Consider the following 144,179-nt stretch of genomic DNA (forward strand, 5'->3'; position numbering starts at 1 on the left):
GACATAGAAGATAAAGTTACATCTCGCGTGTTTTGTGTATGGCAGGGAGGACATATATTCACAACACTATATAATCCAATTGCACAAGCACGACTTCAGCTCGACAACACTGCAAGGTTCGTTATCTACATCCAATTTCCCACGCGTATGCGTTTGCTTGGTGCAACACATAAATGCTATGAGGCAGGGCACGACTTCCATTTCTTATAATTTTTTGGAGAGACCACAATGCCAACTCTCCACCATACTTTTGTATGGCACCTTTGTATGACGTGCAATGTATACTTTGCACTCTCAATCTATGACGTTTCATTGCAGATGATATGTTTAACTATTCACATTGCTTTTTCGTAGCTCGATTCAAAAATCGGCCTATAATTGGACAATCCAAAAGAAGTAGTACAACATTGCAGGTCAGTAAAGCACCTCATTTATTGTTGCAGGTCATTTATGCTTTAACTATTTTCTTGGTTTAGATTTTTTTGCGGTACTTCCTTTGCTTCGGTTTATTTGGATCTCGTTTTCAAGACTATACACTTGATGTCGATCTCTGCACTTAGTTATACACACAACTCTTTACATGCGGTTGCTAGCCAATGCATGTGATGTATTACAACAGTAAATGCATGTGGTGTATCACAGTAGTAAATTCACCTTGTGCATCTTTACTTTAGCTCTAAATAATTGAGACTATACTAGGTGTCAAAATAATTGATATCATACTATATATGTCCTCGTTTCTCTCGTATTAGGTGTCAGTATGAAGTTCTCAAGATCTAGATTACAATCCAAGTATCAATAAGCTAGCGAGCAAACTGCAACCAACTTGAAACTAGCTTATCGTCCATATGCTAGGTCATGGTTTAAAATTACTGCATTGTATAAAGATTGGAGCATGCAATCTTACATCTTTTCTCAAAATCTAGAAATATGTCCCTCCTGCACGGCGGCATACCTCACATATATAGCGATAAACGAGGTCGAGAGACAAATGAAATAGACACTCCTACTGTCCTCACTTATGTATTATTGTTGGATGCTTTGCCATCGGAGCGGGAACAACAAGACTTAGCAGCATTGCATCTAAAATACATTACCAGTTCAAGATACCAAGCACGAAATAACATTAACCCCTCTCTATTTATGACACCGATGAGCGATAGTTGGACATAAAAGGGGTAGATGTTATAATTATAGAGGAGCTATCCATGTTGATCCAAACAACTTTTTACCTTATCATAAGGAAAAATGTCAAGGTAACAAGCAATACATTGGCATATCCCTTCAACAAAAAATGTGTTCTCTTGCTTGGTGATCTTGCCCAACTACCCCCAGTTTGTAGTCATACATGGGAGCTTTGTAACACATGCCATATCACAAGCTCAGTCCACTATCTACATGCAACTTTCTATAGGATGTCATGCGCCGTAAGACATGCAATGGATGCTAAATTGCTTCAGTTCTTGACGATTATTCGTGAAAGAAAACCAGCATGAGATCAATTGTACCTTGGGTGCATGTATTATTAATGAAGCACATATGCATGACTACATTAACAACTCTACTCCAATAATTTGTACTCACAGATGAGACTTCCAATACTATAACAACTTGGCCTTGAATAAGTTGTACAATCAAACTGACATTACAAAAGTTGAAATAAAGACGAACGGGGATAACATAAATGTCCTTCAGTAGTGGCTCCTAGACCCTAAGTTCAACGAGCTAGATTTGATCGCAATTGGCATGTGCTGCATGATCACTGAAAAACACCGACTTGACAATCGATGTGGCAAACGGTGCAGCATGCTTTGTTGATGCCATAACACAAAACAAAGAAGGTGAGGTTACATGTATCGCTGTCCTCATTCATTGTACTCATAATAACTACAAAAGAAGAAAGGCAAAACACAAATAACTACAAAAGAAGAAAGGCAAAACACAATCAACATCCACCTTCTATGCTACCAACCTTTTGATGAAAAATTTCTTTTTGAAATACTTTTCGTTTGCAAGAATTTACATGGAGCACGTATACTAGAAAAAAACATTCATCAGTAGGCAACCTCGCTTGGATATAATATCAAGTGTAATTATCCCTATAATCTCGTAGAGTTGATGCACTTATCTTTGTCTTCTCCCATAAACATCATTTCAAATGTATATCCCTTTCATGTAGTGACTCCCTTGCCAAATTAGTCATGCTCTTGTTTCCTTCAGTGCTAGATACTAAATGTCAATTTGCATATGTCCTATTCTATTCTATAGATGTTATATAGCAAGGCCCACCAAGCAAGACTAGTTTTCTCTCTCTCATACTCTCACATACTCATCTATAACACTATTTTAAGCTAGGCAGGCCTCGTGATTTTATCACTTGTTACTTCGTTAGCATAGTGGGAAATTCCAAATCCTTGGCCTGTCCTTAGCCCACGTAGCTCCTCTTAAAAAAAAAAAACCAACGCTGAAAACCTCTTAAAAAAACAACGCCGTCAAAAGCTACCAACTGCCAACTCTCAGCAGCAATTCGATCTTAGTTCGGAGGTTCCCATAGTCACACTGATTTCGCGTTCAGTGAGAATCTCTCAATCCCCTCACAAAATCACATAAGTGAAATATGGAGAGGAAGACAATGACACACACTCGAAAATAATGAGACTACCTTGGATGACCTCATTAAAAGCACGTGCTAAGAAGAAGGATTTGTGCCAAGGCAATAAGGTACATGCGAAGATTTGCGCTAGTGGGTTACTTGAGAAGGACACATGCTTACATAGCTTGTTGGTCAGTATGTATGTTAAGTGCGGTGCACTTGTCAGGGCACAACAAGTTGTTGATGACCTTCCAGTCCGTGATGTCGTCGGTTGGACTGCACTTATTGCAGGATATGCCCGACATGGGTAGGGTCACGAAGCTCTGGGCTGTTTTCATCGCTTGCGAAGCAAGGGCCTCTCTCCGGATGTGGTCACCTATGCTTGTGCCTTGAAGGCATGCGGTATTATTCAAGACGTTGATCTGGGCAAACAAATTCATGACAAGATTTTTAGTTAGAGGTTGTTGGAGAAGAATGTCGTGCTTGGCAATGTGTCGGTATGCACGTATGCTAATTGTGGTGTACTTTGAAAAGCACAACAAGTTCTGGACTAGCTTCCCAACTGAGATGTCATCTCTTGGACTGCATTAATTGCAGGATATTCCCAACAAGGCCAGGGCCAAGAAGCTTTGAGTTGTTTCCATTGTATGCAAAGTGAGGGTTTCTCTCCAGATGCAGCCACCTATGCTTGGATTTTGAAGGCACGTGGCATTATGCGAGGCATTGATATGGGCAAACAAATTCACAATGAGATTGTCAATCAGGGGCTGTTGAAAAAAACTGTCATGCTTGGCAATGCTTTGGTTGACATGCATGCCAAGTGTGGTGTACTTTTGAAAGCTCAACGAGTTCTTGACGAGCTTCATGATCGAGATGCGGTCTCTTGGAATGCATTGATTGCAGGTTATGCCCAACATGGGCAGGGCCAAGAAGCATTGGGATGTTTCCAGCGGATGCGAAGCGAGGGCTTCTCTCCAGATGCAATCACCTATGCTTGCATTTTGAAGGTATGTGGCACTTTGAAAGACGTCGACACAGGAAAAAAAATTCATGATGAGCTTGTTAGTCGGGGGTTGTTGCACTAAATTGTCGTGCTTGGTAATGGTTTGGTTGACATATATGCCAATTGTAGTGTACTTTTCAAAGCACAACAAGTTCTTGACGAGCTTTATGTCCAGAATGCAGTCTCTTGGAATGCATTGATTGTAGGATATGCCCAACGAGATCAGGGCCAGGAAGTGCTTGGCTGTTTTCATCGGATGCAAAGTGAGGGCTTCTCTCGGGATGCGGTCACCTATGCTTGTGTTGTGAAGGCATGTGGCATTATGCAAAACGCTATCATGGGCAAGCAAAGTCATGATGAGATTGTTCGGCAGGGGCTGTTACAAAAAGATGGCGTGCTTGGCAATGCTTTGGTTGACATGTATGCCAAGTGTGGTGTACTTTCTAAGCACAACAAGTTCTTGACCAGCTTTCTGTCCGAAATGAAGTCTCTTGGAATGTACTGATTACAAGATATGCCCGACAGGGGCAGGTCCAGGAAGCTATGGGGTGTTTTCAGCGAATGCGAAGGGAGGGTTTCTCCCCAAATGTAGTTTCTTGGACTGCACTTATAGGAGGATATGCCCAGCAAGGGCCGGCCAACGAAGCTCTCGACTGTTCTCAATGCATGTAGCAAGATGGCATTTCCCCCAATGCAATCACTTATGTCAATGTGCTCTATGCATGTAGCCACTTAGGTTTAGTCAATGAGGGTCAGATGCATTTTGATAACATGAGGGAAAAACATGACATTGCACCAAACAAAACACTATACTTGCATGGTTGATCTTTTTGGACGTACAAGGCTCTTTGACAAAGCAATGAGAGTAATTATGATGATGCCGTCGTCTGATCATCGTCCAGTTTGGGTCTCCCTTCTAGGTGCACCGACAATGGGGAAATGTCAAGCTCGGAAAAATTTCTTTTGAGCGTGTAGTCCAACTAGACCGACATTATGGGGCAGCATATGTCTTAATGATTAATATTTATGCAGCTGTTGGGATGCAATAGGAGGTAGAACATATTGAATGCATGAGAATAAAAAATGCAGTTTGGAATAAGACAGGATCTGGCTGCTGGGTTAATGCAAGTGGAAATGCTCAATAAATTTGTTGTTGCGGATACCAAGCATCCACAAAGCAGACAAATCAAGTGACGAGAATGCAATGCTTGCACATCACAGAGAGGAGTGAGAGAGGAGAGTACACAGTAGTGGATGGAGTTGTGCAGCAACACACCAGACCCTTATTCTTTGATTGTGTGTATATAGATAAAATGAATATTAAGTTAAGGTTAGTGAGATGGGGTTTGGCCATTCTGGCTTGGGCATAGTGGCCCTTTACGCAACGAACAAGATCTTGAAATTATTTTCCCCTCACGCACATTCGTTCCACAAAATCTGTCAGCTGATCCCAAAAAGGTTTTGCATTGTCAGCATAGTGAGAAGTTGGCTAGAACTTGAGCAAAGATCAATTAGTCCACAAGGAAAAGCTTATGTGTCACAAAAAAACATTCGCATTGATGGGGAGAAGGGTGGTCAGATGCACACTCCAACACCCACACCTGACACCACTCTGAACACTTCTCACAAGGTCTTTCTCGATCCTTGGGACACCATGGAGCCCTGAGTTGTTTCCAACAGATGCAAAGTGAGGTCACTTCTCACGAGGTCTTTCTCGATCCGTGGGACACCATGGAGCCCTGGGCTGTTTCCAACAGATGCAAAGTGAGGTCACCTCTCCAAATGCAATCACCTACGCTTTCGTCTTGAAGGCATGTAACACTGCCTTGATGTCCGGAATGTCGTGTCTTCAAGTGCATCTCATTGCCCAACAGTGATGATAGGACCAGGGATCTCTGGCTGGCTGCCTATTTTCAAGATGCAAAGCGAGGACATTTCTTCTGATGTAATCACATATGCTTGCATCTTGAAAGCATGTGGCACTACGTAGGAGCAATGATCACGTATGTGAAATGTGTTGTTCTTGGAAAAGCACCAAAGAGTGCTTGAGGAGATTTCTATCCAAAATGCCATGGAGCCCTGGGCTGTTTCCAATAGATGCAAAGTGAGGGCACCTCTCCAAATGCAATCACTTATGCAAATAGGGGCTATTGTGGGGCTGTTACAGAAACATTTTGTGCTTGGCAATGTGGCAAGCTTGATGAGTCCAAAACACTACTTGACAACATGGACTATGGTGTTAGCACGTTATGCACATGAAGGACGAGATTGATTTGTTCTATGGTGTTGTCAACTTTCCAAACTTGAGTTTGGAACTAAGCAAAACAAGAGTACACATAGTACAGATGGCAGAAATAATCTGGTTTGAACTCTTTACACCAGTTGATATTGATCACCCAATGTTAATGTGCCTTTCATAGTTGAGCACCATCCTTCTTGCTTCCACCATATTTGGACGTATGAAGCGACGAGTGAATTTTGATGGGCTCTGAATTGACAGAAGCTGAAATATAAAAATTCTCGCTTCTTCCTAAAGTTCCTCCACCCAAATAGTCACAAGCCTATCTCCTTCATCCTCCATTGTCGTCTCTTGCAGCGGGTTAAGAGCAGGAGATGCCCATCATCGTTGATGCAAGGTGCATCGACGATAGACATTCAATCGCGCGGTGAGTAAGCATTATTATTCTGTGATTTTTGACATTTTTAACACTGCGAACGCAATTAATGAACACACTGAGAATTGCACGTTGTCGTGGGAATGGCACGTTCCCTCATATTATAAAAATTGGGGAGAACTATGCAAAATCCCCTGTGCAAGGAAACTTCCATGTTTTTTTTTTTAGAAACATAAAAATGAAACAACAAACAGCTAATAACATTGACATCTTGTATGATTACGAACATTGAGCTTGACAAAGCTCTAAACCTCCTCGTGGTTTTCTGCATGGTACCCCTCTGAAGCACTACGATCGGGTATCTCATTCTTTCGAGGTACACCTTTGAACCACGACAATCGGTAGCCTCTCTCTCTCTCTCTCTCTCTCTCATCCTTTCATAAAATTTTTCACTTGAGAAGTATTGAAATGGCATATATAGTTTCCAATATTTTGCTCGAGAAAGATTTAGATGTCGTGAGTCATGAAATAAGCAAGCAGTTCGCAGGTTCTCTCTCTCTCTCTCTGATCATGGCATGTGTAATAGCATGAAATAGATGTCGTGAGTCATGAAATAAGCAAGCAGTTCGTAGGTTCTCTCTCTCTCTCTGTGATCATGGCATTTGTAATAGCATGAAATAGAAGTCGTGAGTCATGAAATAAGCAAGCAGTTCGTAGGTTCTCTCTCTCTCTCTCACTCTCTCTCTGATCATGGCATTTGTAATAGCATGAAATAGATGTCGTGAGTCATGAAATAAGCAAGCAGTTCGCAGGTTCTCTCTCTCTCTCTCTCTCTCTCTCTCTCTCTCTCTCTCTCTCCCCCCCCCCAAGTTTTTGTCTTCTAAAGGTTCTTGTTTTCTCTTACCCTCGGACTCTGCGGCTAACGAAGCACTCTAGTTCATTAACAAAAAAGGGATCACCCCTTTTGGGCAGGCCAAAAAGTGTGTTCCCTCTTACACTTCAGGGGATATCGAGCTTCGAACTTGGGACATTCACAACTAAAAAGTTTCCCGCCATCGTCTCTCCCTCCACACCTTTCTCTCCTCCACAAGTCGACACAGACACAGAGTGCCCCTCCCCCCCCCCCCCCCCCCCCCCCCAAATGGCATACATGCTCACACACACAAGCGCGCGCAAATAAGTCGCACAGAAACACAGAAAAATAGCCTCACACACACACACACACACACACACACACACACATTCCCTCCCAATGAAGGGTGGTACCTTGCAGATAACATGGCATGGCTCCGACCCTGTGCTTACACTTGATTTTCATAGTCTCTCTGGCTTGTTAGCAACCGGTGGCGCAGATCACGACATCAAGGTAAGCTTTTTCATTCTCAATGGTGTACTGACTTCAGAGACAGCTGAACATTTTTGATGTGCACGTCTGGAGTGTGCCTCTCTGTTTTTTAGAGTAATTCGTAAGAGAAACTGGATGTTGTACGATATGTAATATTAATTCAAAGCTGCAAAGAAAGTGAACAGTACCTTATGCGGCATATATCGAGTTCTGAGTGCCATCTCCGTAGGACCAAAGAAACAGAAATCACAAGTCATTCTGTTTATGTCGTTGCTCATTTTTGATTTAAAGGGACCAACAGGAGGTGCCCATGGGTTTTTTTTGGGGGGGGGGGGGGGAGGGGGTTTGTGTTTGACCCTTGAATCTTTTGGTAGGCAATGTGAGTGAATGCTCCTAAGCTGCTTGCGTCTTATAATCTTGCAATTGCATGTGGTAATTCTGTATCTCTTAGTGAGAGAGCTTTCCAAGCTCAGGTCCTCTTGCTGATCTGTCATCTAAGCAACAACTTTGGGGGTGTTTAAGAGATCCATGGCTTCATATGGGACTCTATTCTGCAAGGTTGGATGGTGCCAATACAGCATGTCTACAATAGCCTTTTGGACTGCATGCTTGCGGTCTTTGGAAGAGTGAAATGAGCCCCAATTTTTATTGCTTGGATTTTTGAGACTCGAGCATGAACTGGTGACAACCTAAAGCTCAATTAGCAGAACTTTTTGGTTTGGTTGACTTTGGGATGCCTAGTTGATTTCAAGCTCGTTTTCAATTGTGCTGCAATTGATAATGATATTCTGCTCACCCAAATAATTGCTAAGCTGTTATTTGAGGTACTTAAGTGTATTTAAGTGCATGAACCTCCTTTTAAAAGGCTTTGCGGTTTGGTTGATCACCACCCCAACTTGCAAAGGTCTGCTTGCCAAGAAGCTTCTCACTTTTTCCTCGATTTAATGGCGAAGCTGTTAGATGGCAACAACTATGGCATTTGGAAGATTGCCATGAAATCTCCCTTGCTCGAGTGCCGATGACGGTGATGACCAACACCAACCATCGGCCATGGAAGGCGGATCAAACAACGCCCAATTAGCGGCCTATGCTCAACCGCAATTCTCAAGGAAACGGTTGTTTTGTTTGGCTCGAGATTGTGAAGCCAAAAGCAAGTGGTTGAGTTCGCTAGAGGACAAAGGCAAAGGCAAGCTTGACAAGGACTGCCATACCAGTACTTAGTTAACTTCCTCCGTACCCATGAGGTCCGACAACAATTGTTATAAATGTGACATGATGCTTTGTTTGGCTTGGGAGTTTGAAGCCAAAGGCAAAAGCAGGAACTCGCAGGGAAGACAAAGGTAAAGGAAAGCTGGACAGAGATAATGGTAATAAAGATTTGATAGAGGAGATCGGCCATGACGTCATATTTCTGGTCATGAGCAGAGAGAGGCTTGTGAGTGGCAGAGACGGGCAAACAATGCTCCGTATAATTAATTTGGACCCTTGTGTTGGAGTTCTAGTTATCGGTGTTTGAACGTGTGGGTCGGAGTTCAATGCACATGCATTTGGCACGAAACCAATCATACATATCCAAAACACTATGGAGGAGTGCACCAATCCATTGTTGTTGGTCGGATCATACAGGATGTGACATAGTTCATTATCTTGGAGTACTATTTTTTGGACGTGATGTGTTCACAGTTCACGAATGGGGATTCTTGGGCGTAGTGTGGTCTACAGTTCAATTTTCTAAAAAGGCAACCGATGCTCAAGATGGCATTCTTCTAAGGTACAAAGTTGAGGGTAGCAAATCCGAGGTGTATCCAGCAAGGGGTGTCCATGGTAGCTTCTTCATCGACTTGGTCTCACTATTTATGTCCACTATGAGCTGCAGAGAGGGTGTTAGAGTTTTGGCATCTCAAGTGAAGTGTCCAATGTGATCTCATTATTTATTTTGGCTTTTACTTATTTGTCAAAGTTTGGGTAGGGCAATTTACTGAGGTTGGTATATGTGCAATCCCTTGCCTCCATTGTATTACACACAATGATTAATTTGTTGCCAAGGTTGATTGATTCAAGAGACTCTCTCTCTCTCTCTCTCTCTCGTGCTCACTCTCCTTGGTCTCTATGCTTTTGCATCGTCAACTTTGACCCCCCCCCCCCCTCCCCCCCCCTTTCCTTGTGGCCTTTCCTCCCAAAAAATACCCCAACCAAACCCAACAAAAGAAAAGAAAACATACACATTCACATGTGTCACACAAATTGCCTCCCACAAACAACCACACTCCCATGCCCCCCCTCTTGCACAAGTTTTTGCTTCCAACCTATCGCTTTGGATGAACTTGGTGGTGTTTCTGAGGGATTTGGGTGAGAAGCAGCAATGAGATCCCTACAATGTAGGCTCTTAGTTTTTCAGACAATGCTAGGTTTACGTTACTGACCAGAGTTGTTAGAGTTTGAGGGTCATCTCATGGTTTTCTTGTCTAGATCTAGGGAGAGAGGGTTTCCTTGTGGTTGTGCTGGGCCTTGTGAGGTTAGTCTCTTGTACCAAATCCTATGGAGGCTTTGGTTAAGTCGATGATAGACATGATGCTACAACAAGTGGTGCAACGCACCGCCATGGATCGCGACCGCGAAGAAAGAAAGGTAGCTTTGGAGCGCAAGCATGAGCAAGCGCGCTTGGCGGCCGAAGAAAGAAAGGCAGCCTTGGAGCGTGAGCATGAGCAAGCACGCTTGGCGGTTGAAGAGAAAGGAAGCCATGGAATGTGAGCGTGAGTAAGCGCGCTTAGCGGCCGAAGAACGAAGGGCAACTATGAAGCTTGAGCGCGAGCAAGCGTGCGAAGCTCTACGCATAGCGGCCGAAGAGAAGCGAAGCTATGGAATTAGAGCGTGAGTCGCAGAGAGACCAACACATGCAAGAGTTGGTCCTACAATTACTCACCTCGAAATCGGAGCCACTCAAGGACGTGGGTGATTCATCAGGTAGTAAAATTAGAGATGCAGATTCCAACAACCTAGTCACTGAGAAGTTGACATTCAGTAAGTAGGACGGTAAGATGGATGCTAATGTTATACATTCTTGGTTGCATCAATTTAATGCTTACTTTGCGACAACTAAGAAAACAGGGAATAACAAAGTTTTGACGGTAGTCATGTATCTTGTTGGTGATGCCATTAATTGGTATCAAGCGTGGCAAGAGGCACAATTGGCTACGCACCTAGAGGAAGCCGAGGACGGCGTGTCTCTTTCTTTCAATTGGGCCGACTTCCAAGACAAGCTCAAGGCGCGGTTCATGCCACTTGAGTACCTAGTGCGGTTGAAAGAAGATTGACGCAATCTCAAGAAAAATATTATGCCAGTTATGTCTTTCTAATCGTGTTTTGTAGCTCGGCACCCTATTATAAAAATTGGATGAGGAGCACAAAGAGGCATTCCTTTTCGGATTGGACGTGGATATCAAGTTCGATGTCAAAGTCCTCGACCCAATAGATCTCAACAAGGCGGTAGCGATTGCTCTCGCGCAAGAGATGAAGCACAACAAAGGTAAGCCTAAGGAGAACAAGTCTTCTCACAGTACCACTTATAATTCTCAGAACCCGGAGAATGATAAGAAAGGTAAGAACAACAGTAATTCTCCTAATCAATCTTCTTCTATTTCTCAGGCACAAAATTCTCACAATGAACCTAAGAAAAAAGGAAAAGCTAAAAGTAAAGAAAACCCTAAGTTGACGCTCGATGAAAAATCTGCTCAAGGAATTTTAGGAGGATGGTTAACTCTTGAAGAACGAGCCAAATATGCAAGAGACAAAAGATGTTTTGAATATCATACTAAAGGTCATATAAAAAGAGATTGTCCTAAGAAAGCATCCAACGAACCTAAAGAACCCATAGAACCCATGTCCTTTGTTAATGCCATAAATGAGAACACTAGTGTGTTATAAGTTTCTAATGCTCATATAGCTGATGAGTCTCTCATGAAGTGGTATGGTCATGTGAATGGTCAACACATGGTGATCTTGTTTGATTCAGGCAGTATGCATGATGTGATCGGTGACTCTCTTGTAGAAAGAGCCCGCTTGGAGGTTAGCCAAACAACTCCTCTTGAGGTGTCGGGCTTCGCTCCCGGTATGGATTCGCTCATTACACGAGAGTACCGTGATGTGTTGTTATTCACTATTCAACAAGCTTCCTTCCGTAGAAGATTTGTTGCGTTTCCTCTCTCAGAATGTGATATGATTTTGGACATTCGATGGTTTCGTGAACATAACCCTCTCATTGATTGGGCAGACAATACACTCACTCTAAATGTCAAAAGTGATTCTTCCTTATCATTCGTCGTGGGAGGGTCTTCATTCTTTCCCTCTCATTTCTCATGTGCAGGTGACGCTTAAAAAGAAACATGAGAAGGAGACTCTCTCAGTCCTTTTTTCTCCGAAGCACGACACATTTTTTGCACGATAGAGATGTGATTGTTCGCAAGGATGATGGTTTGCACGATGATGCTTCTTGTGCAGCTAACCTCATTGCAGATACGATCAGCCACGCTGGACTAATCGTGGCTTTCGAGTCGAGGTCTAAAGAACTCACTCAGGAAGTATTGTGTGTTTGCATGAGTAGTCAGCATGCATTGTTCGAGTTTCTCATTCGTGACAATTTCTTGTATTTTTGTCACCGTCTTTATGTAAGGTACAACGGAAGTGAATGTTGAACTTTGCTCAAGATGAGTGCTTCGAACTGTGCTCAAGGGTTTTTTTTACTTACGGAAGGGAGAGCCTTCCGTTCCTTTAGTGAGAGAGTGCAAATGATCACAAACAAAGTGAAAGGACATGTGAATGAAGGTGTTGAGACTGAGAAATAGAGAGAGAAGAATACGACACCAGAATGTTGTCAAACCCTTCTCCAAGGGCCCCACTCTCTATGGTGAGAGAGGTCTATGCTATTGATTGCACAAATTTGGTACAATGGTCTAGATGCAATGGACTTGCCGACGATGATGACGACGACGAGACGGGTTGAAAACTGAAAACGCTAGGGGTTGAAATCTGCAAATCTTGTATCTGCTGAATTTTGACTCTATGTCAATGACAACGGTGATGATGACGACGATGCGTTGAAAACGTAGGTGTTGAAATCTGCGAATAGCGGGCTGAATCTGCAAACGTTGGCTGATCTGATCGTGCGGCGAGGATCTGTTGCGGAAAGGTGAGATCTGCGAGGTTTGGGGCTGCTAGAGCGGAGTCCAAGTGTTGAAAATGTAAAACGCTGATGCTATAGGCTGAACCGTCCCCAAGAATTTGCAAAACGCTAGGTGGTGCAGCAAACTGGAAATGCTAGATGGTCTGCTGGAAACTTCTAACGCCAGGCTGATTTGCAAATTGTAAAACAATCTGCAATTGCTGAAAACGGTGATGTAGTCTTGATGGCTGAAAAACGCTAAGTCCTCCTGCCGGTCTTGGTGAGAAGGTGCATTGCCAGAACTTGGTTCCCTGTTGCCTCTTTTGCCAGAAAGTGCTAGCGCTAGCTTACTTGCCAAAGTTGCCCCACCGAGTTTCCCAACAAAGTCACTTATTAATATTAAGTGAAAAATGGCTAAAATAGGAAAAATGGATTCTGTGCACTGTAAAATGCTCTTGATGGGTACTGATTGTAATCTGATGATCATGCTGTGTGCAACCAGAGGATATCCAACTACTCTAAGTGCCTGGACATGCACGGAGCCATGTGATTGAAACCATGATGTCATCTTTCCATACCAACATGTTGTGTCTCCCTGTAGTGCTAGTTGTCGGGATGACTCAAGGGATAGAGCATATCTGTCTCTGGGGAGGTCCCATAAATTATGCACGAAGGATATTGATTTAATAAGGGCCTCTACCACGAGAGGGGGGCAGCTAGCTCGGAATCTCATGTGGCATTGAGGCCTTAGCCCGAATCATCTCTGAGAGAGAGAGAGAGAGAGAGAGAGAGAGAGAGAGAGAGAGAGAGAGAGAGAGAGAGAGAGAGAGACGAAGCGACAGATTTCTGCTTCAAGATGCACTTGCCCCAAAGTCTGGTGTCCCTTTCGATATTTCTTCTTTATTGTCAATCACCAAGGTACAACTCTCGAGGGTCCAACTCTTTGCGATTTTGCGTCTAGATGCTCTGTAGAGAGTAGCCCAACGGACTCTTGTAAACAATACAAGGGACTCTAAAAGCAAAGTCCCAAAAGCATATCATCTAAATGCACTTGCTTTGAAAACTACGGATCTCCATGCCACGTCAATAGGATTCCGTGATTTTCGGGCTTGCCATACAAGGGCCACGTCAGCAACGGATTTGCGATTCTTGCTTTTCTTCCCAGTCAGCCACGTGCGCTTTGTTTTAAGCTTTAGGTTTTAGGCCCCTTGGCCATGATCTCAAAGTTTGTCAGGGTTAGGTTAAAAAAAAAACCCTAACCCTTGCCTACTTTGTATGCCATGTCACTACTTGTGACATAACCCCCTCTTGCAATCGCCCTCGATTATGCCTACAAAATAGAGAAAGGACAAAAACTAGCTCAGTAGACAGTGGACATTGACTTTGTACCCATGCACCAGATTGCACACATCCAACACTTGCACAAAGACATCAGACATTGATCAATCACATTTCCATCGAAGGTCCTATATACAAATCATGATCATTGTAACATATTTAGCATTCACATCCAGACGTGCTGATCTTGTTATGGATGTCTTGATCCACTAAATCCTGTCACTACCAAATTCATATCTTTTCTCACATTTCAAGCTAACATGCCAATGACTGTCCTAGTCAAGATATTACATTCATAGGGCATGCATCTCACCAATCCAACACTTCACACTGAAAGCAAAGTGTAAACATTCAATGTAGTCATCTCATCCAGTCCGTAACTCTTGATGCACCTAGATCTCTGTGGAGCTATCTCATCCTTCCGGAAATCTTGATGCACTAACAAGTTACATCATTATCAAGTCATCTCATCGAGATAGAAATCTCGATGCACTAGAATCACAATCTTGACTCACTTAGCCATCACATCTAGATATCATTGATTTGCACTAAATTCATCACATCATTCATAAGACAAAATGCTGCAGGCATTTCATCTTTCCAACACATACTCTAACAATACACACATGTTCAATGTAGGAAATTTTCAATTTATTGTACATCTTTCATAAAGTCATTACGTAGAATACGTGAGATCGCCAGTATTCGTGAAATCTCATGAAGACATCAGTGACTTTATGCAATCTTGGCAATCTGTGACAAGAAGTGGAGTGGCTGCCCTCTTGTGCAACACTCATGGCATCAAATTCGACTCGTTGATTTGATGTGAACTTAAGGAATAGACACTGGTAAAAATCTAAAAGCCTAAAGGTACCTCTCAAAATTGAGGAGAATTTGCGGAGACCTCCTGCCTTATTCACTTTGCATCGATAGTGGAAAGTTCCTATCCTTGATCAAATCATCGGTGGACCTAGCTTACCCTTCTGTCCTTTTCCTTGTGCCTTGGGACATGTTGGTTGTTGCTCTACCCCTTGTCCACCGCTACATCATTCCAAATCTGCACAGCCATAACATTTGCAGTCTTTGAAGTACTCAGCAGGTTGCTCTTCTGTCAGTTTTTTTCTTCTGCTTCTTACTCTTCTTCTTTTTTTGGGAGACTCCTTTCCCGTTGACTTGGATAGTAGCTTCTCTCACGTGAACATCTAACCCTATGTGCATGTGGAGAAGCTAATTCCTACTTCTAGGATTTAGGACAGCCTAGGATGTGTTATGGCACCTTTGTGAGCCTATGCGCAGGACTTGCATGTCCAGGCACTTAGCTTAGTTGCAGACCCTGTGATTGCACATGAGCATAGCCATTGTGTGCTAAATGTGAGCCTATACGTAGGACTTGCATGTCCAGACACTTAGCTTAGTTGCATTCCCTTTGATTGCACATGAGCATAGTCATTGTCTGCTAGATGTAGGCATTGGGGAGTGTTCCCATACAAATAATTAGTAAGCCTAAGTAGTTTACTGCATACGAAGCACCTTTTATCAATAGGTTTTTAACTTACTAATAAGTGAATCTTATCTATATTTGCAAGTCGTGGGATGTCAAATCAGCTTGCATGGTCCTATTTAAAATCCCTATATACCTTGGGGTCACCACTCCAAGCATTCCAAGTACTTGTAGCACAAGCACTCCTTTGCATTTTCCCCAACACTACCACCATCATCTCTGGCGTTTTGCCATCATCATCGCCATAACCATTAGTTTCTCTAGTATTAGCAGTTTCAGCATGGAGATCACAAATTTCAGCCAACGTTTTTGCATCAGCATTCAGCCCATTACTATTAGTATTGATTGCACATTTCAGCCATGCCTCATTTTCACCACTCTAGATACAAGTAATCACCACTAGCATTTTCAGTTTCAACCTTTAACCTCTCAGATCCAAGCATTAGTAGCAAGATCCCATCAGCATCTCAGCATCTAGGACCATTGTAGCAGCATTTGTCAATCTAAAGCAAACATGTCTCTAGTGATAGAGAGGGGGTCCCTTGGAGAGGGGTGTTAGCCTTCTTCTCTCTCTTATCACTCACAAAACCATCACTCAGTATCATTCTCTCTCCTCTCTCTAGTCTTTTGACATCTCTCATGAAGTAAAAGAAACTCTCATCTAGTAAAAGGAACCTTGAGTATGCATTGAGCACTCATCTTGAGCACTCACCATCAATCACTTCCGTTGCACATCACATTATTACCAGAGCTCTTTGGCAGTGTTCGGTATCATCACTCAAGAAAAGAACCTAAAGAACCTCTCTCAGATTTGTTTTCTTAAAGAATCTTCTTGGCCCTGCCCCTTACTTATTAGCCACTCCCACCCTTAGTTCATCGTGCATTGGGCACACTCTTGTCTTCGTCAATTTGTTTTAAGGGCCACTTAGCCATAAAGAACCACATAATTTTTTTGCTTGTTTGAGATTGCACGTGACCCAAGACACTTGGGTGTGGTGCTCTCTCTAATCTGTGTTTTGGAGTGACAGGTAACCCAAAAAAGAAGGGCTTGTTCAGTCTCCCCTCGTTCCTCTTTTCCACTCATTGAGAGCGGACCTTACCTTTGCGGCAGGCCAATCGATGTGAGGTGGGAAAAAGAAACCTTGGTGTGAGTGCAAGGCCGCCAAGGGGTGCACGTGCAAAAAGGAGTTGAGCTTGGGTAAGAGAAAAGCCTTCTCAAATGCAAATTGCAAGTAGTACCAAGTACCCAAGAACCCCCAAGTACCCCAGAACCCCCAAATACCCAAGAACCCCAAGTACCCTAAGAACTCAAGTACTTCAAGAACCCAAGTACCCCAAGAACCCAAGGGCTTAGTGCATGGTCATCACCCGAAGCGGAATGAATACTTTGTGTGAAGGCGATGAGTTTGAAGTTGGAGAAGAAGTTCGTACACGAAGAGGACCGTTTCCACATCCTCCTCGGTTTCCATCTATGCCACAGATTGCGCCAAATTCCATAGAGGCTTTGGTAAAGTCGATGATGGAGATGATGCTACAAAAGTAGGTGTCACAAGGCAGGCACCACGTGCCAATAGAAAAGAACAGATTGAACAGACTTTTAGCACTTCAATAACAACTGAACTGAAAGAGAGAGATGACACGCGACACTGAGTGGCGGAATTCCACCCCAGAGAGTATTGGCCCCACATGTTGGCACCCCTTTCGGTACTTCTTTATATTGCATCATCAAAGTACAAGCCGGTACTCTAGACTCTGCACCTTCTCCAGGAAGCATGCCAGAGAATGAGCCCTAGCCTCATATTTAAAAGCCCTTGGCCTAAAAAGCAGTTACAGTAAAAAAGCTTTTAAAACTCAAAAGCTTTTGGTCCAAAAGCAAAGCCAAAAGCTGTCGGCGTAAATCACGGAAATCCGTACAACCTGCCACGTCATCAGCTAGCGCAAAACGCGGAAATCTGTCCTTAGGGTTAGGGTTTCTACAGTTTTAGGTTTTTTGGCAGCAAAATTAGGATTTGTAGGTTTTAGGGTTAGGGTTTCAATAGTTAGGGTTTTTGATAGCAATTAGGGTTTGCAAGTTTTAGGGTTAGGGTTTCCAAAATTAGGGTTTCAGCAGTTAGGGTTTTTGGCAAAAATTAGGGTTAGGGTTTCTGCTCTCGGGCAACCACGTCATCACTCTGTGACACTTCTTCTATTACTTATTCTTCTTAGGGTTTAGGCCCCTCGGCCGGTAGCTCCGTTCTTCAGTAGGTTGACATGTCATCAGTTTGTTACAGTAGGCTCAATGAGCCGCAGTCGAAAGGGAAAGCTCAGTGAGTCGAAGTCAAAAGGGAAAAGGAAGTTGAGTGAGCCGCATCGGAAGAGAAAAGGAAGCTCAGCGGGCCGAAGTTAAAAGGAAAAAGGAGGCTCAACGGAATGTTGTGAAAAAGGAACACATGGCTCTAGAGAGGGAACACGAAGCTCAACGTATAGTGGTTGAAAAAAATAGGGCAGCTATGGAGCTAGAGAACGATGTGTTGTGAGACCAACGCTGTCACGTGACACATCCAACCCTAGGTGTCCGTGGACAAGCTACATCACGACAAGGGTTCGATTAGTCTGGTCAGTCTAGATTTAGAAGTGATCTAGCACTTTTGTGAGTCTATTTGTAGACCGTGCATGCTCAGACACTTAGTGTAGATGCATATCCTCTGGTTGCACACAACATGATCACAAGCGTTCCCATCAGAATCTATCCTTTAGGAGAATTTTCCAGTGCATTTAGCCTATTTTACCTATTTTTGACATTTTTCACTTATTATTTTTAAGTGACTTTTGCTGGAAAGTAGGTAGGGCAAATTGAGTAAGTTTGTTAATAAGCAAATCTAGACTAGCACTAAATGGCAGAAGAGGCAACAGGAGCCAAGCTCAGCAGGCAACTTCTCAAGCAAGACCTTGGCGGTTTCCCCCTCCAAGCAAGAAGAACCATCCCCCATTGGCATTTTCTTCAGCAAGTAGTCACCGTCAGCAAGTCCTTGCCCTAGCGTTTTGCATCAGCAACCATCGCCAGCAAAAGCTCAACAACCTAGCGTTTTTGGAGACCCATACCTAGCGTTTTTGACAGTTTTCAGCATGGCGTTTTCAGCATTGAAACACTTGTATATTCAGCCCTAAGGAGTAGCAGATTTAGCCCGGAAGGATCATGAGTTTTCCGCCCTTAAGAACCTCAGTTTTCAGCCCTAAACCTGCAGAATTTCAGCGACAAGGATCTACAGAAACAGTCCCCAAAATCAGCGTTTTTGGACTAGCCGCAGATTTTAACCCATAGCGTTTTTGGACAGCAGATACCAAATTGCAGATTTTAGCCCTTATGTCGGTGTCGTCATCCCCGTCGTCGTCGTCGACATAGCCTAGACTTGCATCAGTCACATGCATTCCCATTGTACCAATTTGTGCAATCATAAGTAGACCACTCTCGTCGACGAGAGTGGGGCTTTCGAAGGAGGGTTTTACAACGTCTCTGGTGTCGTATCTCTCTTCTCTCTCTCTCTCTCTCTCTCTCTCTCTCAGTCTCATACACTTGCACGCACAGTGTCCATTCACTTTGTTTGTGATCATAGCGTTCTCTCATTAAGAACGAAAGGCTCTACATTCCATAGAACAAAAGGAACCTTGAGCACAGTTCGGAGCACTTATCTTGAGCAAAGCGCAAACATTCATTCCGCAGCACCTAACATTGGTATCAGAGCTTTGACAATGTTCTGTATCACTCAAGGAAAGAACCACATGAATCACAAGAATTTTTTTTGCTTGTTGTGGTCGCAGGAACCCAATTTGTAACAAACTGTTGACGTATCAAAGCCTAAAGAATGGAAACCCTAATTTTTGCCAGAAACCCTACCTACTGAAACCCTAATTTTGGAAACCCTAACCCTAAAACCTGAAAACCCTAATTTTGGAAACCCTAACTCTAAAAATTGCAAAAACCCTAACCCTAACCCTATGGGCAGCGTGACAAATTTCTGAAAATTGCGTTGGTGTGATGACGTGGCAGTTTGTACAAATTTCCGCGTTTTGCGTTGGCTGATGACGTGGCAAGCTGTACGGATTTCTATGATTTATGTTGGTAGCTTTTTGGCTTGCTTTTGGAGCAGAAGATTTTAAGTTTGAAGGCTTTTTATTGTAAACTGATTTTTAGGCCAAGGGCCTTTAAATATGAGGTTAGGGCTCATTCTTTGGCATGCTTTAGTACGAAGGTGCAATCTCGAGTACCGGCTTGTACTCTGTTGATGCAATATAAAGAAATACCGAAAGGGGCGTCAAGGTTTGGGGCCAGTACTCTTGGGGGTGGAATTCCGCCACTCTGTGTCGCGTGTCGTCTCTCTCTCTCTCTCTCTCTCAGTTCTGTTGTTATTGAAGTGCTAAAAGTCTGTTCAGTTAGTTCTTTTCTATTGGCACGTGGTGCCCGTCTTGTGACACAAGTTCACTTGGGCGTGTCGATTCTTAATCGTGTTTTTGAAGAGTGACAGGAATCCCAGGAAAGAAGGGCTGGTTCAGCCTCCCCTTGTGCCTCTTTTTACTCATTGAGAGCGGACCGTGCACTTAGCGGCCGCCCAATCGACGTGAGGTGGGAAAAAGCAACCTTGGTGTGAGCGCAAGGCCGCCAAGGGGTGTGCCCGCGGAAAAGAGTAGAACTCGGGTGAAGAGAAGATCCTTCTCTAACACAGATTGCAAGCGAAAGAAGAACCTCAAGAACCTCAAGACCCGCAAGAACCCCAAGAACCAAGACCCCCAAGAACCCAAGTTCCTCGTGAACTTAAGAACCCAAGACCACAAGAACCCACGACTTCAGTGGATGGTCATCAGTCGAAGCGGAATGGATACTTTGCTTGGAGGTGATGAGCATGAGAGAGGCGAAGAAGAATTTTCCCCACCAGGAGGTTTTTCCGACCCTCCCCCCTCCCCATCTACGTCAAGGATTGCACTAACTCCTATGGAGGAGTTGGACCAGATGTTTATGGAAAGGAAGTTAGAACGCGAAGCAAGACAAGCAGAAAGAATGACAAAATTTGATCGTGAATGCAAAGAAAGAAAAGCAGAAATGGATCGCAGACATGCAGTAAGAGAAGCAGAAAGAAAGGCAGCCAAAGCAAGACAAGAACAGAGCGACAGACACAACAAAGAGTTCTGGTGACTCTTTTCTCACGTTCAGGCACAGATGCAAGAGATTTGGGAAAGGAGACTCTCTCAGTCTCTTCTTCTCCAAAGCATGACACAGAGGATTTTCATGATTATGAGAAGCATGATGAATTGAATGACAATGATTTGCATGATGCCTTGAATGACAATGATAAGCATGATGATTTGGTTGACAATGACAAGCACGATGATTTCCATGATGATCAAGATGTGATTTTTCACAAGCATGATAATTTGCATGAAGATGACGTGATTGTTCACAAGAATGATGAGTTAGTGGATGCTTTTTCTAGCGAAGCTAACCTCGTTGCAGATTCGATCAATCACGAAAGATCGATCTTGGCTCTCGAGCCTAGGTCCAAAGAACCCCTTCAAGAAGAACAGATCTTGGCTCTTGAACCTAGGTCCAAAGAACCCTCACGGGAAGTATTATGTGTTCGCATGATTGATAGGCACGCATTGTTCGAGTGTTTCATTCGTGATCGTTTCCTGTATGTTAGGTGCAGCGGAATGATTGTTTGCGCTTTGCTCAAGATGAGTGCTCCAAACTGAGCTCAAGGTTCCTTTTAGTTCTTATGGAAGGGAGAGTCTTCCGTTCTTAATGGAAAGTGCTATGTTCACAACAAAGTGAATGGACACTGTGCGTGCAAGTGTATGAGACTGAGAGATAGAGAGAAGAGAGATACGACACCAGAGACGTTGTAAAACCCTCCTCCGAAGGCCCCACTCTCGTCGGTGAGAGTGGTCTACTTATGATTGCACAAAGTGGTACAATGCGGATGCAATGGACTGATGCAACCTGGGACTATGTTGACGACGACGACGGTGATGACGACGACGACTTTAGGGCTGAATTCTGTGGTCTTCTATCTGCTGAATTTCGGGACTGATTCGATGGCTGAAAATGACTGTTTTGGCTGCGTTTTTATGGGTTGAAAATGGGGGAACTTCTGCAACCAAGTGGGGCTGAATCTGATGCTCTGCCATAGGCTGAAAACCAAAAACGCTGATGCTTACTGAGCGTTAGTAGAACGTTGGCCTTGATGAACAAAAACACTGATAGGCTGAGATGGTAAAACGCTAGCAAAACTGATGCTCTTGCTGGCGATTGGGTGGATCTACAACCGCTAGGGGACTGATGATGATGGCGATCAAGGCAAGGGCTGAAACACCAAGTTGTGGAAATGCCCAGCGAAGATGGGGATCCAAAACGCTAGGGGTGCTGGGGGGTTCCTGCTGAGAAGGTGCCTATTGAGCGGGAAGCTCTTGCTGCCTCTTCTGCCATTTAGTGGTAACTTGGGTTTGCTTATATATTAACTTAGCAAAATTGCCCTACCTACTTTTGTTGGAAAGTCACTTAAAAATAATAAGTGAAAATACCAAAAATAGGGAAAATAGGCTAAATGCATTGGAAAATTTCCCTGATTGAATCTGATGGATTCTGAAGGGAATACTGATAATCATGCTGTGTGCAACCAGAGGATATGCATCTATTGCTAAGTGACTGGGCATGCACGGTCTACAAATGCCAGATCACTCTAATCTAGACTGACTGGACTGAATTGAACCCTGATCATGCTGTAGCTTGTCCACGGACACATAGGGTTGCATGTGTCACGTGACATCCCCTCCTTTTCAAAGTGAGGTACTGGTACCGAATTGTATTGCGTCGAGGGAGAACTCCAATAGCATCCGGAATCTTGGAAGGGACTCTTCGCCGGCCCACTCTGATGTGTGGGTCGTGCGGTACTTGAACTTCATAAAGGTCTGCAACGCTTGCTTCTTTGGGCCGTGCCGAAAGCGACAAAGTCTTCTTTGGCTCGTTCAATGCTTCAACTGCGTCGAGAGTCATGCTTCTTTCTTCTTCAAGAATCTCCATGGCTGAAAATTCTTGAAACCATTTCCAACACAAAACCATGAACATACCTATTCTATGTAAAGTGAGTGGAAAAAATCTCTTCTTCCTCAAAGACTGTGCATGCAATGTAGATGAACATAGAGACGGAGTGACAACCCGTTCATCAAACACATGCAAACAATGAGATCGAATCTTTCTCTTATGATCTAGAGCAATCAACTGTGGCAATTCACAATGGAAATGCGCATGCTTGGTGCTCATACTTTCATGTGCTCGTTCATGGACTATGTCAAGCCAAGGAAGAGACATGGAATGTGGCTTCCTTGAATGCATACTTCTCAGCTTTTCATAAAAAATCCGCATACATTCGTGCTCATTCATGAGTGAAACATGCTCTACGTACAATATGTCATGCCTAGTAAAAGGGATCACATAAAGACGCTGACTAAAATACAAGAAACAATCACGAATGAAACACTCAAACAATGCGTGCGTATCAATCATGAGAACACATAATACTTCCTGTGAGGGTTCTTTGGACCTAGGCTCGAGAGCCAAGATCGGTTCTTCCTGAATGATCGAATCGTCTTGTGGGGGTTCTTTGGACCTCGACTCGAAAGCCAAGATCTGTTCTTTGTGATTGATCGAATCTGCAACGAGGTTAGCTTCGCTAGAAAAAGCATCCACTAACACATCATCCTTGTGAACAATCACATCATCTTCATGCAACTCATCATGCTTGTGAGAAATCACATCTTGGTCATGCAAATCATCATGCTTGTCATTGGCATCCAAATCATCATGCTTATCATCATGATTCAAATCATCATGCTTATCAATGTCAATCAAATCATCATTATGCTTCACACAATCATGCAAATCTTGTGTGTCATGCTTTGGAGAAGAAGAGACTGAGAGAGTCTCCTTCTCCTGAATCCTTGCAATCTTGTCCTGCATAATAGCAATGAGAGATGGAGAATGAAGAATGTCCTCTCCATGAATAACAATAGAAGAACCACTTGTGGCATTGAGAGTTATAGTGTTAGTCATAAAATCCATGAGAGCGTCATTATCACGAAACCATCGAATGCCCAAAATCATATCACATCTCGAGAGAGGAGAAACAAAAAATTTTCTAGTGAAGGCAGTCTGTTGAATTGCAAACAACACATCAAGGCACTCCTCTGTGATGAGAGCGTCCATACCGGGACGAAAGTCAGAGACCTCGATAGTAGATTTCGAACTAACTTTGAGGTGGGCTCTCTCAACAAGAGAGAAACTGATCACATCATGCATACTACCTGGGTCAAACAATATGACAAAACGGTGCCCCGACGTACAACCATAACATTTAATGAGAGAATCATCAATGGGAGGTCATGAGAAACTTGGGACACACTCGTGTTATCATTAACTGCATTTACAGAGGAAGTGGGTTTTGTGGATTCTTTAGATTCATTCGATTCAAGCTTAGGACATGTTCTTTTTATGTGACCCTTAATGTGACAATGAAAACAACGACCTTCCTTAGAATAAGTGCTTTGTTTTTCCGACGTGATGTATCCTCCTACAATTCCTTGTGCTACCTTTTCATCTGGAGTAAGCTTAGGTTTAGCAATTGTGTTAGCCTTACCCTTAGATTCATTGGAAGAATTCTTTGATGAGAGACTGTTGGAAGATTGGTTAGAAGAGTTATCATTCTTACCATTCTTACCGTTCTTACCGTTCTGAGGGTTCTGAGAAGTCTGCGAGGTGCTTGTGGAAGTCTTGTTCTCCTTAGGTTTTCCCTTGTTGTGCTTCATCTCTTCGGAGAGAGCAATTGCTACCGCCTTGTTGAGATCCACGGGGTCAAAGACTTCGACATCAAACTTGATGTATTCGTCTAACCCAAAAAGAAAAGCCTCTTTGCGCTCATCATTCGATTTGCGTAATTGAGTACCTAGCTGCAAAACACGGTTAGAAAAAGACATGACCGGCATACCATGTTGCTTGAGATTGCGCCAATCCTCTTTCAATCGTGCAAGGTACTATGTGGCATAAACCGCGCCTTGAGCTTGTCTTGGAAATCAGCCCAATCAAAGGAAAGGGGCGTGAATCCGTCGGCTTCCTCTAGGTGCGCGGCTAGCTGTGCCTCTTGCGATGCGTGGTACCAATTGATGGCATCACCGGCAAAGTACATAGTTGGCGTCAAAACTTTGCTATTTCCAGTCTTCTTAGTTGTCGCAAAATAAGCATTAAATTGATGCAACCAAGAATGAATAACCGTAGCATCCATCTTACCGTCATACTTACTGAAAGTCAACTTCTTTGTGACTGGATTGTTGGAATCCGCGTTGTGGCTTGCGCCACTTGATGAACTCCCACGATCTTTGTGTGGTTCGGTCTTCGAGGCTAGCACTTGGGAAATAAATTCTTGAGTGCGTAGCTCCCTTTGAGCTTCACGGTTAGCCTCCCTTTCTGCTTTTCGTTCATTTCGTTCATCTTGTTGTGCCAGCATCATGTCCATCATGGACTTGACCATCATCTGCATCGGAGTTAGAACAACTCGTGGCGTAGATGGCGAAGGGGGAGGGTTGGAAAAATCTCCTGGTGGGGAGAATCCTTCGTCGCCTCTCTCATGCTGATCACCTGTATGCGAAGTATCTATTCCGCTTTGGGTGACGACCATGCAATAGGATCTTTGGTTCTTAAGTTCACGAGGAACTTGGTTCTTGAGGGTCTTGAGGTTCTTGAGGTTCTTGAAGTTCTTGAGGTTTTCTTGTGGGTCTTGAGGTTCTTCTTTCGCTTGCAATCTGTGTTTGAGAAGGATCTTCTCTTCACCCGAGTTCTACTCTTTTTTGCGGGCGTACCCCTTGGCGGCCTTGCGCTCACACCAAGGTTGCTTTTTCCCACCTCACGTCGATTGCCGGCCACTAAGTGCACGGTCCGCTCTCAATGAGTGAAAAGAGACACAAGGGGAGGTTGGACAAGCCCTTCTTTCTTGGGATTCTTGTCACTCTTCAACAAAACACGATTAGGAATCGACACGCCCAAGCGAACTTGGGTTCGTGCGATTTCAACAAGCCAAAAAAATTCTTGTGGTTCTTGTGGTTCTTTCCTTGAGTGATACAGAACACTGCCAAAGCTCTGATACCAATGTTAGGTGCAGTGGAATGATTGTTTGCGCTTTGCTCAAGATGAGTGCTCCGAACTGTGCTCAAGGTTCCTTTTAGTTCTTATGGCAGGGAGAGCCTTCCGTTCTTAATGGAAAGTGCTATGTTCACAACAAAGTGAATGGACATTGTGCGTGCAAGTGTATGAGACTGAGAGATAGAGAGAAGAGAGATACGACACCAGAGACATTGTAAAACCCTCCTCCGAAGGCCCCACTCTCGTTGGCGAGAGTGGTCTACTTATGATTGCACAAAGTGGTACAATGCGGATGCAATGGACTGATGCAACTTGGGACTATGCCGATGACGACGACGACGACTTTAGGGCTGAATTCTGTGGTCTTCTATCTGTTGAATTTCGGGACTGATTCGATGGCTGAAAATGACTGTTTTGGCTGCGTTTTTATGGGTTGAAAATGGGGGAACTTCTGCAACCAAGTGGGGCTGAATGTGATGCTCTGCTATAGGCTGAAAAGCAAAAACGCTGATGCTTGCTGAGCGTTACGCTGGCGTTGATGAACAAAAACGCTGATAGGCTGAGATGGTAAAACGCTAGCAAAACTGTTGCTCTTGTTGGCGATCGGGTGGATCTGCAACCGCTAGGGGACTGATGATGATGGCGATCAAGGCAAGGGCTGAAACGCTAAGTTTTGGAAATGCTCGGCGAAGATGGGGATCCAAAAACGCTAGAGGTGCTGGGGGATTCCTGCTGAGAAGGTGCCTGTCGAGCGGGAAGCTCCTGCTGCCTCTTTTGCCATTTAGTGGTAACTTGGGTTTGCTTATATATTAACTTAGCAAAATTGCCCTACCTACTTTTGTTGGAAAGGCACTTAAAAATAATAAGTGAAAATACCAAAAATAGGGAAAATAGGCTAAATGCACTGGAAAATTCCCCTGATTGAATCTGATAGATTCTGAAGGGAATACTGATGATCATGCGTGTGCAACCAGAGGATATGCATCTATTGCTAAGTGACTGGGCATGCACGGTCTACGAATAGACTCACAAAAGTGCCAGATCACTTCTAATCTAGACTGACTGGACTGAACTGAACCCTGATGATGCTGTAGCTTGTCCACGGACACATAGGGTTGGATGTGTCACGTGACACTGTATTTTATTCAGCGTCTTTATGTGATCCCTTTCCCTAGGCATGACATATTGTACGTTGAGCACGTTTTACTCATGAATGAGCACAAACGTATGCGGATTTTTCATGAAAAGCTGCAAAGTATGCATTCAAGGACGTCACATTCCATGTCTCTTGCTTGGCATGACACATTTGTAGAAAGAGCACATAAAAGTATGAGCACCAAGCATGGGCATTTCTGTTGTGAATTGCCACAGTTGATTGCTTTAGATTAGAAGAGAAAGATTCGATCTCATTGTTTGCGTGTATATGATGAACGGTTTAGCACTCTGTCTCTTTGTTCATCTACATTGCATGCACAGTCTTTGAGGAAGACAAGATTTTTTTCCACTCACTTTACATGGAATAGGTATGTTCATGGTTTTGTGTTGGAAGTGGTTTCAGGAATTTTCAGCCATGGAGATTCTTGAAGAAGAAAGAAGCATGACTCTCGACAAAGTTGAAGCATTGAAGGAGCCACAAAAGACTTTGTGTCGCTTTCGGCGCGGCCCAAAGAAGCAAGCATTGCAGACCTTAAAGTACCGCACGACCCATATATCAGAGTGGGCCGACGAAGAGTACCTTCCAGGATTCCTGATGCTATTGGCGATCTCCCTCGACACCATACAGTTCGGTACCAGTACCTCACTTTGAAAAGGAGGGGATGTCACGTGACACATCCAGCCCTATGTGTCCGTGGACAAGCTACGTCACGACAAGGGTTCAGTCAGTCTGGTCAGTCTAGATTTAGAAGGGATCTGGCACTTTTGTGAGTCTATTCGTAGACCGTGCATGCCCAGACACTTAGTGTAGATGCATATCCTCTGGTTGCACACAGCATGATCACAAGCGTTCCCATCATAATCCATCAAAATCCTTTAGGGGAATTTTCCAGTGCATTTAGCCTATTTTACCTATTTTTGACATTTTTCACTTATTATTTTTAAGTGACTTTTGTTAGAAAGTAGGTAGGGCAAATTGAGTAAGTTTGTATATAAGCAAACCTAGACTAGCACTAAATGGCAGAAGAGGCAACAGGATCCAAGCTTAGCAGGCAACTTCTCAAGCAAGACCTTTGCGGTTTCCCCCTCCAAGCAAGAAGAACCATCCCCCATTGGCATTTTCTCCAGCAAGTAGTCACCGTGAGCAAGTCCTTGCCCTAGCTTTTTACATCAGCAACCATCGCCAGCAGAAGCTCAACAACCTAGCGTTTTTGGAGACCCATACCTTGCGTTTTTGACAGTTTTCAGCATTGAAGCACCTGTATATTCAGCCCTAAGGAGTAGCAGATTCAGCCCGGAAGGACCATCAGTTTTCAGCCCTTAAGAAACTCAATTTTTAGCCCTAAACCTGCAGAATTTCAGCGACAAAGACCTACAAAAACAGCCCCCAAAATCAGCGTTTTTGGACTAGCCGCAGATTTCAGCCCATAGCATTTTTGGACAGCAGATACTAGATTGCAGATTTCAACCCTTATGTCGGTGTCGTCATCCCCGTCGTCGTCGACATAGCCTAGACTTGCATCAGTCACATGCATTCCCATTGTACCATTTTGTGCAATCATAAGTAGACCACTCTCGTCGACGAGAGTGGGGCCTTTGGAGGAGGGTTTTACAACCTCTCTGGTGTCGTATCTCTCTTCTCTCTCTATCTCTTAGTCTCATACACTTGCACGCACAGTGTCCATTTACTTTGTTTGTGATCATAGCATTCTCTCATTAAGAATGGAAGGCTCTACCTTCCATAAGAACAAAAGGAACCTTGAGCACAGTTCGGAGCACTCATCTTGAGCAAAGCGCAAACATTCATTCCGCTGCACCTAACAAACGCATGCAAGACTTGGTCTTGCACGTGCTCTCCTCGAAGAGCTAGCTAACCAAGGAGGCCGGCGAGTCGTTGACCAGGTAGAGATGATGATTGCAATATTCGAGTCATTGAAGAGTTGACTTTTAGTAAGTATGATGGTAGGATAGATGCATTGGTGATTTATTCTTGGTTGGATCAATTGAACGCTTATTTTGCTACTATCAAGAAATTTAGTAATAGTAGCGTTTTGATTGTTGCCATGTATTTGTTGGGTGATGCCATTAATTGGTATCAAGCTTGACAAGAGGTACAACTGGACGAACATATTGAGCATGCCGCGGGTGGCGAACCACTGTCTTATAGTTGGTTCGACTTCTAAGACAACCCCAAGGCTCGTTTTATGCCACCGCAGTACGTTAATTGATTGAAAGAGGATTGGAGAAGCCTCAAGCAAATTGGGACTCCAGTTATGTCTTTTTCTACCTGTATTGTGTAGATTGGTATGCAATTGCTTAAGTCGGATGAGGATCGCAAGGAGGCTTTCCTCTTTGGTTTGGATGAATACAAGGAAGACGATGCAGAAGACCCTACTGACTACAATGCAACCGTTAGGATAGCTCTTTAGCAAGAAATAAAGCACAACAAAGGTAAGCCAATGGAGAACAAGTCGAATACCTCGTAGAATCAACAGAATCAACGGAATTGTAAGAACAATGGTAAGAACCACAACACTTCTCCTTCTCAATATTCCACTACACCTAGAGCATGGAACTCTTCACCTAACAGTGATAATACAAGAAAGGCTAAGACTCAAGAAACCCCTAAGTTGAGACTTGATGAAAAATCTGCTCAAGGAATAGTAGTAGGTTGGTTAAGTCTTGAAGAAAGGACCGAGTATGGAAAGGGAGGACGATGTATTAAGTGTCACACTAAAGGTCACATTAAAAGAGATTGTTCTAAGAAAGAACCCACAACATCCACAAAAGAACCCACAAAACCCACATCTTTTGTTGGTGTGATAAATGAGAAAACTAATGTGTCCCAAGTTTCTAATGATCATCTAGACGAATCTCTCATGAAGTGTTATGGTCATGCGAATGGTCAACACATTGTGATATTGTTTGATCCTGGCAGTATGCATGAAGTGATTAGCGATTCTCTAGTGAAGAGCGCACATTTAAAAGCTATTCTAGTGGATCCCATTGTGATATTTGGATTTTCTCTTGGCATGCACTCCTCACTTACGCATGAGTGTCCTAAAGTAACAATCTTAGTTCAAAATGTAGGTTTTCGTCGTCAGTTTGTTGTTTCTCCTCTCTTTGGATGTGATATGATTTTTGGCATTAAGCGGTTTTGTGAGCATAAGCCCCAAGTTGATTGGGAAGAAAACATGCTCACTCTTTTCAACGAAGGTGCCTCTCTTACGGATATTGGTCGTGAGCAAAGGATTCCTTCTTTGTCATTAATATCTCACTCATGTTCCGAAAGGGGATAAAAGACACAATCCAATTGCATCTCTCAATATACAGTCCAATAGTGCAGAAAAGAACCATTCAATGCATGATAAGGAACCTCTCTGTGTCATTCTTTCTTCCAAGCAGAGAAGCATTCTTTGTCTAGTAAAGAATCAAAATTTTAGTGTCAATATTGATTATCAAGCCTTAAGTGGACTCTAGCCCATGTCTAGTGTATTTTGGAGCGACGGTCAAGCTAGATGGTTCCAATCTTTAGAGCAATTTCGTGGTTTGATTGGTTATGTTTCTAGTAAAGCTAAGCCAATTGCAGATAACATCAATTAGGCAGGACAGATCTTGGCTTTCGAGTCAAGTTTCGCAGTCCCCATTCAGGAAAGATCTGTTGATAGCATGAAAAGTCAGTATGCATTTTTTGAGTCTCTTATTCGTGACAATCTCTTGTATTTTCGTCACCGTCTTTGTGTGTTACCTTCTCACAGGAAAGCCATATTGCACTATACACATGGTTCATTCACGGATTCATTTACAGGTGTGCATAGAAGCATGATGATAACAATTGAACTGAAAGAGATGCTTGACACACGAGATGGGGAGTGGTGGAGTTTCACCCCGAGAGAGCATTGGCCCCAAACGCTAGCACCCCTTTTGGTATTTCTTTATATTGCTTCAACTCAATACAAGCCGATACTCTATCCTTTGCACTCCCACGTGGAGACTTCCTAGAGACCGATCCCATGGCACATATTTAAAGGCCCTTGGGCTCTCAAAAGCAGTTACATGAAAAGCTTCAAGTTCCCAAAGCATGAGGCCTCCCAAAAGCAGCCTAGCGCTAATCATATAAATCCGTACAATTGCCATGTTAGCATGCAGCAGCGCAAAACGCGGAAATCTGTACAATTGCCACATGGCACTACCATTGCAAATCACAGGCGTCCGAACAATTGCCATGTCATCATCTTCTACGCAAGAGTGGAGAGAGTGTATGCTGGTCCTGCTTTATTTAATCTCTTTAGGTCACTTGGGCCCCATTTGATGGGGTCCCATAAGCTGGTGGGAACTCCTCTTAAAAGATAGGCCACTCCGCAAGACTTTGCAAGTTGGTAAAACTTCTTATGCTGCTTCTATTTCTTCAACTTCTTCTTAGGGTTTAGGTCTCTTGGTCGGGACCTGCAGGTTGGCTCCGTTCTTTAGTGGCTTGATACATTAGCAATTTGTGACATCCTCCGTGTACAGGCCTTTGCAAGATGGCCCATCTGTCTATAGATGATGAAGCGCCGATTCAAGAGTCACAAATACTCCACATTTTGACGGAGCCAACCGCCACTCACCGGAGGCAGTAAAATTACAGGACACGAGAGGGGGAATGACGGAGTTTCACCCTGAGAGAGCACTGGCCCCAAACCTTGGCGCTCCTTTGGGTATTTCTTTATATTGCTTGAACAAGGTACAACGTTGGTACTCCATCCTGTGCACATATTTTAAGGCCTTGGTCTATGAAAAACAGAAAAGCTTCAAAATCCAAAGCATCTGGCCTCAAAAGCTGCTAGCGCGTTTTGCGGAAATTCGTACAGCTTCCATGTCATCAATGTGAAATGCGGAATTTTGTATGGCTTGCCACGTGGCATTGTTAGTGCAATTTGCGGGTGTCCGTACAAGATGCCACATCATCAGTTGATTTCGCAAGTGTGTGTGGTCCTGCTTTATTTAATCTCTTTAGGTCCGTTGGGCCCCATCGAACGGGGTCCCATAAGTTGGTAATACTTCTTTTGTTGCTTCTTCTTCTTTTGCTACTTCTTCACTTAGGGTTCAGGCCCTTCGATAGGGATCTGCAGGTTGGCTCCGTTCTTTAGTGGCTTGACACGTTAGTAGTTTGTGATAGGGTGTCTTGAACCAGAACACATACTGAAGGTATGCTTGCTGCCTTGGCAACAACAGAAGTTGTCGTGCGAGGTGTCTCCAAGACAGTCCCAATCTCGGAGCCTATCCTAGAAAGTAACGGGAGGTACTCTCTCCTTAGGGCAAGGAAGCATACCAAAATGGGTAGATTTGCCTCCTCGACAAGCACATCGGTAGCTGGATCAAAGCCATGGCACCAGTGTCGAAAATGAGCTCTGGCTGCTTGGATGGCTAGGGGGCTCATCGCAATGACCTTGGACACCATCTCAAAAGTCTCAAACTCAATCTGATAATAGCCGTGCCCAAGAAGCTGAACATCGATGATCTTTTCCACCTCTGCTAAAATGCGGGCTTGGAGGAGATCACGCACCTCTCCTTTGCTAGGTCGGGTGCCGATGATCTTGCAGATAACAAAGGTGGCCTGAAGGCGTGCCACTTCTCCCTCTAAGAGATACATCAGCTTTCTTATGAATGCTTTTAGATATTTTGTACAGCCGAACATTGTTGTGTTCCTTTCCTTGTACATCTTTTTGGTGGGTTTTCCTCTCTTTGAGGTTTCCTATAGATAGTTTAATCAAATTGATTTACAAAAAAAGAAGGCGTGCCACCTCTCTCTCTAAGCTCGCTTGCTCTGTCGGCGAAAGAGCAAGTCAGACGGTGGGTTCCGCGGAGTCGGGCGAGGGGGCTTCAGTGGAGTCCCTCTATGGCGGAGCAGAATCCTCAATACGTGTTTGTTGCTATGATGGAGAACGAAGATGGAGTGAAGGCAAGACGAAAATGGTGAAGGCGATGTCGAAATTAAAAACGCTGCCCACAGGGAAATGGAGCAAGGGAATGGGGGGGGGGGGTTTGCTGGACGCTGGAGGCTGCGGGGGCGACAGGGCAGGGGGGGAGGAGGCAGTGCGAGCAGGGAAATCGGCGGGGGGCGTGCTGGGGCACACGAGGGCAGGGGGTGAGGGCAGCGAGGGCGCGGGGGCCGGGGTTTGTGTGAGCAGCAGCGAGCAGCTTCGGTGTCTCTGATTGAAATCAGTTAGACTACATTCTTTGTTTTTTTCTTGTACATTAATATACATCATATAGTGATTGGATGCATTTGGTACATGTAAATTAAACATTATTATCATCATGAGCAACACAGAAATTGTACTCAACTATGGCTGAGGTGCGCACTGCAGTTTATCTCATTGCCCATATTAGTTTTTCATAGAATTATGAGAATCTTTCTTTGCTTTCTTTTTTCTCTCATTTGCAATTGCAACAAAGAAAAAGAAAGAAAGATGAGAAAAAGGAGGGAGGAATCCATGTTCTCTTGGCTAAAATATTGCTACATACCTGTAATGTGCTTTGCAGTTTTGGACCTTACACGAGGCTCGGGACGGACCTTTGCCTTCAGCTACCTTCCACAGCAGTCTATCTTACCATACAGCAGCTGTAAATGTTGTCCGATTCTCAGTTGCAGGTAATGAAGTGCATACCATCCTCAGTATATTGATCTGAAGCGTCTAGCAATTGTTGTTTTGCTTCTTGTGGTTTTTTTTGGTCACCTACAAATTTGGACTAAGCTTCCAAAGTCAGGGATGTAGCTTCACCTTCACTTCTGTACTCTCCTTTGCCTGGACACCTGCCTACAAAAGTAGTATTAAACTTCGGTGAGCTGGGATGGTCTGGACTTGAGATTTTTTGTTGTTCATGGTTTGAATGACTAATGCATGCCTTAATAACCCGTATTTATCAATCTTTGCACTGTGAATTCACACTTCACTGCTCTTGATTCTACAGAGAGACCCTTTTGGGACACGAGATTGGCAAGCTGGGCACCACCTAGACAGAAAGCTTTTCATAGCTCTTTAGTGTTAGTATTGTAGCCCCACTAGCCTCTGCTTCTTATTGGACAAGCCTATCTCCCCTTATCTCAAGGATTCTATGTGGGCAGAAATGTCACCAACTTCCAAGTACACAGGGTAGTGGTGAAGGCAGTGCAATGCACAATCTGGTTGAAACCACAATCACAGCTGAACAGCTAACAACAAGAGAGGCAGAGACAAGTAAAGACAAATAGACAGGAGGTAGAGTGCTCGTCCATAGAAAAGAAAGTGGTTGGCCTTGAACTGCCACTGGCAGCACCTATTTTGTGTAAGCAATAGGAGGAGGTAATCCAACAAAGTGTCGATGCTATACACGCTCATGCTTGTGGCATGCTCCTCTAGATGTCCTCTCTCTTTCAGCTCTATAGTACCTGGATGGTCTTGAATGGCACCCCAAAGCACCCTTTTGGAGCGATTGGGCCCAAAGAAAAACTTCCAGAAACATAATCAACTTCATGATACAAAATAAATTTCACTGAAACAACTATGCAAGATTTGAAAAACTTGAATAGAGCCCTAAGGATAGGGGACCATCAATGAATTTACAATTAGAGCGATTGGGCCCAAAGTCGCGATTGAGCGACTGACTAGAGCCCTAAGGATAGGTGACCGTCAAAAAGTACATACTCGTGCATTAATGAATTTACAATTAGAGCGATTGGGCCCAAAGAAAAACTTCCAGAAACATAAACAACTGTATGACACAAAATAAATCAAACTGAAACAACTATGCAAGATTTGAAAAACTCGACTAGAGCCCTAAGGATAGGGGACCATCAAAAAGTACATTGCATTAATGAATTTACAATTACAATCAGTATCTTATGGACCTAGATAGAGCTAATGATAGGGTCCCCTAAGGATAGGGGACCATCAAAAAGTACATTGCATTAATGAATTTACAATTACAATCAGTATCTTATGGACCTAGATAGAGCTAATGTTATGTGCTAAATACTTTCGGACAGTCATAGGCATTATTCTGACATGTTGTCATCAGGGAACTACGGCATCCTTAACGTGTTGCAACGCCTTGAAGATCACAGAACTAGTGTGAGACCTAGGTAGGACTCATGGAAGTAGGAATGTTGATTGTAATAGGTCAACCTGGCTTCCAAAGCGTTCCTAGTGAGAATTAGGAAAGACCTATGGAAGCAGGACTAGTGATTGTAACAGGTCAAACTGGCTTCCAAAGCCAAAGTGTGCCGAGGTCTTGGCACGGATACTCTGATTTTGTTACACAGCCATGGACGTGTGAAGAGTTAGATATTCACAATCATGGGGACTATGTTTATGGCCTCCTTAGCATTAGCAGATGCCAGATATCAGTGCTTCACAGGAGGAGCACACCACAAAGACTTAGTGACTTGTCAAAAGCATCTTATGATGGAGATAATGGGTTGTGAGGCTATACTAATGGCATTCCCTTTGTTTTATGGTGTAGCTTATAGCTAAGGGTCTTTTAGAATCTTCTTACTTTAGCTGAGATTTAAGTCATTACCTCTTTCTTTGGCGGTGATGTCACTAAAGATATTTTGTGTCCTTGTTTCCTTGGAAATTTTGGTCTTAAGTGGCCTTTCTTTTTTCTTTTCTTTTCCTGTAAAGAGTCATGAGGTTCAATTTATGGAACGTGCAACCTGCAAGAAAGACGAGACAACCCCATGATCACATTCAGACTGTTTCAATACAAGGGAAAAGAAAGAAATGGGGCATATGAGGTTAACAAGTTTATATAATGAAATGCATGTCTCATCAAAGAGAAGCAGAAAAAAAGCTTAAAGTTTACCGCTAACAGTTTGCCCATCCGGAAGGACATGCATAGTCCTAAAGTACAAGAGACCATTTCCATGGGAAGATGCAGCTCTGCTGAGACGCGTTGGCATCCGCCTCCTACATTGCTCAATGATAGCTGATAGCTCTGTCCCCCTCATGGACATGGGCGTCTTGCCAGATTGAGCTCCATTGCTCTGTCCAGAGCAACACCTCTCAATAAGAAGGTCGTCAATCATTGATGATGTCTCCCTTCTGATGTTGGTGAAACTAGTGTCTTGTCCAAAACTTGGCCATGTGAGAATGAAAGTCAGTAACCATACCATGCCTGCATGGACCTAGCTAATGGCGTCTCCTCTTCCACAGCCAAAGACAAAAGAAATAAAATAATGATTTGGTTTCTCTGGTTCTTGTCGCATTATAAGAAAATGTGAGCCGTGTATGACAGCTCTTATTTTTAGGTTTCTTATTGTATTTTTTTCTATAAATTGTGTGCAGGGGATCAGCTGGCTTCTGGTGCTGATGGTGAGTGTGGTTCCATAATGCTTTGGTTTCAAAAGTCCAGATCCAAAAATAGAAAAAATTCAGCTACCATAAGCTTAAGTTTAATCTCTTAATGTAGGAGGTGAAATACTTTTGTGGAAGCTGACTGAAAACTCCGAGGCTTCAAACATGTGGAAGCTTGCAAAAAATTTAAGGTACTATTTGAGCAGAGTTTTACAACTGCTGTCTCGTTTCTGTTTCAAAAAGAAGAAAATAAATCTCCTTTTGGCATGACAGATTTCATGTGAAAGATGTCTTAGACTTGCAGTGGTCATTGGATGGAGTGTCGCTTATCTCAGGGTCAGTCGACAACACAGTTATCATTTGGGACATTGCCAAAGGTAAGTGCTTCTTACAAGTGGATGTTTAGCTATATTGATTGACTACCTTTGAGTGTATGTTATGACATCCTCTTTCCCGTTGTCATGAAATCCTTGACGCAAGGAGACTTTCAAACAAATACTTAAAGCATCTCATCACAAGGTTTTCGTAAAATACGCAGGAAACCCTCAGCAGGTGCTGAAGGATCATATGCACTATGTGCAAGGTGTGGCGTGGGATCCTATAGGGCAGTATATAGCTTCTATTAGTGGGGATAGAACTTGTCGGATCTACACCAGCAAGCCTCAAAACTCTAAAAGCAAATCTCAGGATAGACCAAATTTCTCATGCCAAAGTGTCTTAGTTAAGGCAGAATTGCCCAAGCAGGAGGATGATGCGACAAAAGTATGCCTCTATGCAAGAAATCTCAAAAGACTTTTTATTGGTCATTTTATGTGTAACTTTTGAGTTTTGTTTTCTTTGCAGGATCCCCCAACTAAGTTGAACCTTTTTCATGATGAGACACTGCCTTCTTTTTTTAGGAGGCTTGCATGGTCTCCAGAGGGTTCTTTTCTTCTTGTGCCTGCTGGTAAGGATCACAGTTATTTTCGTGCAGTCACTACTAGCACTACTAGCACAGTTGAGAAATCATTGTGTAAGTACGAAGATTCTGATTTTGGTGAATTTGCTACAGGTATCCACAAATTTCCTTCTGAAACTGTTTTGACAAACACAGCATTCATTATCTCACGAAAAGATTTGTCAAGGTATGGTGATTTCAAGATCTTTAATGCTAGCTGAACTCTAGTTATTTGAAACACACCTTCAGTTGTTTCTTGAGAGCTTATGGTTGAAATGGAGACATTTGTCTCGTTGGTTTTAACTTAATGGTTTGGTAAAATATAGAGCAAGTAAAAATTGTACTCTTAGCTGATGTTTGGAGATTTCTACGGCTACCATATCCTAATTTGGTATATAGAATGGCTCTAATACAACTACTACTACAAATAGATAAATTGTAGGTGTCGGGGCTATGGTGGATTGGCATCGAGGAGAAACCATGGTGGCTTGGGAAGATGTGCAGGTGCAGAGATGAAGAAGGAGAGAGAGAGAAATGAAATGTTATATTAACGTCTTCAAAAGGCCAGAGTGACCTATGAGACCAAACTGATACAAAAGTGGTGAATTTGTTACAATGTCTGAAAAGTGTGAAAGTGTGAAAATAAATGCGAAAAACTAAATACAAAGTATTAGATAAACTTCTTAGGAGCATTCTGGGTGTCTGGCTAGAATGCTTCTAATCCTTTGTTGTAGTCTCCTCCGGTGAAGTGTGCTTCTGCATCTCGGTCGTGGTCGTCTCGATTTTCTAAGCTCAATCGCGCTGTCAATGAGGGTGCCTTTGGTATGAAAGTGGGTACTCCTTTGTGCTCGCTGCTGGCCTCTTGCTTCTCCTTCCATTCTTGCTTCTCTCGATCCGAAGAAATCTGTGATCTGCCTCTGAGGCTGTAGTGCTCTTTGTCTTCTCATTAGATTATCCCTGTGCAGATGTAGTTCCAGTAGGTACAGGCCTAAGCACCTTTGATCTTGGTATTGCATGACTCTATCTAGAGGTCCAAAGCCTTCTTTAAATAGGCAATGGAAACGCCCACGTATCTCATAGTATACGGTGCAATGACATATGTAGTGTAATTCTGTCTCCGGCTCCATTCCGCATAACTTGCAAATTCTGCTCTTAGGTGGGATTCCCCTAAATCTGCCAAATTCGATTTCCAGCTGGTGTGAGGATGTACGAATCTAACCAATAGCACATCTCAAACCATGAGACAGGTGGGTATCCATGTAGCTCGGGCGAATCACAAAACCATCTTCAGATAGCTGTAGGAAGTTTTCTTTGTAGTCAGCCATCTTCGTGCCCAATTCTTGTGTAGGGTCTATCCATGTCCTCTTAGTATCCAACTGTATAAGATCGTGGCGGATGATTTTATTAATCTCCGTTCGTGTGATTGCCAGTGATGGAGCCTCAAGAGAGTATTGGAAGGGGGGTAATCTTTCCATACTGAACTCGTGTCTCTGAAACCACGAGGACAGTTGCGCATACCAGCATGATGTATCTCCTTTCATTGCTAATTGTCTAGAGGATTCGAGGGCCAATCTAGTATATCGGCAATTATTTGTATCCCATAAACCATGTATAAAGGACACTGATCTGGTAAGAGCTTCAATTTCTATCGGAGGGGCAGCTAGTTCCGCTCGGGTAATCGCGTGTGGTACGGAGGCCTTGGCTCTAATCATTCGGGAAATCATAGATACCAAAGGTCTCTCCATTGACTTCCAATTATCCTGATCCACAGATGGTCCCCAAATCTGGACCCCATAAAGCATAGCCGAAGCCACCACAGTATCAAAGAGCCAAAGTTTTGTTCGTGGTTCCTGAAACTGCACTTGTAACACATCCTCTCCAACACATCCTCTCCAACCCTCCCAAGGCCACAGAGGCTCTGGACAATCTAGCATCCGCTGCTTTCTTAAGAGTAAACTTCCGTCCTGTAAATACCACACCAAGGTATGTGTATGCATCTGTGTACTCTACTGTATCCTAGCCATACGCAAATGTAGGTGCCGATCTCCTAACCCACTGCGGTGTGGTGTTAAACACCATAACATTGGTTTTACCCAAATTTACCGACAGTCCGTTGTCCTCCGCGAATTTATGTAATGCATCTAACTGCCTCTGCATTCCATCTGGTGATTCTGCTATCAATACAATATCATCTGCATACAACAACAAAGGGATCCATGACCCGGCAAGTTGAGCACCTCTGTCACCCTCTCTATCAATGTAATATGATACCTCATCTATATACATACCAAACAAAGTAGGGGACAATGGACATCCCTACTTTACTCCAACGGAGAGAGAGAGAGAGAGAGAGAGAGAGAGAGAGAGAGAGAGAGAGAGAGAGAGAGAGAGAGAGAGAGAGAGAGAGAGAGAGAGAGAGAGAGAGAGAGAGAGAGAGAGAGAGAGAGAGAGAGAGAGAGAGAGAGAGAGAGAGAGAGAGAGAGAGAGAGAGAGAGAGAGAGAGAGAGAGAGAGAGAGAGAGAGAGAGAGAGAGAGAGAGAGAGAGAGAGAGAGAGAGAGAGAGAGATGATATATGATATGATATATTAACGTCTTGAAAAGGCCAAAATGACGTATGAGACCAGCTGATACAAATTGGTGAAACTAGTACAATGTGTGAATACAAAAGTACAAAGGTATTGAATGCAAAAAAATAAGTAGTGTCAGTGAAAATGAAGTGTAGAGTAAGTTCTCAATGACACTCCGGATGTCGTGCTAGGATGTCCCTGATCCTCTGCTGAAGTCTCCGTCGATGGAGTGTGCTCCTATGTCTCGGTCGTGGTCGCCTCGATCTCCCAAGCTCAATCATCCTGTCAATGAGGGTGCCTCTGGTATGCACGCGGGCACAGCTCTGCGCTGGCGGCTGCTCTCCTGGCTTTCCTGATCCAAAGAAATCTGTGATCGGTCTCTGTGACTGTCGTGTCCCATGTTTCCTCAACAAACTATCCCTATGCCGCTGTAGCCCAAGTAGATATAAGCCAAGGCATCTCTGATCCTCATACTTCATGACTCTATATAGGGGTCCAAAGCCCTGCTTGAATAAGCAATGGAAGCGCCCTTGTATCTCATAATACACAGTGCAATGAGACATATGTAATGTAACTCTGTCTCTGGCTCTGTACCGCGTAATTTACATATCCTACTCTCCGGTGGTATCCCTTTGAATCTGCCCGTCTCAATCTCCAAATGGTGCGAGGATGTGCGGATCTGACCTATAGCGCATCGGAAACTATGAGACAGATGAGTGTCCATGTAGCTCGGACGAATCACAAACCCATCTCCCGAGAGTTGGAGAAGATGCTCCTTGTAGAAAGCCATCTTCGTGCCCAACTCCTTGCCCAACTCCTGCACTGGCTCTACCCATGTCCTCCTGGTGTCCAACTGTATAAGATCCCGACGGATAAGTCTAGTGATCTCTGTTCGTGTGACTGGTAGTGAAGGTGCATCCAGGGAATACTGAAAAGGAGGCAGTCTATCTAGGCTGAAACCATGGCTCTGAAACCAAGAGGTCATCTGCGCATACCAACATGATGTGTCTCCCTGCGTCGCTAACTGTCTAGAAGACTCCAGAGCCAATCTAGCGTATCTGCCTCCACGTGTATCCCATAGGCTGTGCAAAAAGGACACTGATCTGGTAATAGCCTCAATCTCTATAGGAGGGGCTGCTAGCTCCGCTCGAATAATCGCATGTGGTACAGAGGACTTGGCTCTAATCATCCGAGAGATCATAGATACCAAGGGCCTCTCCATGTTCCTCCACCTGTCATGATACACAGATGGTCCCCACACCTGTACCCCATAAAGCATAGCTGAAGTAACCAAAGTATCAAAAAGCCATAGCTTTGTTCGTGGTTCCTGAAATTGAACATGCGAACACATCCTCTCTAGCCCTCCCAGTGCTGCATATACTCTAGACAGTCTAGTCTCTGTTGCTCTCCTCAGAGCAAACCTCGGTCCCGAGAATACCACCCCAAGATATGTATATGCATCTGTGTATTCCACAGTGTCTTGACCATATACGAGTGTAGGTGCCGATCTCCTGACCCACTGCGGAGTAGTGTTAAACACCATAACCTTGGTTTTACCAAGGTTCACATACAATCTACTATCCTCCGCAAAGCTGTGTAATGCATCCAACTGTCTCTGCATGCCCTCTGGTGACTCTGATATCAACACAATATCATCAGCATATAGTAACAAAGGGATCCATGTCCCTGCTAGCTGAGCACCTCTGTCGCTTTCTCTGTCAATGTAGTCAGAAACCTCATCTACATACATACCAAATAGTGTAGGGGACAGAGGACACCCCTGCTTCACACCAATAGTGGAATGCACAATGTCAGAAATCCCCTCAGGAGTGCGTACGTGGCCAATTACTGAGCCGTATAAAGCCATGATCCCCCAAATGATCTCTGTGGGCACTCTCAACTCCTGTAACCTGCGCATCAATCTGGCTCTCATTACTGTGTCGAATGCTTTGCGGAAATCCACAAAGCAACAATACATCCGTCTCCCATGTACCCTACCCTCCTCTATAATGGCTCTGAGTGTAAGAATATGGTCCAAGGTGGAGAAACCCCTCCTGAATCTAGCCTGTCCTGCTGCTCGTATGCCCTCATTTTCTGCCCATTTACTCAGTTGCTGCTCGAGGATGGACGCATACAATCGTGCTAATGTGTGCCCTACCATAATAGTATGGTAATTCCCTGGTACCTTGGGATCCCTTGCTTTAAAGAGAGGTACAATAGTAGATAAACTCCAAGACTTGGGCAGTCCCTCACACATGACCCGATTAAACAACCGCCCAAGAACCTCTGACAATAAATCTCTAGCATGTATCAAGTGCTCTGCCACCAAACCATCATGATCACATGCTCTCCTAGTCTTCATCCTGTCAATGGCCTTCTTCACCATCTCAGTGGTAAAGAAGGTACTGGTGTCTGGGCATGGCTCTAGGGGGTTTGGTAGAGGTGGTTGCCCCGGTATTGTATATAATGATGCTGCATACTGACCCCAAATTTCGGGAGAAGTAATCACTGGAGGGGGGGAGTGCTCATGGAAGAAACGCCAGGCCTCCCCTGAATCTCGACTCAAAAAGAGCTGATACAAATCACGTTCCAACTGGGCTAAAAAGGCCCGCTTCTTCCGTTGTACTAGACGCCGAAGAGCAATCGGAGACTGTTTATATGTGATCACCCCAAGTACAAGCTCGCGCTGAATCTGAGCTCTCATCTCTTTGCACTCATCATCATACCAACTATTTTGAGGTATGCTCCCAGGACATCTTCTCTGATTTGGTCGAGTATGTGGGTATGCCTCTGTTGCTTCCCCATGCAAGATCTTAGTCAATAGAGTAGTAATCTCCTCCACAGTATAAACTGGCTCGTCTGTCCACATCCGACTGTAAATCTCCTCTACATACACCGAGTCAGTCTCTGGTGTAAAAGCATATCGTGTGTGTGCAATCCTTTGTGGTGTTTGAGAAGTAGTCAAAAGAGCATGGTCCACTGCTATTCCAACAAGTCTAGATCCCACACTAAGATCCTGAATACTTGTGTTCAAAGGGGTTCTCAAAGCATTGTAACTTGGGTAGCCATGGCTTTCTCTTATCCGGAGTTTCATGGAAGAAGTGATGAAGATGTGGAAGATTTTTTGGAAAAGATGGAGGTTGTCTGCATTAGCAACCAGATTCATGACCCTTTGCAGATGTTACGTCTTCTCCAAATTTGTTTGAAGAGTGATGCACGAGTCTGGTCCAAAACATTTGAAGAGGAGTTGTGTGCAGCGGATCCACCTGTAAGATTGAGTTGGGACAATCTAAGGCATGGGTTGGAAGTGGAGTTTGTGAAGATAGAAGATCCTGACAAAGTGTGGCAAGAAGTACAAGGTTTGGTGCAAAAGAAAGGTGAGCCAGTAGATGCATACATACGTAAGTTCTCATTGGCATGGGAGCGTATGTGCAAGGCCTTAGCACCACAGGTACCCCCGCCTGACATGATGAAGAAGGACAGGTTCTTGGCTGGTCTTTGGGAGAATATACGTCGGAGAGTCGAGCTAAAGAAGCCTAGGACATATGAAGATGCACTAGAGGTAGCAAGGAACAAAGAGTGGAAGCTGAGGAAAATGAGCCAGTTAGGGATGGAGTCTTTGTCCATGAGGTCTGAATTTCAGCCTATGGACTCTTTACAAGGTCGCATGCCAGGGGTTCATCATGAACCTGTGGTTTCTGTTACTCCTCAGGTTATGCCAACAGTGGTCACTACAGCAGTGCAAGATGATGGGCTAAGGCAAGACATGAGGCAAGTGGTCGATTTAATGAAGAATCTCAGCCTAAACATGCTAGGTCAAGTGGGAAATAATCGAGGTCGAGGGAGGTTTGAAAATCAGCCAAGAGGTTAAGAAAGGCCTAGGAATGGTGTTGGACAAAGCAATGGTAGGTATTCGAGGCAGACGCTCACATGTTATAATTGTGGAGAGTTGGGTCACATCAGCCTGTAATGTGATAATCCACCAAGGATGGGGGGAGACATGTATCCATTGCCAATACAAGTGCTCACTAGGTGAAATGATTATGACATCGAAAATAAGGGAGACGAAGGAACCAGTGGACTGACCTAGGAGGAAAAGGGAAAGACAAAAGTGCTAAGTGTAGTCACCTTGGAGAAGGCATCAAATCTAGAGGATACATTAGTGATGCCTATTGGAAAGAGGACCACAGAGGAAAAGGAAGGAAGAAGTGCCCCAGGTCCTAGTAAGAAGAAAGGTAAGAGCCATGAAGGCGAGGATGTCAAGGCCTTAGCACCACAGGTACCCTCGCTTGACATGATGAAGAAGGACAAGTTCATGGCTGGTCTTTTGGAGAATATACGTTGGAGAGTGGAGCTAGAGAAGCCTAGGACATATGAAGATGCACTAGAGGTAGCAAGGAACAAAGAGTGGAAGCTGAGGAAAATGAGCCAGTTAGGGGTGGAGTCTTTTCCCATGAGGTCTGAATTTCAGCCTATGGACTCTTTACAAGGTCACATGCCAGGGGTTCATCATGAACCAGTGGTTTCTGTTACTCCTTAGGTTATGCCAGCAATGGTCACTACAGCAGTGCAAGATGATGGGCTAAGGCAAGACATGAAGCAAGTGGTCAATTTAATGAAGAATCTCAGCCTAAACATGCTAGGTCAAGTGGGAAATAATCGAGGTCGAGGGAGGTTTGAAAATCAGCCAAGAGGTGAAGAAAGGCCTGGGAATGGTGTTGGACAAAGCAATGATAGGTACTGGAGGCAGAAGCCCATATGTTATAATTGTGGAGAGTTGGGTCACATCAGCCCGCAATGTGATAAGCCACCAAGGATGGGGGGAGACATGTATCCATTGCCAATACAGGTGCTAACTAGGTCAAATGATTATGGCATTGAAATTAAGGGAGACGAAGGAACCAGTGGACTGACCCAGGAGGAAAAGGGAAAGACAAAAGTGCTAAGTGTAGTCACCTTGGAGAAGGCATCAAAGCTAGAGGATTCATTAGTGATGCCTATTGGGAAGAGGACCACAGAGGGAAAGGTAGGAAAAAGTGCCCCAGGTCCTAGTAAGAAGAAAGGAAAGAGCTATGAAGGCGAGGATGTCAAAGCCAAGAGGAAAAGGAGATCTCGTCGAAAGTTTCATGTTTCAGATTTTCCACTAGGAGATGGGCAATTAAGCTATGACTTGAAGGAGGATCTGACGAGCAGGAAGAAAGATGTTACTCTTGGGCAGCTTATAGAGATGGTGCCTAAGCTAAAGCGACAGTGGAAGAGGATGGTTAACCCAATGGAGAAAGAGCAAGAGAGAGGTTCAGTAAAGGTGTTGGCAATGGATGAGCTACCAGACATTTGTCCAATAGTAGATGTGTGGCATAAAAGGAAAAATTTGGGACAAGGTTATGTGGATGGCGGAGCCCAAATATGCGTCATAACACACTCATGCGTTGAGAAGATGGGTCTCACAGTGGTTGGGGTGTCAGGTTCTCGGATCCGATTGGCAAACCATCAAAAAGTAAAATGCTTGGGTGTTGTAAAGAGCTTAGAAGTGGAAACATATGATGCAAAGGTAGTGGTTGATTTTCATGTGATGCCAGCAGGGTTGGGAGCATATCCTATTATACTGGGCAGACCATGGTTACGTGTAGTGGGAGCCGGAGCTGTTCAAGATTGGCGACATGGTACGATTAGCCTCTATGGAAAGACAGGTACCAAGAAGCTTTATAATATGGACACAAGGAAACGATTAGAGGAGCTTTATGAAGATGAGGATGAGTCTAGTGATGAAGACTCTTTCACGGTGACAGATGAGGACAGTGATAGCACTACCAGCAGTGATGAGGATGCTGATGTTGCATTTCATTTGATGCACAAAGAAATACATGAGTTTGGTTTAGTTGCATTTGCGAATGAGGTTGAAGATGAAAGTGAAGGGCCTTATGAAGTGATTGAAGGGCTGATGCAAACCAAGGTTGAGTTGTCAAAGAAGCAGGAATTGATGACACAAATGATCAGTGGAGACCTCTCAGCTATGGAGAAGGAGATATATTTGCACATACTGGCTAGTTTTCATGATTTGTTCATTACTTCATATGAAGAGATCAGAGGGTTCAAGGGCGAAGAGATGCATATAGAGCTGAAAGAAGGTGCTAAGCCAGTGCGGCAAAGGCTAAGAAGAATGGGTCAAGAGCAAATGGAAGCCTTGCGAGAAGAGGTGGACAAGTTGTTGAAGGCAGGGTTCATAGTCCTTGTGGAGACCACAGAATGGGTGAGTCCAGTAGTAGTCAGTCCAAAGAAGGATGGGAAGTGGAGGATTTGTGTAGATTTTAAGCCCTTAAACGCAACCACTAAAAAGAACCCATATCCTCTTCCATTCATCGATCAGATCTTGGATTCAGTGGCAGGTTATGAGAGGTACAGTATGTGTGATGGTTTTTCAGGCTATTTTCAATTGAAGATTGCTCTTAAAGACCGCACAAAGACCACTTTTATTACGCCATGGGGCTGCTGTTGCTACACAGTATTGCCCTTTGGGTTGTCAAATGGACCTTCCTTCTCTCAAGCGAGAGCGAATTGGGTGTTGGAACCATTCATTGGTAGTCGTGTTAAAGCTTTTATGGATGACTTCTGTGTTTATAGCAGTAGGGCTGAACACCATGAGAAGCTGCAGATGGTATTGGCTCGATATGATGAATGTGGAGGACAACTTAATCCAAAGAAATGTCATCTAGCACAGCCAAGGGTGAAACTATTGGGCCATATGGTGTCAGATAATGGCATTGAGGTTGATCCTGATAAGAATAAGTCTATTATTCTTATTCCATCACCTACGAATACAAAGGAATTGGCAACCTTTATACACAAAGTGAAGTACATGGCACCGTTTATTCCATTGTCTTCGCAGCTTCTTTATCCATTACAACAAGTTGCAAAGAATGATCCATTGCAATGGGATGACAAGTGTGAAGAAGCGTTTCAAGAGGTGAAAGAGGTGTTAGGGGGGTTGTCAGCCAAAGAGGTGTTAGGGGGGTTGTCAGCCATGCAGGCTCCTGATTGGGAGAAAGTGTTTTATGTAAATCCATCAGTAGGGGATGATGCCATTGGAGCCATGCTATTGCAAAAGGGGAAGGACAACCATTATATGAGGCCAGTGTATTGTGCAAGCCGTGTGAAGCTGGTAGTAGAGAGAAAATTCTCGGAAGTAGAGCTAGTGATGGCCAGTGTAATATTTGCTTGTCGACGATTTCGTCATTACTTGCTACCACAACCTTTTGTTTTCTTGACGAGCTATGCCTTTTTGCCACAACTAATTAATGTTAGTAACATGTCAAATGTGGTGAAGAAATGGGTAATTGAGCTGCAAGAGTTTGAGTTCTCTTTTCAAGTGGAAGATAGTACAAGGGCTACCCTAGCTGAGTTGTTGACCTACAAGGAGAATCCCCTTATTGTTAAGTAAGAGGTGGTGAGAAAGGTAGTTGAAGAAGTGCCACAGATTACAATGCACATGTGTTGTTCTTTGATGGTTCATACAGAAAGAGCCATGATGCAGCTTCAGGGAGTATAGCACTTTATGATCCAGAGGGGAAGCTAGTATGCAAGGTAGGGTTCAAGTTGGATGCGCATAGTATCAATGAGGCTGAATATGCTACGTTGGAAGCTGGATTACACATTTGTTTGAAGCATGGGGCTAGAAGGTTGAGCATAAAAGGTGATGCCTTGTTAGTTGTGAAGCAAGTGTTGGGTGTGTGGAAGAGCAAGAACACCTCATTGAAGAAAATGTGCTTCAGAATTAAAGGAGGGGAATTCAACATGTTGGAGGACCCCTCTGACAGGATCGGACGCAGCCATGCTACTGTGCATGGAGTCGAGTTAGCAGCTTGGGAGAGGTTGTGTATGACTTTGAGGGTCTCGGATACATGGCAGCATTCTGGATTTGTGAGGCCTTCAGAGAGTCTTGCCTTCTCTAGATCAGACCGAAGAGTGGGAGGAGTGAATCTATCGCGGATAGATCGCTTCTACACTAGTGACCACTTCAGTGACTTGGGGGGATCAGTGGGCATCCTGGCAGGGACATCCTTCTCGGACCATGCACCAGTGATCCTCACAGTGGCAGACAGGCAGAGGAGTGGGAGCACGATGCTTCGCATTCCAGAGCGGGTCTTGTTGGACACAGCACTCAGAGAGAGGGTAGAGGCTCTTTGGACAGAGGGCATGGACAGCCAGGCTCTACCGGCAGACAGAGTGGCCTTAGGCGTAGCTCAGCTTAGCCACTTTTTTCTCCAAGAGTCTTTGGCTCGACGGGCTGCAGCGAGAGAGATGGAGTAGCGTCTCAGACGAGGCATTGCTTCACTACAGAGGATGCAGGAGTAGCATCCAGACAGTCCATGGTTGGAGGAGCAGTTACAGTAGGCTCGACAGGAGCTTGCTTGCACAGAGGAGAGGCGCCATGAGTTTGCCTTTCACCAACAGGCATCTCAGTGGACTCAGGTAGGTGACAGAGTGACAGGTGCTTTTTTTGAGACAGTAGGACCTCGGCACTCGCATGCCAAGGTCAATCAGCTGAGGAGACCCGATGGGTCAGTTGCTTGTGAGCCTGAGGATATGCGTGCAGTTGCTACTGACTTTTACCGTGAGCTACTGTCGGCTGAGCCCCAGTCAGAGAGACAGGATGCATGCAGGGAGCAGGTTTGGGCGCAGATGCCTTGTCTTGTGACTGAGGAGATGCGCCAGAGGTTGGAGATACCTCTTCAGCTTGAGGAGCTGCACACGACTCTTAGGGCCCTTCCTCGTGGTAGCTGTCCAGGTGAGGATGGGCTGACTCCCAGCTTCTTCTTGGAGTACTGGGACTTGCTTGGCCCAGATCTTTGTAGTGCCTTTCAGTACATTCTGCACACAGGAGTGATGCCGGATAGCATGAGTGAGGGCCTGATTTACCTCATTCCAAAGGAGGGTGGCTCCTTGGATGAGATTCGACAGTGGCGTCCCATCACCATCCTCAACTCAGCCTACAAAATTCTTGCCAAGGCTCTGAGTTTGAGGATTCAGCCACTTTTGGAGAGCCTTATACATGGGACTCAGACAGGTTTTGTCAAGGAACGCAGTATCCTTGACAACATCTTCACTTTCTGGGAGGCTTCTGCCTTGGCACGTCTCCGTGGGAAGGACCTTGTGATTCTTCTTCTCGATTTTGAGAAGGCATACGACAGAGTTGACTGGGACTTTCTAGAGGGCACGCTTCGCAGGATGGGCTTTTCAGATGCTTCGATCAGAGGGGTGTCAGCTTTGTACAGAAAGGCTCACAATCAGGTGCTTTTGGCAGGAGGTAGAGGTGAGCGCTTCATGCTCACACGATCGGTCAGACAGGGTTGTCCTCTTGCCCCCTTTCTCTTTCTGTTCTATGCCGAGGCAATGAGCAAATTTTTGGTGTCACAGCAGGTTGGTTTGAGGGGCTTAGCACTCCCTATACGGGGAGATGAGCTTCTGGACGCTGAGTTTGCCGACGACTCAGCCTTGTACTTAGAGGGCCAGGAGGCCAATTTACATAGGTGTGGGCAGGCTCTAGAGACCTTCTGTTGTGCATCGGGCGCACTCATCAACTGGAGAAAGACAGTGGCTTTCTCGGCTGGCAGTGCTCCTGTGCCAGAGTGGATGCCCGGAGAGGGTTTCAGGTGGATTCCTCGAGGGACTGCAATTTGATACTTGGGTTGTCAGGTTGGTTTGGATTTGTCTCCCGAGCAGCAGATTGCTCCTCTTCTCTTGTCCATCAGGAGAAAGCTGTTACACTGGAGCTCAGCACGACTTTCGCTGGCCGGTAGAGTAGTAGTTGCCAAGCAGGTGTTGTTGGCAACTATGTGGTACATCACTTCTTGCTGGATCTTCTCGAGTTCTTGTATCAGCCAGGTAAAGAGGCTGATCAAGAACTTCCTTTGGTCAGGTCGCGACACTCAGGTTGCCCGAGCCAAGGTGGCTTGGTCGGTTATCACACTCCCTTGTTCTCAGGGAGGGCTTGGGATCATTGATCCAGCACAGCAGAGCAGAGCCCTTCTTGGGAAGTTCGTCGTCAGAGGACTTCTTCCAGGCGAGGAGCCCTGGAAAGAGTTCTTGCTGCAGAGGCTTCGTGCCAGGGTGCCTCAGTGAGGAGGCCCTTGGCAACCTTCGACCGGATGGATCTTTACAGAGTTGCGCCGAGTTGGTTTGAGCAGAAGACTGGAGGACCGATTCGCTGTGAGTTTGCTTCGCTCTTGGGAGCTCTTACGGCGTGGCCTAGAGCAGAGACACCCGACATGCACGGAGGAGCGCCTACGACAACCCCTCGTCTGGAACCCCATGGTTAGCACTCAGAGAGGCCACTTGGTTGGGAGTAGGCCTCATGTTTCTTGGGGTCCCATGGCAGCAGGTCCAGCGCGCTCTCTAGGTGACTCGCTAGAGTTCACAAGTTTGTCAGAGGAGGTGCAGGGTGTCCAGCTACAGGGCATGAGAGGGGTTCAGAGCATGTGTCAGGACATCTCAGAGTCAGTTCCAGCTGAGTGGCTCACGCCTCTCGAGCCAGTAGCACCGCGATGGATGGGAGCCTTCACACGATTGGAGGTTCTCATCTCAGTCAGGGCTTGTTCAGAGACTGTCCCAGCCCTGTTCTTCGAGCTTCAGGGTGGGGGGCTATTACAGCGAGTTACAGTAGAGGCCCTGCAGGTAGCAGAGTACTGTTTCCAGAGGATCCGAGTTGTGGGCATCTTTGGGAGGACTTGCGTCATAGACCCTGACCCAGCAGCTCTCGAGTCAAGACACTGGAGGCTATGGGCTTGGGAGTGCTGTCCACTGGCACGAGTACAGTGGGATCCTAGTGAGTGGCTTTGGAGGGACCCCTTCTCTTCTGCAGACCGCCCAGGAGTCCCTTTCTTTCAGTACACTGTTGGGCTTGGACGTCATATACTTGCAGCGCAGAGAGAGGCCCGCCCCGCTGCAGCACGGCATTGGCAGGAGGAGGGTCTCACAGTTGAGTTGTTGGCAGCTTTTTGGCAGAGGCTGTGGGACTCCAGACAGCCGAGGCGCGTCACTTTGTTCCAGTGGTTGGTTGCACACAGAGCCACAGCATTAGGGAGCTGGCTTGTGCATAGTGGTCTCTCGGCCGCATGTACAGCCTGTGACCAGTTGGTGGAGAGTCAACGACACTGTCTTTGGGACTGTCCCTCGGCCCAACAGGTGTGGCTACGAGTTTTTCGACTCATGCGTGCCCTCTCCACGGCTCGACAATACACTTGGGAGGCAGTGGCTTGGTCCACCCTCACGGGCCCGACACTACAGTTTGAGCTATCTTCCACCAGCAGGATGATAGTGATACAGGGGGGGCGACCTACACTCCAGCCTGCTACAGATCTTACTCCACAGGAGTGGTGCAGTGAGAGAGAGGAGTGCTGGGAGCTCATCAGCGGCCTAGCTCTCTGGTTCATCTGGCGGGCCCGTTGTTTCCGTATCTTTGAGGCTCGCCCTGTGCCACCAGCAGAGACTGTTCGTGACTTTTGGCTAGAGCTGATCCATACTCTCAGAGGACAACTTGAGGGACTACAAGGCAGCTCCAACCGCATGCGGGTGCGCCGCGAGGTTTTCCCTCGACTCTCGCGCCCTGGGTCTTTCTACACCATGGTCCAGGGGATGCTCAGATGGCACTATTGTCCACCTGTGTGGCTCTTCTATCCTCCCATCCTTTGATTTAGCCCCATTGTATATATGTTGTTTTTTCATTGGGAGGGTCTCTCCATCATGCTTGTTGTAGCCCTCTCTTGCAGAGGTGGATGTAGCCCTATGGGCAATTTTCATTAACTAATAGAAGGATCTTTTTCTCGGAAAAAAAAAAAAAAGCCGCTGATGAACACTCCCCCCCAGAAATAACCATCCAGGCTCGAGCCATGAGTTGTTCAACGACTCCCTCATCACTCCTCCCACACAACCTAAATAGGTCCGGGCCGGGAGATATAGAGGCCTTTTACAACCAAACGCCCCCCAGACTGCAATCTGCGTCTTTTCGAGGTTCAAGCATACAACCAAACGCTCCCCAATCTTGTCTGCATCGTTCGGAGGTTTTCCGACATTCAACAAAACGCTCCCCAAACATTCCGTCTGCGTCGTTCTGAGGTTCAGACAATATACATAGATGAATCCAAGATAAGCCCAGATTCACCCTTAAAGGAAAGTGCAAGGTATAGACCTATGGTAGTCACCCACAAGACAATATACCCATCAGCTCCATCATGCATAGTATTGACTAAATACCATGACATCCCCACTAACGTCGTCAGTGCCAAGTGCCCAATAGTGGATGTACAACTAGGTACTATCATATGCTCCCCAACACTACACGCACCTGTAAGGTGCAACGGAATGAATGTTGTATTTTCTCAAGATTAGTGATCTTTATTTTCTCAAGGTTCCTTTTAGTTCTTAGGGAAGGAGAGAGCCTTCTGTCGTTATGGAGAGTGCTATGATCACGAACAAAGTGAGTGGATATTGAACGTGCAAGTGAATGAGACTGAGAGGAGAGAAAAGTGATACGACACCCGAGAGGTTGTAAAACCCTCCTTCGAAGGCCCCACTCTCATCGGCGAGATTGGTCTAACTTTGATTGCACAAAGGTGTACAATGATGATGCATGGACTGATGCAAATTGGGGCTATGTCCATGACGACGATGATGACTTTAGGGCTGAATTTGGTCTTCTTCTATCTGTTGTTCACAAAGGGGAAGATGTTGAGGTTCTAGGGGATCTTGGGGCTGATTCGTATGGCTGAAAATCTCTGTTTTTGTCGAGGGTTCTAGGCTGAATAAAAACGTTGATGTCAAGGGGTCAGGCTGCGTTTGAATTGGCTGTTGCAGGCTGAAAACGCTGAGGCTTTGCTGCGTTTTTCAAGGGGCTGAAAACGCTGATTCTGCTGCAGGCCTGAGGTGTGTTTTTGAGGCTTGAATCGCTGAGGAACTGCAACTATCCAATGATGAAAACGCTGAAGTGTGCACGTCTCCTACAGTTAATAATTTGCTGAGTCAAAAACGCTATTGGCTGGGGCTGCTGCTGATGGTTAAAAACACCAAGAAGAGAACTTGTAGGCGATGGCTGAAGCTTGGGAGAAAACGCCAAAGGAAGGGGGAGGTTGGCCTAGGCTTGGAAACGCTAGGGGTGCTGAGGGGGGGTACTGCTGAGAAGTTGCATGTTGAGCGGGAAGCTCCTGCTGCCTCTTTTGCCAGAAATTGCTAACTTGCGTTTGCTTATATATTAACTTAGCAAAATTGCACTACCTACTTTTGTTGGAAAGTCGCTTGAAAATAATAAGTGAAAATAACCAAAAATATGAAAATAGGCTAAATGCACTGGAAAATTCCTTTGACTGAATCTGAGGGACTCTGAAGGGAATACTGATGATCATGTTGTGTGCAACCGGAGGATATGCATCTATGCTAAGTGACTGGGCATGCACGGTCTACGAATAGACTCACAAAAGTGCCAGATCACTTCTAATCTAAACCGAATGGACTTGACGGAAACCCTGTTATGGTGTAGCTTGTCCACGGACACATAGGGTTGGGATGTGTCACGTGACATCCCCTCCTTTTCAAAGTGAGGTACTGGTATCGAATTGTATGGCGTCGAGGGAGATCGCCAACAGCATCCGGAATCCTGAAAGGGACTCTTTGCCGGCCCACTCTGATGTGTGGGTCGTGCGGTACTTGAACTTCATAAAGGTCTGCAATGCTTGCTTCTTTGGGCCGCGCCGACAACGACACAAAGTCTTTTGTGGCTCCTTCGATGCTTCAACTTCGTCTAGAGACCTGCTTCTTTCGTCTTCAAGAATCTCCATGGCTGAAAATTCTTGAAACCATCTCCAACACAAAACCATAAACATACCCATTCCATGTAAAGTGAAGGAAAAATATCTTGTCTTCTCTAAAGACTGTGTATGCAATGTAGATGAACAAATAGATGGAGTGACAACCCGTTCATCAAACACATGCAAACAATGAAATCGAATCTTTTCTGTTTCGTCCAAATCAATCAACTGTGGCAAATCACAATGGAAATGCCCATGCTTGGTGCACATACTATCATGTGCTCGTTCGGAAACTGTGTCATGCCAAGGAAGAGACTTGGAATGTGACTTCCTTACATAAATACTTTTCAGCTTTTCACAAAAAATCCACATACATGCGTGCTCATCCATGAGAGAAACGTGCTTAACATACAATATGTCATGCCTAGGAAAAGGGATCACATAATGATGTTGACTAAAATACAGGAAACGATTACGAATGAAACATTCGAACAATGCATGCGTATCAATCATGCGAACACATAATACTTCCTCTGAGGGCTCTTTGGACCAGGGCTCGAGAGCCAAGATGGATTCGTCCTGAATGATCGAATGGTCCTGTCGGGGTTCTTTGGACCTCGACTCAAAAGCCAAGATTAAATCTTCGTGATAGATCGAATCTACAACGAGGTTAGCTTCGCTAGGAAAAGCATCCACTAACACATCATTCTTGTGAACAATCACATCATCTTCATGCAATTCATTATGCTTGTCTTTTTCATCCAAATCATCGGGCAAATCATTATCATTCAAATCATCATGCAAATCCCGTGTGTCATGCTGTGGAGAAAAAGAGATTGAGAGAATCTCTTTATCCCGAATCCTTTCAATCTTGTCCTGCATATTAGCACTGAGAGATGGAGAAGGAGCAATGTCCTCTCCATGAATGACAGTAGGAGAATCACTTTTGGCATTGAGAGTTAAAGTGTTAGCCTCAAAATCAATGAGAGCATTAGTCTCACGAAACCATCGAATGCCCAAAATCATATCACATCCGGAGAGAGGAGAAACAACAAATCTTCTAGTGAAGGCAATGTGTTGAATTGCAAACACATCAAGGCACTCCTCCGTGATGAGAGCGTCCATACCGGGACGAAAGCCAGAGACCTCGATAGGAGATCTCGGAAAAACTTCGAGGCGGACACATCATGCATACTACCTGGGTCAAACAATATGACAAAACACTACCCCGACGTATGACCATAACATTTAATGAGAGATTGATCAATGGGAGGGTCTTGAGAAACTTGGGACACACTCGCGTTATCATTCATTGCATTGACAAAGGAAGTGGGTGCTGTGGGGTCTTTAGATTCATTCGCTTCAAGCTTAGGACATGTTCTTTTTATGTGACCCTTAATGTGACAATGAAAACAACGACCTTCTTTAGAATAAATGCTTTGTTCTTCCGAAGTGATGTATCCTCTTACAATTCCTTGTGCTACCTTTTCATATGGAGTAAGCTTAGGTTTAGCAATTGTGTTAGCCTTACCCTTAGATTCATTGGAAGAATTCTTTGATGAGAGACTGTTGGAAGATTGGTTAGAAGAGTTATCATTCTTACCATTCTTACCGTTCTGAGGGTTCTGAGAAGTCTGCGAGGTGCTTGTGGAAGCCTTGTTCTCCTTAAGCTTTCCCTTGTTGTGCTTCATCTCTTCGGAGAGAGCAATCGCTACCGCCTTGTTGAGATCGATTGGATCGAGTACCTCGACATCGTACTTGATATACTCGTCCAATTCAAAGAGAAAAGTCTCTTTGCGCTCATCATCTGATTTTCGTAATTGAGTGCCTAGCTACAAAACACGATTAAAAAAAGACATAACCGGCATACCATTTTACTTGAGAGCGCGTCAATCGTCCTTCAATCGTGCGAGGTACTGAGGTGGCATAAACCGCGCCTTGAGCTTGTCTTGAAAATCAACCCAATCGAAGGAAAGGGACGTGAATCCGTCGACAACCTCTAGGTGCGCGGCTAGCTGTGCCTCTTGCCATGCGTGGTAGCAATTGATGGCATCACCGGCAAGGTACATAGCTGCCGTCAAAACTTTGCTATTTCCTGTCTTCTTAGTTGTCGCAAAATAAGCATTAAATTGATGCAACCAAGAATGAATAATCGTAGCATCCATCTTACCGTCATACTTACTGAAAGTCAACTTCTCTGTGACTGGATGGTTGGAATCCGCATCATGGCTTCCACGATCTTTGGGTGGTTCGGTCTTCGAGGCTAGCATGTGGGAAATAAATTCTTGAGTGCATAGCTCCCTTTGAGCTTCACGCTCGGCGTCCCTTTCTGCTTTTCGTTCATTTCGTTCATCGCACATCGTTCGAAAACAACGCGATTGGTTTCTTGTTGTGCCAACGCAACGCGAGTCCCTTCTTGTTGTTCCAGCATCATGTCCATCATTGACTTGACTATCATCTCCATAGAAGTTAGAACAAGTCGTAGCGTAGATGGCGAAGGGGGAGGGTTAGAAAAAACTCCTGGTGGGGAGAATCCTTCGTCGCCTCTCTCATGCTCATCACCTGTATGCGAAGTATCCATTCCGCTTCCGGTGACGACCATGCACTAGAATCTTTGGTTCTTAAGTTCACGAGGAACTTGGGTTCTTGAGGGTCTTTGTTCTTGGGTTCTTGAGGTTCTTGAGGTGTTCTTTCGCTTGCAAATCGCGTTGGAGAAAGATCTTCTCTTCACCCGAGTTCTACTCTTTTCTGCGGGTGCACCCTTTGGCGGCCTTGCGCTCACACCAAGGTTGCTTTTTCCCACCTCACGTTGATTGGCCGGCCGCTAAAACGGTCCGCTCTCAATGAGTGAAAAGAGACACAAGGGGAGGCTGGACAAGCCCTTCTTTCTTGGGATTCCTGTCACTATTCAACAAAACACGATTAGGAATCGACACGCCCAAGTAAACTTGGGTTCGTGCGACCGCAACAAGCAAAAAAATTCTTGTGGTTCTTGTGGTTCTTTCCTTGAGTAATGCAGAACACTTCCAAAGCTCTGATACCAATGTTAGGTGCAACGGAATGAATGTTGTATTTTCTCAAGATTAGTGATCTTTATTTGCTCAAGGTTCCTTTTAGTTCTTAGGGAAGGAGAGAGCCTTCCGTCGTTATGGAGAGTGCTATGATCACGAACAAAGTGAGTGGATATTGTGCGTGCAAGTGAATGAGACTGAGAGAAGGAGAGAAAAGTGATACGACACCCGAGAGGTTGTAAAACCCTCCTCCGAAGGCCCCACTCTCGTCGGCGAGAGTGGTCTAACTTTGATTGCACAAAGGTGTACAATGATGATGCATGGACTAATGCAAATGGGGGCTATGTCCATGACGACGATGATGACTTTAGGGCTGAATTTGGTCTTCTTCTATCTGCTGTCCACAAAGGGGAAGATATTGAGGTTCTAGGTGATCTTGGGGCTGATTCGTATGGCTGAAAATCTCTGTTTTTGTCGAGGGTTCTAGGCTGAGTAAAAACGCTGATGTCAAGGGGTCAGGCTGCGTTTTGAATTGGCTGTTGCAGGCTGAAAACGCTGAGGCTTTGCTGCGTTTTTCAGGGGGCTGAAAACGCTGGTTCTGCTGCTGCAAGCCTGAGGTGTGTTTTTGAGGCTTGAATCGCTGAGGATCTGCAATTATCCAATGCTGAAAATGCTGAAGTGTGCACGTCTCCTACAGTTAGTAATTTGCTGAGTCAAAAACGCTATTGGCTGGGGCTGCTGCTGATGGTTAAACATGCCTAGAAGAGATCTTGTAGGCGATGGCTGAAGCTTGGGAGAAAACGCCAAAGGAAGGGAGAGGTTGGCCTGTTATGCTTGGAAACGCTAGGGGTGCTGAGGGGGGGTGCTCCTGAGAAGTTGCATGTTGAGCGGGAAGCTCCTGCTGCCTCTTCGGCTAGAAAGTGCTAACTTGGGTTTGCTTATATATTAACTTAGCAAAATTTCCCTACCTACTTTTGTTGGAAAATCACTTAAAAATAATAAGTAAAAATAAACAAAAATAGGAAAATAGGCTAAATGCATTGGAAAATTCCCCTGACTGAATCTGAGGGATTTTGAATGGAATATTGATGATCATGTTGTGTATAAACGGAGGATATGCATCTATGCTAAATGATTGGGCATGCACAGTCTATGAATAGACTCACAAAAGTGCCAGATCACTTCTAATCTAAACCGATTGGACTTGACGGAAACCCTGTTATGGTGTAGCTTGTCCACGGACACATAGGGTTGGGATGTGTCAGGTTGTCAGGAGTTTTTTGGAGCAAGGGATTGCGCATATGTACATACACATGCATGGTGCATCAAATAAAGAATTGCCCATTTTCCACAGCCAGGTGGTTACGTGGGGTCCACCTGTGTACAGGTAGGACAGCATGTACATAGTGCGTCGATTTTCACTATCACCAGTACCAGTATGGTTTTTTCTACAATAATGAGGAGTTTATAGCGCGTAAAACTTCTCGAGGAAGCTATCCGCGGGCCGACGACATGAGGTAAGTAGGTGCGTCAGATGGCATCTAGTGGCGTCAGCAGGGCGAACGGGGTCAATATTTGCACGTGGATGAGGACAGACACAACGTGGGTGTTTTCTTGTGAGAGTTATGCAGAAAGGTCATCATTAGGACCACTTTTTGGGGCCATTTCACGTGGTTGCGAGACGCATTATTGAAAAGAAATGAGTGCCAGGTGTGCGGATGATGCAAAAAGGTGACAACTATGCACTGCGAGGTCAGTTTTTGGCATGTTCGGGGTCCGTTTGAGGTCATCTAAAAGGCCAAGGGTGCCCAACTAAAAAATCTAACTGTGGGAACTGAAAATACAGAGAGAAGACGAGAAAAAACGTGGAGAAGAGAGGAGGAACAGCCGCAGGTGTGTTTTTGCTCATTTTGGAGCCTGTTTTGGTCGTAAACTGCTCATCCGAGGTCGGATTTGAGCACTTTGACATTGTAGACTGGGGTTTTGGGCCGTTCCGGACGCGATGGCGCTGTCCATTTTGCCAAATTCCTCACTCTTTTCCTGTTGTTTTCTTGTGTAAGTTTCTCCTATGAGCGAAGTTTCTGCTCTAGTTTGTGATTGTATCTGGCCTATTTTACCCATATTGTGTGAGCTATTTGCCCCATTGGTGTTGGCCCAAGCTCAATTGTATCTAAACATCAGAAATTCTCCTCTTTTGAGCTGAGTTTTTTGGGTGTGTGTGTGTGTGTGTGTGTGGAGTGGGCAAGTGGATAGTCTCTCTCCTCTGACTCCAGAGGTGTGTTCCCTGTCTCGGCCAGGTGTGTTGTCTAGGCCGAGTGGTGCCCCATAGTGTGTGTATCTTATAGCGGCGCTGTGTGTGTTTTCATCCCGCTCACATTCTTTTGGGGCCCCCACGGAGGATCTTCTTCGAGTACCTTCTGCTTCGAGCTTCAAGCTTTGAGATTCGGGATTACAGGTTGCAGGTTGCAGATTACAGGTTACAGGTTACAGGGACAAGTACAGGTACAGGTGATTCACACAGTTACAAGTAGCTGGAGTACAGTGATATACTAGCAGTGATGTCACTTGCAGTTGTTGTGGGTATGCATCACTTGGCGCCTATTTAAGCGCATTGTCTGCTGGATTGTACGTTACTTGTGGAAACTGCCATTGTATGCATTTGTGGAGCCATACTTGGTTGTATTTGGCAATCCCAACCATTTCTGAGACTTGGTCTGGAAGATAGTCATTTCTGAGACTTGACTATACGCGATTTGCATTAGCCTTCGTGTGAGGGTCGATAGCGCGAGGTTTTTATTGAGCTGGGGGATTCTCAAATGTGGAGATCCTTTCGGTGATACAGGTAGCTGGAGCACCCTTTTTGTGACCTCGCCATAGGCTATGTACTAGTGAGTCCTACTTGATGCTCGGGTTCTATTGTTGACAGTTTATGCATACATATAGTCTATATTTTGGGTTCTTACTGCTCTATTTCTAGGGAAACTCTGTCAAAATTTTTCCAAGTTATGATGGCTGGTTTTTTGGTCTTTTGAGCCATTTATGCTGTTATGCTACTGAAATTTTGGCAAAATCAGAGGTTAAGTCAGGTGTGCCTTCTTGGGAGCTTCATGGTTGGCTTTAATGGATGATCAAAATGGCCCTCAATTCACTCCATTTCATTTAACTCAAGGAATCCAGATAAATGTTCATGTGTCCAGGAAGATTTTTTTCCAGCAGCGCATAGTCTTTACGTTCGGGCCTAGAAGATTACGAGAGATCTTGGAATGTCCTTTGCCTGTTGTAATTCCGATGATCAACTATGAAAACTCATTTGATGTGCATGTGTTTGTCCTTATCTAAAGTTGAGCTCCATTGAAGTTTCTGGGGATTGGGTAATCAAAAGTTTTGGGTTCTTGCACGTGTGTTCAAAGGGGTTCTCAAAGCATTGAAACTTGGGTAGCCATGGCTTTCTCTTATCCGGAGTTTCATGAAAGAAGTGATGAAGATGTGGAAGAATTTTTGGAAAAGATAGAGGTTGCCTGCATTAGCAACCAGATTCATGATCCTGCGCAGATGCTACGTCTTCTCCAAATCTGTTTGAAGAGTGATGCACGAGTTTGGTCCAAAGCATTTGAAGAGAAGTTGCATGTGGCTGATCCACCCGTAACATTGAGTTGGGACAATCTAAGGCATGGAGTGGAAGTGGAGTTCGTGAAGATAGAAGATCCTGACAAAGTGTGGCAAGAAGTACAAGGTTTGGTGCAGAAGGAGGGTGAGCCAGTAGATGCGTACATACGTAAGTTTTCATTGGCATGGGAGCGGATGTGCAAGGCCTTAGCACCACAGGTACCCACGCCTGACATGATGAAGAAGGACAGGTTCTTAGCTGGTCTTTGGGAGAATATAGGTTGGAGAGTTGAGCTAAAGAAGCCTAGGACATATGAAGATGCACTAGAGGTAGCAAAGAACAAAGAGTGGTAGCTGAGGAAAATGAGCCAGTTAGGGGTGGAGTCTTTGCCAATGAGGTCTGAATTTCAGCCTATAGAATCTTTACAAGGTCGCATGTCAGGGGTTCATCACGAACCAGTGGTTCCTGTTACTACTCAGGTTATGCCAGCAGTGGTCACTACAGCAGTGCAAGATGATGGGCTAAGGCAAGACATGAGGCAAATGGTAGATTTGATGAAGAATCTCAGCCTAAACATGCTAGGTCAAGTGGGAAATAATCGAGATCGAGGGAGGTATGCAAATCAGCCAAGAGGTGAAGAAAGACCTAGGAATGGTGTTGGACAAAGCAATGATAGGTACTGGAGCCAGACGCCCACATGTTATAATTGTGGAGAGTTGGGTCACATCAGCCCGCAATGTGATAAGCCACCAAGGAAGGGGGGAGACATGTATCCATTGCCAAGACAGGTGTTAACTAGGTCAAATGATTATGGCATCGAACTTAAGGGAGACGAAGGAACCAGTGGACTGACCCAGGAGGAAAAGGGAAAGACAAACGTGCTAAGTGTAGTCACCTTGGAGAAGGCATCAAAGCTAGAGGACCACAGAGGAAAAGGAAGGAAGAAGTGCCCCAGGTCCTAGTAAGAAGAAAGGAAAGATACATGAAAGCGAGGATGTCAAGGCCAAGAGGAAAAAGAGAGCTTGTCGAAAGTTTCATGTTTCAGATTTTCCACTAGGAGATGGGCAATTAAGCTATGACTTGAAGGAGGATCTGACGAGCAGGAAGAAAGATGTTACTCTTGGGCAGCTTATAGAGATGGTGCCTAAGCTAAAGCGACAGTGGAAGAGGATGGTTAACCCAATGGAGAAAGAGCTAGAGTGAGGTTCAGTAAAGGTGTTGGCAATGGATGAGCTACCAGACATTTGTCCAATAGTAGATGTGTGGCATAAAAGGAAAAATTTGCGACAAGGTTATGTGGATGGCGGAGCCCAAATATGTGTCATAACACACTCATGCGTTGAGAAGTTGGGTCTCACAGTGGTTGGGGTGTCAGGTTTTCGGATCAGATTGGCAAACCATCAAAAAGTAAAATGCTTGGGTGTTGTAAAGAGCTTAGAAGTGGAAACATATGATGCAAAGGTAGTGGTTGATTTTCATGTGATGCCAGCAGGGTTGGGAGCATATCCTATTATACTGGGCAGACCATGGTTACGTGTAGTGGGAGCTGTTCAAGATTGGCGACATGGTACGATTAGCCTCTATGGAAAGATAGGTACCAAGAAGCTTTATAATATGGACACAAGGAAACGATTAGAGGAGCTTTATGAAGATGAGGACGAGTCTAGTGATGAAGACTCTTTCACGGTGACAGATGAGGACAGTGATAGCACTACCAGCAGTGATGAGGATGCTGATGTTGCATTTCATTTGATGCACAAAGAAATACAGGAGTTTGGTTTAGTTGCATTTGCGAATGAGGTTGAAGATGAAAGTGAAGGGCCTTATGAAGTGATTGAAGGGTTGATGCAAACCAAGGTTGAGTTGTCAAAGAAGCAGGAATTGATGACACAAATGATCAGTGGAGACCTCTCAGCTATGGAGAAGGAGATATATTTGCACATACTGGCTAGTTTTCCTGATTTGTTCATTACTTCAGAATTAAAGGCCTGTTAAAAAAGTTCGAAGCATGGAGCATCAGACACATTGAACGTGCTCTAAATGGAGAGGCACATGAAGCAGCTCAAGGCATGATTGGGGAGCTATTTGTGTTGAGGACCACTTTACCTCTTTATCATGGCCAGGAAAGTTTGGCCCAAGAAGAGGAGTTTTTGCTAACAGGAATCATTCCAAAGGAGATTCAGAAGTCTAATAAGTATGGCTTTGTGCGTAGAGCATACAGGTACAAATTGATTGGTGATGTCTCATACATGAAAGGGATTGATCTCGTGTTGAGACGTGTACGCTGGCGGGAGGAGCTTTACAGTGTGTTGGAAGAGAATCATGAAGGCGCATGTGGTGGCCATTTTGCTCTAAAGATCACCTTGCATAAGATTTTGCAAGAGGGGTATGTATGGCCTAGTTTGCACAAGGATGTTCACCATTGGTGTAGGTCTTGCAATAGGTGTCAAGCATTTGGGAATAGAGTGTTGAAGCCAGAGCTACGAAAAACCATTATGGTGTTTGATGTGTTTGAAAAGTGGGGGATTGATGCAATAGGCCCGTTACCTATCACAAGCAGGGGCAAAAGCTATATTTTGACGGCAATGGACTATCTTTCTAGATGGGAAGAGTCTATAGCAGTAAAACAGATCTCTGCAAAGGATGTGGCAAAATTTGTCTATGATGAAATATGTTGCAAGTTTGGGGTGCCACTGGAGCTACTTTCAGATAAGGGGCCTGGCTTTAGAGCTAAACTGCTAGATTTTTTATGTGCAAAGATGAAGATTAGGCACTAGCATACCACTCCTTATTACCCACAGTGTAATGGCTTAAATTAAAGATTCAATGGTGAGTTGGTACACATTCTTTCGAAAGTGACACAGCACCAAGAAAAGAATTGGGATTTGGAATTGCCTAGTGCATTATGGGCTTATCGTACTTCGGTGAAGACAGGTACAGGGTTTACTCCATTTCATTTGGTGTATGGAAAAGAAGCACTATTGCCTGTGGAAGTAAAGTTGCCTGCGGTCAAGATGTTAGAGAAGTTGCTTGGGCCGCCTAGTGATGCATTCGAAGAGAGGCTCTTACAACTACAAGAGCTTCAGCTCGATAGGATGAGTGCATTGGAACATGATGGGCAGATGCAAGATAGGGCTTTAGCAAAGATAAATGAAAAGGTCAAAAGTAAGGGTATCAAGAAGCATGACTTGGTTTTGCGCTACAACAGTAAGCTGGACAACACCTTCCAAAAGAAGTTTCAAATTAAGTGGGAAGGCCCTTTCAAGGTAGTGGAGTGTTTTCCAAATGGCACATATCAGCTGGCTAACCTGGATGGTGTTCTACATAAGTCAAGGGTAAATGGATTGCGTCTTAAATTGTATCATGCTAGATTGATGATGGTGGAGCAAGATGAACTGTCTGTGGAGCGAGCAATGTTGGTGAAGGATGAGGAGACTTGTGATGCGGCGAGTCTCATATCGCTCTTTGCTGCTGCTGATCATGAATGATCTAACAGGCTAGGGGAGGGGCAAATTATGTCAGGAGTTTTTTGGAGCAAGGGATTGCGCATATGTACATACACATGCATGGTGCATCAAATAAAGAATTGCCCATTTTCCACAGCCAGGTGGTTACGTGGGGTCCACATGTGTACAGGTAGGACAGCATGTACATAGTGCGTCGATTTTCACTATCACCAGTACCAGTATGGTTTTTTATACAATAATGAGGAGTTTATAGCGCGTAAAACTTCTCGAAGAAGCTATCCGCGGGCCGACGACATGAGGTAAGTAGGTGCGTCAGATGGCATCTAGTGGCGTCAGCAGGGCGAACGGGGTCAATATTTGCACGTGGATGAGGACAGACACAACGTGGGTGTTTTCTTGTGAGAGTTATGCAGAAAGGTCATCATTAGGACCACTTTTTGGGGCCACTTCACGTGGTTGCGAGACGCATTATTGAAAAGAAATGAGTGCCAGGTGTGCGGATGATGCAAAAAGGTGACAACTATGCACTGCGAGGTCAGTTTTTGGCCTGTTCGGGATCCGTTTGAGGTCATCTAAAAGGCCAAGGGTGCCCAACTAAAAAATCTAAGTGTGGGATGAAAAAACAGAGAGAAGACGAGAAAAAACGTGGAGAAGAGAGGAGGAATAGCCGCAGGTGTGTTTTTGCTCATTTTGGAGCTTGTTTTGGCTGTAAACTGCTCATCCGAGGTCGGATTTGAGCACTTTGACATTGTAGACTGGGGTTTTGGGCCGTTCCGGACGCGATGGCGCTGTCCATTTTGCCAAATTCCTCACTCTTTTCCTGTTGTTTTTGTGTGTAAGTTTCTCCTATGAGCGAAGTTTCTGCTCTAGTTTGTGATTGTATCTAGCTTATTTTACCCATATTGTGTGAGCTATTTGCCCCATTGGTGTTGGCCCAAGCTCAATTGTATCTAAACATAAAAAATTCTCCTCTTTTGAGCTGAGTTTTTTGGGTGTGTGTGTGTGTGTTTGTCTGTGTGGAGTGGGCAAGTGGATAGTCTCTCTCCTCTCACTCCAGAGAGGTGTTCCCTTCCCTGTCTCGGCCAGGTGTGTTGTCTAAGCTGAGTGGTGCCCCATAGTGTGTGTGTATCTTCCCAAGAGTGTGTCGGGTTGTTATAGAGGCGTTGTGTGTGTTTTCATCCCGCTCACAACGTGACAGCACCACACGCACACACACATGAGCATACATCAACACAAAGTTCAGCGTACCGAGTTTCTGTCATGACTCCGTAGATCAAGGGCAGACTCAACCATAATGAAGCCTAGCACTAAAAGAAGCATTAAATCGAAAAAATTAGCACAAAAATGAGGTAGTTGATAGAGCATATGCACCACAAAAGATAGAAAGAATTAGCACAATATCAATTGGTCGTAACTCGGACAAAAACTTCACAATGTGAAGTATGCGTCGTTCCGAGGTTCAGACAATATCAAAACAATACTTCTCACTACTCCACCCGGGAGCAAAATCGCCAATCAATGAAACCAGTATTAAAACCAGAGTCAAACAATTCAAATCGGCACCCATACAGGTTTAAAACAAATACCATCCATTTCAAACAAATTTCAAACAATACTTCCTCAAACATAGTTCAAAAGTATCTACAAAACAACTAGAAAGTTCATTCAGGTTTTTGTTCGGACAACCGAACTTTGAGGACGATTGGCTTGTCCTTTTGAATGAGGATAATAGTTCGGTTCTGAATGTGGAGAGTCGAATCATTCTTGCCATGCCAAGGCATGTCCAAGAGAACGTTGCAATTGCCGAACTTCATGATGTGGAAATCCGCTTTTTCATGATAAGCTTGGAAGAGCCATCGAGGGAGACTCCAGCAAAGGATCAAAGGCATTCTAGCACGACACCCAGATTGTCATTGAGGACCTATTCTACATTTTCACATTTCACATTTCAGTTTTCCTTATTACTTTCAGTACTTTTTGTAGTTGTACTTCAGACATTGTATTAGATTCACCACTTTGTATCTGATGGTCTCATAGGTCATTTTGGCCTTTTGAAGACGTTAATATATCATTTCATCTGTGTGTGTGTGTGTGTGTGTGTGTGTCTGCGCAGCTAGAGCAAAAACAAACCCAGACATCTCTGATCCTCGTATCGCATGACTCTAGAGAGTGGTCCAAATCCCTATCTGAATAAGTAGTGGAAGCGGCCTCGTATCTCGTAGTAGACGGGGGAGTGGCATGTGTAGTGCAACTCTGTCTCAGGCTCCATGTCACACAGAGGGCATGTCCTAGCCTCTGCTGGTACTCCGTTGTATCTCCCATTCTCGATCCTCAACTGGTGTGAAGATGTGCGTATTTGGCCAATAGCACATCGTATCCCATGAGACAAGTGGATGTCCATGTATTTGGGCCTCGTCACAAAACCGTCCTCCGTAAGCTTGAGAAGATGCTCTCTGTAGAAAGCCATCTTCGTGCCCAGCTCTTGTACTGGCTGTATCCATGTCCTCCAGGTGTCGAGGTGAGTCAAGTCCTGACGGATGAGCCTGGTGATCTCGGACTGTGTAAGAGTCGGAGAGGGTGCATCCAGTGTGTACTAGAAGGGGGGCAATCTGTCTATGCTAAACCCATGCATCTGAAACCATGATGTCATCTCCCCATACCAGCATGTTGTATCTCCCTGCATGGCTAACTGTCGAGAGGACTCAAGTGCAAGGCGGGCATATCTGTCTCTGGGAAGTTCCCACATGCGGTGTATGAAGGAGACAGATCTAGTGAGTGCCTCAACCACTAGTGGGGGGGCAGCTAGCTCTGCTCGGATGATGGCACGTGGTACTGAAGTAATGAGCCGCGAGATCATAGAGACCAGAGGTTTCTCAATGTCTCCCCATCCATCAGTGCGACCCGTCCTCCCGTGATGATCCAATAAAGGTCCCCATATCTCGGCTCCAGCACAACAAAGCTTGTCGCCTTACACCAGAGGCACACTGATCGATCAAGCCACCGAGATGGGGAGATCCAGACGCCCACGACTACAGAGGACTACACAGCATCGACGGAGGCTGCATCAGAGGATCCGGATCACTTTGGCCTGACATGCATGACGCCCGGTCAGACTACATCCCAGCTAGCTGCTTAGTTAGTTCACACCTAGCAATTTAGGATTCCATAGCATAGTATTTTTATTTTGTCATTTTGTTACTTTTGCTACTCTAACTTTGTATCAGATCCACCACATTATAACCTTCTGGTCTCATAGGTCACTTTGGCCTTTTGAAGACGTTAATATAACATTTCATTTCATTTCATTTCCTCTCTCTCTCTCTCTCTCTCTCTCTCTCTCTCTCTCTCTCTCTCTCTCTTTCTCTCTCAGGACCATCATTGAGGAGGGCAGAGCACATGGGAGACGGATATATTGTACCTTTGTGGACTTTCGTAAAGCATTTGACATGGTACCAAGAGCTCGATTGATGCGCAGACTATCGGAGATGGGGGTGCCCATAGAGGTGATTTGGGGGATTATGGCTTTGTACAGATCAATGATGGGACGGGTACGCACTCCGGAAGGGGTATCTGATTTAGTTCACTCTACCATTGGAGTGAAACAAGGCTGCCCATTGTCTCCTACTCTATTTGGTATGTATGTTGATGAGGTGTCTGATTACATCGATAGAGAGGGTGACAGAGGTGCACAATTGGCAGGGACGTGGATCCCATTGTTGCTATATGCTGATGATATTGTGTTGATATCTGACTCACCAGAAGGTATGCAACGACAGTTGGATGCACTACGCAGTTTTGCAGAGGATAGTGGATTGTGTGTAAACCTAGGTAAAACCAAGGTTATGGTGTTTAACACCACACCGCAATGGGTCAGAAGATCAGTACCCACTTTCAAATATGGTCAGGAGATTGTGGAGTATACAGATGCATACACTTACATGGGGGTAGTCTTTACTGGGCCGAGATTTTCCTTGAGAAGAGCAACAGAGACTAGACTAACTAGAGCTGGTGCGGCTCTAGGAGGAATGGAGAGGATGTGTTCGCAGGTTCAGTTCCAGGAACCTAGGACAAAGTTATGGCTCTTTGATACTCTGGTTGCCTCTACTATGTTATATGGGGTGCAGGTTTGGGGACCTTCTGTAGGCCAGGAGGGTTGGAGGCGTATGGAGAAGCCCCTGGTATCCATGATCTCTCGGCTGATTAGAGCCAAGCCTTCCGTACCACATGGTATCATTCGAGAGGAATTAGCTGCCCCCCCTACGGAGATTGAGGCGCTAACTAGATCAGTCTCCTTTGTACATAGTCTGTGGGATACTACCAGAGACAGATATGTCAGGGTGGCTCTAGAGTCCTCCAGACAATTAGCTCTTAATGGGGATACATCATGCTAGTATGCACAGATGGCATCATGGTTTCAGACACATGGTTTCACCATGGACAGGTTGCCTCCTTTTCAATACTCTCTACAGGCACCCTTAGGTCTTTCATGCGGGTAGAGATTAATAGACTCATTTGTCAGGATCTGATCCAGTTGGACACGAGGAGGACATGGATAGAGCCGATACAAGAGTTGGGCACAAAGATGGCTTTTTATAGAGAGCATTTTCTCCACCTCACGGGGGATGGGTTTGTGATTAGACCTAGCTATATGGACAGGCATGTTTCTCATGGTGTGCGATGTGCCATTGGCTAGATACGAACGTCCACTCATCAGCTCGAGATTGAGACTGGCAGATTCAGAGGCACACCAGCAGATAGCAAGATATGCCGCTTATGCCATCTAGAGCCATAGACAGAGGTACATTACATATGTCATTGCACAGTGTACTATCAGATACGAGGCCGTTTTCATTGTCTATTCAGAGAAGGTTTTGGGCCTCTATCTAGGGTCATGAGATACGAGGATCAGAGATGTCTTGGGCTATATCTACTTGAGCTACACAGCCATAGAGAAACTTTACTAAGGAGAGTTGAAGAGAGACAACCCCACAGACAAATCACAGATTTTTTTACACTAGATATTGTACACCAAAAAGAACAGACAGAGGAGCAACCAACAGTGGAGAGGTCTACCCCCACTACTTGCATTCTCATTGACCGAGCATTGGAGCTAGGGAGATCTAGACGACCCCGATGGAAAAGAGGAGCTACACAGTTTCCAAGGAGGCTACAGCAAAGGATTCGAGCCATACTTTTTCGTTGTCAAGAGTGCAGATAAAGATGGATCTCTATGAAGATAGATGTCACAAACAGGAGCGCATAACAATATAAAATACATTCGGATAAATAGAATTTATCACTTAATACTGAAGCCAGAGTATATAGAGAGAAATAGATAAAGGGAGAGAGATAGAGAGTGAGAAGATCGACACAGTACTGGGGACCAGAAGATGGGTTGGTTCCCCCCTCGTAATAGTATCTTTATTACTAAGGAGAAGTCTATACAAGCACTTGAACCGAACGTATTACCACGTTCGTTCTAGAATAAGACTTGATGGTTCTCGGAAGCCTCAACTTCCGATTCCAAGGGCAAAACCCTATTCCAAGGAACTTCCGTTCCTTATTCCAATTCCTCGAGAATCAAGGTTCTCGCCTCTGGATCTCTCCTTCCAGACTCAAGGCATGACATCCCTGCAACTCTCTTTTAGAACTCTATTTCCAGAGTCCTCTTCCCGCACAACAACTCTGCTTTCTCGGACACGAAGTCCTTACTTGGGAATCCCAACTTCCGGATCGCAACTTGAGAGACTACCTCCCTTCGATCCGTGGATCTACTTCTCAAACTCGGGTACGAAACCCCTGAGCTGATTTGGCTCTAGTTCCTCAGAGCAATTTTCTCCTACAGAGCCTCATACCTTTCTCTGCTCCTACTCCCTCACTAAGAGGAAGTACACGTGCAAACAAATACTCAGAGTTCATAACATGAAAATCGTTACCTTCAAAGTCTCGACGCTCGAAACGCAACTCCGTTCTCGAAAAGCAATTCCCCAGAAGAGATCTCTCCATAGAAAATCCTCTCTTCCAATCCTACACACAAAAGAGATGTGTTCTCCGGTTCCTTCTCATAAATCAGCCCCGTCTACGACGTTTAGGGGCTGAAAACAGAGAAAAACAGCAGCTTGTCGCGATGGAAACACGCTCCGTAGGCACTTCTTCGCGAGGGAACTCACGCACTGGGTCTTGGCGACATCTGGTACACTTGGGGCAGCCATGGGCATCACCGGCAACGTCTTCTGTACGGCTGAAATCTGCAGCAGCATCTCCTCCTTGCAAAGATTGGTCCTCCCCTCTGAGTGAGGGCATGTGATGCTTTTATAGCTCCTAGCCACGGGCACGAATAGCTACTCGCGTAGAGATCGCGGCTGGGTTTTTCTTTTTTCTTTTTTCTTTTTTTTCCTGCCAGAAAAAGAGAGAGAGAAAACGCTGGCTGATCTGTTGCCTTATTTATCAGATGGCTGCCCACTTATTAAGTAGGCGGCCGGCGTATTTTAAAAATAGTCTGAACTTGCCCAAAAACTCAATAAAACCTTATAAGTTAAAAACAATGCTTTCACAGCACTTCCCAGGTGTCCCTAGTTGCAATTGCAATGCAGACATAGACTTCCTCGCGGAAAAGCATCTGCTTTCCCGAAAAGCAATCCCGCTTTCTCAGAAAGCATCTGTTTTTCCTTTCCTCTGAACCCATCTTCATTCAAGTGCTTGCCTTTCCTTGTGCACAATTCTAACACAGTTCGGAATTTCCTCTCGACTATGGATATTTCCTTTCCGATGCACCCGTCACCCACCTTGTGATGCATCAGGAATACCCATCACCTAGTCACTTTTTACCGAACTTATGGTACAATCTCCTTCACGATGCTCTATGTCACCCACCCTATGACGCATCAGAGATGTCCGTTCCCGGATGGTCGGATACTTCTTTCCGATGCTCCCTGTCACCCATCCGATATGATGCATCAGAAGTACTCGTTCCTGGTGACCTTACAGATATTCCCGTTCTCAGTGCTCCCGTCATTACTTTGAATGACGCACTAGGAATACTCTGTACTCGGACGTCTCCAATGAGAAAAGCCCTCTCACTTAAAATTCCAATAATTCATTTAGAATTATTTTTCATGTTGTTCCAAGCGAGAAAACCCTCTCACTTATAAATCCAATAATTCATTTAGAATTATTTTTCTGTCAGATAAAGCCAATTTAGCAACATCCTTCTCACTTATAAACAGTTGACCTCAACTGTAGAGGTCCAAATGAACTGCCGAGGAGAAATCGGAAAAATTCTAAATCGCGCTCAATGGTGAGTTGAGCTGGTCCTTTCTTAGAAGAGAACTTAAAAAAATGAATTAAACAAAAATTCAATAATTCAATACTTACCTTACCGGTTCATGTCCTTCCTCTAGTACCTCGAGGATATCCTTCACCATTCATTAAACTTACGAGCCATGTAAGAACTCGTCTATTAACTCAATCCACCTTCTCAATCCCGAGAAGAATAATCCTCCTAGAAATCAATCTAGGTATCTGTCCTTGCGCATAATCCTGCATTGTTAGTCGAGAGGGTATTAAACCTCTTGTGTCGTCCCACCTAGAGAATGTCGAGAGCATTAAGCTCATGTGAATCTTCCTGTGGCAGACAAAGTGTGCCACCTTACCAACGTAAGTTCTTTTTTTGGGCCTTTGCTTTGGATAGGCCAATTGTTCTGATTCAAAGTTTCTTTATCCGAGACTCTGTTAACTTGATTCCGTCTTCTCAAATTCGAGAAGAATAATCTTCCTAGAAATCAATCTAGGTATTTGTCCTTGCGCATAATCCTGCGTTGTTAGTCCAGAGGGTTAAACCTCTTGTGTCCTCCCACATAGGGAATGCCCAAGTCATAGAGCATTAAGCTCGATGTCTTTCTTTCACAATTTGCGATCACCTTAAAGAAGGTTCTTGTTCCGGGCCGTCGCTCAACGTAGGCGAATGGTTCCAATCCGAAGATTCCTTGTGCACGGCGGCACTTCCTTCCAATCTTTTCCTCCTACAAGTTATTATCACCAACAGTGTTTTCCTGACGCCCATTAGCGTCTCTTCCTTGCAGAGGCCATCCTTGCAAGCATCTAGGACTCCTCGCAAAATCTTAGGCATATAAAATTCTAGCCATATCATTCTGTGAACATAAGTTCAAACTCGGCCCACTTAAGGGCGAACACGCTTTAGATCTCAATGATGTTCTCCCATATGTGGTTAAGGTAATTCTTACCATTTTTAAAACGGTTGGCAAATTTTACTCTTACGAACATAATAGTTCGAATTTATTCAAGCAGCGTGTAAATGCTACTTGACCTGCTCATGGAGAAACATATACCGCAACCAAAAGTTGCTACTGTAATGGTAAAAGCACATAGCGTACTCAATAATCAACGACCATCAGAAAACCTCTTCTCCGTAGAGAAACTCAAATTCCTTCTACCGAACACATCTCAAATAGAGTTCTCGTGTCAGAATAACCTTGCGCGCAAAAAGGCGCTCAAGAGAGTAAAACAAACTCCCGTCCAGTTCCTTGGCATAGTTCTGCATCTTCGTGTGTTATCCATGTACCCAAAGGTGTACATAATTCTTAAGCTGTGTTAGAGTTTTGATGAACCTGGGAAATTACCTTCCCTTTGTAAGATCCTTAGAGCGAAGATGCTCAACCTGACGATCCCTTGGCTCGATCTTAGAGCAAAACCCGCTCATTAAATAAACTAGGATTTCAATCCTTGGATTCTCGAGCACAGTCCGTAGTCGTCGCTTGTTCCTTCCCTCATAAAGAGAGTGTTCATTCACTTGTGCGAAAAGCACTACCATGTTCTCCCTTACCGGGTAGAGGGTGTTGGTTCATAAGGTACTCAAGCTTAGTGAAAGTTGTTCTTGGTTGAAATCTCAGAATGGTTCCTTCCTTTCTGCCGTCCTATCCGCAATAGCAAGTAATTTGTTGGTGAACTACCGGATATGAGATCAATAGTTGACCTTCCGGATATTTGAGCAAACCAATCCATCGCATAAAGCAATGTTTCAACTCAATTCTACTCTCATAAACACTCGAGAGTGATTGTCCTGGTTAGACACATGCATATCTCGTGCATAAAAGCAATACGCAGTTTATGAGTTCCTCAAAGATTTAACTTTGATCAAAGACCTACCCTCTCACTTAAAGTTTGAGGGTCTTCTATTCAAAAACTTAGGAGTTAGATTGAATTCCCTTACTCCAAACTTTCTCCGGATAGCAACGTATCCTTCGAGGAGAGGTAACAAAAATTCATTGTTTCTGTGTTCAATGGTTCCCGTCCCACTACGGGGATTAAAGTCTATGTACACTAAGGTGTACACTTTCAGCTTTTATCGCTGACTCCACCATCTGCTGCAAAGTATCTTGCAGATGCGTCTACAAAATTCGGGCAAAAGTCCTTCGTTAAATTTCTTCATCTTTCCTTCCTCAAAGAGGATCAAGAGTGGAGCTACCTTGGCAAGAGTGAACCACTACTTGCTTGGACTCGCTCGTATTTCTATTGGGCAAACCGATCCCAATCTTCTTGGATGCCTTCCTCAAAGCGTAGAGGAAAAAAATTTGTCGAAAAATTCAGCCTTAAATTGAATCCAAGCCTTGTTGTAAGTTCCTTGCAGAGCTTTGGTATACCACCAAGTACTTGCAATCCCCTTGAGGTGTTTGGTCACAATACCTCACCTTCGACGCTTTTCAAAAATTGCCGTTTGCAAAGGCAACTTGAAACTGTCAAATGAAAGCGCTAGCTTTCGGAACATCTTCCCTTCTGTCAAAAGTATGAAACTTCACCGGAGTGTTCCTAGGTCTAGAGACCTTCTTCATATCCTTCCCGAGATGACGGGATTTCTTGGCTATGGTTATGGTTTGATGTTCATGGATATTTTGAGGATTCTTAAGGATCTTGAGCATTCCGCTCCTTGGATTCTCTACGTTCTTGAGGATCATGCTCTTGTCGCCTTCTCAGAGAATCCCAAGTCTTGTGTCGACTTCTTGCAGAGAGAAAAAAAATTTCCCAACTTTGAGAGCTTTTCCTACAAGACTTAGGTTTCCGCCTGCTTACTTCTCCATTGGCTTGTCATGGCTTCTTTCCGTATCTTCCCAGAGTCGTCCTCCTTTACAGAGAAAGAGAGGAGAATATGCTCTGATACCACTGTCACAAACAGGAGCGCATAACAATATAAAATACATTCGGATAAATAGAATTTATCACTTAATACTGAAGCCAGAGTATATAGAGAGAAATAGATAAAGGGAGAGAGATAGAGAGTGAGAAGATCGACACAGTACTGGGGACCAGAAGATGGGTTGGTCCCCCCCCCGTAATAGTATCTTTATTACTAAGGAGAAGTCTATACAAGCACTTGAACCGAACGTATTACCACGTTCGTTCTAGAATAAGACTTGATGGTTCTCGGAAGCCTCAACTTCCGATTCCAAGGGCAAAACCCTATTCCAAGGAACTTCCGTTCCTTATTCCAATTCCTCGAGAATCAAGGTTCTCGCCTCTGGATCTCTCCTTCCAGACTCAGGGCATGACATCCCTGCAACTCTCTTTTAGAACTCTATTTCCAGAGTCCTCTTCCCGCACAACAACTCTGCTTTCCCGGACACGAAGTCCTTACTTGGGAATCCCAACTTCCGGATCGTAACTTGAGAGACTACCTCTCTCCGATCCGTGGATCTACTTCTCAAACTCGGGTACGAAACCCTTGAGCTGATTTGGCTCTAGTTCCTCAGAGCGCTTTTCTCCTGCAGAGGCTCATACCTTCCTCTCCTCCTACTCCCTCACTAAGAGGAAGTAGTACACCTACAAACAAATACTCAGAGTTCATAACATGAAAATCGTTACCTTCAAAGTCTCGACGCTCGAAACGCAACTCCGTTCTCGAAAAGCAATTCCCTGGAAAAGATCTCTCCATAGAAAATCCTCTCTTCGAATCCTACACACAAAAGAGGTGTGTTCTCCGGTTCCTTCTCATAAATCAGCCTCGTCTACGACGTTTAGGGGCTGAAAACAGAGAAAAACAGCAGCTTGTCGCGATGGAAACACGCTCCGTAGCACTTCTTCGCGAGGAAACTCGCGCACTGGGTCTTGGCGACATCTGGTACACTTGGGGCAGCCATGGGCATCACCGGCAACATCTTCTTTACGGCTGAAATCTGCAGCAGCATCTCCTCCTTGCAAAGATTGGTCCTCCCCCCTGAGTGAGGGCATGTGATGCTTTTATAGCTCCTAGCCACGGGCAAGAATAGTTGATCGCGTAGAGATCACGGCCGGGTTTTTTTTTTTTTTTCACTGCCAGAAAAAGAGAGAGAGAAAACGCTGGTTGATCTGTTGCCTTACTTATCAGATGGCTGCCCACTTATTAAGTGGGCGGCCGGCGTATTTTAAAAATAGTCTGAACTTGCCCAAAAACTCAATAAAACCTTATAAGTTAAAAACAATGCTTTCACAACACTTCCCAGGCGTCCCTAGCTGCAATCACATGCACAGTTGCAATGCAGACATAGACTTCCTCGCGGGAAAGCATCTGCTTTCCCGAAAAGCAATCCCGCTTTCTCAGAAAGCATCTGTTTTTCCTCAAAGTTTTCTCTGAACCCATCTTCATTCAAGTGCTTGCCTTTCCTTGTGCACAATTCTAACACAGTTCGGAATTTCCTCTCGACTATGGATATTCCCTTTCCGATGCACCCGTCACCCACCTTGTGACGCATCAGAAATACCCATCACCTAGTCACTTCCTACTGAACTTACGGTACAATCTCCTTCACGATGCTCTATGTCACCCATCCTATGACGCATCAGAGATGTCCGTTCCCGGATGGTCGGATACTTCTTTCCGATGCTCCCTGTCACCCATCCGATATGACGCATTAAAAGTACCCGTTCCTGGTGGCCTTACAAATATTCCCGTTCTCAGTGCTCCCGTCATTACTTTGAATGACGCACTAGGAATACTCTGTACTCGGATGTCTCCAGTGAGAAAAGCCCTCTCACTTAAAATTCCAATAATTCATTTAGAATTATTTTTCGTGTTGTTCCAAGCGAGAAAACCCTCTCACTTATACATCCAATAATTCATTTAGAATTATTTTACTGTCAGATAAAGCCAATTTAGCAACAATAGATCTCTACTTCCCTCCCAAATTGTCTACACATTGTATAGCTCAGTTCACACATCTCACGCCTTTCGCCTTTCACACCTATTCGCCTTTCACACCTATCCGCTTAGTTTAGGATTCCGCAGTATTTATATCTTGTTATCCCTAGTTGGATTTATTTTGTTAATCTGACTTGGTATCAGATACACCGCATTGTAACTTCCTGGTCTCTTTGGTCACTTTGGCCTTTTGAAGACGTTAATATAACATTTCTCTCTCTCTCTCTCTCTCTCTCTCTCTCTCTCTCTCTCTCGTCAGTCAATGATGTACTGCTAAGTCAGACAGTTTGGTGCAAATGATGGCTAAATCTTACAGGTTTTGCACGCAAATCACTAATACAGTGAGCCATTCAAGTCGTAACAGCAAACAATTATAAATTCAAAGGAGATAACCCACTCACAATACATGCAAAGGTTTTTAAGCCTTAAGATAAACCTTTAAGTTTGCCTTATTCTCAGTCCTTCACCCTAGTACCCTACCCCACATTTGTGGCTCGGGTTCGATGGATCCGCCTATCGAAGGGGAAGGGCCGGATGTAGATAGCTACACCACCCCAAAAAAAAGAACGGCTACTTTCAAACGGAGAAACAGAGATATTGTACTATGACCAGGATCCTTACGAGTTGGGAAAACCTCAAGGATACATGATGAGCTGCTGATGGAGAAGGTCTAGGTGATGCTCAAATCAGAGCTAAACTATATGAGGGATGACATCAGGAAGGAAATGCACGTGAACGTTGAGAGCTTCAGGAACTCCTTGTATGGAGACATGATGAGAGAACTAAGGAGAGAGATCCGGGAGATACAGAATGAGGAAATTCAGATCGTGAAAACGGAATTACGAAAGCTAATCAAGGCCGAAGTAAATGTAACAGAATGCGTTATGCAAAAGAAACTCGATGAGGCAGTAGTAAGTTTTGAAGCATGGAGAACAAATATGGAAAAGCGCATGGGGGAAAAAGATGCAATAATCGAGGAGCTAAAAGGAGAACTCGCGGCTTGCAAATCTGCAACTAACGAGAAGGGAGAAAACCAACCTTCGGTGCTGAAGGAGCTCGAGGACATGAAGGATAAGAAGAAGGCTCTACGGGAAGGAGATGAATAGAAATCGAAAACGGCCTCTTCATGGGCGGAACGTCTTGTTAAGACACAAGAAAAGGTTAATGAAGCAAAGAAATGGATTGAGGATACGAAGAAAGGTAAGGCCCAGATGCCTGAGACCACACCTACCTCCACCATTATTAATATGACCATTGAGGAAGAGCATAAAAGGAAGAATCGGGCTCTGCATGTGCGGGTCACAGGAGTCAAAGACAAAGAGAATGTAGATGAAGAAGTGAGGGAACTGCTACAACCCATGGGCATCACAGAGCCCACTCAGACAAGTGCATGGAGAGTGGGCAAGAAAGGAATCGACGAGAAGGGAAACGTAAAGGATAGGGCACTTATTCTCCGCTTCCTGAATATAGAAATAAGGAAAGAATTTCTAAAGAAGAGGCCAACTCTTAAGAAAACCGGTATTTTCTTGGGAGATGACCTTACATTGGCACAAGTGGCACACATGCAAGAGTTGATGCCAGAGATCAAGGCAGCAAGAGAAAAGGGGAAAATCGCCTTTTATAGAGGAGGGAAAGTAGTGGTTCTGGAAAAGCGCTCATCATGATGGTGCGAGACCTGTGGGGCGACGCTCCGGATAGCGGCGTGGAATTGTACTGGATCATATAGGCTAGATGGAGGTGCCTTTGAAGACAGCTTTAGGGACAGAGACATAGTTTTCTACTCAGACACACACGAGATACCGGGACAGCTTATGCCACATGTGAAGGGGTATTTATAGGAAACAACTGGTCGACCAGACAAGAGATCTCTACGAGGTAGCCGGGGTTCAGGAGGAGTAGAAGTCTTATTTAAAGAGGAGCTGTAACCACTACTACAGATTATCAGAAAAGATGAACAAGCAAGGTATATGTGGGTGAGAATGAGAGCCGAGACAGGCAGATTTCTATATATAGCTATATGCTACTTCCCTCCATATGGGAGTTCTCTAGAGATGGAGACATCGTTCTCTTAGGAGACTTTAATGCCAAAACGGCCAACTCTCAAGCAGTATTCTATGATACTTCTGAGGAAATGCTCAGAGAAGTGGATTTATCACAGGAGGGGCTTACTAGAAACTCACAGGATAAAGAACACACTGAATATGGGAGACATCTCATGGAAATGGCAACTACACATGGTTTGGCCATACTTAATGGTCTAGAGAATTTCCCTTTATCTCGAGGATTCACATGCTTGAACCTCGAAAAGACGCAGACTGCAGTCTGGGGGGGCGTTTGGTTGTAAAAGGCCTCTATATCTCCCGGCCCGGACCTATTTAGGTTGTGTGGGAGGAGTGATGAGGGAGTCGTTGAACAACTCATGGCTCGGGCCTGGATGGTTATTTCTGGGGCGGAGTGTTCATCAGCGGCTTTTTTTTTTTTTCCGAGAAAAAGATCCTTCTATTAGTTAATGAAAATTGCCCATAGGGCTACATCCACCTCTGCAAGAGAGGGCTACAACAAGCATGATGGGGAGACCCTCCCAATGAAAAAACAACATATATACAATGGGGCTAAATCAAAGGATGGGAGGATAGAAGAGCCACACAGGTGGACAGTAGTGCCATCTGAGCATCCCCTGGACCATGGGGTAGAAAGACCCAGGGCGCGAGAGTCTAAGGAAAGCCTCGCGGTGCACCCGCATGCGGTTGGAGCTGCCTTGTAGTCCCTCAAGTTGTCCTCTGAGAGTATGGATCATCTCTAGCCAAAAGTCACGAACAGTCTCTGCTGGTGGCACAGGGCGAGCCTCAAAGATGCGGAAACAACGGGCCCGCCAGATGAACCAGAGAGCTAGGCCGCTGATGAGCTCCCAGCACTCCTCTCTCTCACTGCACCACTCCTGTGGAGTAAGGTTTGTAGCAGGCTGGAGTGTAGGTCGCCCCCCCTGTATCACTATCATCCTGCTGGTGGAAGATAGCTCAAATTGTAGTGTCGGGCCCGTGAGGGTGGACCAAGCCACTGCCTCCCAAGTGTACTGTCGAGCCGTGGAGAGGGCACGATGAGTCGAAAAACTCGTAGCCACACCTGCTGGGCCGAGGGACAGTCCCAAAGACAGTGTCGTTGACTCTCCACCAACTGGTCACAGGCTGTACATGCGGCCGAGAGACCACTATGCACAAGCCAGCTCCCTAATGCTGTGGCTCTGTGTGCAACCAACCACTGGAACAAAGTGACGCGCCTCGGCTGTCTGGAGTCCCACAGCCTCTGCCAAAAAGCCGCCAAGAACTCAACTGTGAGACCCTCCTCCTGCCAATGCCGTGCTGCAGCGGGGCGGGCCTCTCTCTGCGCTGCAAGTATATGACGTCCAAGCCGAACAGTGTACTGAAAGAAAGGGACTCTTGGGCGGTCTGCAGAAGAGAAGGGGTCCCTCCAAAGCCACTCACTAGGATCCCACTGTACTCGTGCCAGTGGACAGCACTCCCAAGCCCATAGCCTCCAGTGTCTTGACTCGAGAGCTGCTGGGTCAGGGTCTATGACGCAAGTCCTCCCACAGATGCCCACAACTCGGATCCTCTGGAAAAAGTACTCTGCTACCTGCAGGGCCTCTACTGTAACTCGCTGTAATCGTCCCCCACCCTGAAGCTCGAAGAACAGGGCTGGGACAGTCTCTGAACAAGCCTTGACTGAGATGAGAACCTCCAGTCGTGTGAAGGCTCCCATCCATCGAGGTGCTACTGGCTCGAGAGGCGTGAGCCACTCAGCTGGAACTGACTCTGAGATGTCCTGACACATGCTCTGAACCCCTCTCATGCCTTGTAGCTGGACACCCTGCACCTCCTCTGACAAACTTGTGAACTCTAGCGAGTCACCTAAAGAGCGCGCTGGACCTATTGCCATGGGACCCCAAGAAACATGAGGCCTACTCCCAACCAAGTGGCCTCTCTGAGTGCTAACCATGGGGTTCCATACGAGGGGCTGTCGTAGGCGCTCCTCCGTGCATGTCGGGTGTCTCTGCTCTAGGCCACGCCGTAAGAGCTCCCAAGAGCGAAGCAAACTCACAGCGAATCGGTCCTCCAGTCTTCTGCTCAAACCAACTCGGCGCAACTCTGTAAAGATCCATCCGGTCGAAGGTTGCCAAGGGCCTCCTGACTGAGGCACCCTGGCACGAAGCCTCTGCAGCAAGAACTCTTTCGAGGGCTCCTCGCCTGGAAGAAGTCCTCTGACGACGAACTTCCCAAGAAGGGCTCTGCTCTGCTGTGCTGGATCAATGATCCCAAGCCCTCCTTGAGAACAAGGGAGTGTGATGACCGACCAAGCCACCTTGGCTCGGGCAACCTGAGTGTCGCGACTTGACCAAAGGAAGTTCCTGATCAGCCTGTTTACCTGGCTGATACAAGAACTCGAGAAGATCCAGCAAGAAGTGATGTACCACATAGTTGCGAACAACACCTGGTTGGCAACTACTACTCTACCGGCCAGCGAAAGTCGTGCTGAGCTCCAGTGTAACAGCTTTCTCCTGATGGATAGGAGAAGAGGAGCAATCTGCTGCTCGGGGGACAAATCCAAACCAACCTGACAACCCAAGTATCGAATTGCAGTCCTTGGAGGAATTCACCTGAAACCCTCTGCTGGCTTCCATTTCTGCACAGGAGCACTGCCAGCCGAGAAAGCCACTGTCTTACTGCAGTTGATCAATGCGCCCGATGCACAGCAGAAGGTCTCTAGAGCCTGCCCACACCTGTGTAAATTGGCCTCCTGGCCCTCTAAGTACAAGGCTGAGTCGTCGGCAAACTCAGCGTCCAGAAGCTCATCTCCCCGTATAGGGAGTGCTAAGCCCCTCAAACCAACCTGCTGTGACACCAAAAATTTGCTCATCGCCTCAGCATAGAACAGAAAGAGAAAGGGGGCAAGAGGACAACCCTGTCTGACCGATCGTGTGAGCATGAAGCGCTCACCTCTACCTCCTGCCAAAAGCACCTGATTGTGAGCCTTTCTGTACAAAGCTGACACCCCTCTGATCGAAGCATCTGAAAAGCCCATCGTGCGAAGCGTGCCCTCTAGAAAGTCCCAGTCAACTCTGTCGTATGCCTTCTCAAAATCGAGAAGAAGAATCACAAGGTCCTTCCCACGGAGACGTGCCAGGGCAGAAGCCTCCCAGAAAGTGAAGATGTTGTCAAGGATACTGCGTTCCTTGACAAAACCTGTCTGAGTCCCATGTATAAGGCTCTCCAAAAGTGGCTGAATCCTCAAACTCAGAGCCTTGGCAAGAATTTTGTATGCTGAGTTGAGGATGGTGATGGGGCGCCACTGTCGAATCTCATCCAAGGAGCCATCCTCCTTTGGAATGAGGTAAATCAGGCCCTCACTCATGCTATCCGGCATCACTCCTGTGTGCAGAATGTACTGAAAGGCACTACAAAGATCTGGGCCAAGCAAGTCCCAGTACTCCAAGAAGAAGCTGGGAGTCAGCCCATCCTCACTTGGACAGCTACCACGAGGAAGGGCCCTAAGAGTCGTGTGCAGCTCCTGAAGCTGAAGAGGTATCTCCAACCTCTGGCGCATCTCCTCAGTCACAAGACAAGGCATCTGCGCCCAAACCTGCTCCCTGCATGCATCCTGTCTCTCTGATTGGGGCTCAGCCGACAGTAGCTCACGGTAAAAGTCAGTAGCCACTGCACGCATATCCTTAGGCTCACAAGCAACTGACCCATCGGGTCTCCTCAGCTGATTGACCTTGGCATGCGAGTGCCGAGGTCCTACTGTCTCAAAAAAAGCACCTGTCACTCTGTCACCTACCTGAGTCCACTGAGATGCCTATCGATGAAAGGCAAACTCATGGCGCCTCTCCTCTGTGCAAGCAAGCTCCTGTCGAGCCTGCTGTAACTGCTCCTCCAACCATGGGCTGTCTGGATGCTGCTCCTGCATCCTCTGTAGTGAAGCAATGCCTCGTCTGAGACGCTACTCCACCTCTCTCGCTGCAGCCCGTCGAGCCAAAGACTCCTGGAGAAAAAAGTGGCTAAGCTGAGCTAGGCCTAAGGCCACTCTGTCTGCCGGTAGAGCCTGGCTGTCCATGCCCTCTGTCCAAAGAGCCTCTACCCTCTCTCTGAGTGCTGTGTCCAACAAGACCCGCTTTGGGATGCGAAGCATCGTGCTCCCACTCCTCTGCCTGTCTGCCACTGTGAGGATCACTGGTGCATGGTCCGAGAAGGATGTCCCTGCCAGGATGCCCACTGATCCCCCCAAGTCACTGAAGTGGTCACTAGTGTAGAAGCGATCTATCCGCGATAGATTCACTCCTCCCACTCTGCGGTTTGATCTAGAGAAGGCAAGACTCTCTGGAGGCCTCACAAAGCCAGAATGCTGCATGTATCCGAGACACTCAAAGTCATACACAACCTCTCCCAAGCTGCTAACTCGACTCCATGCACAGTAGCATGGCTGCCTCCGAATTGTCAGAGGGGTCCTCCAACATGTTGAAGTCCCCTCCTACACACCAATGGTCAACCTGTGGCAAAGACTCGACAATCTGTGACCAAAACTTTGCACGAGCACTCGCCACATTGGGCGCATAGATGTTCAGGAAGCCCACAAGGCCACCCTGAACCTGCACAGTAATCCACTGAGCCCTGCCTGGCACAATAATCCCTCTGCCCACAGTGTCTTGCTGCAATGAGTCCGCAATAGTCATACATACCCCACCCTGGATGCCTCTAGGTCCAAAAGCAGCTGACCAAAAGGTATCTTAACGTCCACGCAAAATCTGACCACATCGCCGAATGCGGCTCTCAGACAAATGGTGCTCCTGAAGCATAAGGAGATCAATCTCTCCTCCCACAAGGCAACGTTGAAGCTCCTGACGCAATCGGCCCCGTTGTCGCTGAAACTGGGGCCCACCTAATCCTTGCACGTTCCACGAGACGATCCTTATGGGGAGCGAGAGAGAACAGATGCTGCCGCAGCAGCAAGACTGGCTATCTTCGAGGCAGGCTTGGATGGGGAGTAATCCACATCCGAGCGTCCTCTAGATAAGCGAGCCTGTAGTGAGTGCCTGGCCCAAGCCCAAGCAGAGCGAGCCGTGCGTAAAGCAACCTCCTTTGTCTAGGAGTCCTCATGTATGTATACATAGCAAGGCAAACACTGTGTATCAGCAAAAAAGGTACACCACAATGTGCCTACATCCTGCTGAGTCTGGGGGTGTCACCGCAAACTTGGCCAGTGGCCACAAAGTCTGCAACAAATTTGTAACTCCAAGTTCTCTCATGTGGTGAGAGAACTCGAGAACCTGTGTATGCAACCATCCCACCACTGAGTCGAGGGACCACTCTGTCTCGGTCCTACCACAGAGGGGAAAGGAGAAACCAACTGCTGAGTCCAAGGCCTCTGTCCCCCTAGCGGCGAGGACAGAGCGTGGACCTTGAAGCAGGCTGCCTTGTGGTCTGTTGCGGAATCGCCGAGAAAGTGAGTGAATCCGTAATCGAAGAAGTCCCAACGGCGTCGGAGGTCAATGCTCGTCAGACCACGAGGGATAGCTGCAAGGGAAGATGTCTGAATTTGCAAAGGGGGCCGCAAGAAGGGCTGGCCCTCTCTCGCTAGGCGACTCGTGGCAAAAGCGCTGCCAAGAGATCTCCTAGCCGCCGGCGAGGGACCAGTCTCCTGAGTCGACTGTGGATCTGAAGCAGGAGGAGGGGGGGGCGGAGGAGAAGAGAAGCGGGGCGGGCCGACAGAGACAGGGGGGCGAGGTGAGGAGTGGGCGGGAGCAAAGGGCGGGGGAGGGGATGAGGAGGAAGAGGGGAAATCTGAAGGAGGGGGGCTGGCGAGGGTGAAGCGGAAGAGGAGGTTGGCGTAGGGGGCTTCTCCTGCTCAAGAGGACCAAAGCGGTTCCCCGTGGGAACCCACTGCTGCTGAGTAGGCACCTGAGGGCCACTCTGAGTGCCAGGCTGTCGCTGTGGCCCCTGGCGTCGACGGCCACGGGCTTGCTGCCACCGCTCCTCCGTTGGAGCCCCATGCTCGGAGGGTGGCTCAGAATCTGTGCGCTGTGTCACTGGCTGAGGCTGCGGCCCAGCCTTGGCAAGCTGGGGCTGAGGCTGAGGTGTAGGTCGTGGCCTCCTCCGTGGACAGGCCTTCGCTAGGTGGCCCATCTATCTGCAAATGAAGCATTGGTTCGGGAGACCTGAGTACTCCACACTCTGCCTAAACCAACCCCCACTCACCCGAGGCAGAAGGATGACCTTCGGGAGCGTGTGGGTATCTCTGACCAAAACTCGATCTGAAGGGATGCCGGTCGCCTTGGCAGCTATTGATGCTGCCGTACGAGGTGTCTCCAGAACAGTCCCGATGGCGGAGCCAATCCTGGAGAGCAGTGGAAGGTACTCCCTCCGTAAACCCGGAAAGCAGATTGAGATGGGGATGTTTGCCTCCGCTACTAGCACATCCGAAGTCGGGTCAAAACCGTGTCGCCACTGTTGAAAGTGGGCGCGTGATGCTCGGATAGCCAGTGGACTCATAGCTATGACCTTGGAGGCCATCTCGGAAGTCTCGAACTCGATCTGGTAGTACCCCTGTGCGAGGATATGGACATCCAAAATCTTGCCCACCTCTGCGAGAAGGCGGGCCTGGAGAAGGTCTCGCAGCTCTCCTCTGCTAGGATGGGTGCCGAGAACCTTGCAGATGACAGAAGTCGCCTGCAAGCGCTCTACCTCTGCGACAAGGCTCGCTTGCTCTGTCGGCGAAAGAGCAAGTCGAATGGTGGGCTCAGCGGGGTCGGGCGAGGGGGCTTCAGACGAGTCCCTCTGTGGCGGAGCTGGAGCCTCCCTCTGTGTCTACTGTTGAGTCGAAGAAGCGGATGGAGAAGAACAATCTGCAGCTGAGAACGCGGAACACTTGTTCGAAGAAAAGGTGTTGCAGAGCTAGGTGCAAAAAACCCTTCGGAGATAATGTGGACAAAAAAAGGGGGGGGGATGGAGGGAAGGAAAGGAGGCGAGCACGGGTACAGAAGGCTGCGGGGGGGGGGGGGGGGGGGGGGGGGGGGGAGAAAACAGCCAAGGAGTGGGGGGGGCTAGGGGGGGAGGGCGGCGGGCAGCAGGGGACAGGAGGTGGCGGGCTGGGCAGGGGGGGAAACAGCGCGAAGGTGGGAGGGGGTGCAGCGTGAGGGCGAGGGGGGGGGTGGCTGAGGGCAGCGTGAGGGTTAGAAGGAGAAGGGGGGTGAGGGGGAGCGATGACGCAAGGGGGGGGGGGGGGGGGAGAGCGTGCAGTGAGCTCAGTCCAGAAAAAGATAGCATCAACACATGCATCTTTTTGTTCATCAGCGGCTTTACGTTTCTATGTTTTGTAACATGCATATGTGAGCATTTGTATTGCATTGTGATGTGCCAACCATTGAATATTTCTTATTGGATGAGATACTTCTGGGAAACTATTATGTCCCGCTCACAAGAGGGGATCTAGCCCAGATGCCGTCGGGATGGGCGTCCAGTGTCCGGGCGGACGTACTGTGAACACGGCCAATGTGGCCGGCCATTATTATAAAAGGGAGGCCAAGGCCTCATTTGGAGTTATCGACCCTCACTGGCAGAGTGCCAGTGGTTAGCCCGCGAGGCTAGGAGTGCGTGAGGTCACCTCGAGGAGGTGAGGCCGGGTGGTATGGGATGCTCGGTCTTACAGGTGCACGCCTATGTCCTCGGACGTTGGCCCCAGCACAGGGGAGCTGCCGGATGGTGGCTATGGTTGGGTGGTTCGTCCGACGCGTATCTGTAGGCGGTCCGTGTAGCTGGGAGATCCTTTCTCCTCGTTCGTTTCATGGTATCAGAGCTGGCTTGGCTACACGAAGGACTATGTGCACACCTACGGGCTCGTAAGAGTCGGATAATTACCATTTCATGCAATTTTTGAGAATTAACTGTTTACTCGATTGTTTTCTTCTCTTGAGCATGTTTGCAAGTGAAATTTAACAGACTGCTCGCTGATTTTTGATAAAATTCAGCGATTTAAAAGGGGGAAGTGCTGAAAATCAGAAGATTTTTTATTGAATTTACTGGTTTTCGATGAAAATCAGTGTATTTATCCTTAATTTGCTGGTTTTATATTAAAATTCAGCCTATTGTAACTCTTTCAATCTCTCTGTAACCTCACTCTCTGTGTGAAGCACACACACACACACACAGAGAGAGAGAGAGAGAGAGAGAGAGAGAGAGAGAGAGAGAGAGAGAGAGAGAGAGAGAGAGAGAGAGAGAGAGAGAGAGAGAGACCTCTCTCTTGTAGCGTGGGTTTCTCTGCACGAAGGAAGACTACTAAGTTGCTGGCGTGGACGACTCTTGCAGCGCTGGCTCTATTGGTCTCCAACGTGGAAAAATTCCCTATGCATTGGCTCCAGAGTGGAGCCTATGGCGTGTGCTGGGCACGCATACCCATGAGCTTGGGGGCCCCCGATATTTTTCTCCATGCGTCGCTTGTAGTAGATGGGCGCTCGATTTTTTCCAGCCCTGCGTTGAAGTTCTTTTTTTTTTAACGCCATGTGGTCGGTGCTTTATTTAAGTGGCCCCTTTTATTTTAAAAGGGCCAGGACATTTTGGGTTTTTTTTAACTATGGTATGAAATATTAAAAAACTCACTTACAGAGACTTGGAAGTTTATAGAGAACTTCATTTTCCCTATTCTGCTCCTCTCTCGCGTTTGCTCTCTCCTACCTTCTTGCGCTCCCGTGCTCCCGGCATTACCTGCTCGCCTTCAGACGCTCACGCCGACGCGATGAGCTCCTATAAGTTCAACTTTTCGCGATAAAAAGTGCAGAAAAGGCCCAGTTTTGCGTGAAATTTCCGGTTTTTCACGCGCTCTGCTATGGATTCCTCCAGCTCAGATGTACAGCGTGACGATGTGTTAGGTAATATCCAAATTCCATTTACGCATGCTCTCTACACATGGATTACAAGTACTTTCCAGAGTTTCGACTAGCGTGTTACCGCTTTGGAAAATGCGTATGTTCAGACGAACCTTTGCTTGGCCTCTCTCGAAGGGGTCGTGCAGGGGCTTAGTTCTCGACTCTCTACTCTCGAAAATATGGCTCAGTCGATGAATGCACGTATTTCCGAGGGCGAAATGCATCTCCAACAATTGCGGATGCAGATTGCTGCTTTTGGGCGTTCACAGGGTGGTCTGATTGCCACGATTCCGTACAAAACTACAAATTTCTCAGGGGAAGAGGAGTGTACGGAACTGGCCGTAAATAATTGGCTGCACCAGTGGACCATATACTTTGATCTTCATAGGGAGCATGATGAACGAAGGATTCATACGATTCCTCTATTTGCGTAGTAAGGCGATTACTTGGTGGCGCGACATGATAGAGAAGCCTATGACGTGGGCTGACTTTTGTGTGAAATTCAAGAGGGATTTCACCAAAATGGACCCTTTGAAAGCTTATGCCAAATCGCAGAGTCTTTCGATGAAAACTCTGTCTTTTGATAAATCTACGACAGCTCTCAAAGAGGCGCTCACCTTCTGCAAGGTGGATTCTACGCACGCTGTGCACATGTATCTGCTCGGATTGCATGAGGACTACCGTTGGGCCTGAATTAAGGACAAAGCCCCGACCGATGTCGAGGATGCAGTGGCAAAGGCCAGGACGTTCCATTTGATAAATGGAGCGAATTATGAGAAGAAAAGAACTACAGACCATCAATCCGGTGAGGGTGCTTCGAAGAAGTGACCCCGATTCCAACATAATTCCAAATCACCGCCGAGATCTTCTCAGGAGAAGAAGAAAGCCAGAAATGCTTCAGTTGCTGATGCAGTGAAGAAGGGGGCTTGCTTCGGATGTGGCCAGACGGGTCACCAAATTAAGGATTGCCCCAAAAAGAAGACAAAGAAACTGCAAGGTTGTCCTTCGGTTCAAATTCACGAGATCTCAGGTAACTCTGATGTTGTTCAAGTTGAAATCTATCATTTAGCGCACAGTTCATGCACTAATTGTACTTTTAGCACCAAAGTGTTTGATAAGCACGATTTCTCCGTTTCCTCGGAAAGATCAATGGTCACGACGTGACCGTACTTCTTGATAATGGAAGCTCACACAATTTTGTGGATGCAAAATTGGTGCAGAAACTGAGCCTGCAGACGCGGGACAGTGACCATGAGTATCACGTGAAGATGGCTCGTGGCGTGGATACGGATGTATGGAATCGGATGGTTTCAGACTTGTCGCTCGAGCTGGCTGATTACAAAGAGAACCTAGATTTCCACATCATGCGCCTGGACAGAGCAGATGATATTTTAGGAATTCCATGGTTTTATGATAAACAAGACTCATTGTATATAGACTATGTACATCACTCTCTTGTTTTTGTTAAGCAGAACATGCCTCTTGTATCTGTGTCACTTTTGTAATCAGAAGTCTGTAAATAATGGTTTTGCAATACCAATTGTTACTGCTTTGGAAATGTATAAAGAAATAAAGTCTTTTGATGTTGATTTTTATCAATGTGTACCATTTGCTTGGTTTGATTCAATAGTGCTTGGTACTTCTGTTATCGAATTTCGTAAAAATGTTTCATGTTCTTCTGTTGAACTTGGGGATTCCGACGAATCCAAACCTTATCCGAGGAATCATGACTGATTTCAAAGATGTTTTTCCTGATAATCTACCTCCTGGCTTGCCGCCTTCGAGAGGAGTAGATCATGGCATTGAGTTGGTGGTTGGTAGTCAGCCCTTCTCAAAGCAACCTTATCGGTTTAGTAAAACCGAGGAGGACGAGATTCAGCGACAGCTGCAGGATTATCTTGACACATATTATAAAGACCAATAATTTGCAGTTAAGTACTTATTACATAAATTGGACCACATCCTAATTCAAAAACATACTTTAAGGGGTTTTGTTCAGCCTAGCAAATCCCCATGGGGAGCGCTAGTGTTACTTTCTCGAAAGAAGGATCACACTATGCACTTCTGCGTGGATTACAAGGGATTGAATAAGCTCATTGTCAAGAACAAGTATCCGCTTCCGCGCATGGACGATCTGATAGATCGGCTCCATGGAGCGTTGTATTTTACGAAGATAGACCTGCGATCAGGCTATCATAAGATACGGATCAAACTGGAAGATATTTCTAAGATAGGCTTCCATACACATTATGGTCACTACGAGTTTTTGGTCTTGCCTTTTGGTTTGACCAATGCTCCGGCTACGTTTCAACAGATGATGAATGATCTGTTGAGACCATTTTTAGGCAACTTCGTTGTTGTATTTCTGGATGATATCTTAATCTACAGCCGAAATTTGCCTGAGCACCTAGCGCATATACGCGCTGTTCTCGAAGTACTGAGAATTGAGAAGCTTTACGCTAAGGCTTGTAAGTGTGAATTCTTTAAGAAAGAGCTTTTGTACTTGGGTCACATCATTACTCGCGATGGAATTCGCGTTGACCTTGAAAAATTGGATAAAGTGCGAAATTGGCCCATTCTGAAGAATGTATGCCAAGTAAAGTTCTTTTTAGGCTTTACTGGAATTTTTCGCAAGTTTATCAAGGATTACTCTAAAGTTGCTGCTCCGCTTACACAACTTTTAAAAGGAGGGGTGAAAGGGCCAAAGACTTCGGGTCCTCATCGTAAAGGTAATCCCCCTGTAGTTTGGAATGAGCGTCTCGACGAGAGCTTTCGGACACTAAAGCACTTGGTGACTACTGCGCCAATATTACACATTGTGGATCCTAGCAAACCGTTTGTGGTTGAAACGGATGCTACTGATTATGCTATTGGTGCGGCACTATACCAAGATAGTAGACGTCCTGTCGTGTTCGAAAGTAAGAAACTTTCTGACGTTGAGATGCGTTATCCAATGTATGAGAAGGAGCTTTACGCCGTAGTCCACGCCTTGAGGAAATGGTGGCACTACTTGTATGGCTCTACGTTTGTTGCATGGACAGATCACCACTCTTTGCGCTATATCTGTGATCAGGGTGATCTCAGAGGCCGGAAGGCTAGATGGGTTGAGCTTATGCAAGAGTGTGACTTTGAGATCCTTTATAGAAAAGGATCTAGCAATCGAGTTGCCGATGCGCTCAGCAGGATTCCTGAGGTTAATGCTTTGTCTATGGCTGAAATCTCGACGGATTTCTATCTCTCTCCGAGGGCTATGTCGTTCTGATGGCCATTTTGGCAAGATATAGAACGAGGTCGAAGCGGGGCATGACTCGCATACAGGCTTGGGTGGTGGTCCGGAGATCCAAGTGAGTCGTGCTGGAGAGACGAGACAACGACAATATTCCATTAGAGGTGAACTATTGTTCAGAAATGGTAAAGTCTGCGTGCCGGAAATCGATGAGATTCGACAAAGGATTTTATGCGAATGCCACGATGTTCCTAGCAATGGGCACCCAAGCATCCAAAGAACTTTGGCTTTGGTCAAGCGATATTTCTATCGGCCAAGAATGCGCTCTTAGATAGAGAGCTATGTGAAGAGATGCGCTCAGTGTCAGGTCAATAAGGTAGAGCGTCTTAGGAAAGCTGGCCTGCTACATCCATTGGAAATCCAAGATGCCAAGTGGTAGAGTATTTCCATGGACTTCATCGTTGGTTTGCCAAATACTAGTGGGGGCAATGACGCTATTTGGGTTGTGGTCGATAGACTCACAAAAATGGCGAAGTTTATACCAACGAAGTCGACAGTAAAGAGCCATGAGTTGGCAGTTTCATTTGTCGATCAGCTTTATAAGCTGTATGGTCTGCCAGAGGATATCGTCAGTGATCGAGATACAAAGTTCACTGGCCGATTTTGGCGAGATGTGTTTACTCATCTTCAGACGAAGTTGAATATGTCGTCTTCTGACCATCTTGAGTCCGACGGACAAACTGAGAGGATGAATCAGACATTAGAGGACATGTTGAGAGCCTATGTCTCTCACAGGCAATCTGATTGGGAAAGGTATCTTCCAAAGTTAGAGTTTGCCTATAATAGTAGCAAGCATTTTGCTACTGGATTTAGCCCATTCATGCTGATGTATGGATTCGAGCCTAAATCCCCGATTGCTATTGGCTCAGAGAAAGTCAAGGAACGCCAAGCTCGTGATTTCCTGTATGACATGCAAGAAATGCTCGAGTTGGCAAAGGATAGTATAAGAACGGCTTGTGACCGAGTTACTACTTATGTTAAACAAAAGAGGTCTCCAAGGACTCTAGATGTGGGACAATGGGTCTATTTGAAGATACTCAAGGATTCCAAGACTATGCGAACGGGAAAGCATTATAAGCTTTCAGCTAGATATTGTGGTCCGTTCTTGATCACAAAGAAAATTGGCCAAGTTGCCTACAAACTGGCTCTTCCTTCGGATGTTATTGTACATCCAGTGTTTCATGTCATCCGCCTTAAAGTGAAATTGGGCGAAGCTGACGTTGTTGTGCCTATCGAGGAAAATGTATGGCAAGATATGCAAACTGAGTATATTTCTCGAGAACCAGAAGCAGTTTTAAATCATCGTACTCGTCATTCGTGCCAAAAGGCTTATGACGAGTACTTAATTAAATGGAAGGGTCAATCTGAAAGGTTTGCTACTTCGGAACTTGTTAGAGCTTTGAAGGCTCAGTATCCCTAGTTCATTGATGAGGACACCAATGGTTCTTAAGGGGAGGAAGTATGTTATGTCCCACTCACAGGAGAGGGGATCTAGCCCAGATGTCGTCGGGATGGGCGTCCAGTGTCCGGGCGAACGTAGTGTGAACACGGCCAGTGTGGCCTGCCTTTATTATAAAAGGGAGGCCAAGGCCTCATTTGGAGTTATTGACCCCAACTGGCAGAGTGCCAGTGGTTAGCCCGCGAGGCTAGGAGTGCGCGAGGTCACCTCGAGGAGGTGAGGCCGGGTGGTATGGGACGCTCGGTCTTACAGGTGCACGCCTATGTCCTCGGACACTGACCCCAGCACGGGGAAGTTGCCGGATGGTGGCTATGGTCGGGTGGTTCGTCCGACGCGTATCTGTAGGCGGTCCGTGTAGCCAGGAGATCCTTTCTCCTCGTTCGTTTCAGAAACCAACGACACAGGATATCAAGAGTTTTGATTTGGAATGAGACTCCTTATTGGATGAGATACTTCTGGGAAACCAACGACCCAGGATATCAAGAGCTCCAATTTGGAATGAGACTCTTTATTGGATGAGATTCTTCTAGGAGGCCAACGACCCAGAAAATCAATAGCTCCGATTTGGAATGAGAAAACTGAATGTCCCTCGGAAATTTTTGAGCTAACTTGAGTTGTTTTGCAGATATGTAGTAATTGAGGACGATCACTTTGTTTCAAGAAGGGGGGATGTCACAATTGTTGACATGCAGCCATTTAAAAACGGAGCCAATCTGCAGATCCCGGCTCAAAGGCCTAAACCCTAAGAAGCAGAAGGAGTAGAAGAAGAAGAAGCGGAAGAAGTTCCCACTAACTTTTGGGACTCCGTTCGATGGGGCCCAAGTGACCTAAAGACATTTAAATAAAGCAAGACCAACACACACACACACACACACACACACACAAAAAGCGTAGAAGATGATGACATGGCAGTTGTACGAATGCTCACGATTTGCGTTGGCAGTGCCACGTGATAGTTGCACAGATTTCCGCAATTTGTATTGACTTGGCGACGTGGCAGCTTGTACGGATTTCCGTGATTTATGCTAGCTGATTTCCAGCCCCAGCTTTTGGGCCAGATGCTTTTTGAGTTTCAAGCTTTTCATGTAACTGCTTTTCAAGGCCAAGGGCCTTTGAATATGTGTAGAGGGCTCATTCTCTGGCACTCTTCCGGGTGAGGGTGTAGAGCGTGAGTATTGGCATTGTACCTTGTTCAAGCAATATAAAGAAATACTGAAAGGGGCGCCAACGTTTGGGGCCAATGCTCTCTCGGGGTGAAACTCTACCACTCCCCGTCTCGTGTGTCGTGCACTCTGTAACAAACTGCTGACGTGTCAAAGCCTAAAGAATGGAGTCAACTGACAGATGCCGACCGAGGGGCCTAAACTCCAAGAAGAACAAGTAACAGAAGAAGTCCTACCAACTTATGGGGACCCCGTCCGATGGAGCCCCAAGCGACATAAAGGATTAAGATAAAGCAGGACCCGCACACACGCAAAAACTGATGACGTGGCAGATTTTTGAAAATTACGTCGACATGATGACGTGGCAAGTTGTACGGATTTCCGCGTTTGCGTTGGTTGATGATGTGGCAGTTGTACGGATTTTCGTGATTTACGTTGGCAGCTTTTTGGCTTTGCTTTTGAACCAGATGCTTTTGAGTTTGAAGGCTTTTCACTGAAATTGCTTTTTAGGCCAAGGGCCTTTAAATATGAGGTAAGGGCTCATTCTCTGGCATGCTTCCTGGAGAAGGTGCAGAGTCTGGAGTTCTGGCTTGTACTGTGTTGATGCAATATAAAGAAATACCGAAAGGGGCGCCAAGGTTTGGGGTCAATACTCTCTGGGGTGGAATTCCGCCACTCCGTGTCGTCTCTCTCTTTCAGTTCAGTTGTTATTGAAGTGCTAAAAGTCTGTTCGGTCTGTTCTTTTCTATTGGCACGTGGTGCCCGTCTTGACAGTGGTATCAGAGCATCAGGCCTGTGCTTTTCTGAAAGCATACCGGTCCTACAAAAGAGCAGATAGAGCTATTGGAATTTTATTTGAGGTGTCTTCGCCCGCCAACCCTGACTTATTAGCCACTCCCACCCTTACTTCATCGCGCATCGGGCACGCTCCCGTCTTCACCGCTCATGTCTTACAAGGAATAAGCCAATTAAGAACCCAGTACTTGGAATTCATGGATTCAGTAGAATATTTGCAGTTCTTGCTCAACGAACTCCACGACATTCTTTCGCGGCATCCTCAGCAGAATCTTTCGATGCTGCAAAGTTTTCAACAATTTTTGAACTACATGTTACCCCCTCTGATGCCCCAAGTGGTACCTCCTCCTTTGGCACCAGAAAGTAGGAGAGCTTCCAACCGGCAACCTTCTCAGCCGTCTAATCGGGGAAGTCTTTAGGAATATGGTGCAGCCATCTGACCCTGATCCAGTGCAACCGCCTTTGCCATCGCCATTGCTAGGCTACAATGGTTGGAGCCCATATGGATACCCTTATTATCCATACCCGGGATATGCGCCTAACCAACCCAAAGATTTCAAAGATGGTGGCACGACAATCAAATTTTTCTCTTTTTCTGGGGTGAAAGGTCGCAAGAGAGCATTGCAGTTCCTACAACAATTCGACAACATCTATTTTTTGTGGAACTATACAGAAGAATCCAAGATTTCTTGAGCAACGGGATTTCTTAAAGATAATGCTATGCAATGGTGGAGCTCAATCGCGACACAACAACATGCTCCAAGGACCTGCACGTAGTTACATGAATTCGATGTTTGAAGCAGTGTGACATGAAACGTTTCGTGGTTTCGCCCGTTTCGGGGTTTCGAGGTTTTGAAACGTTTCGTTTCAGGGCACAAAAATTATGAAACAGGTTTCGTAGAAATACGTTTAAATAAAGATATAAAAATATATATTTATTTATATATGCATGCATGCATGTATGGATGTATGTATGTAAGTATGTATCTATGTATGGATGGATGGATAGATTAAAGATTCATGTGTGTGTGTGTACTTACGGACTAGTAAACTGGTTTTATTATGTACTCTTATTAGTGTTTATACACATACATATGCATATGTATAAGCACATGTGTATAATAGACATACATACATGCATATACGTGTGTACATATATACATATATGTATGTACAATGTGCATAAAAGAGAGGCAATAGTGCAAAAAGAGTACAAAAAAATCTTTTTAAACTACTGAAATTTTAAAAAAATCGCTAAATTTCTTAAAAAAATTGACTTTTTTTTTTTTCGGGCAGTTTCCCGTTTCGTGAGTTTCGTCGAAACGTTTCATCCGTTTTGGGGTTTCGAGGTTTCATACCTATGAAACGCGTTTTTATGTCACATTGGTTTGAAGTCCGGATTTTGGCAAAGTGGGGCAACTTGAAAATGCTTGCCATCGAAACCATGGACGAATATAACCAAAGGTTTCTCGAGGTGTACCTTCCGGTGTCTTTTTTAGATCTGTTTCCTTGGAGGCCCAGTGTGAGCGATACACCATTGGACTACCATCACCATTGCAGGAATATTGTCTATCCAAACAAGTCTCTACTATGCAAGAACTTATGGACCATGCCGTGGTCGGCTACAAACTGATGAAGGGAAAGCTAGAGTTTACCACAGAAGAATCTCTGGCCACTAACCACAACTCTCGACAACAATGAACAAATTCTCGAGAGTCGTGAAAGTCAACCACAAAGGCCTCGTTTGACTCCTCAACAACGAGACACCTTACTACAAGAAGGCTGATGTTTTGGATGCTTTCAAGCAGGACATAACTATTTTGGTTGTCCCCAACGCACTGACACACCTGCGGAGCCGACTCCCGTGTCGACGGTTGACAGAAACTTAGGACCATCTCCAATCATAAACGAGCTAAACCGGCCATTGGAGTAGTACCTGACATCTATGGCATACGCCTTGAAAGTACAAATGAATTGTGTCGAGCATATGGCAAAGTCAACGGTTTGAAAGCCCTAATTTTCTTTGACCCAGGAGCTACAGAGAACTTCATCCATCCACAATTCTTGAAGCTGATGGACTTTGATTATGATGCAGAGGGTGGAGAAATTGAAGCTGAGCTAGCCACAGGGCAAACTCAAAAAGTGGTACCACTCATTGGTGCTCTTCCAGTGACTATCCAAGATTATCATGGAAAAGCCGATTTCCATATTATGAAGCTGGTCAATTGTGACGTTCTATTAGGCATGCCTTGGCATGACAAGAACGATGCGACTGTCCAAGTTTGGAACCGAACTATCACCGTGATGCAGAAGGGCAAGCCAATCGTCCTCAAAGTTCGGTTGTCCGAACAAAACCCTGAATGAACTCTCTAGTTGTTCTATAGTTAGATACTTTTGAACTTTGTTTGAGAAAGTATTGTTTGAAGCTTTGTTTGAAATGGATGGTATCTGTTTTGAACCTGTCTTGGTGCCGATTTGAATTGTTTGACTCTGGTTTTCATACTGGTTTCAATGATTGGTGATTTTTCTCGCGGGTGGAGTAGTGAGAAAAGATGTTTGAGAATGCTTGTTCATACTCATGGCCCGGACCCTTGTGGTTATTTGCGGGGGGAGTATTGAATGATTGAAAAGTGTTGTTTTTACTCATGGCCCGGACCCTTGTGGTTATTTACGGGGGGAGTATTGTTGTTGTTACTCATGGCCCGGACCTGCATGGTTATTTACGGGGGGAGTATTAAGAAGTCTGAGTAGTGGTTACTCTCAGCACCTCCAAACGACGCAGGCTGCGGTCTGGGGGGGCGTTTGGTTGTAAAAGGCCTCTATATCTCATGGCCCGGACCTTTTTAGGTTATTTGCGGGAGGAGTGTTGAGGGAGTCGTTGAATAGCTCATGGCCCGGACCTAGATGGTTATTTGCGGGGGGAGTGTTCATCGGCGGCTTTATGTTTCTATGTCTTGTAACATGCATATGCGAGCATTTGTGTTGCATTGTGATGTGCCAATTACTGAATATTCCTAATTGGATGAGATTGCCTGGGTATGTAATTTTTTAGTGCATCAAGACACCCGTGGAAGATCAGTATGGTATGGGTGTGATGGCTAATTTTACTACGTCGGAATATCAAGAGTTTCGATTTGGACGAAAGGAGAAGCTAACTCCTTGATCAAAAGAGTAGAAAGGAGAAGCTAACTCCTTGATCAAAACAGCCGAAAGGAGAAGCTAACTCCTTGATCAAAAGAGCAGAAAGGAGAAGCTATCTCCTTAATAAAAAGAGCACACTGATTGTCCCTCGGAAAATTTTTAGTTAACTTGAGTTGTTTTGCTAATATGCTGTAATCGCGGACGATTACTCTCTTTCAAGAAGGGGAGATGTAACAAACTGTTGACGTGTCAAAGCCTAAAGAATGGAGCCAACTTACAGATGTCGGCCGAGGGGCCTAAACCCTAAGAAGAACAAGTAACAGAAGAAGAAGTCCTACCAACTTATGGGGACCCCGTTCTATGGGGCGCCAAGTGACATAAAGGATTAAAATAAAGCAAGACCCGTACTCACGCAAAAATTGATGATGTGGCAAATTTCCGAAAATTGCACTGGCATGATGACGTGGTAGGCTATACGGATTTTCGTGTTTTGCGCTGGCTGATGACGAGGCAGCTGTACGGATTTCCGTGATTTATGCTGGCAGCTTTTTGGCTTTGCTTTTGAACCAAATGCTTTTGACTTTGAAGGCTTTTCATTGAAATTGCTTTTTAGGCCAAGTGCCTTTAAATATTAGGTTAGGGCTCATTCTCTGGCATGCTTCTTGGAGAAGGTGCAGAGTTTGGAGTTCTGGCTTGTACTGTGTTGATGCAATATAAAGAAATACCGAAAGGGGTGCCAAGGTTTGGGGCCAATACTCTGTGGGGTGGAATTCCGCCACTCTGTGTTGTCTCTCTCTTTGAGTTTAGTTGTTATTGAAGTACTAATAGTCTGTTCAGTCTGTTCTTTTCTATTGGCACGTGGTGCCCGTTTTGTGACACACTCTCTCTCTTTCAGTTCAATGTTATTGAAAGTGCTAAAGGTGTTAAGTCTGTTCTTTTCCACCGTTGGCACGTGGTGCCAGTCTCGTGACAACTGTATTACATTGTGCCAATGTGTGTCCAATAATGATAGTGCGGTAGTTCCCATGCTCCATAGGGTCCCTGATTGAAGGATAGGTACGATAGTAGACAAATTCCAAGTATCAAGTAGGCCCTCGCACATGGCACGTTGGAATATCATTGCTAGAAGCTTTGCAAGCAGAACTATGGCATGTATAAAATGCTCTGCTACTAGGCCATCATGATCATATGCTCTCCTCATCCTCATCCAATTAATGGCCTTCTTTACCATCTGGACGGTTAAAAAAGCACATGTGTGTGGGCATGGCTCTGGCGGATTCGGAAGAGGTGGCTGCCCTGAGACTATGTAAAGAGATGATGCATACTGGCCTTATACCTTCGTAGAAGTGATGATTGATGGGGAGAATGCCCATGCAAGAGTTGCCATGCCTCACCCGAGTCTTGGCTCAAAAACAGCTGGTATAAATCTTGTTCTAATTGAGCTAAAAACGCCCTCTTCTTCCATCGCACCAAGCGTTGAGAGAAGCAATACGTGACTGCGATGATTCCTAGAAGTATGTCCTTCTGAAGTCGGGCTCTCGTCTCTCTGCACTCCTCATCATACTAACTGTTCTGGGGTATACTCCCAGAACATCGTCGCTGCCCAAGTTCAGTGTGTGGGTATGCTTTTAGTTATTTATTTTACTTAGTTTTCAAATTCTTGGGTAGGTCAATTTACTTAGCTTGCTATATAAGCAACCCCATGTAACCAAGATGTTACGTGACACATCCAACCCTATGTGTCCGTGGACAAGCTACAGCATGATCAAGGGTCAGTCAGTCCAGTCAGTCTAGATTAGAAGTGATGTGGCACTTTTGTGAGTCTATTCGTAGACCGTGCATGCCCAGTCACTTAGTGTAGATGCATATCCTCTGGTTGCACACAACATGATCATCAGTATTCCCACCAGAATCCATCAGATTCCATCAGGGGAATTTTCCAGCGTATTTAGCCTATTTTCCCTATTTTTGACATTTTTTCACTTATTAATCAAGTGACTTTCCAACAAAAGTAGGTAGGGCAATTTGGGTAAGAAAATATATAAGCAAATCAAAGCTAGCACTATTTGGCAGAAGAGGCAACAAGAGCCAAGCTCAGCACGCCACTTCTCATCAAGACCTTGGTGGACTTCCCTCCAATCAAGAAGCAAGATTCCCCCGCAAGATCCTCTCCAGTCTAGCGTTTTTGGAAAGCCATTGCTGCCTGGCGTTTTTGCACCATCAACATCATTGCCAGCAGAAGATTACAAGCAGCTAGCGTTTTTGGAAAACACCAGCCTAGCGTTTTTGAGAACATCAGCCCTAGCGTTTTTTAACCCAGTGCTTGCCGATTTCAGCCTTTGCAGATTCAGCAAATGCAACGATTTTGCAGCAGTAGAAGAACCGCAAGTTTCAGCCCTCGAAGAGAAGCAGATTCAGCCCCGGTAAGACCATCAGTTTTCAGCCTTGAAGATCCTCAGTTTTCAGCCCTAAACCTGCAGATTTTCAGTGATAAAGACCCACAGAAAAAGCCCCCAAAATCAGCGTTATTGGACCCGTAGCAGATTTCAGCCCATAGCGTTTTTGGACAGCAGTTAAAAGATTGCAGATTTCAGCCCTTAGGTCGGTCTCGTCATCCCCGTCGTCATCGCCGACATAGCCTAGACTTGCATCAGTCTCATGCATACCATTTGTACCAGATTGTGCAATCATAAGTAGACCACTCTCGCCGAGGAGAGTGGGGCCTTCAGAGGAGGGTTTTACAACGTCTCTGGTGTCGTATCTCTCTTTTCTCTCTCTCTCTCTCTCTCTCTCTCTCTCTCTCTCAATCTCATACACTTGCACGCACATCTCTCATTAAGAACGGAAGGCTATCCCTTCCATAAGAACAAAGGGAACCTTGAGCATAGTTCAGAGCACTCATCTTGAGCAAAGCGTAAACAATCATTCCGCTGCACCTAGTGGATGAATGTGATTGTCTTAGTTTAGCGAAAGTGAAAGAAGCCAATCACCAAAACTTATACTTGGCGAATGTCCCAAGGCAAGCAAAGATGCATTGATGTGTTTCTTGTTGGCCATTAATGTTTTGCTTGTTGTCTCATCAATCTCAACTGGGTGCAAAATTTTAGATATTTGAGTGGGTGGATGCGGAAAGTTAAAGCTATGTATCGTTTAGACTAAGGTTGCTAGATGCTTGAAGGATGGACAAAGCTTTTCATGCGAGTCTTCTCGGACCTTTCAAGGGACAAGTGCCACAAATAGGGAGCTAGAAGAGCAACCTGAGGTAGAAGATACAAAGGAAATTCTTTTACTTGAGCAGATTTTAGCACACAACACTTGGATGTTATTGACGACCCGTTCCATGAATGACCCACTTGAGTCACAAACGTGTTTACATGGTCTAGACACGTGTAACGGTTGGACAGAGTCCAATACTTGTTTGATGGTTCTGTCAAATAGTCGACGAAAGTTTAGAGCGCGTTCTACACAATTTATGTGACGCTTTATGTTTTCTTGTTCAATGGTTGTTTAGACTATATGTGTGGGTTGCATTGCATGTGTGAGAAAATATGTTCCCAAGTCATGTGTAAGGTGCAACGGAATGAATGTTGTATTTTCTCAAGATTAGTGATCTTTATTTGCTCAAGGTTCCTTTAGTTCTTAGGGAAGGAGAGAGCCTTCCGTCCTGTAGAGTGCTGTGATCACGAACAAAGTGAGTAGATATTGTGCGTGCAAGTGAATGAGATTGAGAGAAGGAGAGAGAAGAGATACGACACCCGAGAGGTTGTAAAACCCTCCTCCGAAGGCCCCACTCTCGTCGGCGAGAGTGGTCTACTTGATTGCACAAAGGTGTACAATGCGTATGCAATGGACTGATGCAATGGGACTATGCCGATGACGACGACGACTTGACGGTTGAAATCTGGGATCTTCTAATCACTGAATTCGGGGATTGTTTCGGTGGTTGAAAATGATTGTTTTGGCTGCGTTTTCTTGGGCTAAACTTGGGGGATCATCAGCAATTGAATGGGGACTGATCTGCTACCGTTCTATTGTTGAAAATTTGCGTGAATCCAATTGCTGAATTTTGTGTTTTTGCTACTGTTGAGCTGGCATTTTTGACAGGGCTGAAAAAATGCTGAATCTGCAATGATGTTGGCGTTTTTGTCAAGGACTGAAAAACGTTGGCTGGGATGTATCTGCTGAGGTTGGAACGTCAGGCAAGAGGACTTGTCGGCGATGGCTTGCTGGGAGGAAACGCCAAAGGGAAGGAGTGGATGGCGAGGGTCTACTGCTGAGGGGGGGTACTGCTGAGAAGTTGCCTGTTGAGCGGGAAGCTCCTGCTGCCTCTTCTGTCATTTAGTGCTAACTTGGGTTTGCTTATATATTAACTTAGCAAAATTGCCCTACCTACTTTTGTTGGAAAGTCACTTAAAAATAATAAGTGAAAATCCCAATAAATAGGAAAATAGGTTAAATGCACTGGAAAATTCCCCTAACCGATGCTAATGGATTCTGATGGGAATTCCGATGATCATGCTGTGTGCAACCGGAGGATATGCATCTATGCTAAGTGACTGGGCATGCACGGTCTACGAATAGTCTCACAAAAGTGCCAGATCTCGTCTAATCTAACTTGATCGGACTGACTGAACCCTGTTGTGGTGTAGCTTATCCACGGACACATAGGGTTGGGATGTGTCACATGACATCATGCACATCAAGAAACATCTGAGGTCCAATTTGGATAAGGATTTTAATGATTGATGAATGCTATATAAAATTGAGTGTGGACTAGGATATTATTGATTGTTCTATGGTGCTAATGCCACATGTGGATGGTCAACCGTCATGGGTATGTTTGCATGATGCTTGTGTCTTTTGATCTTTGGTGCTATGCTAGTTTTGATAGGCATAATTGAGGACGATAACTTTTTCAAAAACGGTGGAACGCTACAATATGATGACATGGCATAGCCTCATGAGGAGGAGACCTTGAACCGTACAATAGCTCTCAAAAATCGTGGCGCTAATCACGCGGGTTGCGTGGATTGGTGGCATGGCAGATTGGCGTGGGAATTGTTAACGTGACAATTTCTATGTTATCTCTTGTTGAAGATAGATACCTGTAGGGGGGGTAAGACTTGGTGCTTTTGGGGTTAAGTTGTAAATAGCAGATGCTCTTGATTGTTTTTGTTCCGTAAGGGCTTGTAAGTTAATGGCCTTTGTGCCAGTTTTAACTCACATTGTGGTGTGTGGTACTCACTTGACAGTAGTACAAACAATCGTTGACTAAAATATTATGGAAATATCGCCAGGGGCATTAATTTAGGAGCCAACACTCTCTGAAAAGAACTCCCCTCTTTCATGTTGACTAAACTATTCAAGTGTGAACTGTTTTGTGTCATTGGTGTTTTGATTATGTATCATTGATTTTCCATTTGGGATGTGGCTTTAGCCTTTGTCACTCTTGTGGCTGAGAAGGAGTGGCCATTATGCCAATTGTCTTGAGAATTTAAGAGTCACAACTCCCTTGTCTCTTTTTTCTAGCACTAACCATTGACGAGTCCGAAAAGGAATCTTCGTTGTTTGGTCCAAAAATGATGGTTGACCATGTCGCCCCTCGGTGTTTGGGCTCTAGGAGTGGCCGTTGTCTTGGGAACTTTGGGAGTGCGTTGTGGCCTTCACTCTGTAGGAATCAAACTCGTTACTCCATAATTTTCTTTTAAAATACACAACCATTAATCACATTCTAGTGGTAAGTGAAAAGGTAAGATGTGTGATGTGGATCAATTGGTGATGTGTGCACTTCCCTTGGGTTTTACCCATTTTAATGTTTATTCCCAGTTTTGTGTATTTTTAGTGTTGGATGTTTTGCCCAACCAAGATTTGGCTCACTATATCAATGCAACATCAACCCACATACTCGTCTTCCTGTATCATTTTGCCTCTGGAGTTACTGAGGTGCCGGCTTCTCATCTCTTCTGTTGCACACTCTTTCACGTTATTAAAGCTCTAGGCTCCTTTTGAGATTTGCCGTCGCCCTTTCTATCTTCTTCGCCCGTCGGCTGCGCCACTTTTGGCCAAGCTTCCCTTGTAGTATGACTCTTTACCAATCCCTTGTTTCCTTTGCTCGCACTACCACTTGGGAGAATCTTCTACTTGCTTTGCAACAACAAATTTCTTCGCATCTTCGGGATTGAGATTCCCTTGACCTTGTTGTGGGTGAGACCGCTCTAGTAGCTCGTGGTGGTAGATCTATGACTCAACAAGGACAATGTGATGTTTTGGTAGGGATGCCTTGGCATGCCTAGATTAATGTTGTGGTGGACCATGGGACAAAGAAGATTCAACTTAAGAATAGTAAGGGTAGGGAAGTGGTGATTGATGTAAAACTCAAAGCAAAGTCAATAGCCATTGTATTGGTTTCACCCATTTCCAAATTAGCGAAATCAAGTCTTTTTGTTTACGCGATCTTTCTCAATAATGTGGATGAAGATAAGGAGTCCAATTGGTCGGAGTTGGTCAGAGCAGCAAAGTTTTCTTCAAGCTCATGCCAATTGTTTCTTAGAGGGTTTGCATGGCGAGTTATGGAAAGACTAGAGGATCACACCATAGAACTTATCCCTAGTAGCACTCTTTGGAACTGACCCCCTTATAGATTGAGCCGTCCACAAGACTTTTTGGAAAAGGATTGATTCAGCACAGTACCTGACCTTTTGTCCTCTGGTATTGCTTGTTTAGAAGAAATATGGATTTTGGAGAAGTGTATCGATTACAAGGCTCTCAATAAGATTACCATCAAGAACATGTTTCCTATACCCAAGATTGATGATATACTCCATAGATTACAGGGTTGTACGTGCTTCAATAGAATCAATCTTAAAAGTGGCTTTCATCAAATCAGGATTACTCCTGGAGATGTATACAAGACTGCGTTTAGGAAAGCCTTCGAATTGTAGGAGTATTTTGTGATGCCTTTCGGTCTCAAAATACGTGGCAATGCTCAACAGGATGATGGATCGGATCTTTAGAGAGTATCGTCAATTTGTAGGAACATTTCAATGACATTATATTTTTCTTCTAATCTAGACAGAACCTCGAGAGCATTTGTTGAAAGTGTGCTATGCCGTGCCATAGCTTACGGGAGGAGAATATTGTCTAAGCTAGATAGGGTTGCACAGATATATGAAAAGGAACTCCTAGTAGTTATATATGCTTTGACTCAATGGAGGCATTACTTGCTTGGTGCAAATTTTACAATGTACACGGATCACTGGAGTTTGAGATACTTCTTGTCCCAGAATAAGCTTTCAGAGAAGCATATGCGATGGGCGAACATTTTGTTGCAATTTCATTTCCAAATATTGTATATGAAGGAAACAAGAATAAAGTGCCAGATGCGTTGTCCCGCAAGCCACATATATCCGTTGTAACCTCGGTACATAATTGGGACTCTGATGAAATGCTGGACCAGTATCCTACAGGTGTTGGATTTTGGTGAGATCTTCAGTAGGGTACATAGTGGGAAGACAGTTTCAAGGTACTCTCTCAAAGAAGTTGATGCGAAAGACTATGTTGTGCATGACTCATAGGCAGAAGGTGTTGACGGAGTGTCACAATCTTCCTTTTGTTGGGCAACGAGGCGAGACTTATGGGTGTTGAGAGATATACTTATAATGGCCACAATTCAAGAAGGATGTGGATGAATTTGTGTGTACTTGTTTGGAATGTCAAAATGTGAAGTATGATTGTCATAACAAGACTTCTCAAGCTTGTACCGATTTCAAATTGAGCACATGAGAGTATAGCAATCGACTTCATTTGTGGCCTTCCCAAGACTCTTAGTCGGAATGATGACATTTGGACTTATGTGAATAGATTCAGCAAACAAGCTCATTTTGTACCAGTGAAGAAGATAGTAAAGGTCGATCATTTGGCAAAGCTGTTTGTCTTGTACATCTTTCGGTTACATGGGATTCCTACATCTATTGTTTCGGCTAGAAATGCCCGATTTACGAGTTTTTTTGGGAGAGCAATGTGTGAGAATGTGGCTACGATGCTCAATTTCTTGTTTTCGTTTAATCCATAGACGGATGGATGGTTAGAGATCACCAACTGAGTGGTTTTAGACTTGTTAAAGTGCTATATCTTTGGACGTAAGTCTCAATGGTAGCGGTATTTGCCGTTGGAGGAGTTTTCTGACAACAAAATTGTTTACACTTCGACAGGGAAGGCACCATTCGAGATTGTCGAGGGTGGCAAAAAGATTCTGCTTTTTCTGTGCCCGAAGGACAAGATTTCCAAGCAGATCATTTTGTACAGGATGTGAACACTGCTTTTACTCAAGGTTAAGGAGGCTTTGCAGAAGTCTCAAGAACGGCACAAGAAAGCAGCAGACAAGCATCGCCGCAACTTGCAGTTGAAGGAAGGTGATTTGGTGCTTCTTAGGTTTGAGAAGGCACGTCTTAGGAAAATGACGGGTAAGGAGAAGTGCTAAGTATGAGATACTATCAGCCCTTCCAAGATTTCTGAAAAGATCAACAATGCGTTCTTTCGATCGGAGTTGCTGTATACTTAGAAGATTCACAATGTATTCCATGTGAGTCTATTGAGACCTTTCAAGGGAGAAATGCCAGAGGACAGTGAGCTAGAGGAGCAACCAGAGGTAGAAGTAACTGAGGAGATTCTTATGCTTGAGCAAGTCCTAGCACACAAGGAAAGGAAAATGAAGGGTAAGCTGGTCTGTAGGAATTACAGGCTCTTGATGAAAAGTGGATGGAGGAGGAAAACTTGGTAGATACTCCTTAGAAACTAGAGCTTATCCTTGAGGCTTTTGGTTTAGCCCTGACTATTCTTGAAGTGCATGCCAAATTTGCGGGTTGAATCTGGTGTGGCGTGTATTGCACGAGAGGGGAGCCACTTGACTCCTTTGCTACAAATTGCCCCGAGGAGAATAGAGTCAACCAACATGAGATTTCGGGGCCAGTACTATGCTGAGTGACCATAATAAATGCTTTGGAATCCCTTAATAACTGAATGCTTCATATACTCTCACAATTGTGGTTTTGCCCGAGTCTGTATGAAAGATGAAATGAGTGCAATATTTTGTCTTGTTGATGTGAATCTGGAGTGACGAGATTTAGTACATCAAGGCATCCGTGAGAGATCAATGGCATTCAGTTTTCCATGGGATGTGGGGGAATATTTGTACATTCTTCAGACAAGCTGCAGGGCATATGGAGTGTCTGAAAGGATAAACTCTTGCTCTTTGTGTTTTAAAGTCCCATTCTTACTCTCTTTGTCTGCATTTTCTTGAAATGCTTAATTCTAATATTTTCTCGAGCCATGAAATTTTTTATTGAAATACTTAATTGTTGAGCTGAAAGATGGTTGGCATGATGTTCTGGCCTGTTTTTCAGTGCAGGCCTGCTGTTCAACTTCCCGGAGCAAGCAAACCTGTCGTTGCTGTTCGTTTCTGTCCAGTATTATTTACTTGTTACTCCAACATAGAGCAAAAAACAGAGAAGGACTCAAATGGTAGGATGAGCCACAACTTTTACATGGGAAGAGATTTGGTGGTGAAGTAATTAATCACTGTGCTGCTTTTTGACATAACTTTTCTTTAAAACGGCCTTATCCATTTAACTATTGGTACATGTATCTTTCTTCTGCAGATACTGGAGTTTTTAAACTACCATACAGACTGGTTTTTGCTGTAGCAACATTGAATTCACTTTATGTGTATGACACTCAGAGTCGACATCCCCTAGCCTTACTTGCTGGAATTCATTATGCTGCAATCACGGATATAGCCTGGTTAGCCACATCCTGAAGTTGCTTGTCGGGCGTAATGGCCTCTTTACTTGAGTAAATTTTGATGATCTTATCCTTAGCTCCATGGCTGGACTGTTCAGGTCAACTGATGGAAAGTTCTTGGCTGTATCATCACAAGATGGGTTTTGCACCCTGGTCATGTTTGACCGAGAAGAGTTGGGGAGTCCTCTGCTGTCAAGCGGTAAGAAAAACTTTGTATATTCATCGAAAATATGACCATTTGTAGCTGACAATCTAGCTCATGATATCAGAGGTTCCTGCATATGTTGCGAAATTGTTGTCGCCGCCCAAAGACAAAGTGGGAGAATTTCATTCCAAAGTTCCTGAAGCAGTGACCAAAGGCAAGAGCAAGGGTGACTCCATTTCAGAAAAGAAGGCGGACAATCTATCAAGTTCAGCTTTAGGCATGGAGAAGCAGGCACAGCTCAATGGAGAAGAGCAAGCTGAGGTAGGCAAGGTCCCAGAGGAACAGAGTAAAATATCAGTTGCCTGTCCCGAGCCACAGAAAGAGAGGAATATGTCAAATGGCGATTCATATTCAGAAATTCAACATGCTGACCATAAACTTGAATCTGCAAACAAGGAAAATGCTATGGTTTTTAAGAGAGACGAAAGTAACGATGCTCCGAAAACACTGAAGAGAATTACTCCTATTGCTATTTCACATTCATCATCACATCCACTTAATGGAGCTACTTCATCTCTTACAAATCTGTCTACTCCATCTCAGTTGTGCCAAGAAGTAAAGGAAACTTCAGAGATCAGTCCAAAGAAACCAAGGCGGATCACTCCTGTTGCTATTTTGAGTGCGGCACAGTGCAACCCATCAGCTGCAAACTCTGGCGCACCATTAAACTCGATTGAAGAAGCAAAAGCATCTCCAGCATTGGTTATGCAGGCATCACCAACTCAGGTGAAATTCTCTGAAGAGTCTAATGCTGGTTGCATAGATGTTGCAAATTGCAGTGGTCACGTGGAACCGGACAACAGTAGCAGTAAGGGCTTGCAAACCAGCCCCAAAAGGCCAAGGCGGATCACTCCTCAGCCAATCGATGTGAATTCGGACGGACTGCAAATCACTGAGCCATCAAGCAATGACATGAAGTAAGGTTTAACATGAGCAATGCATTGATGTAGCTGACATAAGAAGGGCATGAGGGTGTATTGAGGCATGTTTGTAGGTCATTGCCCATACTGGTCCTCACTCGACTTACTATTGTGTGTAAGTGCTTCCCCCTGGAATTTTGGAAGCTCTTTTCCCCGAACAAACTTGGCTATCTTTAAGCCTTTTGTAATCTTCTCAGGGTTCAGGGAGGGGGCTCAAATCTGTCAAGATGATGAGAACTTGCTCTCTCTCTCTCTCTCTCTCTCTCTCTCTCTCTTTTCTTGGCTTGCTAAAACATGCATGATGAAAGCTCAAAGGTTCTGCATCTCCTCGTGTCGAAGAAGTACGTTTGCTAAAATAAGCGTGATAAAAGCTTAAAGGTTATGCATTTCCTCACGTCAGTGATGTGACATGAGGTTGTAGAGATGCGACATGAGGTCGTGCACATGTCAAGAGACGTGACCCCTAGAAGACTTGAGATGTAGAGCTGCTAAGAAGGCTCCCCCATAGGCCCCATGAAGGTGCCTTAAGGTGCCTTTGGAGGGCCTCTATCCTCTATTGGCATGCCCCATACCTGTGCATGAAAAGTAGTAGACAACCGGCTGCCACTGTTACATTTTCGTTAGGGATGGCATCGACGGTCAGTGGTGATCTCAACTTTTGTACTTCATTTCAAGAGCTACCTCCAAGTTCCAAGTTTCAAGGGCCTTGCTTTTTTGACTTTTACCAGCCTTGTACTTGATCTTTTAAATATAACCTTGCCCAATATTAGATATGTTTGAACTTCACCATCTTGCCATTTGGTCATCATGTGGCTAGATGTGAGTGTGGCTTGCACTCTGGAGATTTGGCCATCCTTCCATTTAGCCTTGTAGGTTTTAGCATGCTGCTTGATCTTTTAAAGATCACCTTGTAAAATGTTTTTTTACAAGGTATGTTTTTAACTTTGCCATCTTGCCATTTGGCCCATCATGCCTATGGCACTATTTAGAGATCGGCATTGAATGCATGACCATCTATTTGGAGATTGGCGTTGAATGCATGACCATCTAGATCTTCCCTAAACTACTCAAAGATGGTCTCTCTCTCTCTCTCTCTCTCTCTCTCTAGGGGATTTCTGACATTGTGCATTCCACTATTGGTGTGAAGCAAGGGTGCCCTCTGTCCCATACACTATTTGGTATGTATGTAGATGAGGTTTCTGACTACATTGACAGAGAAGGCAACAGAGGTGCTCAGCTAACAGGGACATGGATCCCTTTGTTAGTATATGCTGATGATATTGTGTTGATATCAGAGTCACCAGAGGGCATGCAGAGACAATTGGATGCATTACACAGCTTTGCGGAGGATAGTAGATTGTCTGTGAACCTTGGTAAAACCAAGGTTATGGTGTTTAACACTACTCCGCAGTGGGTCAGGAGATCGGCACCTACACTCGTATGTGGTGAGGACACTGTGGAATACACAGATGCATTAACATATCTTGGGGTGGTATTCTCGAGACCGAGGTTTGCTCTGAGGAGAGCAGCAGAGACTAGATTGTCTAGAGCATATGTAGTACTGGGAGGGCTATAGAGGATGTGTTCGCAGGTTCAGTTTCAGGAACCACGAACAAAGCTATGGCTTTTTGATACTTTGGTTACTTCAGCTATGCTTTATGGGGTACAGGTGTGGGGACCATCTGTGGATCATGATAGGTGGAGGAACATGGAGAGGCCCTTGGTATCTATGATCTCTCGGATGATTAGAGCCAAGTCCTCCGTACCACATGCGATTATTCGAGCGGAGCTAGCAGCCCCTCCTATAGAGATTGAGGCTATTACCAGATCAATGTCCTTTTTGCACAGCCTATGGGATTCAGGTGGAGGTAGATACGCTAGATTCACTCTGGAGTCTTCTAGACAGTTAGCAACGCAGGGAGACATCATGTTGGTATGCACAGATGACCTCTTGGTTTCAGAGGCATGGTTTCAGCCTAGATAGACTGCCTCCTTTTCAGTATTCCCTGGATGCACCTTCACTACCAGTCACACGGATGGAGATCACTAGACTTATTCATCAGGATCTTATACAGTTGGACACCAGGAGGACATGGGTAGAGCCAGTGCAGGAGTTGGGCACAAAGATGGCTTTCTACAAGGAGCATCTTCTCCAACTCTCGGGAGATGGGTTTGTGATTCGTCCGAGCTACATGGACACTCATCTGTCTCATACTTTGCGATGCGCTATAGGTCAGATCCGCACATCCTCGCACCATTTGGAGATTGAGTTGGGCAGATTCAGAGGGATACCACCGAAGAGCAGGATATGTAAATTATGCGGTACAGAGCCAAAGACAGAGTTACACATACATATGCCACTGCACTGTATTAACGAGGGCGCTTCCATTGCTTATTCAGGGAGGGCTTTGGACCCCTAGATATAGTCATGAAGTATGAGGATCAAAGATGCCTTGGCTTATATCTACTTGAGCTACAGCGGCATAGGGATAGTCTGTTGAGGAAACATGGGACACGACAGTCACAGAGACCGATCACAGATTTCTTTGGATCGGGAAAGCCAGGAGAGCAGCCACCAGCACAGAGTTGTGCCCGCGTGCTTACCAGAGGCACCCTCATTGACAGGGCGATTGAGCTTGGGAGATCGAGGCGACCACGACCGAGACACAGGAGCACACTCCATAGATGGAGTCTTCAGCAGAGGATCAGGGACATCCCAGCACGACATATGGAGTGTCATTGAGAACTTACTCTACACTTCATTTTCACTGTCACTACTCACTTCTCATTTTTATTTTTTGCATTCAGTACCTTTGTACTTTTGTACTTTTGTATTCAGACATTGTACTAGTTTCACCACTTTGTATCAGTCGGTGTCATGGGTCATTTTGGCCTTTTGAAGACGTTAATAAATCATATCATATCATATATATATATATGTGTGTGTGTGTGTGTGTATAGTATTATTTTCTCCCCACTATCCCCACTATCTCCTAGTGACACAAGCATTGATGACATCCACGATGTTACGGCTGTGTCAGCACATAGTGACTGTAAAAAAGTGTATGCATAATGGAACACACTAGAAGATTCTACTTTAGTGGAATACACATGTTGACCTTAGTGGAAGACACATGTCCACTTTTTCTTTAGTGGAAGACCACATGTCCACTTTGTAGAATGTCCATTACATGAAGCTTGAAAAGGAAGCCACCCACTCTCCTATAAAAGGGAGACTCCCCTTCATTGTAAATTATCTCGAGTGAAGCTTAGCATATCTCGTTGTGAGTTTAGTGTATCTCTAGTGAGTCCTTGTATATCTCAAGTAAGCCTTAGAGTATCTTGTGTGAAGCATTAGTAAGAAAGGCATAGCCTTATGTTGTAACTCCCTACTTTGCAATTTCCATAACAATCCCCTACACACTTTGTCCATACTTTGTATGTCCAATTCCACTTAATATACTCCTTCCGCTTGCAATCTTTGTAGTGTGCGTCTCTTGGTATTAGAGCCATAATCAGAGCCATTTTCACAGTCATTAATTAGTGTCTAATTAATCTCTTGCCATCATTAAGCTAAGGTTATCTTTCATACTACCAAGAAGGCTAGCAAAGTGTTTGTTCTCTTTCAACAACGTCTGCCAAAGAATCAATCGGTGTTTTCCGAAATCGTGTCGTGAGGCAAGGTCGCGTGGTCGTTGGTCCGACGGTCGCCGCAGACATCTAAGAGTGTAACGCCACAGGCATCAAATCCTCGAGTAAATTCCAACAGTAAATTCCCGCAGTAAACTCCTACCGCACGACTCAATTTCAGGTAAACATTCAATGGCATTCTTGAACAGATCTTTGTCAAAAAATACCAAGTCTTTTGCACACCTCTCTATGGCTGTAGAAGAAGCCGAACCTTCTGCTCAATGGCAAATCCCAAAACTTAAACCCGATCAAGTATATAAACATAAAAATTTATTTAAACTTAGAGCCTCCACTGTCTATCTAGATAATAGGTCAGTAGCATCTATTCCCTCCGATAACTTAATGCATTTTATTAAGCTTACTGAGATTCTCCAACATGACAAAGCAGAAGCCCTAAAAGAGGGTTATCACTTTGATCACCTTGGCTGTGTACAAATAAATATAGATAGTATAGATTCCTCTAATTATTTAATTAGTTCACAAAAGCCCATTCCTTTTGCTATTGTGCATAAAGCCCCTACAAAGTCTAAAGCTGTGCGCATAAAGGATTGCCAACATTTGGAAACCTTTGAGCAAAAAGATCAAACCTTTTGCAAACATTGCTTACGACTCATAGGAAGATTAGATTCTTCTTCCTCTGCTTTTAACATACAGTTTTGCATGATCGAAGAAAAAGATTTTATTGTCTCTGACACAGATAAAATTTTTATAGCTCCTTATGTAACTATGCCAGATCAAGCAAAACCTCGCCCATAATTGCTTCAAAGCAATTATCATACTGTCAAGTTGTATTTCCTCGAAAAGCAATTGAATGACTTGCATAAGTTAGTTATTGAGTCAACTCATAAACTTGCTAATATGCAAATTCAATTACAACAAATGCTTGACAATTCTCCCTTCTGTGTACATACAGATTTAATAGTTCTCTCTTCCCTTGAGTTACCTTACTTTTCATTTTATAAGTCCTTAAAGCATAATCGCTCTGGTCACTCTGGCAAAAATTTGTCCTTTAATGTCATGACTGTTGATCAAGAACAAGATAGTTCTTCAGACATTGAACCGGGGTGGGAAGACTGGAAAGCGGCGGAGCAGCTTTATTACCAGCCACGAAGTGGCTTATCCGACGAATATGATAGAGATCTTTACACTCTAGCTTGTTGCCACCAAAATCGCAACAAACTAATTGATAACGCAGGTAAACCTCCATCTACAAAACCCAAAGGTGTAACCATAGAATCCATCGACTACCAATGGATTGATGACCAACTCGAGCCAATATGGGATATGACCAATGCAGAACATAGAGTTGGAATCAAGGATTATTGTCCAACATTTATCCATGGTAATTGGGATCAATTAGATTCTTTCTATGATGAAAGACTTTACAATGGTCTTCAAGCAGAAATCATTCCTGACAATCTTCCATCTCCTCCAATAGAAATTGATAATCCTTTTTCTCAAGAAGAGTCAGAGATTGATGATTCGCAAGCCGACATCCCGCTAGTGCCATTACACATGGAAAAAGATGAACCTATGGATGAAGCCTCTACCAGTGTAGCCCAAGCTTCTAAACATCCCCAATTTGTGCAAGGAATTAAAAAGGTAGGTGACATTACCTTTTACAACATTGATAATTTAGCACAAGAGGAGATCATTCTTGTTCTAGAATACATGCATAATTGGATCTATCAGCAAATGCTATTTGGGCAAATGCGGCAACAAACTGCAGTAGAAGCTGCAGTAAATGGTTTTACAAGTATCCTCAAAAGATGGTGGGAAATGTTACCTCCAGAGATCAAAAACTCTATCTTACGACCTGGTGGTAATGCGTCGCCTCTATTACTACTAATAGGGAGCATTTACAAAGAATTGATTGGACATCAAGAAGATCAAGCATCGCTGGCCTTACAAGCCTTTCATGAGGCTCAGATCTGTAATTTCTCCTCTATATGGGATTTTTGTATTTATTGCAGAAATCTAATATATAAAGCAGGAAAATACCATTATGAACAAATCAAAGCAGAATTTGTGCACAAGCTACCAAAAGCAATTACAAAGCTCCTTATTGAGAAGCTGGATAACCAAAATCTAAATCTCCAAACAACAACTCTTGGAGATATAATCCAAGCTCTATAGGTGGTTATACAGGAACTCTGTATTCAAAAGCAGGCACAAAAGGAATTGAAGGATTCCAAACCTTCAAAGAAATTCTGGAAACAGAATTACTACTCCAGAGATTTTGGATGCACAGACAAAAAGACAAAATGTTCTTGCAAGCATTCAAAGAAGGCCAAGAAGGAAGAAAATTATAGAAAGAAACCTAAGCACATTTTTTTCAAGAAACGTAAGTCCACGTCTTCTAAAAATGACAATAAATGTTTCATTTGTGAAAAACAAGGTCATTGGGCTTCAGAATGTCCAAAGAAGAAAAAATCAGTAGCATTCAAGAATATAATTCTTGAAGATGGATATAACTACTTTGAGATATCCTCCTATGATATCTCTGATTTTGAGTTTAGTATTGCTCAACTTGAAAGCAAAGTGCCTTGAACAGAAGAAAGCAGCTTCGACTCCGACTCTAGCTTTCAAGATTGCCCTATTGCAATGAATGTCATGAGCCTAGAAGACTTCATGCCTATTCCCTTCAACCCTCAACACTGGAAAAGGTTTTCCAAAGGAAAACAACAGTTCCAATCAGATGACTATGCTTCAAGCAATTCAGATTCTTTCTTTGAATTTGAAAAACCAGGTAAGAAGACCTCTTCTCAACATACTTCTAAAGAAGCATCTAATTATCAGAAGCAGCTTAGAAATGCTCTACGTGAAGCTGACAAACCTAAAGCACCAGCTCTAGAAAGAATGGTCATTCCAGCTTTAGCCACCAAAATGAAGCTAAAGCAAATCAAAGCAAGTCAGCCCCTCTTCGATCATAACTTCATCAGTACGTGAAAGCATGTTAACCTATCGCGCTTTTTGTGCTAGTTAGCATTTTCAAGTTAGCACATCTTAGAAAAGTTGGGCGACCGGTAAAATTTTTACAAATAATATCAAAATTTTTCGGAAGTTGTACATTTGGATTCCTTGTTTCAAGAGCTTTCTACTGATATATCATACCTCATAGATCTTGGAGATGTAGCTCATGTTATTGTACTAGTTAGCATATGTCAAAATTGTGCTAGTTAGCATTGTCCGGGACATGAAAAAGCATGACACGTTAACATGCTTTCACCCAATAATCTAGTCTTAGACAAAATCAAAGTTCGACCTCTCCAAACTTTGCCACCAGGATGAACACCTTCCAATTCTTCTAATTCTGATGAAGAAGCTTCTGATTTCCCTCAGGATATTCCATCGACATCCCGTTCTAAACAGGATCACTCTTATAAAGAATTATGTCAAAAAGAGTAGGAATTGCGTCAACGCGAGCTTTTGTTTGAAAAACAGTAGGCTCTCCATAAATGGGAAGCCAATCTAACTGCCAGAGAAACCTCTTTCCTTTCTCGAGGGGGTGAGACTTCTCAGTTTTTTCCAAATACCCGAACTTCACCTGCTCCAATTCCATGGGATATCTTACTTCCAAAAGAATAGCCAGCTGAGCCGACTTCAAAAGGTAATCAACTATCTGAAGAGGTTATTAAAAATCTAAAAGAGTTGATAACCCTATTCAAGCAACCCAAAGACTCAGCCAGAAGAAACAAAGGAGTCCACAGAAATGAATATGGCCAACAAAACACAAATCATCAATGAAAATAATGTGGCCATCCCTATTATAGGATTGCTAATCAAACCAAAAGTTTTTCAAGCAATTGCTCTGGACGCTTTAATCGATACAGGTGCAGGAGGAAGCTTTGCAAAAAAAGCTTTATTCCCGTCAACTATGATCAAGCAATATCTAGAAGCCAGGCAGGTAAAATATGGTAATGGCTCCAAGGAAACGATCAGAGAATATGTCTATGCATGGATAGAGCTAGGCAATGCCAGATTACCTATTAGACTATCCTTACACAGTTCAAATATGTGTTATGATCTAGTTATTGGATTTGATCTAATATCAAAGCTAGCCCCTAGCACATTCACAAAAACAAGCTTTCATTTCTCTTATCTGGGTAAAAGATATACTGCTCCAATTACGCAAAGAGCCAACTATGCTATTAATAGTTGTTTAGTTTCCATCAACTATTGTGATAGAAAATTTTGAGTGTGGTTCCAAAAAGAAAAAGCAAAATACAAAACCCAAATAGAAGAAATAAAAGAAAGGATAATGCAAAGAACCTCTGACAACCCCTTAGCCTTCTGGGATGAAGAAAAATATATGATCACTCTTCCCACTATCCCTGAAGTTAATCCAACCAAAGCTTCCCACCCAGGAATGTCAATTTTCGATAATGAGCTTTGTCGCAAAGAAATAGAAGAGCTACTGCAGAAAGGTATAATCCAACCATCCAACTCAAATTGGGCTTGCATGAGTTGGGCTTGCAGAGCTTTCTACGTCAACAATCACAGCGAACAGAAGCGAGGGAAAAAGAGGTTAGTAATTGATTACAAACCCCTGAACAAATTTCTGGTCCCAAAGAAATTTTCTATCCGTTTTCAAGAAGACTTGATCAGAAGAATAAATGGCGGAAAAGTCTTTTCCAAATTTGATATCAAAAGCGGATTCTGGCAATTTAAGGTGCATCCCAAAGACATGTACAAAACAGCTTTTGTATTACCGCAAGGAATGTATGAATGGATATCTATGCCCATGGGATTAGCAAATGCCCCTTCAGAGTGCCAACTCAGGGTTGAAATGATATTCGGCCCTATCAAAAAATTCTGTCTAGTATATTTGGATGACATCCTTATATACTCTAAAAACATGGAAGAACACATAGAGCATCTAAGGGAATTCTATGAGCTGCTAAGAAAAACAGGTCTCATTCTATCTTACACCAAGTGCAGCTTTGCTAAAGAGGAAGTCGACTTTTTAGGCATTACAATCTGCAATGGATGTATAAAACTACAAGAGCACGTATTAGCTAAAATCGCTAGTACTCCCAATCATCTTAAAAATATCACCGAGCTCCAACAATTTCTTGGATGCTTAAATTGGATCAATTGGAATATCCCTTACTTAGCCACCCTTACAAAGAAAATAAGGGTACTTCTGCAGAAGAATAGTTCCAAACAATGGGAGGTCTCACATAGCAAAACCATCGAGTTAATCAAACTCATCTGTGAACAACTTCCCCCACTAAAGTTACCCGATGAAGAAAAACTTATCCTCTACACCGATGCCTCTCTCGAAGCATGGGGAGCAGTCCTCTGTGAAGAAATTAATAGTAAAGAAATGATGGTCTGCAGATTTGCAAGTGGATCCTTCCTAAAAGCTGAACAAAATTATCCCTCTGCTCAAAGAGAGATTCTTGCTGCAAAATTAAGCATCAAGAAATTTAGGTTATTTCTTTTAGGACGAGTCCTCATTCTCCGAATGGATCTCAACAATTTCCCTGGATTTCTTACTTCAAAAAATGCCAACGAAGATAAACGCCTCATCCGATGGGCCTCTTGGTTTGCCCAATGGGACTATAAGTATGAACATATCAAAGGCACCCGCAACGTCCTCGCTGACATCCTAAGCCGTCTCATCCCATAGGCCGGGTGGAATAATATTATTTCATTCCCACTATCTCCTAGTGACACAAGCACTGATGACATCCACGATGCTACGGCTGTGCCATCACATAGTGACTGAAAAAAAGCGTATGCATAATGGAACACATTAGAAGATTCTACTTTAGTGGAATACACATGTTCACCTTAGTGGAAGACACATGTCCACTTTGTAGAATGCGCATTACATGAAGCTTCCCCTTCATTGTAAATTATCTCGAGTGAAGCTTAGCATATCTCGGTCTGAGCTTAGTGTATCTCTAGTGAGCCCTTGTATATCTCAAGTAAGCCTTAGAGTATCTTGTGTGAAGCATTAGTAAGAAAGGCATAGCCTTATGTTGTAACTCCCTACTTTGCAATTTCCATAACGATCCCCTGCACACTTTGTCCATACTTCGTATGTCCAATTCCACTTAATATACTCCTTCCGCTTGCAATCTTTGTAGTGTGCGTCCCTTGGCGGAATTGGTCTTGCAAATTTTTGTGTCTGGTGTCTAAAATCATTACTAAACATGATACGGCTAAGCCTGCTCTAAAAAGAGGATTTACACCTATTTGTACACAGCCAAGGTGAACAAAGTGATAACCCTTTTTTAGGGCTTCTGCTTTGTCATGTTGGAGGATCTCAGTAAGCTTAATAAAATGCATTAAGTTATCGGAGGGAATAGATGCTACTGACCTATTATCTAGATAGACAGTGGAGGCTCTAAGTTTAAATAAATTTTTATGTTTGTATAATTGATCGAGTGTAAGTTCTGGGATTTGCCATTGAGCAGAAGGTTCGACTTCTTCTACAGCCATAGAAAGGTGTGCAAAAGACATGGTCACTTGTGACAAAGATCTGTTCAAGAATGCCATTGAATGTTTACTTGAAATTGAGTCGTGCGGTAGGAGTTTATTGCGGGAATTTATTGATGGAATTTACTCGAGGATTTGATGCCTGTGGCGTTACACTCTTAGATGCCTGCGGCGACCATCGGACCTGCGACCACGCGACCACGCGACCTTGCCTCACAACACGATTTCGGAAAACACCAATTGATTCTTTGGCAAACGTTGTTGAAAGAGAACAAACACTTTGCTAGCCTTCTTGGTAGTATGACAAATAATCTTAGCTTAATGATGGCAAGAGATTAATTAGACACTAATTAATGACTGTGGAAATGGCTATGATACCAAGAGACGCACACTACAAAGATTGGAAGCGGAAGGAGTATATTAAGTGGAATTGGACATATAAAGTATGGACAAAGTGTGCAGGGGATCGTTATGGAAATTTCAAAGTAGGGAGTTAACATAAGGCTATGACTTTCTTACTAATGCTTCACACAAGATAGTCTAAGGCTTACTGGAGATATACAAGGGCTTACTAGAGATACTCTAAGCTCACACCGAGATATGCTAAGCTTCACTCGAGATAATTTACAATGAAGGGGAGTCTCCCTTTTATAGGAGAGTGGGTGGCTTCCTTTACAAGCTTCATGTAATGCGCATTCTACAAAGTGGATATGTGGTCTTCCACTAAAGAAAAAGTGGACATGTGTCTTCCACTAAGGTGAACATGTGTATTCCACTAAAGTAGAATCTTCTAATGTGTTCCATTATGCATACGCTTTTTTCCAGTCACTATGTGCTGGCACAGCCGTAGCATCGTGGATGACATCAGTGCTTGTGTTACTAGGAGAATAGCATCGTGGATGACATCAGTGCTTGTGTCACTAGGAGAAATAAAATATTCCACCCCGCCTGTAGAGTGAGTAGGCTTATGATGACAACAAGAACGTTGTAGGTAGCAGATATGTAGGCCATCGTAGTAAGACTGTACGGGTGGTAGCTGAATAGGTAGCTGCTTGTAGTGTGATTACAACTTCGACTTGGGTAATAGCTTAAGTGAGGTTAAACTCATTAAGATATACATTGGGCCATTCATGTGTAGGAATGGTATACTGAAGTTGATGTAGGATTGTTGCGTGATGCCGTTTTTCTTTCCATCGGAAATGAAAATATTTATCATAAAAGGTGATAGGCTGCAACTTATCCAGAATATCATTGCCGATGATCATATCATAACTTGGCTGAGAGAAAAGATAGGCAAAGATAGGTATTCTGGCCTTTCCAAGTAGTAACCATAGTTTGGTGTGATTTTTTATCGATTCTTCGAATTTGCTAGTACACTTTATCAGAAATGGTTCATCTAGTTTTTCCCAATAGTTTTCAGGAACAAACCTTTCATTTAGGAGAGTTAGGTTGGCTCCTGTGTCGATTATAGCATCAAGGGAATTCTGAAATTGTATATTCAGAATTATTGTAACGGAGACTCCTTTTAGGGGAGAGAGATTGTTGTCTCCATTTAGTGGTTTCTAAATTTCTTCTTGTTGCGAAGATATGAACTCTTTTACTTGTTTGGTGATCTTCTTAAGGCCTTGATGATTGTTCATAATTAGCCTTGTGTTGTGACACATGGTTGTTCGGATTTCATCAATGACTTCTTGAAGGTTGTGAAGTTTAGAAAGAATCAAACTTGAATGGTCAGAGGCTTCTGATTGGGTGCTTGTTGGAGAGAACCACTTTTCTAATGTTTGTTTTTCTTTTCTTCTTCTTTGTATGGATGATTCTCTTGAGTTTAGCTCATGGGTAAGTTTATCATCTATTTCTTGAGTAAGAACCTGAAGTTCTGTAGGATCGTCAATCCATTGCTGAACCTGTCTGTCGATTGGATTGATCCATGCTTTCTTTATAGCTTCAAGGTTAATTGGCTTGATCTGTTCATCATCCAATTGCTTTGGAGGGTCAGCTTCTTCAGATATTTCAGCTTCTGAATCAGAGTCTTCATAGTTAGCATAGAATCTTCTCCAGTCTCCATACCATGCTGACCTAAGTATGGCTACTTTAGTATTGATCCATTTACCTTTATCTAGATTAGTTTGTGGGTTAAGAGGGTATTCTGGATCTAGGATAGTTTCTTCTTTCTTATGAGAATGATAGATAGAGGAGTCTATCTTTTTTGCTCGTGTTAGAAATGGTAGATCTTCTGCTGGAATACCATCAGTACTTATTTTTGGAGATTCTAAAACATCTTGTCTCTGTCCTTCAGTGATTTCTTGAACTGTAATAGAGACCTTATTTTTAGTTTTAGACTCTTTACCCTTTGTTGATGAAAAGCTTGATCCTATTTCTTTGGTTGAAGAAGGTAGAGGTAATTTTCTCTTGAAAGGGATCTTACCAATTACCATGATGTCGACTTTTAGAGGTTGGATATTGTTCAGACCGCTTTCTACCATATTCATCTCTGTGGACTCCCTTGTTTCTTGAGGCTTAGGTTGCTTGAACAGGGTTATCAACTCTTTTAGATTTTTAATATCTTCTTCTGATAGTTGATTACCTTTGGGAGTTGGCTCAGCTGGCTGTTCTTTTGGAAGTAAGATATCCCACTGAATTGGAGCAGGTGGAGTTGGAAAGAACTGAGAAGTCGGAGAAGTCTCACCCCCCCGAGAAAGGAAAGAGGTTTCTCTGGCAGTTAGATTGGCTTCCCATTTATGGAGAGCCTACTGTTTTTCAAACAGAAGCTCGCGTTGACGCAATTCCTGCTCTTTTTTACATAATTCCTTATAAGAGTGATCCTGTTTAGAACGGGATGTCGATGGAATATCCTGAGGGAAATCAGTAGCTTCTTCATCAGAATTAGAAGAATTGGAAGGTGTTCTTCCTGGTGGCAAAGTTTGGAGAGGTCGAGCTTTGATTTTGCCTGAGACCAGATTACTGATGAAGTTATGATCGAAGAGGGGATGACTTGCTTTGATTTGCTTTAGCTTCATTTTGGTGGTTAAAGCTGGAATGACCATTCGTTCTAAAGCTGGTGCTTTAGGTTTGTCAGCTTCACGTAGAGCATTTCTAAGCTGCTTCTGATAATTAGATGCTTCTTTAGAAGTATGTTGAGAAGAGGTCTTCTTACCTGGTTTTTCAGATTCAAAGGAAGAATCTGAATTTCTTGAAGCATAGTCATCTGATTGGAACTGTTGTTTTCCTTTGGAAAACCTTTTCCAGTGTTGAGGGTTGAAGGGAATTGGCATGAAGTCTTCTAGGCTCATGACATTCATTGCAATAGGGCAATCTTGAAAGCTAGAGTCGGAGTCGAAGCTGCTTTCTTCTACTTTGCTTTCAAGTTGAGCAATACTAAACTCAAAATCAGAGATATCAGAGGAGGATATCTCAGAGTAGCTATATCCATCTTCAAGAATTATATTCTTGAATGCTACTGATCTTTTCTTCTGTGGACATTTTGAAGCCCAATGACCTTGTTTTCCACAAATGAAACATTCATTGTCATGTTTAGAAGATGTGGACTTACGTTTCTTGAAAAACCTGTGCTTGGGTTTCTTTCTATAATTTTCCTCCTTCTTGGCCTTCTTTGAATACTTGCAAGAACATTTTCTCTTTTTGTCTGTGCATCCAAAATCTTTGGAGTAGTAATTCTGTTTGCATGAGGCTCAGATCTGTAATTTCTCCTCTATATGGGATTTTTGTATTTATTGCAGAAATCTAATATATAAAGCAGGAAAATACCATTCTGAACAAATCAAAGCAGAATTTGTGCACAAGCTACCAAAAGCAATTACAAAGCTCCTTATTGAGAAGCTGGATAACCAAAATCTAAATCTCCAAACAACAACTCTTGGAGATATAATCCAAGCTCTATAGGTGGTTATACAGGAACTCTGTATTCAAAAGCAGGCACAAAAGGAATTGAAGGATTCCAAACCTTCAAAGAAATTCTGGAAACAGAATTACTACTCCAGAGATTTTGGATGCACAGACAAAAAGACAAAATGTTCTTGCAAGCATTCAAAGAAGGCCAAGAAGGAGAAAAATTATAGAAAGAAACCCAAGCACAGGTTTTTCAAGAAACGTAAGTCCACATCTTCTAAAAATGACAATCAGAAGCCTCTGACCATTCAAGTTTGATTCTTACTAAACTTGATATATATGTATGTGTATATATATTCACACACACACACACACACACACACACACACACACACACACACACACATATGTATGTATGTGTGTGTGTGTGTGTGTGTGTATATATATATATATATATATATATATATATATATATATATATATATATATATATATATATATATATATATATATATATATATATATATATATCCTTCATTGGAAGTCATGATTGTAAGGTCAAAATACACTGACATGGCCTATATGATAGACTTTCTGATGAATGCTTCAAGTGGGTTGGTAATGAAATTTGAAAGTTGACAGGCATTGATTTTTGAGACTTTGGAGACTTAGGTGGGATTGCATTACAATCTTATAGAGCAAGCAATGAATACACAAAAGGGAAACAATTGAAGGTTTTGTAGCCATAAGCAAGCACCCTTGTTTCCATACATGGCCATTTTGTTGATGGATGAGTTTTTATGCACATCCACCTGAAAGTAGGCTATTTTAACTATTTTTGTCATTTTTTTGCCCAAAAGGTCTTTTTGAGTGAAAAGCTCAAAGGACCTGGCAAAATACCCAAAAAGTGCCCGTGAGCTCAAATCTTATGTTGAATATCATTTTTTTCTACTTGCTGTGATCTTTCAACACATTTGTGACCACAGATACTAGTTAGTATTTTTGGTAGGTTTTACTTGCATCAAACTTTTTAGGCGAGGCAAGTGTGCTGTGATGAAACAATTCATATATATCAATTTTGAAACCAAAGTAGAAATGGTCTAAAGTGAAAGCACAACGGTGCACGGTTATAGTCATGACACCCTAGGTATGTATGTACATGGCAATAGTTGCGTTAGTTGCTTTCACGCATATCACACAATGTAGCCTTTATTCCCATGCATAAAAAAGTATAAAAAGTGAGGTGAGGTGAATATTTTTATCACATTTTGTACGAGCTATGGCATGACATCACACCATTTGTAACGGTTTTGTGAATATTGCATAGTGCAACAAGCAATGCATAATATATCTACATGATCATGGGAAAAACTTGTTGATTTCTTTGTAGCTAGCTCCACAATGACAAGTGACTTAGGTTGAAAATAATACACATCAGCATGAATCAAGACTGAACCGTGATTGAAGGTTGTCCATTACATGCTTCGGTTATTGTAAGAAAATTTTAATATGGATGAGTCCTGTTCTCAATTAGACTATCACTTGCTTACATATCCTTGAAGCACATCTTTAAGTACTTGGTTTACTTGCGCTATTTTATTGTCAGTCTTTGATGATTAGATGTATTTAAGTTGAGCATCATACCCAATCTTTTTCATACAACCTATCAAAATTAAAGTTGATCTTTGGATTGTGATTACCAACAATGTTATTGGCATGCTAAAAAGTTTGTAAACATTCTTCACAAATAGCTGTGCTAATTTTGGTGGTTTTATAATGAATACACCTACACACCTTTGTTAGTTGGTCAACCACAACCACATGGAATCATGTTCATGACTTTTGGTGGAAAAACGAGCAATAGACTCTCTAGAGATACTTTTCTACTTTGTAGTAGGGATCTTCAATGGATGTAATAGCTTGCCGTCTTTAAGACACTCAACTTTGTTTACGCGTACTTTTGACATTTTATGATGTATTATTAGACTTCTTAATTCAACTTGGGCTTGTAAAATTGGACTAACTAGTGTGTCTTACATATCCCTATACTTCTTTTGATGGGTAAGAGATCTTTGATGTGCATTATAATCCATATCTTAGAGATGATATATCATGCTTACAATTGTCTTGAAGAGATTTTCCCTATACTTCTTTTGATGGGTAAGAGATCTTTGATGTGCACTATAATCTATATCATAAGAGATGACATATATCAAGCTTACAATTGTCTTGAAGAGATTTCAACAGCTCATTCTTCAACTCTTTGTAGGTAAGAGCATTAATAATTGTAGCCAACACCATTAATTTCTTGCATCCTACTTAGAGCATCTGCTACCAAATGTTGGCATTTTGATATAGAAGGATCTCTTTTTGTTTGGCCTTTCTACCTTTTGGATCAATTTGAGGTGAGAATCTCATGCTCAAACATGATCTCAAACTACACATATAAATAGTGTTGCCACATATATGTAGAGCATATGTATCACAAGCTTAAAAAATGTTTACCACCCGCATTTAGAGCGGAAATTATTTTATGAGTACCACCCGCTTTTAGAGGAAAGGTATTATTGGAAATTTATTCACTTACAAAAGGAGCATTTTAATTGAAATTAGAAAAAACACACGAGTTTAACAAGAAAAGGGGTCAATTTATCACATGACGATATGTAAGGACGTGTTTTTCTAACAACATTTAAACACACTTGATCTATATGGTTTTGTTTAAGTGCACCCCAAGATTAGTAGCTAAAACTACTTTAAGCTTATTGAAGCTACTTTGCTACTCAACCCAACTAAAAGCATGCTGTGATGGGTTTAGGAGGCATCTACTATAACATCTATCGCCACTTGAGAAGAGGAAGATTAAGATATGTCCCTCAAAAAGAATTTGGGCTAATCTTCCCTCACTAATTTTCCTACGGTTTGGCACAAATTGCTCATGTGCTCTCGTCTCTAGCTACTTATTATGCTACTTGACATATTATGCCAACTATTCTCATTGAAAATAGAAAAGGGTGCACTCAAATTCACAAAAAAAACCAAAGAAAAAGAGATGAAAAGCTCCAATTTTTTGAGCATAAAACCCATGGTATTCATCCTTCTTTAAATCTTTGTATATATCCTTAAGACTATACACACACGCCCATACCTATGCACAAAAAAGATCAGCGGGAACAACTATAAAAAACTTTTTTCACTTAAGTTCAAAAAATTGAGAAAAAACTCAAAAAATAAAGTATGTGTGGTGGACACCACATTAGCATTTGATTACATGTTGACTTTTTTTTGGGGGTGCCATGTATATTGTTGGAGCGTAGGCAATACACACGGCAGGCCATGTGGAGCTGTCTCATGTATGCATGGCTTGACTTACTCATGCAAAATTCTTGGATAATTTTAATGATGATATGGCTATTTGATTTGAAAACAATTAAACATTTTAGGAATTTGCATTATTTATGCAATAGAGAAGGCCAAAGAAAGGAGGAAAGTCTCTACCACAAATGCACTTCAATCAATTGTGGAATAAATGGTTAAATTTAGTGGAAAAGATATCCAAGTACCGTGGAGCTAAATAGGGTGTCTACAATGGACATTGTGGTTAGTTTTGAGCTTGCTGTGTTCTTGAAATTAGAGCACATATAAGGGAGACAATGTTGTGTAGCCTATAAAGGCACTCGTAGACCATCCATAGTGGTGGTAGAGCTTGATTGGCATTAAGAGAATCCCACTAGAGAGTGGATATTGCGTGAGTTCAAATGGATCAATATCATGGGAAATATATCTCCAACTACCTTTGCCACTATGCAAAGGAGATGGAGCTAAGAAGGGTGTCTGCAGTTAACACGACAATCAGTTTTGAGCTTGTTGTGGTTCCTAGAACTAGAGCACATGTAAGGGAGATAATTTCACTTAGCCTAAAAATGCGCTCATGGATCCAAAGTTTGATGGGCACCAAGATCAGTCCACTAGAGAGTGGACGCCTAGTGAGTTAGAGGTTTAGGGGTGAGGGCACTCAGGGTTGAAGTGCATATGGGCAGCCAAGCTAGTGTGGACATATAGGCCACCACTATATAGCCACACATTGAGGTGATATCCTTACCATAGGATATTATGCTAGTGTAGTGCATGCTGCACTCTCTAGCCCTATGTGGTTAAGTGTTAAACCCAAGCTCCCCTCCTGCCTTGGCCGTGGTGGTGTTACGAGTATGCAACAAATAAGGATAATAATGCAGAAGATTGGGAAGCATTTAAGAAAGCTCTAAGCAAGAGTACTTCATGGAGGATTATGAATGGTTTAGAAAGAGGACCTTTTTGGAACATGTTACTCAACCAAAAGAGGAACTTTCTTAAGGGATTTTGAGAGACAATATGGTCAATTTTCACCAACAAAAGAGGGCACCTTGAATGCAAAGAAGACATAGTTATTTTTGCAAGCTGTAGACAAAGAGCTTCAAGAGAAGCTAGAGTCCCTTTTGGAAGACAAGAGCACTGGACAAGGTTTGAAGACTGAGTGATTGGAGGTTGAAGATGCAATTTCACTACTTGCCAAGAGACAACCTTGAAGAGATAAGATAGTGCAACTTCTACCTCTACTACACTTAAGAATGCAACAAAGTCATCTACTATCATTCAAAAGATCAATGTATTTGATGCTAGATGAGCTCGTCAAAGGGATACATAAAATGAACGCTCAAATTAGCAAGGTTGGAAGAAAAGGGGAAACCACCTTGGCAAAAGTTTAAAAGTAAGGAAGGCTTTGTGCAAAGATATATGTGGTGTGATAGCACAGATCATAGTGGAAGGGATTATGATAGCTTTAATAATTCTTTAAACAAAGATCTTGTCTCATTTAAGGATGGTAAAATCCATTTGAGGATAAGAGGTATGCTGATGAGAACAAATGTTTGAAAAGGATTGTGAAAGGTGGTAGAGTAAATGGGAATTAGTTATGTTATGCCCCTAGTGGAGAGAGCTAATTTTGCGGTGAAGGCCGAGCACATTGAAAAGAGTGTATAAAAGGATGTTGAAAATATGTGTAAGGTATTTGTGTAAGGAATTTGCTAAATTTTGGTGCAATGGTGGTTGTGGCTTCAAGACTTGTATTCTAGGCTATGGATCATGATGCTAAGAATGAGGTTATACTTGTGAAAGATGCTTGTGTAAGTCTCTTTTTTGAGGTTGTCCATGTTAAACCAAGTGATTTTTAAGATGCTTCTAGTGGGTTGAAAATGTTTGACATTTCTTTTTGTGAAATGGAAGGTGACAAAGTGGTTGAATGTGGGCAATGCATTGTTGGTACATAAAAAGCAACCACGTAAATTTGGACATGCAAGAGGATTTGATTGCAAATAATGTTTGAGATTGTGACCCAAAGAAGAACTTTAATTTAAAAGAGCTTTTCAATTATTGAAATGAAGAGACCTAGCCGTGTGTGATACAAGGGTGTTCCGTTGTTGTTGATGGTGTTAATGCTTTTGTATGTGGTTTAAATGTTTGTGAAATTGATCAAACTAAGAAATGAGATGGGGATACAAGATGGGGCTTCTATTGAGATTTATAATAGCACACAAGGGTTTGGATAAAACAAATGATAGGCTAGAGGAGCATAATGGTTGGATTACATGTTAGGGTTGCTAGCGGGAAATATGGATACTATTGAGCAAGCTAAAGTTTGTGAAAATGTATATGTGAGTGAGATAGTTTGGTGCCTTTATTGGATAATGGTGCAAGAAATATTTGGAGACAAATGAGACAACTTTTCCATATCATCCAGATGGTTTGAAGAACTTTTTGAAATAGGGAGTATGTGGTAAATTGTAGATCAATACAACATTGTTATGCATGCCATATGATTCTAGTCATAGATATGCAAATTTCATCTTGTGGTTATGTATCTTCATGGTATACAATTCAAGCCAATCCGACTTTGTTTATTCCATGTGGAGGATTGTCTATTTCCATTTGACTCAAGGGAGTTAGAATACACCACCTTGTTATGAACAACTTGATCAACATAAAGACTTAACATATGGTACATGTTGGATGATGTGCATAACTAGAGGGAGTGAATGTTGTGTTGTGGCATTGAAATTATGTAAAAATATAGTTTTACCTTGATTTAAATTTTCCTCTTGTTTGCTTTTATTTACTCACTTGTTTTGTGCAATACCTTTCGTGTCTTTTGGGTTTTTGGTTAGTGAAATCAGAGAAGATTGCCTCTTTTTCTTTAGGTTCTGTTTTGTTAGAGAGCTACTCATTAGCTCATCCTCTAAATCTATCCATGGAAGAACATTGTCGTCTGAACCTTGGAAATCTTCCTCATTTTCAACACTCAAACCTCTGATGGAAATATCATCAACTATGCGTGTGCACTCAACTATTTTTAGTGTATTAGGTCCTCTTTCTCTAATCCTAATTCCAAGATAACACTCACCATCCTTATGCTCTACTAGTCTCTCTAAGATACAATCTTCTCTTGCCAAGCTATCGCACTTGCAAGCTCCACACATCCAAAGATGTACTTTAGTTTGTAGCCATGCATGTATCTCTTGCTCATTGACTGTTACTGAGTCAAATTACTCTATAAGAGTTCGACTGACATCTTTGTAGCTATGGTCTTTTACATTGATCCTTGTCGTAGTCTTTTTGTGCCTCAAATAGATGTGGTCCTAGTCCTAATTTTGTACCATATTGAGTTGACACATAAGTGGTCTCCCTAAACTGACATCAAAGTTTTTTCTCTTGCCAAAATCTACTATTGCAAAGGTATGTTCATTATTTGTCCCATAGGAGGTTACTATAATCTATTCCAACATACCTAAAGGTCTCTCAACATGACCATCTGCAAGTTATAATTTCATTCTTGTTTTTTTGAGAGTTGATCGTCCCCATTTCTCTCATATCTCTTTGGTGGAAATGGCCACTCTAGCACCGCTATCAAGTATAGCAATCGTTTTTGTCCCGTTGTGCTCTATTGGCAAGGTGGTATTCCCTTTTTGCCCTTCATAGTAGTCAATTTTATTCTCGTTTTCTTGAGAGATGATCGTCCCCATTTCTCTCATATCTCTTTGGTGGAAATGGCCATCTAGCACAACTATCAAGTATAACAATTGTTTTTATCCCGTTGTGCTCCATTGGCAAGGTGGTATTCCCTTTTTGCCCTTCATAGTAGTCACCCACCTTGTTTACAAGTACTAGTTTTGCCTTTGGTTTGTCTTGTGTCATTTCACCCGCTCGATCATCGAAAAAGGGATGTGCGAAAGAGGAATTTTCAATCCCATATTCTCTAAGTTTTTTCCCACCTCTCCCCATAGATGTGGTTTAATCTGTAACAACTCAGAGAGAGTTATCATGCATTGTATAGGAGTAGACATTAGTTCATGTAGGATTATGGTGTCCATTATCTTTAGAATTGACTTCCATTGTGAGGATACTACCCTAACATCCGATTTTGTTTCATGTTCTCCTACGTAAGACGACAAAGTTTTCAATGTTCCAGGTTTAATCTCCATAGATGCTCTATTTCCTACATCATCGTATAGAAATTGTATGTCTTCTAGGTAAAAGTTGTGATCCATGTTGATCTCAATGATAGGTGCGGACTTGAAGGTCACACTACCATCCTTCCTATTCCTTATTGTTTCCCATAAGGTGTGGCCATGGCTCTTTCACTTCAAGAATTGGCATCATCACTTGTGACTTTGAGTCATTTTGCCACTACCCTATTGTCCAATGGTGTTTCTGTTTTAGGCTTCATTTGATCATTTGTTTCATTTTCCTTGTGTTTGATTTCTTAGTTCCTTTTTTGGATTAATATTTTCTGCTTAGGGATGTTTTGTTTCTTTGTCTCTATTAGATCTTGAGCTATCTCTATGAGACTTTTGCACATTTCAAGTCTCTGTTTCTCAATCTTTGGATACGGATATGTCAATCATATCTATTTCAAATGGCTGATTGGTTTCCAATCTAGCCTCATAAGCTTGCAATAGAGTCGAAGCCAAAATAACTTTATGCAAGACTGAACCTCCCCATGATGAGTTGAATGACATTGCTCCTTTTGTTTATTCTCTGTCTTCATTTTCTCATTTTATGTGCTCTTGGGTTTGCTGCAACTTAATTTCTTAGGTGTTTTTCTCTTTTGTACTTTTGGCTTTCATTTTGTTATGTTTAGCTTTTCATGCTCTCAGTTTTACCATGCTCTCAATTTCTGTTTGAAAAAGCAGTTTGTGTTTGTCCTCGACAGGATTGTTTGGGCAACTTCTTGACCTTGAGCTCTTGTCACCGCATTTATTAGACTTGTAGGCTCATTTTTTGATCCACTTGAGCATGGCAAAATATCAATAATATTCAATATCATTTTTTCCTTGTTATCAGGGTTTTTGGGACACTCCTAAAGAACATGGTCGAGTATACATTCATTGCAATACTAAAAAATATTTTCACGTTGATCGGGCACTGACTCTTTTATGGAGAACTCCTTGCCCAATGATCACCTCCGCATTTATAGCATTGACCTGCCTGTTGGGATGCTTGTGGAGCATCCATTGTCTGTGTGAACCTAGGAGGATAACCTCTAGGTTTATAGTTCTAGTTTGCTATGAATATGAATGTGTTCTCATCTATCATAATAACACATGATGACTGTGCAACGTTACCTATACCAATCCTTCTTTTACCTATACCAATCCAAGAAGGATGAACTTCCTCAACATATGCATTACTCTTGGGTAAAGACTCAATTGGCTCTTCATAATATGAAGTTGGTGGTAGCATTCTCTGACTAGCAAGTGTTTCTACAGGATGTGTGTACCTTACGATTGCTCGATTCTCTTGAGATAAAGAAGGTTGTTGACCCAACATTGGTTGAGACTTGTGTATGTGTTGCCCAAACCTATTTGGTATCAATGGTGGTGGCAATGTGAAAGGGCGGTGGTAATGCGTGTGCTAGTCTCTACCCAACCGTGCTATCTTATAGCCTCCCCCTAGCGTACACACTATCTGGCCGTGCCGGTGGCCTTGCCCATAGGACCCATGTCCTTACATTACTTCCCCCTTCGAGAATCGTTTTTGTCTTCGAAAATGAATGTAGAAAAACGTTTCTTAAGTGCAAAGACATTCTCCAATGCAGAACATTCTTCAGGTCTATCTAGCCATTTTACCAACACCTGTCGTCTGACATGATGTATGGTGCGAAGCTCATGAGAATCCTAAACCTTTTCGGGCTCATGAGGAATTTTTGGCGGTTTGATAAGGTCAATTAACACACCTGTGTCAATGAAGTTATCATTCTGTCCTAGTTGTTTTCGTAAGTGGCTAACATGAAAAACAGGATGAACGTGCTCTGGGAGAGCTAACTTATAGGCCACTTGACCTATACGTTTGAGAATGGTAAATGGTCCACAATAGCGTGGTGAAAGTTTAGCAACTTTTTCCGTCTTCAAACTTTTTGAATGCTCAAGAACTTTGAGGAAAACCTTGTCTCTTTCTTTGAAAGGAGCAAGATGACGATGCTCATCTGCGTACTTCTTATATCGATCTTGAGCTTGCTTAACATTCTGTCGAGCAACTCGAAGCATGTCAAAATGGCCTTGGAGAAAATACTTCGCTTGTTGTACCTTCTCTTTAGCCAACCCCACCGTAACAGATGATCTAGGTTGAAATCCATATAAAAGCATAAATGGACTAAACCTTGTAGTCACATGCTTTGAACTATTATAAGAAAATTCCAATATAGGTAAGTAGTCTTTCCAATTGGTTTGCTTCTTGCTAACGTACGCTCATAGCATATCCTCTAGCACTTGATTAACTCTTTCTGTTTGACCATTCGTTTCTGGATGATCAACCATACTTAGATTAAGTTTAGTTTCCAACTTTTGGAACACAGCTCTCTAAAAGTGATTATCAAACTTTCAATCTCTGTCACTAATGATACTAGCTGGAAGACCGTAGAGTTTATATATATGCTCTACAAATAGACGTGCTAATTCCAATGTCTTAACCGTAGTCTTAGTGGGACTGAATTGACCCATCTTTGTGAGACAGTCTACAATTACCCAAATGGCATCATGGCCACAATTTGTAGTAGGTAGTTCTACTACAAAATCCATAGAGATACTCTCCCACTTACCTTGTGGAATCTCTAGAGGATGTAAAAGGCCACCTACCTTGAGGCGCTCTGCCTAATTAACTTGGCACTGTTGGTAGTTTAGTACGTACTCTTGAACATCATGATGTTGATAGCCGTTTTTCGGCTTTCCGTAATTGCCATAGTGAGTTAACCCACCCTACCAAAATCATCCAAACACTGTGGCTATGCCTACCATTTCACTGTACATAGGCGTGTGTGAGTTAGGGGACTTTTCCCATATCTTCTTAAAAACCCTCAATTAGCTAGTCACTGGGCTAGTTGAGCCAAAAAAATAAGAAAAATAAAAAAATATAAGTATATTATGACCCATTTGTGTGTAAATATTTTATTGTATATAGGGCCTAAATAAAATGATTTTTCATAATTATTTTGGTATTTATTTAAATATTTATACTTAGGTGTGTGTTATTTATGCTATGTACATTGACTCACCATTACCATATTTTTTCTTACCATTTTGCATACTCTTTATTCCATATAAAAATAATTTCATGTAAGCTTCTCTTATTTTTGGTGTAACTCCATCCCAACAAAAATCCAAAAAAACTAGTTTTATTTATGCGTATATTTTTTCACTATTGTCATTTTTTCCTTCCTACATCTATTCTCTATTACTCTCATAAATTAGACCACAAAAAATATTCATCTTTTTATGGTAGACTTATAATGAGAGAGATTTATTTTGACCCCTTTATATTTTTTCCACCTATATTATTTATATTTGACATGTACAGATTTTTTTAGACCCCTCAATATTTGATTTTCTTAGTTGTACTATTCACTTATATCATGATCTCAACAATATCTTCAATGATAGACCTACCAAATAAGGTCAAGGGTATGTGAAATGCAGGCATGCACCATGGGGAGCTCACTCTTGGAGGTATTCAAAAGAATCATCCAAAGAAAGACCTCACAAGGACATTGTGCAGTGGAAAAAACAGTCGGTTTTGCTGAATTTTTAAAGATCACATGCTCCCCGAATTTGAAAAGGTGATACAAACAAAAGCTGTAGCTCGTGAGCTGAACTTTCACCTCAATTTGTTTCATATTTTTTTGAGCTACGAGCTGTGACCTATGATTTTATTGGTGGACCCGAGTTTGCCCAAGCTATGCAGCCACACTCCCACTTCCACTTTATCATTTTCCTCTTTCACACACACCCCTCCCTCTCCTTCCCACTCCCAAACCTGCAACTCCCATGTCCTAATTCACCCTCTTCACCATTGCCACATCTCTCACACCTCCATAGCCTTCATTCTCCATTTCTACACCCTATGTGTTCCCCTTTCTCTCTACATATATGTCCATATTACCATACCCTCTTCAGCTTTGTAAAGAACTTCAAAAAATCAACAAAAATCCAAGGTTAACCTCTGCAAATGAAGGCTTTTATCATGAATTTTCCAAGGTTTGAAGATAACATAGCTTCATCGACACGTGCAACTGCGCCATGCTGACCGCTTCTTCTTCCGGTGTTGTAAAGAGGTGAATGTCAACTTCTCCAAAGCTTCAACCTCTCTTTACAAGCTCATCCCTTCTCTAAATTTTCTCATCATATATCTCAACATTTGGTGAATGATTTTGTAAATATTTTGTAGTGATAATTACTAACTACTAACCACTAACCTTATTGTAAAATGCATCCTCTACTAGAGTAGGCACTCCCAAATTATTCACTCAATCCTCTCTCCTATCATCCTCAATAATTCTCTTCCCTTGAGCCCACATCCATGTGACTCAAAGGACAAGAGAGACCCACCCTCATTAAAAAATAAAAAATAAAAAAATATGCATAATCTTTTATTTCTTCAAATAAACTTGATTAGGCCTAATCCTAATCGGGGCTTCTAAAACCTATAAATAGAGCTCTTCTCTCCCTTGTAAATCATCACATGATCACACTACACCACACCATTCTCAACACATAACACACCACTCTTCAAGCCTAGTTGTGTAGAGTGTGTGCATCGTGAGTGCTCTATTCCATCATTACACATAGGTGCATGGAGAAGCTTGAAGTTAGTTATGCCATCTAGAGGAGTGGAGTGTATGGCATACTCTTCACCACACTTGTAGCCTACTCTTGTGCATAAATAAGATTTATAGTTTTGGGTGCAATTGTATGCTGCAACTACGACTCTTCTCTCCAAATTGACTTGATAAGTTGGCTCATCAGGTGGTTGAAGGTATATTGTCCTTGAAGTTTGTTGTGCCATTTCATGCTTGGTGGTTTGAGGGCTTGTTGAATTGTTTGCCTAAAAGGTCAATTGTAAGAGGGTGCTCGGTGAGAGGGCTCCCGTGACCCTAAGACAATTTGTGTATTGGCAACAAGGTCAAGTTTTGTGTTGTCTCTCTATTTCTCATCAAGTTTTGTGTGCATCTAGTCTTTAAGGCTAACACTGAGTTGCTCAAGTTGATTTGTGCTCTTTACCTCTCTCTGGCGTGGTGAATGTTTGTGTTTGGTGTGTGTGGCTATCTTGCATTCCCCTCTCTTTGTGCGTTTGAGTACAAGGAGATATCACGTGCGTCCTAGTTCGCATCTACAACTAGGTGGTGCCTCTTTTCTTGTTTGGTTTCGGCCTGTGGGTTGTTGTTGTCTCTGATTGTGCTTGCCCCATCCCCAATTGAGCCGCACGGGAGCCTCGAAGGGTGTTTAGAGGCCGCTCTTCGTGTTGCCCTCCCCGGACCGCCTCAAATTGGTGCCCCCACGGAGGATGGCTTGTGTATTTTTGTGAAGGCTCAAGCTTTAGCATAATCAAGTATCTTGCATGAATCACGAGAATTTGTATGATCCCTTCATTCCCATTGCAAGGCAAAAGGTACACATAATTGTTAGTACTAAGTTGCAATTTCAACGTGTAATTCGTAGAATTTTAGGTCCTCTTAGGTTGACAGAGATAAACGCATCAGTAAATCCTTTTATTTTGCCTCTCATTAGGTACGACCTTAGTTTGGACGCCTATATTTTTGTTTTGTTTTAAGAATTTGGTCATGCATAGACCATGGATAATGGCCCAAGAATAGAGGTTTTCCCCTTTCATTTCACTCCACACATTAGAATAAACATTGCCATTAGTAGAAAAATCCATTTTCAACAACGTATGGTGTTCATGTTTGGTGCCCAAAGAGTAGGAGAAATTCTCGCATCACCAAACCGTGTCATCCTGCCTCTTATTGATTATCATAGATCATTTGATGTGAATATTTTTATTTTGTTGTAGAATAGATTGCAATTTAGAAAACATTATTGTGTAATTTTTTAAGAAAGAAAAACAAAAACGTGTTGTCACTTTGAAACCGATTCAATGGAGACCCAACGCCAAATGTCCGGATATCCTCTTTTCTTTGGAGAGCCTGGAGAGGATGCATAATTATTTTTAGCAAATTTCAAGATGTCTTGTCGTATCAAGAGGATAGTAACTGATCAAAAACGTGTAGAGATGTTGGAGGTGGTCCTTAGGAAAGATGCTAGCACTTGGTTTGACTCTTTGCCCGAGGAAGTTAAAGGGAATTACACGGAAGTTGTGAATCATTTCAAGAGATACTTCTTTGATCCCTAAAACACTCATAAACTATGGCAAGACATTGTTTCTCATAAGCAAAAAGACTTAGATGACTACTACTTGTACAAGCAAGAGTTTCTACGTCTTTGGGCTCTATGGATACGAAATGTTGCTAACCCTGGTGATAGTGCAGAATTTCTAAAGAAGGAGAGGTTCATAGCCGGACTCTTTCCTGACCTTAAGGTAAAAGTTGAGGCGGGTGCACCTGCTACCTTTGATGCAGCTGAAACTAGGGCTGCTGAGAAATATAGGAAACTCAAGTGCTTAAGGGGGGAGGTTCCAATAGAAGGTCTTAGACCCAAAGCTAAGTCACAAGCATCAACATGTAAGGAGATTCCTGAGGTAACGGCGGAAGTGATTGAGAAGTTAAATGAATCTTTAAGCAACTTGTCAATTTACCTTGCACAAGCTGTAGGTCCAAAGGGACAAGCAAAGAAGTCTGAAGAGCGAGATTCACGACCTAGGAGAGTCTTGCAATGTTGGAATTGCGGTGAGTTTGGACATGGGATGTATAATTGTCCTTGGCCCCGTGGGGAGCCAGGGAGACCTAACTTGAATTACCCAGTGATGAATGCAGGTGAAGGAACTAGTCAACAATCAAGGCTTCTACAAAGGCCAAATGGAGCAAGACTACCTCCACAAGGAGTGGAAGGAGTTCCACCTTTGCCAGACCCAAATGTGCATGTGGTAGAGGTGACAAACTCAAATGAGGTTGACATGGAAGCAAATGGCATTAAGCGTGGCCGAGGAAAAGGTAAAGAGAAAGAAGGTGTCACATCACAAAGTGACCATGGATGAGAAAAGAAGGCAAAGGAGACCAAGGAAGCTAAGAGGACTCGACGTCGTATCAATCTCCAAGACTTCCCTCTTGGACATGGTATGGCTCCATACAACCTATTGGAAGACATGAGAGGTAAGGGTCCTGATATCTCATGGCCTCAGTTTCTTGCATTATGCCCACAAGTTAGGAGGGATTTAACAAAGGCAGTTAGCACTAGGAGAAAGGTAAAAGAGAGTGTGCCTGTTGTCAAAATTGCACATGCTGAAATGAATGAGGATATTACACCTGTGCTAGATTGTTACATCAAAGGAAGATTGGTTAGGAAAGGTCTAGTGGATGGGGGTGCACAAATTTGCATCATGACAGAGGGACTCATGCAAAAACTAGGTATGCACATCCATGAGATACCTGAAATTAAAGTGAAGATGGCAAACAATAGCAAAGCTAGGTGTGTAGGCATTTGTAAAAATGTCTCTGTGGAGGCCTTTGGCATTAAGAAGGCAGTGGATTTGTATGTCATGTCTACCAAAGGAAATGGTTACCCATTTATCCTAGGGAGACCATGGCTAATGAAAATGCGAGCTTTGCAAGATTGGGAGAGTGGAAAGCTTATTTGCAGGAATGACAATCATAAGAAGGTTGTCTTTGACATGAAGGAGCAATGCCAAGAGGAGCTCCATGAAGAATCATCTCAAAGTGAGACGGAGGAAGGCTGGACTGATAGCACTTCAGAAGGAGAAAGTAGCGGCAGCATTACTGAAGAGGAGTCTTCCATCGAAAAGATGAAGTGATCTTGCTTGGTCACAAGGTTTCCTATAAAGGCATTGAGGTGGATCCTTCAAAGGAAAAGGCTCTTATTGAGCTCCCATCACCCAAGAATCTCAAAGAGGTAATCTCATTCATTCAAAAGGTGAAGTATATGTCACGCTTTATTCACTTAGCTTCGGAGTTGCTTCACCCTTTGCAAAAGTTGACACAACAAGTAGAATTTTCATGGTCTTATGAGCTTGAAGAGTACTTTTGCAACATTAAAGTCATTTTGTCAGAGCTACCAATACTCATGCCTCCTTGTTGGGAGTACACATTCTTTGTTAGCTCTAGTGTTGGGAAGGAAACAATTGGTGCAGTTTTATTACAACAAGATCCCCACAGTACCAGGATGTGACCCATCTACTTTGCTAGTAGGGTCATGAATGCTTTGGAGAGAGGCTACACGGAGGCATAACTCATGATGCTTTCTCTCATGTTTGCGGTGAGAAAGTTTAGATCCTACTTGCTACCAAAACCTTTTGTAATTCTCACTGTAGAAAATTTGTTTCCTTGCGTGTCATGTCAAATGAATCTTAGCACTAGGATCTCAAAGTGGATTATGGAATTGCAAGAGTTTCAATACTCTTTCAAGGTAGAAGATAGTGTGCGTGCACAATTGGCAGGGATCCTTACTTATAGGGTACATGAGAAGGAGATTAAGGTGCCTGAAGTAAATACCCTACCATTGCCACCACCTAAAAGTATTCCTAATGCTTTTACGTTGTTCTTTGATGGAGATTTTCAACGAGCCACAAGAAAAGCAGGGGGAGGGCTAGTATTGCTCAACCCAAGTGGGGGGTGGTCATGCAAGAGAAGGTCAATCTACCAGGTTCAACTAGCAACAATGAAGCAGAATATGACACACTACTTCATGGTTTAAAGATATGCATTGGCCAAGGTATACAACGTCTCATGGTAAAAGGGGATGCACTTCTCATCGTGAAGCAAATTTAGGCATTTGGGCATGCAAGAATGAAAGCCTAAGGACAAAAGTTCATGCCATTCGTAGATTGTTTAATCAATTTGAAGAAGTGCAACTATATCATATTCCTAGGAAACAGAATGAAGATGCCGATTTACTTGCACAACAAGTAGTTACATGTGTTGAGAAAGAAGTGTAGGTCATCATGGTGGCAGCATCTGTCAAGCAACCGAGATACGAGGGATTGGAGTCATTGACTCCCATTATTAGCTACATTTTGGAGGGTGAGTTTCCACAAGACTTCACGAAGGCTCAGAAGAGGAGACTCATGAAGAAGGCAAGCACGTATCTCTTCCTAGAAGGATCCCTCTACCAAAGAGGGAAGCATCAAGTGTGTAGAAGAGTACCAACTATTAAGGAAATCCCAGCCATTCTAAAAGGTTTGCATGACGAAGCGTGTGGTGGTCATTTTGCACAGGAACTCACTGCAAAAAATATTTTTCTTGCGGGGTATGTTTGGCCAAGTCTGCATGTGGATGTCCAACATTGGTGTAAAAGTTGTCACAATTGTCAGGTAAATGGAAATAGAAGATTGGTTTATGGTCCAAGGCAAATCGTGCTTGCAAATGGACCCTTTGAAAAGTGGGGCATTGATGCTATGGGTCCTCTCCCTAGGACAAAAATGGTAAACTCTACATTCTAGTGGATTTAGACTATATGACTAGGTGGGTGGAAGCACAAAGTGTGGCAAAGGTAAATGAGAAGGCAGTGAGCAAATTTGTTTACACTCACATTTGTTGTAGATTTGGCACACCTTTGGAGATTGTTTTTGATAATTGTGCTGGGTTTAGAAAGGGCTTGCTCACAGAGGTCTGTGAAGAACTTCACATTCTACATTGTCATAGTACACCCTACTATCCCCAATCCAATGGTCTGGTAGAAAAAGATAATGGTGTCATTGTAGGCATCATTAGAAAGATGGTGAGAAACAAGACAAAGTTATGGAATGACTTCTTGGATGGTGCCTTGTGGGCGTATCGAACCACATATAGGGAAGCCACGGAGTTTACACCATTTCACTTGGTCTATGGTCAAGAGGCTTTACAACCAATTGAGCTCAATATCCCAACAATACGACTTCATGGCAAAGAAGCACAAGATGATCAAGAAGCATGGATGGATCGACTTCTTACCTTAGCTGAGCTTGAGTGGAAAAGAGAAGCAGCATACGAGTGCTACAAGAGGAAACCTACGCAGGCGAAGGAGAAGCTTGACAAGAAACTAAAGGACAAAGGCATCAATGAAGGAGATCTTGTGCTAAGGTATGACAATCGACTCGATAATCGTTTTGATGCCAAATTTGAAACTAGATGGCAGGGGCCATACATAGTTAAGAAGGCTTTCAATTCAAGTTGCTATCAACTTATGGACTTGAATGAGAAAGAGAACTCTAGGAAGGTAAATGGTTATCGCTTGAAGCCCTATTTGAGTCGCCTTCTACCAAAGGATCTACCAAAGATCTGTCAAAGGGCAGCTATCTCCTATAAGTATTGTTACATGAAGCATGAGTGTAACTCTAGCCAAAATTTTGAGGGGCCAAACAATGAAGATCTCGTCAAGGACTCTAAAGCACTCTCTTTGGAAAAGATGCTCTATGATGGTACATGAATATACCATCATCCTGGGGGAGGGCTAATGATAGCCGTTTTTCGGCTTTCCGTAATTGCCATAGTGAGTTAACCCACCCTACCAAAATCATCCAAACACTGTGGCTATGCCTACCATTTCACTGTACATAGGCGTGTGTGAGTTAGGGGACTTTTTCCATATCTTCTTAAAACCCCTCAATTAGCTAGTCACTGGGCTAGTTGAGGCAAAAAAATAAGAAAAATAAAAAAATATAAGTTTATTATGGCCCATTTGTGTGTAAATATTTTATTGTATATAGGGCCTAAATAAAATGATTTTTCATAATTATTTTGGTATTTATTTAAATATTTATACTTAGGTGTGTGTTATTTATGCTATGTACATTGACTCACCATTACCATATTTTTTCTTACCATTTTGCATACTCTTTATTCCATATAAAAATAATTTCATGCAAGCTTCTCTTATTTTTGGTGTAACTCCATCCCAACAAAAATCCAAAAAAACTAGTTTTATTTATGTGTATATTTTTTCACTATTGTCATTTTTTTCCTTCCTACATCTATTCTCTATTACTCTCATAAATTAGACCAAAAAAAATATTCATATTTTTATGGTAGACTTATGATGAGAGAGATTTATTTTGACCCCTTTATATTTTTTCCACCTATATTATTTATATTTGACATGTACATATTTTTTTAGACCCCTCAATATTTGATTTTCTTAGTTGTACTATTCAATTATATCATGACCTCAACAATATCTTCAATGATAGACCTACCAAATAAGGTCAAGGGTATGTGAAATTCATGCATGCACCATGGGGAGCTCACTCTTGGAGGTATTCAAAAGAATCATCCAAAGAAAGACCTCACAAGGACATTGTGCAGTGGAAAAAACAGTCGGTTTTGCTGAATTCTTAAAGATCACATGCTCCCCGAATTTGAAAAGGTGATACAAACAAAAGTTGTAGCTCGTGAGCTGAACTTTCATCTCAATGTTTTTCATATTTTTTTGAGCTACGAGCTGTGAGCTATGATTTTATTGGTGGACCCCAGTTTGCCCATGCTATGCAGCCACACTCCCTCTTCCACTTTATCATTTTCCTCTTTCACACACCCCTCCCTCTCCTTCCCACTCCCAAACCTGCAACTCCCATGTCCTAATTCACCCTCTTCACCATTGACACATCTCTCACACCTCCATAGCCTTCATCCTCCATTTCTACACTCTATGTGTGCCCCTTTCTCTACACATATATGTCCATATTACCATATCCTCTTCAGCTTTGTAAAGAACTTCAAAAAATCAACAAAAATCCAAGGTTAACCTCTGCAAATGAAGGCTTTTATCATGAATTTTCCAAGGTTTGAAGATAACATAGCTTCATCGACACGTGCAACTTCGCCATGCTGACCGCTTCTTCTTCCGGTGTTGTAAAGAGGTGAATGTCAACTTCTCCAAAGCTTCAACCTCTCTTTACAAGCTCATTCCTTCTCTAAATTTTCTCATCACATATCTCACTATTTGGTGAATGATTTTGTAAATATTTTTTAGTGATAATTACTAACTACTAACCACTAACCTTATTGCAAAATGCACCCTCTACTAGAGTAGGCACTCCCAAATTATTCATTCAATCCTCTCTCGTATCATCCTCAATAATTCTCTTCCCTTGAGCCCACATCCATGTGACTCAAAGGAAAAGAGAGACCCACCCTCATTAAAAATAAAAAATAAAAAAATATGGATAATCTTTTATTCCTTCAAATAAGCTTGATTAAGCCTAATCCTAATCGGGGCTTCTAAAACCTATAAATAGAGCTCTTCTCTCCCTTGTAAATCATCACATGATCACACTACACCACACCATTCTCAACACATAACACACCACTCTTCAAGCCTAATTGTGTAGAGTGTGTGCATCGTGAGTTCTCTATTCCATCATTACACATAGGTGCATGGAGAAGCTTGAAGTTAGTTATTCCATCTAGAGGAGTGGAGTGTATGCCATACTCTTGACCACACTTGTAGCCTACTCTTGTGCATAAATAAGATTTATAGTTTTGGGTGCAATTGTATGCTGCAACTACGACTCTTCTCTCCAAATTGACTTGATAAGTTGGCTCATCAGGTGGTTGAAGGTATATTGTCCTTGAAGTTTGTTGTGCCATTTCGTGCTTGGTGGTTTGAGGGCTTGTTGAATTGTTTGCCTAAAAGGTCAATTGTAAGAGGGTGCTCGGTGAGAGGGCTCCCGTGACCCTAAGACAATTTGTGTGTTGGCAACAAGGTCAAGTTTTGTGTTGTCTCTCTATTTCTCATCATGTGTTGTGTGCATCTAGTCTTTAAGGCTAACACTGAGTTGCTCAAGTTGATTTGTGCTCTTTACCTCTCTCTGGCATGGTGAATGTTTGTGTTTGGTTCGTGTGGCTATCTTGCATTCCCCTCTCTTTGTGCGTTTGAGTACAAGGAGATATCACGTGCGTCCTAGTTCGCATCTACAACTAGGTGGTGCCCCTTTTCTTGTTTGGTTTCGGGCTGTGGGTTGTTGTTGTCTCTGATTGTGCTTGCCCCAGTCCCAATTGAGCAGCACGGGAGCCTCGAAGGTTGTTTAGAGGCCTCTCTTCTTGTTTCCCACCCCGGACCGCCTCAATGTAAGCCCGACCAATAAAATTGACGTCGAATTAAGGCATACATCTTATGAATACCTGGATGACCAGCACTTGGATTATCGTGACACTCAAATAAGATTTGACGCCTAGTGTCTGAGTCCTTTGGCACACATACTCTACCTTTGTGGAGTAAGTAGCCATCATCAATGGAAAAATTCTTCCATCTCTTAAGCTCTTCCTGAGTAGGGGTGGAGCTCTGTGTGTTGGAGTTTCTATCTGCACGTGCAGAGACATGTTGATTTGGTTGTTCAGAGACATGTGAGTGTGAGGGATCCCTTTTTAAAACTGCACTCCACACTTTAGCATATGATTGATCTTATGCACACTTGCCACGTAATGACTCCAAAAATCCACTCTTTAGTTCCGTGAAAGCAAGTGAATTAATCTGAGGCATCCGGTTTAGTGCATCCGATACTACATTATATCGGCCCTTGCAAAATCGTAGCTTACAATCATAATCTTGAAGGATTTCTTCCCATCTAGCTTTACGACCCTTCAAGTCTATTGGAGGATCGAGTAAACCATTTGATACTCTCATGGTCAAAAACTACTTCAAAATCGGCACCATATAAATAGTGTTGCCACTTTCGGAAAGTGTGAATTATGGCATAGAGCTCTCTCTTATAAACATAATAATTCTATTGAGCTCTATCTAACTTTTTACTTTCAAAGGCTATAGGTCTTCCCCCCTGGAGAAGTACCGCACCAATGGCTTTATCACTAGCATTAGTCTCTACCACAAATGGCTTAAGTGGGTCGACGATTGCTAGGATGGGAGCAGTGGCTATAGCTACCTTTGGCTGTTCGAAACTGCGTTTTTGGGCTTCTTTCCAAGAAAAGGTCTTACCTTTTGATTTAAGTTGATCCGTCATAGAAACAATATAGTCACGAATATACTATCGATAAAGACCAGCCATGCTTAAAAATATTAGAAGCTCCTCAACTTGTGTTGGGATGTGGCCATCGAAGAATGGCAGCGACCTTGTCAGTGTCCATCTTGATGCCAGAATAAGAGATCACGTGACCGAGGTAATGTATATCTGTTTTAAAGAAATCGCACTTGCTTTGCTTAGCATACAACGTTGTCGCGCTGTGGCACGTATATAGTGGGAACGGGGATTAAACGATTTACCTTGTGACTTTTTGACGCATAAGTATACTTCATATAATACTCATATGCATAAATAAAAGCTTTCTACTATACCTTAGCATTTACCTTTGAAGTAATATAAATGTACATTACTATTAGAAGGTACTGCAAGCAAAGTATCAATGATTGTGCCTCTTTTTGTATGGGGGAAAAGCATTTGTATATTTCTTCTAATATCTCAGCTATACCCTACCATATATAAATTATTTTCTTCTTTTCACATTTATCTAACAATATAACCCTTCAATAATGCATACCTTTTTGGATACATACAAGAGGGAAGGGCCTACTAGAAGACTTTATGAAAAGGAAGATCCAAAGCTTCTTGGACCATCCCAATTTGAAAATCCCAACCTAAGGGCATGGAGAAAAGGCCAAAACCAAGTCAAGCTCTTTTAGTAGGCCAATTTTTCCTTTTGAAGCATGTAAATCCGAGTTACAGGTCAAAAGTTACAGGGAAACTAATGAAAAACCCTCTCACAACTACACTGCAAGAAGAGATGGTAAACAGGTGAATCAAGTGAAAAGAGGTAATCTTGGTCTTTTTCCATAAAATAAGATATTTGGAGGATAAAAGACACAAGCATGTGAATGTGACACCTCAAAGATGCCTTGAAGGACAAGACACACAAGTTGGGACTCCCTGCTGGAGCCACACAGAAGATGTCTAGGTGGGGCCCACATACATCATGCACCCACATGGAGCCTCAACGACCAAAAATGACGAATTTCATGATATTTTGAGTCCTAATATTGCCCATTTTAAGAAATATCCAAAGAAAATTTGATTTGGGCTAACTCTTTAGCCTAATCAAGTGATTATGTAAAACATGGCTCCCTCACCTATAAAAAGGGCAACCTTCTCTTCATTGGGGCAAGTTATGAGTGAGTGAGAATAGATCAATTCCATTGTGACACACTCATCTTAGTGCCACACTTTCTCTTGAAGAAAGACTGAAGTCTTGCCTCATCTTCTCTCTCCATTAAGGTGGTGGCGATTGCTCTCATGTAAGACATATGTTGCTAGTTTTACTTTCATTTGCATATCTAGTCC

General features: G+C 43.7%; 1 protein-coding gene and 1 pseudogene across 1 annotated transcript; both read left to right on the forward strand.

Annotated features, from left to right (window-relative positions):
• Positions 1-7,337: 7,337 nt before the first annotated feature.
• Positions 7,338-107,749, forward strand: FAS2 (Transducin/WD40 repeat-like superfamily protein). The gene is made up of 12 exons (XM_086516039.1): positions 7,338-7,577; positions 33,393-33,501; positions 36,176-36,202; positions 36,300-36,375; positions 36,458-36,561; positions 36,723-36,946; positions 37,028-37,130; positions 37,236-37,308; positions 105,919-106,031; positions 106,169-106,310; positions 106,409-106,509; positions 106,580-107,749. Exons 1-12 carry the CDS (start codon positions 7,464-7,466, stop codon positions 107,434-107,436), a joined length of 2,043 nt encoding a protein of 680 aa, XP_086372165.1. The 5' UTR covers positions 7,338-7,463; the 3' UTR covers positions 107,437-107,749.
• On the forward strand, positions 67,733-68,787 carry LOC147454030 (uncharacterized; annotated as a pseudogene).
• Positions 107,750-144,179: the final 36,430 nt, after the last annotated feature.

The sequence above is a fragment of the Adiantum capillus-veneris genome, chromosome 7, assembly GCF_014529385.1.
Source record: "Adiantum capillus-veneris isolate H3 chromosome 7, ASM1452938v2, whole genome shotgun sequence".
Classification (NCBI taxonomy): domain Eukaryota; kingdom Viridiplantae; phylum Streptophyta; class Polypodiopsida; order Polypodiales; family Pteridaceae; genus Adiantum; species Adiantum capillus-veneris.

Excerpts from the sequence above, each read along its gene's own strand:
- FAS2 (XM_086516039.1), top strand. The coding sequence starts at position 7,464 with ATGAAGGGTGGTACCTTGCAGATAACATGGCATGGCTCCGACCCTGTG. Across the intron at positions 37,309-105,918 it reads TCACGAAAAGATTTGTCAAG|GCCTGCTGTTCAACTTCCCG; the intron begins GTATGGTGATTT and ends TTTTCAGTGCAG. Across the intron at positions 106,510-106,579 it reads GAGTCCTCTGCTGTCAAGCG|AGGTTCCTGCATATGTTGCG; the intron begins GTAAGAAAAACT and ends TCATGATATCAG.